General features: G+C 47.3%; 3 protein-coding genes and 2 pseudogenes across 3 annotated transcripts in view; 3 read left to right on the top strand and 2 right to left on the bottom strand.

The window, feature by feature from the left end:
- LOC116902183 (ER degradation-enhancing alpha-mannosidase-like protein 2) overlaps positions 1–21,325 on the top strand; it is a 27,311-nt gene extending 5,986 nt beyond the window's left edge. The window contains exons 4-11 of the mRNA XM_032904546.1: positions 942–1,047; positions 5,727–5,852; positions 7,848–8,059; positions 10,432–10,573; positions 12,918–13,042; positions 14,974–15,118; positions 18,199–18,320; positions 20,752–21,325. Coding sequence (XP_032760437.1) covers positions 942–1,047; positions 5,727–5,852; positions 7,848–8,059; positions 10,432–10,573; positions 12,918–13,042; positions 14,974–15,118; positions 18,199–18,320; positions 20,752–21,246 — 1,473 coding nt within the window. The 3' untranslated portion in view covers positions 21,247–21,325. The remainder of the gene's footprint in view (positions 1–941; positions 1,048–5,726; positions 5,853–7,847; positions 8,060–10,431; positions 10,574–12,917; positions 13,043–14,973; positions 15,119–18,198; positions 18,321–20,751) is intronic.
- An 8,727-nt stretch (positions 21,326–30,052) lies between these two features.
- Trpc4ap (transient receptor potential cation channel subfamily C member 4 associated protein) lies at positions 30,053–101,063 on the top strand. The gene is made up of 19 exons (XM_032904545.1): positions 30,053–30,270; positions 49,044–49,172; positions 52,298–52,414; positions 61,034–61,091; positions 62,898–62,953; positions 66,242–66,370; positions 71,972–72,179; positions 81,499–81,684; positions 84,486–84,652; positions 90,009–90,140; positions 91,305–91,363; positions 93,582–93,683; positions 94,704–94,787; positions 95,745–95,835; positions 97,086–97,226; positions 97,519–97,627; positions 99,019–99,131; positions 99,908–100,114; positions 100,207–101,063. The coding sequence occupies exons 1-19, from the start codon at positions 30,103–30,105 to the stop codon at positions 100,342–100,344; spliced, it is 2,394 nt and encodes a 797-aa protein (XP_032760436.1). The 5' UTR covers positions 30,053–30,102; the 3' UTR covers positions 100,345–101,063.
- Positions 41,838–42,315, bottom strand: LOC116902187 (annotated as a pseudogene).
- On the top strand, positions 82,168–82,286 carry LOC116902528 (annotated as a pseudogene).
- Positions 101,033–125,324, bottom strand: Myh7b (myosin heavy chain 7B). The gene is made up of 41 exons (XM_032904553.1): positions 125,234–125,324; positions 123,609–123,715; positions 123,291–123,434; positions 122,685–122,841; positions 122,393–122,420; positions 121,265–121,361; positions 119,627–119,650; positions 119,416–119,508; positions 119,230–119,293; positions 118,477–118,575; positions 116,664–116,767; positions 116,362–116,500; positions 115,982–116,100; positions 115,739–115,888; positions 115,409–115,579; positions 113,366–113,545; positions 113,147–113,279; positions 112,984–113,060; positions 112,425–112,512; positions 112,153–112,270; positions 109,750–109,873; positions 109,526–109,662; positions 108,541–108,796; positions 107,473–107,715; positions 106,498–106,674; positions 106,270–106,415; positions 105,985–106,075; positions 105,514–105,903; positions 104,839–104,965; positions 104,629–104,747; positions 104,340–104,536; positions 103,857–104,206; positions 103,620–103,744; positions 103,388–103,503; positions 102,695–103,091; positions 102,487–102,612; positions 102,233–102,403; positions 102,043–102,147; positions 101,865–101,960; positions 101,332–101,469; positions 101,033–101,255 (listed from the first exon to the last, which is right to left on the bottom strand). The coding sequence occupies exons 1-41, from the start codon at positions 125,322–125,324 to the stop codon at positions 101,244–101,246; spliced, it is 5,826 nt and encodes a 1,941-aa protein (XP_032760444.1). The 3' UTR covers positions 101,033–101,243.
- Positions 125,325–141,755: the final 16,431 nt, after the last annotated feature.

The following is a 141,755-nucleotide window of genomic DNA, read 5'->3' as shown; positions in this document are numbered from 1 at the left end:
AAGGGACATGGTTTCGTTGATAGACGACTTGCCTTATGCATGCAGCCATGGGTTCAATCCTTATCAACCTCAAATGGATAAGAACCACAAAGCTACATGAACAGACGGACTCCTCCTTTAAGCCTACAGTTTGGGGGCTGGAGAGATGGCTCAGCGGTCAAGAGAACTGTCGCTCTTGCACAGGACCTAAGTTTGGGTCTCAGTACCCACAGGGTGGCTCACGGCCATCTATCTGTAACTCCAGTGCGAGGAGGTCCACCCCACCTCACCCCGCACACTTCTGACCTCTAAGAGCAGCAAGCGCGAATGTGGAGGCAAAACACTCAAACCCGCAAGTAAAGTTTTCAAAAAGGAAAAGAAAGCCAAAAGGTAATATATTTTTTCTCTAGCAATGAGTCAGCTACTCGACTGTGCCATCAGAGACTTAGGCTGTTTGTCACTTCCTCCTCTCCCGTCCTTGGGCTTTTTCTCATGCTCTGTACCCCGTGGTGAAGCACGGCTGCCACCACACCAGAGACCCAGTCGCTTCCAAGGAGAATAAAAACCATGCTAGCCACATCTGCTATCTGGAAAAGAAGATTGGTTCCCAAAGGTGTACTTGACGAGGAGGCTGAGGCAGGCGGTGTCAGGGCTCTTGGCCTTTGTGGCAGGAGGCTTTGGGATCAAGAAGACTGGGAAGCAGCTGCTGCTGTTTTCCACGGAGTGGAAAGAACAGTGAGGCAGAAACGACTGCTGTCCACTTCTCACCCCTGCTCTGTTTATGTGGGAGTCATTAAAATGGGCGCTAGGAAGTCGAGCAGGCTGGGTTTCCGTGTGGTCACTGGCTCAGTGTAACTGAACCCAGGAAAGAGCAGTTCTGACTGAAAAGTGCGGGTCACAGCAGCATCTGAACTGTTCCATGCCCAGAGGAGCCATATGGTCAGGGCTCTCTTTCATTCCAGATTTTGGGGAATACCTCTGAATTCCAAAGAGTGGTGGAGGTTCTCCAGGACAACGTGGACTTTGATATCGACGTGAATGCCTCTGTGTTCGAAACCAACATCCGAGGTGAGGGTTGCTTTTTAGGGCCTTTAGGAGAGGAGGTTGGAGTTGTCACAGAATGGACTGCCCCCGAATGGCAGTGGAGGCCTTCAGGAGCCTCTTTTCAGGGCACTGGCTCCAAGCTAGTGACTGACAGACAGCACTGCTGCATTCCCAGGGCAAATAGCATTTATTTGGTGTTTGAACAGAAAGGTAGAGCTCTGCCTTCTTGGAGGTTGTTGTAGCCAGCGGACCTTTGTGGGATGAAGTATGTTGCTTGACTTGGTTTATTTTCTCTTATTGCTTTTTGCTTTTTGACACATAGTTACCGTACGGTAACCCTGGCTGGCCAGGAACTGACTGTGTGGTCTACACACAGCTCAAACTCAAATATCAGCTGTCTCTGCCTCCCTAGTGCTAGGTTTAAAGGCATGCGCACCACACCCTAATTTTTTTATTGTTTTTGGGGTTTTTTTTTGAGACATGGTCTCACACCCTTGCCGAGGCCAGAGTACAGCTCACTATGTAGTACTCAAAGTCATCCTTTTGCCTCAGCCTGCAGAGTGCTGAGATCATAGGCGTGAATTGCCGCACCCAGCTCGCCTTTTCCTTTTATTAATGTTAAAGTCGTGCACGATATCTTCCAAAAAATTTCCTTAACAAATAGAACAAACAACTTACTGAAGTCTAGAAATGGTGAAAAATCTCTATTCTCTTCCTAAATGAGAGACGCACCTCGGAGGACATCTTGACACCATCTTGACACATGGGCTATTCCATGTTTAGTTCTTTACAGTTGAATTTCAGGTTTACTCATGTATTTAGCACCTTGTATGTGTGTGTATGTCTGTGCAAGTGTGCATGCGTGTGTACAGCCAGAGGTCAGCTCCCTGTGTTACTCATCAGGAGGCTGTTCATCTCCTTTTCTGAGACCGGCTCCCACTGGGACCTGGGCCCTGCTAACTCCTAGGCTGGCAGGCCAGTGAGCTTCCTCAGCACTGGGCCTGTAAGTGTCACCTTCACACTCTTCTTATGTGGATGCTAAGGGTGGGACTCGGGCATTCATACTTACAGGGCAAGCACTGTACAAACAGAGTCCACTCCCCGGCCCTCTTACCTACCACCTTCTGACCGTGCTTCAGTGTCTCAGGTCTTACGTGGGGTCCACCTTTTCTCTGAAGAACTTTAGAATTTTCGTTTTGTGGCTATGTTCTAGGTAGGCTTTCTTCTTGGTCTTTGGGAAATGTTATCTTTGCATGCATAGCCTCTGCTAATGATATTCTCACTTACTTCATCGGTCAGACTTGTTTGACCCAGTCCTTCTTTGTCTCAGTTCCTCTTAGGCAGGAAGAAGGGAAACTGAGAGCTCAAGGCCACAGGTTATTTTTTTTGTCAGAGGGCACTTCCTGGTATCTAGTTAGCCATATTTCTAGTCACAGAATCTCTGTCTCTTTTATACGTCCCGAACATTGTGTGATAAATCAAATTCAAAGGTAAGACGGGGGTAATGACAAGTGTCTTCTCATCCCCTGACATGGTGACAGAAGAGTGACAAGCTGAAGGGAGCAGAGCTTTAGAACTGGACAGGCTGTCCTGCCAGCTGCCAGATAGGTGACCCAGGACAAGTCAGTTTGCTTCTCTGAACCTTAAAATTCCTATCTGCAGATGGGGCAGTGATACCTAGATCTTGGTCTGTATTGGGGACTTCAAAAGGTGATCACTGTTCTTGTGACCCACCATGGGGAAACATTGTTCATGCTATCAGATAGGCAGAATTAAGGGGTGACTTTATTGCTTGTTTTAGAACAATGGCTTTCAACCTGTGGGTCCAGACCCCTTTGGGAGTCGAATGGCCCTTTCACAGGGGTTGTCTAAAACCATCAGAAAAAAAAATGTCACGACTCATAACAATAGCAAAATTAAAACTAGGAAGTAGCAAGAAAAAGATTGGTTGGGGATCAGAACAGCACGAGGAACTGTACTAAAGGGTCACAGCCTTAGGAGGGTTGAGAACCATTGCTTTAGAATATTTTGATTTTTTTAAGGTGTATTACATTTACTTATTTATTGTATGGTGTGAGTGAACACAAAGATACAGCATATGTGTGAAGGACAGAGAACAACTTGTGGGGGAATCAGTTCTTTCCTCCCACCATGTGGATCCTGGGGATGGAACTCCGGTCATTGGGCGTGGCAGCAGATCCTTAACTCACTGAGCTATCTTGATGGCTGATTAAAAATTTATTCTTTGAAATTTTCATAGACTATATACTGTACCTTGGTCATATCCAACTCAAATCCCTCTTCTTACTCCCTCAGAACCTGCCCCTAATACTTCCTCCACCAACCTTCATATCTAGTTAATGCTGCCTGCTCCTGGTTTTGTGGTCATCCACTTGAGCATGGGCAACTTGCCAGCGGCCAAACCGCTGATGAAAATGATTCCCTAACCCTCAGAGCCATCAGTTACCAGTGGTTGCTCAGTTAGAGATGGAGCCTCAAGAGCTCCTGTCCCGTTCATGCTGGAATGCTTACTAGCCTGGTACTGTGCAGGTGACCACCGCTGTTGTGAGGTCATGAGTGCAGTGGTCATGTCATGTTCCCAGGACTCCTCTCCGTCCTCTGCCTCTTGGATTCACTCCACGTCTCTTCTGAGCCTTGAGTGTGATAGAGATGATGCTCTGTTGAGTGAGTGTGATAGAGATGATGCTCTGTTGAGTGAGTGTGATACAGATGATGCTCTGTTGAGTGAGTGTGATACAGATGATGCTCTGTTGAGTGAGTGTGATACAGATGTTCTGTTGAGTGAATGTGATACACATGCTCTGTTGAGTGAGTGTGATACAGATGATGCTCTGTTGAGTGAGTGTGATACAGATGCTCTATTGAGTGAGTGTGATACACATGCTCTGTTGAGTGAGTGTGATACAGATGATGCTCTGTTGAGTGAGTGTGATACAGATGTTCTGTTGAGTGAGTGTGATACAGATGTTCTGTTGAGTGAGTGTAATACACATGATGCTCTGTTGAGTGAGTGTGATACAGATGATGCTCTGTTGAGTGAGTGTGATACAGATGCTCTGTTGAGTGAGTGTGGTACACATGATGCTCTGTTGAGTGAGTGTGATACAGATGCTCTATTGAGGGAGTGTAATACACATGATGCTCTGTTGAGTGAGTGTGATACAGATGATGTTCTGTTGAGTGAGTGTGATACACATGCTCTGTTGAGTGAGTGTGATACAGATGATGCTCTGTTGGGTGAGTGTGATACAGATGATGCTCTGTTGAGTGAGTGTGATACAGATGCTCTGTTGAGTGAGTGTGGTACACATGATGCTCTGTTGAGTGAGTGTGATACAGATGCTCTATTGAGTGAGTGTGATACAGATGATGCTCTGTTGAGTGAGTGTGATACAGATGATGTTCTGTTGAGTGAGTGTGATACAGATGATGCTCTGTTGGGTGAGTGTGATACAGATGATGCTCTGTTGAGTGAGTGTGATACAGATGCTCTGTTGAGTGAGTGTGGTACACATGATGCTCTGTTGAGTGAGTGTGATACAGATGCTCTATTGAGTGAGTGTGATACAGATGATGCTCTGTTGAGTGAGTGTGATACAGATGATGCTCTGTTGAGTGAGTGTGATACAGATGATGCTCTGTTGGGTGAGTGTGATACAGATGATGCTCTGTTGAGTGAGTGTGATACAGATGCTCTATTGAGTGAGTGTGATACAGATGATGCTCTGTTGAGTGAGTGTGATACAGATGATGCTCTGTTGAGTGAGTGTGATACAGATGATGCTCTGTTGGGTGAGTGTGATACAGATGATGCTCTGTTGAGTGAGTGTGATACAGATGCTCTGATTGAGGGAGTGTGATACAGCTGATGCTCTGTTGAGTGAGTGTGATACAGATGATGCTCTGTTGAGTGAGTGTGATACAGATGATGCTCTGTTGAGTGAGTGTGATACAGATGATGCTCTGTTGAGTGAGTGTGATACACATGCTCTGTTCAGGGCTGAGCACTCAGCAGTCCCTTACTCTCAGCACTTTGACCAGTTGTGAACTCTGGTCTCTGCATGGGGAGTAAGTGGAATGCTACAATCCCGTCTACTTTCAGAGAACCTCCTTTCTGCAGCACTAATCTGCGAGTATAACAATAAATATTCAGAAGGTGTTTGATAACACGCCTGCATAGTAACCCAACGATAGTAGGTTCCCCTCTAGGAACCTGTGTCCTCCCTCACCATGGGCTTTTGTTCAGGTTTATGTTACCAGGACAAATTTCCTCTTGTGGAGCAAACCTCAGACCTAATCCAAAAGTGCTTGGTTACTCCGTATGAGTCACATGCCACTGCTGTACCAGTGGACATGTCTTGGTGGACAGGTCAGTACTGCAGCATTTAGGGTCCTCTGCTGGGCAAGTCAATTGACACTTTTCTCCAGCCTGCATAGCACCCCGTGGCACCGTGGAAGCCAATAGAATTGTTTGTTTTTTTAAGGCAGGATTGCACTGTATAGCCCAGGCTTGCTTTAAACCGTCTCTACTTCCCAGGCACTGGGATTAAAGGTGTACGCCACTCTTCCTGGGTGGGGATGGTGTTTTCATTATCTCCTTCCTAGTGAGGCACAGTTCCAGTCTGCGTAAGAGAAAAACTGGCCTTTAGCGCCCTGACCCTTGTGTTCTCTGCCGTCTTCAGTGGTAGGAGGACTCCTTTCTGCTCACCTCTTGTCAAAGAAGGCTGGTGTGGAGGTGGAAGCTGGATGGCCTTGTTCTGGACCTCTCCTCAGGATGGCGGAGGAAGCAGCCCGAAAACTCCTCCCAGGTAAGAGCCAGGCAGAGACGGGACGGGGTTGACTCACTGCGTAGCTCTGGCTGGCCCGTAACTTACCATACAGACAGGGCTCACCTCCAGCTTCTGACAGCCCTGCCTCTGTCTCCAGAGCTGAGCTGACAGCATCATCTTCTTCTCTTGCTGGAGGTAACGATTGCAATACTGAGATTTTTCCCTGATTTTTTTTTTCTTTTTTTTTTTCGGAGCTGGGGACCGAACCCAGGGCCTTGCGCTTGCTAGGCAAGCGCTCTACCACTGAGCTAAATCCCCAACCCCTAAACCTCAAACCTTTATTTCTGCCCCTTTAGAAACCATCCACAGTAAAGATCAGAAGAGTTCTCACTGTAGAAATCTGAAGAGTCCTAAGCATTTTAAGGCCCGCTGAGGGTGCTGGCTCAGGATGGCTAAGCTGATGTCATTGCTGTGTGCAGGTATAGGCCAGAAGGGAGTTTCACAGGCTCGTGGTCCTCGCATTTGTTTTCAGTGAGCTCCCTTTCCCCTCCCAGGCCACATGCTGCTAGGGTAAGAGGATGCCAGGGAACAGCTTTGGTGCAAGCATTAGGAGCTGTGGGTTCTAGGCTTTCCTCTGCCACCCAGCATCTTGACCACATCACTCTCCTGCTCCATGGCTCAGTTTCTCTGTTAGCCATAATTTTTACCTGCTAGATGTGCCTTTTAGAAGGTGATCTAAGGTTAGACAGGAGAAGATGCTTGGCCAACCAGATGAGAGGGATTGGTTTCTGTGGTTAAGCCATGTTCAGGACTTCAAGCCAAGCCTCATTGTTTTTATCCAGTGGGGCCATCAGCGCCCAGCTGGGCAGCATCAGCTGGACACTGTGTTCCCGTCTGGGTGTGGCAGAAGTCTAGGGATCTCACACCCAGACACGTGACTGCCACTGCGTGCACTCCGCTAGCTCCTTGGCCACCTCACTTATTTGTCTGTCAAGTGCAGCATTTGCCTCTCAGCCCGGGAAGGCCAGGGCGAGCTGGGTTCAGGTCTCATGGCGCATGGCTCGCAGCCGCGGCCCATGCACGTCTCCTCACAAACATGTTCCATGTGACTCATCCTTGGAGAAAAATGCCCTGTTGCCCCTTCTATTTTTTTCCCATTTAAAAATGATTTGCACTGAGCGATACACATATTCTAAAGTTTGTACTGAGGAACTGGAAAGCCAGCACCAGTATAGCATCCCTGTGGGTCAACCTAGTTCACAATCTGGTGACGTGTAGACTGCCCTGACATTGTTGGCCTTTGGGCCTGGAGAGGAAATCTCTATCTTGGGCTCATTGTCAAGTTCTTCCCTGGACATGGGGTAGGGTGGGCAGAGCACTGGGCTGGATTTGAAGGGCTGAGGTCAGGGCGGGCATTTCCAACTGCTTCTCTGTATGACTCTCCAACGTGACCTTTAGCTGAGTCACTTGTCACTGGCTGGCACGATGCTCCCTACCTGTAAGTAGGGGGTTGTATTGTATCAGTGGCTTGGTTTGTTCCCTATTTTTAGATTTTATTTTAAAAATAGTTTTGTTCCTGAACTTTTATTCGAATCAGGGATTTAAAGTTGACTCCTCTAACCATCAGTTTCATTTGGTGAGAGTCTAGGAGTAGCTTCCAGTGTGGTCCACTTCTGCCTGAAGCATAGCCCTTGCCTGCTTCACATTCAGCTACCCGGGTGCCTGGCTTTGGAAGGCCTAGTGTGAAAAGAAAGCCGTAAAATAAAAAGTAGTGCTGGCTAGCAAGAGGTGTGGAGTGTGTGCAGCCGAGGGCTTAGCCCTTTCCAGCTCTCCTTACCACAGTGGGAACCCAAGGGAACACAGCACAGTGCAGTTCAGGGTCCTGCAGTGAGACATTATCTCTCTCTGCCTCAGACACAAGCGATCACCCAGGAAAAAAAGAAAGAAGGGCTGACTGAGGCCTGAGGCTCGGGGTCTATCTTCAAACTGCCATCTCTGTCTTCTACCTGGAGTGATACGTTTCTGATGGTTTAGCGTTTCAGACCCCCACGGGCATGCCCTATGGAACTGTGAACCTGCTTCATGGCGTGAACCCTGGAGAGACTCCTGTTACCTGTACGGCAGGGATTGGGACCTTCATTGTGGAATTTGCTACCCTGAGCAGCCTCACCGGTGACCCTGTGTTTGAAGATGTGGCCAGAGTGGCCCTGATGCGCCTCTGGGAGAGCCGGTCAGATATTGGGCTGGTAGGTCAGCTCTTGCCTTTCTCGTGTAAGCCAAGGCTTCTGCATCCCCCATTTATGAGACCCAGAGGTCTAAGGAATGAGGTCAGCCAAGGGAGACTTACATGATTATAGGTATGGTCCAGGCTAACCAAAAGTAGACTGAGCCTCCGTTTACATTTTGCCACAGAAGCTTAGTTAAGGGTTTCCACTGTGGTGATAAAACACCATGACCAAAACCAACTGCGGTGGGAGGGTTTATTTCATCTCGTAGTCCACCATCCAGGGAAGTCAGGGCAGGAATTTGAGCAGAAACTGATTCAGAGGCCAGAGGGGAGTGTGGATCACTGGCTTGCCACCTATGGCTTGCTCATCTGGCTTTCTTAGAGCACCCAGGACCTCCACAGTGGAACCTTCTCCATCAGTCTTCAGTCGTGAAGATGTGCTGGGGCCATGTCTTCAGCTGAGTTTCTGCCCTCCAGTACGACTCTCGCTGGGTGAAGTTGACCTGAAACTGGCTAGCGCGGGAAGGAAGAGAGGCAGATGTCTCATCCTTGGAAGGAGCAGGGTCATGATACGCTATGAGCCTTTCTTCATTCTAGGAAGGAGTCATGCGTTTCACACCCCTGACTCACTGACCCTAGATTATCAGCTCACCTGGCCCTGTCGTGACTATTGGCCATTGCACAACTGTGTTTCCTAAAATACTAGTGCCGAGAGATGTCGAATGACTGTTCTATGAAAAAAAAAAAAAGATTCCAGAACAGTTATATTAGGGATTCTTGCATATGGTATTGGGATGGTTTTGGTTATCTTTTTTTTTTTTTAATAGTCATGAAGAACTTGAACAGAATAAAACTCAGTAAGTGCAATGATAAAGGAATTTGTTTCCCAAGCATTGGACTGTTAACCTTAGGGCTTCATTTTCCCTTCAGTTCCTGGTAATAAATGGAAGTTTACCACATTCTGGGCCAGCTAACCTTCAAAGCTAATTTCAAATCCTATCAGGGATAAGGCAGTGCCCCTAACAGCAATTAGGACAGTAATACTGGATTCAGTTCAATGCTAGATTCAAGCTGTGGTCCTGCTTCAAGGCTGTTCAACTTCTCTGGTCCTCAGATATCCCAGCAGTGATGTTACTGTATTAAAAATGGTGCCAGTCACTATACCTCCTTGTGTTTGAAGTAGCTGTCAGCTTAGAGAGTGGAGCATGCCTGAGGATTCAGAAAACCCCTTTGGCTGCCCCTCTGGAGACCCATGGTAACATCCTTAGTCCACTGCAGGCAGGTTTTGCTGCAGCCTTGGAACTGTGGTGGACTGGGATGGTGCCCTGTTTGTACCCCTCTCTCCTTTACCATCCCTGTGCACTCTGGCCAAAAGGTGGGAGACTACTCAGCTTTGCTTTTGGCCGGAAGTCCCATGTCCCATGAGCAGTTCTCCACCAGTGACTGGCATTATGGTGTCTGTAGTGAGCTCACTCAGAAGGGCATCTTCTGTACCGGTTTCCAGATCCCAGCAAATTTGCCTTCAGTGGGCTCCAGCAGAAACCTGCCTGACCACTCACCCTGACGGGGTGCTTCCCCTTGTCTATGTCACCTGCCCCTTCCTCTTATACTGGTATTCCCAGGGACTTATCTTCCAAACGAACATCTTCCAGTCTTCCTAGATGAGGAGTCCCGAACTCACACAGAATGCTTAGCTGTGTCTTCTCAGTTGATTGTGAACCAGCTGAAGCGAGGCTCCCAGGAGAGTCCAAGTTATATGGAAAACCCTTTCAATGTTTACTTTTAAAAGGCTTTGCAGTCATGGGATTCAAAGGCCAAAGCATACACAAAATGTACCCAGTGACACTGGTGGAGTCTCCTCTGATCCCAGCCCCTCAGCTGTCTAACTCCTTTCCATAGAAGCAACTTCTCTGTTAGCTTCCTAGGTCTTTCCTGAATTTGTTCTCACGTACATGTGTACATACATGTGTGCATGCGTGCATGCGTGCACGCACATGTGAACTGTTTTGCTTTTGGCTTTTCGATACTGAGGATTAAACCGGGGTCTTGCAAATACTAAACAGACATCCCTCTGCTGAGCTTCATGTCCAGCTCTCTTGGATTTTTAGACACTTGGCGCCACAAACTTGTTGTGCCTATCTCACACCTGCACTCTCTCTAATCAAGAGGTCCTTCTCTTTCCCATTTTTGTCTAGTGTGTTAAGTCAGTCCCTTCAAATGTGCACGAGCTGTCTCTGCAGTAGAGTTGTGCAGGAAGGAAAGCTGTGGTGCGACCCCATGCCCTCCTCCTTAGGTGCACGTCTTAAGGAAGTGCCGAGGTGCCTGCCTGGCATCTTACCGGGCAGTTGGATACTAAGAGTGCCCTTCCTAAGGATTGTGCTTCTCTCTTAGGTCGGCAATCACATCGATGTGCTCACTGGCAAATGGGTGGCCCAGGACGCAGGCATTGGGGCTGGTGTGGACTCCTATTTTGAGTACCTGGTAAAAGGAGCCATCCTCCTTCAGGATAAGAAGCTCATGGCCATGTTTCTAGGTAAAAGGGGCAGGGGAAGGGGGCCTTTTCTATGACTCCTCTGTTGATTGTGCCTTACTGTATATGTCAGTTACTGCCAAGTGCCTACACAACCCACCCATTCTGCATTCAGAGCCACTGGAGGGTCTTGGTGTACACTGTGCCTCCTCATAGTTTCTTTTTCTGTTTTATGGTTTTGTTTGGTTCACGTTTTGTCCTATTTGTTTTATTTATTTATTTATTTATTTATTTATTTATTTATTTATTTATTATTTATTTCTGGTTTTGAGTCAGAGTCTCATGCAGCCTAGACTTGTCTGAAATTCTTTATAGCCAAGGATAACCTTAAACTCTTTATCTTCCCACCTCTACCTCTGTTGTATGACACTATTCCTGAGGAGACAAGAACAAACACCTCACTCCAGATAGGGAACCAGTGACACTTGGATACCACCAAGATCCATCTTGGTGAACAGTGAGTTTTATTGGGTTACAGAGAAATAAGTGAGAGGTTACTCACAGGAGTAACGCAAGGACAGCTGCATCACCAAAGCCCACCGCAGCATGAGTGACACCTTGTAAATGCTGGGAACCCGGCAAACAAACAGCTCAACAGGTTGGAGAGCCTCTTCAGGCAGCTCCCATGGTCCGAGCCTCTCCAGGAGCGGGGCTGACCCCTGCATCTGTTAGATCGCTCTCTACTTCCAGGTGGCTGGTTCTTGCTAAGGGAGGGGCCCAGTGTATCCTGTTGATTTCAGGAACTTCCTGAAGCCTCAGAGAGTTGTTTACTTCCTGACCTCTGAGCTTCCCCATTGCTTTACCTCCCCTTAGAACATCTTGTTGTCTCACTTCTTTTCTAACCTGTATCTTAATGAACTTTCCTGCAACATGGAAGATTTTAATTTTGGAGGGAACCCTTACATAACAACCTTTAAGAGCTGCTGGAGATCCTGCTTTCCCTGACTGGTCTGGGCCTTACCTCTTGGCCACTTCACATGGTGCTTGCTTCTCCTGGTGTGTCCCTTCAGAGTTTAGCTTACATGTCCTGCCTAGTTAGCCATATGTGTCTCCTCAGAGTATTAGCCTTTGGCATCTGCCCCAAGCCTTACTCATTTTTGGCTTTCTCTCAGTCTGTAGCTGGACTTTTGGCTACTTTCTGGGTTCCTTTTCCTACCACCCTTCTCCACTCCTATTCTACCCTTCCAACCCCAACACTAGGTAGAAGAGAAAGAAGGCTAGAGGGGGAAGGGGCCGTCAATATCATTAGACTATTTTCTCCTGACCAGGGGGCATCGAACGCCTTGGGGCAAGTTTGTTCTTTACTGTTGGGATATCCAATTCCAATTCCGTCTGCTTGTTTCTTGACACATGACTACTTGACAAACCACAAAAACAGCAACCAGCAGCAACCAGCAGCAGCAGCAACAACAACAACAACAACAGTGACTACACCCCCTCAGCACCCTAGCATTTACACCCTTTCAAGAGTCCTTAGAATTCCGGGTACCATGCACTTGCAGAAACTATTTTCCGCTGGCAAAATCACACCTCTGCTAGAGCACAGAGCAAACCATAGCCAGCTTCCTTGGAAAAGCAGATCCACTCCTGGGATCAAACCAAAAACATGTTCCCATAACATTTCTCTGTCTTTTTTTTTTTTTTTAAAGAAACCAAAATTCTCAGTAAACCAGTCCTTTATATGCAGTAGGTCCCGTTTGCCTGGTGAGTAAATACGTTGACCTTTCAGGCCAATGTGCACTAGTAATAATTCTCCTGTAGGCTTGCCAAACACACAGTGACAGTTACCACAGCTACTATTGATTTATTTGGTGTGTATTTTCTGGGTATCATTGACATTCCAACCACGCCCCCCAGTTTAATTCTTACTACATTTTTTGACATAACTTATGAATTGGTGTCTGCATTTGGTTCGTCCGGATTACATTTATCATGTGTATTTATTTTGTACTGTCCTAGTGATGGGGATTCTGCAGTGAACACAAAACTAAATTCTGATTTAAATCCTCCCGAACTCAGGTCCTAGGGGAGAAATATCACCTCAACCTCCCACTGACACTGTGGGGAGATTTTGTCTTGTTGATACCAAAAACACTTTCCCAATTTAACATAAGGCTAATGAGGGGGAAGTTTGTCCCAGGTCATAGCTAGCTATGGAAGAGTTAGAATTGGAGCCTGGGGTTTTGAACCCATGTTCCTTTCTAGTGTGCTCACCTTGATGTATCCCAGTTTGCTTTAAGGCTGAGCACTGCGCTGTGTTTCAGAGGATGTGTGCATGCTTCCAGTGTCCAGGCTTGTTTGTCTCTTCAGTCACCTGTGTCCATTGTCTCTTTCCCCTGCAATGCAGAGTACAACAAAGCCATCCGGAATTACACGCACTTCGATGACTGGTACCTCTGGGTGCAGATGTACAAGGGGACCGTGTCCATGCCTGTCTTCCAGTCCTTGGAGGCCTACTGGCCTGGTCTTCAGGTAGGACTGTCAGAGAGAGAGACCATTTTCCTGTGGTACGATAATCCAAGTGTATTCTAACATATCAAATAAGGAACTTGAGTTGCTGGAGAACTCTGGGACAGCGTGTGGAAGGAAGAACAAAGCAAGCTGGACAGATACGTGATTCCACCTACACAGGCTTTCCAAAGGGAGCTTTTGCAGCTGAGTTCCCAGTTGGCTGTGGGCACAGTGCCACCTGCTGCATCACAAGGGGTTGCTCCAGGCTGTGGAGGAACGGCCGCTGGCAGCAGCTGCTTTCCCACTGGGCCTTTCTTTCAAGTTCCTTCCTTGACACAATGGCCTGCTCTGCCACCATCCTGATTTTTCCCCTGATACAGTCTGATAGATTTATAGTCAGAAAGGACCTTAGAGCCCATCTACCCTACCCTACCTATGTCAGAATATTTCATCTACCAAAGTATTTTATAATCTAAAGATGCCTTCTGTTTGCTTTTGCTCCGTTTTGAGCAGGACCAAACATAACTGCCCTGGTCTTGAATTCACTGTGTAATGGAGAGTGACCTCGGACTTCTGATCCCCCTGCCCCTACCTCTCAAGTGTTAAGAGAAAAGACACTTGAGAGGCTGTGAGAGTGGACAGCCTACCCTTGTTTACACACACACACACACACACACACACACACACACACGCACATAGAGGAACATGTGTGCATACGTAAAGGGTTGGAAACGTGACGACACAAAGATTGCTGTGCACTACAGCAAACCTCTAGGGTAATATTTAAAATTGCAAACACTTAGGTAGAATTAAAAAAATAGGGAATCGACCTAGCCATGGTGGCACATACCTTTAATTCCAGTACTTAAGAAACAGAGGGGGCTGGAGAGATGGCTCAGTGGTTAAGAGCTCTGACTGCTCTTCCAGAGGTCCTGAGTTCAATTCCCAGCAACCACATGGTGGCTCACAACCATCTGTAATGGGATTCGATGGGGCTGAAAACAGCTACGGTGTACTCATACACATAAAATAAATAAATCTTTAAAAAAAAAAAAAAAAAAGAAACAGAGGTAAGTGGATCTCTGTGAGTTCAAGGTCAGCCTGGTCTATGTAGTGAGTTCCAGGTGAACAGAGTCATATGATAAGACTCTCTCTGGAAAAAAAGATAGATAGAGAGATAGATGGGGAGGGGGTAGGAAGGGGATTCTTTAAATAGACTTCACAGTAATTTACATCCTCTGACCCACGAATTCTTTTTCTGAAACATTTTCATATGCTTGAAGTGACACATAGGCAGTATTTCTTAGCATTAATTGTTTTAGGAAATGGTGAAAGACTGGAAGCAGGTCAAAGGAGTGCTTATAGATCTGACTACAGTCTACTGTGCAGCTGTAGGAACAGGAGGGCCCTCTTTGTGTACACAGAAGAAAACTAAGATATATGATTGAACGAATAAGGAAAAGTACAGAGCAGCATGTTCAGAAAGCTGTCTGTAGTGTCAGAAAACATCACACTCATTTTCTCACATCTACATTAAGAAACCTGGAATGCTCATAAAGCCTACTGGTAACCATGGCTGTCTCTGGAGGTGTGGGGTCCTCGTGAATCTTAGCATACGTACTCAGTCTCTCCACATGGGTAGAATTTTGGGTCAGCTGGCTAAAGTAAAAGCCTGATAGTAGCAGACACAGACCACGAGGTCCAGAGACTGATATGTAATCTCAGATCCTCAATAAGGTTTCATATAGGTGCTGAATTTTATGTCTAACAGACAAGGCCCAGAGACATTCACTGTGTGGCTTGGGGCTGCAGTCAGTGGTTGATATCAGCACTAACATCAGCTCTGATGTCAGCACTGACGTTGGCACCTTCAGCTTTCAAGGCTTTGCTTTGTCTTTTCCATGAAGTTTTACCTGTGGACTGTGCCTGATGACCTTTTTTTTCCCCCACAGAGCCTTATTGGGGATATTGACAATGCCATGAGAACCTTCCTCAACTACTACACTGTATGGAAGCAGTTTGGGGGGCTGCCAGAATTCTACAACATTCCTCAGGGATACACAGTGGAGAAGCGAGAAGGCTACCCACTCCGACCCGGTAAGCAGTGTCTTTGGTCCATGGCCGACACGCAGCTCTGGTTCTTCACATCCTGACCGTTCACAGATACACCCCAGGCTACCTTCCTGCCTTCTCTCACAGTTCTTGATTGCTCTCCTAGTAGCTATGGAAACTGAGTTGTTCTGTGTTGAAGTGGCTTGCCCAAGGCTGTTAAGAGCAGGTCTCCCAGCTACGTCTTATGCTCTTGCAAACTTGGAGATATGAGTAAAGTGAGAGACGGCAGCCAGGCTGAGCCCTGGGGATAGGCTACTTCTGTCGACGGTTTGTGTAAAGTACACTTCTACAGTATGGGATGTTAGAACCTTGGGCCACCGAGTCCAAGGCCACCGAGTCTCACCCTTGGCAGTTCAGAATCAAGGGGAGGATCACAGCCTGAATACTGTCTTCAGTTCTTCTCCAGCTCCGTTGTCTTCTGTGTGGAAGGAACTAGGGAGAGAGGCAGAGCTTAGTCAGCAGGTAGGCACATGGGCCAGCGTCGGTCAGGCCACATTATGGATGTCTGGGCACGGTCCACGTCCTCCCTTGCCGCCTGAATTCCCTGTGAGCCACAAGAACAGCCTTCCTACCGCCTCCCACTGCTCTGTGCTCTATGCCCCATTCCTGCCCTCCTCTTACCCCAGGGGATGTAGGAGCTTGGGAGTGGAGAGACCAGTACAGTGATGCTGGTAGAGGGGTCAGAGGTCACACACGGGGACTCTGCATGGACTGCAGTTCTCAGTGTTTCTCTGACATTTGTTCTCATGGTGGGTTTTTGTTGTTTTGAAATTTTTTTTTCGTTGTTGTTGTTTTGTTTTGCTTTCTTAAGAAGACTCTTGAGGGGGCTGGAGAGATGGCTCACAGGTCAAGAGCACTGATTGCTCCTCCAGAGGCCCTGAGTTCAATTCCCAGCAACCACATTGTAGCTTACAACTGCCTGTAACTCCAATACCAGGGGATAAAATATACACAGACATACATGCTGAAAAAAAAAGCACTAATACACATAAAATAAAAAATAATTTAAGATGATACAGTCTTTTTTTCTTTAAAAAAAGGGAAGAAAGGAAACTCTTTAGAAAAGTCATCCTATTTATCATTACCAGGAGGTAAGATAAAACTCAGGGTTTCAATTACATATCAAATGTCAGATGCAGTTTCAGCACTGGGGCTTCAGACAGGTCTTCCAATCCCTATATAGTCACTGGGTCCAGTGGTTTTCTAATCTTGACCTAGTCACCACCAGGGCAGGGAGCTCACTGCTTACAGGGGCCACCTGCTCTATTCGTAGGCTGGCTGGCAGGAAGGTATTAGACGTGAGCACACATCACCACCAGGAATTCTAGGAGTACAGTAGTTCAGTCACCCCTCCCTTCCCCAAACAATGGCAGGTGAGAGAGATAAGGTGCTGTTCTGAAGCTCGGCTGGCCAGCCTGTGGGTCTGTGGTGTGAGTCTTTGATGACAGCCCCAGAACCTAACCTGAAGTCCTCTATAGGCCTTCACCTCCCTGGACTGCCCTTCAGAGTTGACTGGGGAGACATACAGCAAAGTACTGGCTTACACACTAGGTCCTTGTATGAGAAAAAAGAAAAAGTTGGCCTTGACCCAGCCAGCTGCTGGCAGTAGAGGGAGGCCTCCCAGGAGAGCACTGTCTTTTCTTTGCCTGTTCTTTTGCCCTGGAATGCACCCTAGAATGTGAACAGAAGACTGTGGGATGATGGGAGGAAGGATCGGGAGAGGTCACGAGACAGTCAGAGACTTCTCCACAATATGAGTAGATGAGGCTGTGGTAGGTGGCTGCTGCCCTGGCTGTGCTCCCGGCACTACAGAAATGAGTGGATGAGTGGGTGAGTGGATGGATAAGAGCTAGAGTTCCTCAGGAAGGAGACAGCCAGACCAGAGGAGGTGCTGGGACAGGGAGGAGAGAAAGGTTCTTTCACTTGAGAAGAGGTAGGTAGAAAACAAAATGAAGATGGTCGGTGGTGGCACACACGCCTATAATCCTGGCACTCAGGAGGCAGAGCTCTGAGTTCAAGGCCAGCCTCATCTACAGAGCAAGTTCCAGGACAACCAGAGCTACACAGAGAAACCCTGTCTCAAAACAACTAGGAAAGAAAGAAAGAAAGAAAGAAAGAAAGAAAGAAAGAAAGAAAGAAAGAAAGAGAGAAGATACAATGAGCTTTCTCTCACTTCTGCCCACTGAGGCTATCAACAGCAGAAAAACATTTTTCCCCATAACAATTCTTTATGTATTTAAAGCAATAAGCATATATATATATATACACACATATATATATATACATACATATATATATATATGCATTTTTTGAATGGTAAATAGTCTCACTTGGGTCCAATCCTCTTGGCCAATCTTCAGCAGCATGGGAAGGGGCCCCTGACTGTGGAATAGGACCCTTCAGAGCACCTTGAACACCTCGTCATTTCACATAGTCCAGGCTAGCCTTGTACTCAGTGTGAGGGTGACTTAGAACTCCCGATCCTCACGTTCTCATTTCCCAAGTGCTGGGATTTTAGGTGTGTGCCACCAGCCCAGATGGCTTGTAAGTAATTTTCCCCCTGTGGTGCCTTGAATCACCCCTCAGGGCCTTGCACACGGTGGGCAGATGCCCCTTCCTAAAACTGTGCTCCGTGGTGTTCTGATCACGTCAACGCTGGGAACAGCTGCTAGTCAGACAGCTGCGTGTGCTGCCGAGGTCAGGAAGGCGACAGACCGACATGGCAGTCACAACCTCTGCTGCCTTCTCTGCCCCAGAGCCTGGTTGCCTCTCTTCCTGGGGGATGGGAGTCTGCTCTGCTGAACTGAGTGTCAGGGTTCGTGTGTCTTGGCTCTGAAGAGGCAGCACAGGCACTCACGTCTGCAGTGGCAGGGTCTGTCTGACAGATTCTCAAGCTGGGCTTCATTGGTTGCAGTTCACCAAGTAGTCCCAAAAGCTGTGCCATGATTCTCTCCAAGGGGGCGCTGGGGACCAGGAATGGAGGGGAGGAGTCTGCCACTGCCTTCCCTAGCAGGGTCCCACGCCACACCTGTCAGTCACTGAGAAAGTCCTGCTTGGCTTTACAGAGCTCATCGAGAGCGCAATGTACCTCTACCGTGCCACAGGGGATCCCACTCTCTTAGAACTGGGGAGAGATGCTGTGGAGTCCATTGAGAAAATCAGCAAGGTGGAGTGTGGGTTCGCCACGGTAAGTGTTTCAGGGCCCAGGGACTTGGAAGTGTCTCCTCTGGCTTCTCAAAAGCCTGGCCTGGCGGTGGTTTGGCAGTGCTGGAGCATTAGCACCCGAAGGGAGTGGTTGTAAAGTCAACAGAGAAGCTTGCTGAAGGCCATGTGTCTAGTGGAAGTGTGAAAGGTCAGCGGGGAGGAAAGACAGGCATAGGCAGAGTGACTCACGACAGTCCAGGCCTTATTTGGGGAAAGAACTCTGCGGAGGGTCCTCTAGATTTAGAGCCACTTGTCTTCTTACAAGCTAGCATAGATACAGGACACACAGAGGGGAGCATGGGAGGGCGCTGACAGTTTCCCTCTGGCCTGCAGTTTGTCATTGCTAGAGTAAGCGTGAGTAGACAGTAGAAGAATGTTAGGTGACTGATAAGCATCTTGCCTGGTGACCATTACGTGGGGTCCCCAGGGCAGTCAGACATATAAAGAATCAAGTTGGGGTTGGGGATTTAGCCCAGGGGTAGAGCGCTTGCCAAGGAAGCGCAAGGCCCTGGGTTCGGTCCCCAACTCCAAAAAAAAAAACCAAAAAAAAAAAAAAAAAAAAAAAAAAAAGAATCAAGTTAATTTGCTTTTAGAAACCCAATTGTCGTAGTTACTGGTATTTTCATAGTTCATCCAGAGTTTTCCAAATGGCAGGGGCCTAGCTACCGAGGTGGATTCGACCCTGAGTTCTTGGCCCAGCCCTGCCTGCATCAGTGCTCCATTGTCAGAATATATGCTTTATAAAGGGAGGTTTGTACAAAGTTTTTCTGAGGGCTTTTAAAGTGAATCTTAGGAGAGGAAATCTGGAGTCCCATAGCACTGTATTCCAACATGGCACCTTAATAAGCAGAGTGGGGAGGGAGCAAGGACTCAAGTTAGAAGTCTCAGAGGGCAGGGGGTGATCATGTAGAGCCTTGACCAGCACAGGAGAGAGTGGGATTGGGCTTGACGCAGGCTGAGATCCACAACAGAGCAGTGCCATGATCTGATTTGTACTTTAGAAATAGCACACCAGCAGCTCTGAGAGAGAGCCAACATCCTCAGAGTCCCCAACAGGTGACAGACAGACAGACACTGTATACAGTGTAAAATATGTTGGGGGTTTCCTGAGAGTCTGTAGAGCTTGTGTTGGGGTGTGGATTTCAAAATAAAACAAAAGAATTTCTGCAAAATCTTGTAATGTGACAATATTTTTTTCAATAAAGTACAGATAGGTCTTTTATTCTCCTCATGGTGTTAAAGGTCGAACCTAGGACCTGAAGTATGCTGGGCGAGAGCCCTTCTCCCGAGCTGTATCCCCTGCTAGACTCATTTTGTGACAGAGAAGGCCCGTAGTGAATAGGATAACAACAGTGCTTTGTTTCGGCTTCCAGTGTGTTCAGTTCTCTGGAAAAACCAAGCAAGAAGTCCACTGGGAAGGCAAACTCATTTCCGTGAAAAGGAGGCCTCCTGGAGGCCTACCAAGGTGCATGATGGGAACAGCCCTTCAATCTTTGTCAAAAGAAAATGGGAAGAAAATCTGACTGGGCCTTTGATTGAGTCCACAGTTGAGTCACAGTATTGTGCAAGCTATGTCCACCGAGAATTAAGTTTGCTGAGAGGGTTGGTAAATCTAAGAAGCCAAAAGCAATTCGTAGTAAATTATCCTACTCATCTCCACCTGCGAACTTTTAAATTTTTCTACAGCTGACCCCCTAGTTAGTTATTTACTAACTGGTAAGGGCCTGATGCTCATCAAGGAAGGGTTAGCTCAGGAATGTTGTGTCCCTGTTTGTCATGAGCACTGTGTCAGAAACAAATGGGTGTGCGATGTCTTTCCACAGTGTCAGGATTTAGGTAATAATAAATTCATAAACTGTTGCAGTTTGCCAAGTTCCCCAATTTGCACTGAAATAAGTAATTCTTTATTCTAATCCTTACTAATAATATAGACTCTCGGGTTACATGCTCTACATCACGCAGGAGTTATGTCTGTCTGTCTAATGTGAACACGTGATACAGTGGCTATAAAGGGTAGCAGCACAGCAGAGCTCAGGGAGGTCAGAGGTGAGGGGCAGACGTGCTTCTACTGTCCCCCATCAGCCTCTTAGCTGGCTGCCTCACTTCCTTAGGTCTGTGTCCAAAAACCGTTCACAAAGCCCCTCAGGTGAGAGGGTGCTTTGTGGCTGGAACTGTGACTGCAAGGGAGGAATCCGAGCAGGAAGAGGTTTGACCTACAGTCTAGGAGTGCCTTAGGGGGAAGATGGGGCAGGAAGTCCAGTCTGTGGTGATTTAGGTGAGAGGTGCTGGTGGCTTGGGAGGAGTGAAAGCCCTCAGCGGTGTTAGTGGCAGAGCAGTTAGAAAGGTGACTGCCTGACCCTGACTCCCAAACCTGTTTCCGCTCTGACTCTTCTGCTTCTTCTGTCCTGTGGCAGATCAAGGACCTCCGGGATCACAAACTTGACAACCGAATGGAGTCTTTCTTCCTGGCCGAGACTGTGAAATACCTCTACCTTCTGTTTCACCCAAACAACTTCATCCACAACAATGGCTCCACTTTTGACTCTGTGATGACCCCCCATGGGGAGTGCATCCTGGGAGCTGGGGGCTACATCTTCAACACGGAAGCTCACCCCATCGACCCTGCCGCCTTGCACTGTTGCCGGAGGCTGAAGGAAGAGCAGTGGGAAGTGGAGGACTTGATAAAGGAGTTCTACTCTCTCAGACAGAGCAGGTCAAGAGCTCAGAGAAAGACAGTGAGTTCGGGGCCCTGGGAGCCCCCGGCAGGGCCAGGCACACTCTCCTCACCTGAAAACCAGCCCAGGGAGAAGCAGCCTGCCAGGCAGAGAGCCCCACTCCTCAGCTGCCCCAGCCAGCCCTTCACTTCTAAACTGGCCCTGCTAGGCCAGGTTTTCCTAGACTCCTCATAACCACTGGATAATTTTTTTAATTTTTATTTTTTTGAGACTGAGCTATAATAATAAATCTGCTTTTGGCTATCAGGTTTTACATGCTGGACTCTTGATAAGATTTTCACTTAAAAAATAAGTTTATGCTAAACAATTATGAATCTGGTTAATTTTCTCAGCCAGTTGATAATCGGTTAACCACCAAGGCAGCTCAGAGCCCCAGGGCTAAAATGTGAATCCCGTTCCTTTCCTGGCGTCTTTGGGGAAGGTGATGTCACCACTATTTATTTCTTTGCTGGTTTCTCTGAGGTGTGCTTTCAGCTTTTAGTTGTCCTCTATTCGTGTGGCCTTCCAGGCAACACAGGTTTAGTTAAGCACCCTTGGGTGGCAGCCATAACCGCAGAGTCAGCAGCAAACAAAGGAAACAGGTTTCAGTCTTGTTGGAACTAGACTCTGGTAGAGAAAAGTGAACCAGTAAGTATATGGAGTGCCATTAGCATCAGCACCATGAAGAACAGAGTCAGGCAGGGGCTAGAGGTGGCTCAGCAGGTAAAGCGTTTGTGTCGTAAGTGTGGATTCAGATCCCAGCACCCACATACAAGCCAGGCCCAGCAGTGGGAAGAGGCAGGCGGATCTCTGGAGGTCAGTGGTTAGCCAGACTCAACATACACATGCACACACATGCCCAGAAGGAAGAGAAGAGGAGAGAGAGGGGAAGGGGAAAGAAAAGAGGGTGCTGTTAGTAGTGAGGAGAACTCTAGGGAGGGTGGTCTGGGAGCGTCTTCTGGTTGAAGGGAATTTTTATATCAGGGGAAACAGAACAAAATGGTGGTCCCTCATGTGCTTTTCACTCCACTTCAAATGTAGCTTCAAAGATGGCAGACTTGAGGCTGGAGAGATGGCTCAGTGGGCGAGAATACTGCTGTACAAGCATGGGGACCTGGGTTCTAATCCCAGCACTCGTAAAATCCCAGGCGTGGCCACACAGTCTTCATCCCAGCACCACGGAGTGGAGACAGGTTCACTGGGACTCGCTGACTGCCTTCTTGCTCCAGACAAACACCTGACATCTTCCTCTGGCTTCCCCAGCCACTACCCACACATACACATACGCACACATGTGAATGAATGAATGAATGAATGAATGTTAAAAAGACAGTAGGCTTACAGACAGCCTTACTTAATGCCATAAATTTTAAGTAGAATCCAAAATGAAAGTATCTTGGGAAGTGGGCATCGTAGGCATATATAATCTTAATTTTCAGGAGGCCGAGTCAAGGAGTGGTGTCATGAGTTTGAAGCTGCCCTGAGCTACATAACCCCTCCTCAAAAAATAAGTCAGGGGCTGGAGAAACAGCTCAGTGGTTAAGAGCACTGACTGCTCTTCCAGAGGTCCTGAGTTCAATTCCCAGCAACCACATGCTGTCTCACAACCATCTGTAATGGGATCTGATGCCCTCTTCTGGTGTGTCTGAAGACAGCGACAGTGCACTCACATACATAAAATAATCCTAAATAAAAAAAATTAGAATGTATTATTGCCAAAGCATAACTACAAAAATGAACAACTATTCCTTAAGACCCTCAAGTATCCAACCAGAGTTCATATATTTGGTAATTAGCAATGTTTCTGCAATGTCTTCTGATATTCAAGTCTTTTTTTCTCCTTCCCTTTGTCTCTCCTTCCCTCCTATCTCCCTCTCCCATTTCCTCCCTCCCCTCCCTCCTCCTCTTCCCCTTCCTCCCTCCTACCCTCTCTCCTTCCTTCCCTCCCTCACTCCTCACTGCTCCCTCTCTCCTTCCCCACTTTCCACTCACCTTTATTTTATTTTTATTATCTTTATTTTACGTATGTGGGTGTTTTGCCTGCACGTATGTCTGTGTATCACATACGTGCATGGCGTCTAGAATAGGGCATGGCATTCCTGAGGATTGGAATTACAGAGGTTGCCAGCCACCATGTGGGTTCTGGGAATCGAATTTAGGTCCATCTGCAAGAGCCGTCAGTTCTCTTAACCACTGAGCCATCTCTCCAGCTCCCACATAGGAACACACAAAACAAAAGTAACTTGCCAGTTTCTTTTTGCCAAAAGGGCACACCAGAACCCTAACAGGGTTAGGGAGTACGCTGGCCAAGACAACCTCCATCTTTTTTCTCTAGCATAGGTAGTGACTGTGTCTTATCCCATTGGTAAGAATTCGACTTCGCAATCTGACACGGCTCAATCAGAGCAAAGGGGGAGGGTCAGGCTATTCATCTCTGATAGAAAAATAAAAACTTCTCACAATTGCCATTGGTTGAAGAGGTTGGGTTGTCTTGAAACTTTCCCAGCTTTCATGAAGAAAGAAGCAACAAAGATGGCGGGCGGGATGTGGCAGAGATGGCAAAGGCCCCAAGCAATACAGTCGGTCGGTACTGCTGATTTAACCCCCAGATGAAATGGGAGCCTGACAAATGCTACAATCTAGATACATCTGGAAATCCATGCTGTCTACAAGCCAGACACAAAGGGCCTTTTGTATCCCATGGTGTAGCTACTGACATATTTATTACCCGAGTGCCAGTAAATAACCTCCCATGCACACTTTGGGGAGCAGCTCTAATTAACCTCAGTGGGTCACCAGGAAAAGACGTGGAAATTGGAAGAAGACTTCCGGGGAAGATGCAGGGTTTCACCAGGGGGATGAGGAGGAACAGAGGGTGAACTAAACATCATTATAGATGTGTATGAAACTGAAGTGAAAGTTGGAAAAGGGAGAAGGCGTTTTCATAATAAGCCACTGGATCCGTACTTCTCAAATGCTAGATGGGATTGATGGAGGGGACCTGAAATAAAAAGTGACTGGCAGAAGCGGATTGTCCTCGAATCAGAGCTGCCCTGCCTCGTGGAATGGGAACTGTGCACGTGGAGCAGGGGCCTTGAGGACTTTATAAGGTTTTGGGAGATCGAAGATCAGTCCCCCTGTGGTCTCAAAATGCTAGATCCCACCGGGTTTTGGTATGTGAGTCTCCTTATCAGAAGCTCCTAACGGTCTATCAGTTGAGCCAATTTTCTTGAGTTTCTGGAGTTTCCCAGTCCACCTAAGGCTTTTAGGTCATTAACCTTTCATCAAACACAGTCCTAGTGTAAGGGTTACAGCTCAGAGCGGAAAGGTATCCCTAATAGAAGTGTCACAGGGGGGGAAAGTGTCCCCAGTGGAAGTGTTGCAGCTCTGAAGGGAAATGTATGTTGGCAGTCAAGACCGAGGAATACCACAAGTCACTTTTCACAGCAAGCTTCATGTGAGAGATTTATTGGGAAAGACATGAGAAGGCGGCTTCCTCTGTTTAGGCTGGCAAGAAGCAGCAGGGAACTGTGTTAAGGCAAGCTTTATATAGTTTCCTCTGTGTGTGTGTGTGTGTGTGTGTGTGTGTGTGTGTGTGTGTGTGTGTGTGTGTGCGCGCGCGCGCACGCAAGGATTGGTGGGATTCAAGTCCCGAGCTTGGGAGGAACCCAGGGATTGGTGGGTTTTCAAGTTCAGTGATTGGTGGGTTTTCAAAACCCAGAAGTGAGCTCAGACTTTTCCTCGATACCCAGTCTAGTGTCTCCAGCATCACCTTCACTAGGGTAGATTTTTTCCAATAATTATTTATTTTATGCATATAAGTACATTGTAGCTGTCTTCAGACACACCAGAAGAAGGCATCTGATCACTTTACAGATGGTTGTGAGCCACCATGTGGTTGCTGGGAATTGAACCCAGGACCTCTGGAAGAACAATCAGTGTTCCTAACCGCTGAGCAATCTCTCTAGCCCCAGTAGTTTTTTTAAAAATGAATTTCACTGTGTAGCTCTGGCTTAGCTTCTTGAATCCTGGAATTATAGATGTAACCCACATTAATTTCTTGGATATGATAATATGATATTTTCATGTTTATTGGAGCATGTGTTTGCTCTGAAAAGAAAAACACAAATTTGAGGTGAAATCTCACAGTATCTTTAATTTTTTAAAATGACTTGGCAAAAAAAAAAAAATAAATGATTTGGGTCAGCAAGACGGCTCAGTGGGTAAAGGAGCCTGCTGCCGAGTCTGATGACCTGAGCTCAATCTCCTGGATTCACTCGGTAGAAGAACACCAAGTTATCCCCTGACCTTCACACGTAAACCTTGGCACGCGTATGCCCAGACTTACGTACATCCACAGGAAAAACAGAGGTTTAGCAAGACGAACTTCCTATAAATATTTACCTATGCGAATATATGAAGATACATATATTATATATCTCTATATTGACATAGGATGATATACGTATAGAACACACACACACACACAGACATATATGAGGGAAATAAAACAATGTTTTTTTTAAACATAATGTTAATAATAGGAGAGTGTAAGCAAGGATACGTGGGTGCTCAGAATATAATTTTTCAACCTCTCTGTAGATTTGAAATTTTTTTCCCAAAAATTCTGAGGAGAGAAAGTGAGAAGACATACTAGTAAAGTGCTTGACCAATGGTAAGTGCCCAAGACAGGGAGGGTCTTAGACCTAGTACAAGTCCTGTGAGAGCAGGGGCTTTTGTTTTCTTAGCATAGCATCCCTAGTCTCTGTGACAGTGATAGAAAATGTTCAAGTCAACAAGTCACTGGGCCAGTGAGCCGTCTCCATGGGTAGAGGCGCTTGCTACCAGAGCTCAACAGCCAGAACCTACTGGTGAAAGGAAAGACTACGTCCTCCCCCTGCCCCTTCAGTTATTCTAATCATCGAGCGTGAAAAACAGTGTCCAAAATGATACCACAAGATGGTGCACAGTTTACACGGGCAGTTATTATTATGGTCTGAATATAATGTGATTTTTCTCTGATTATGACTTCCCCATGATTAAAAGAAAAATTACTCTTTGAAAAAAATTGCCCTAGAAAAATCAGTATGCGTAATTGAGATGATCGTGGTAGTTAATTTAAGGAAGGTAATATTCTAGGAATAGCAGCATCATATGCAGTGACACCACTAGGCTTACTGCAAAAAATCAGTCAAGCTGAGAGTTTCCATTTTGTTTTGTTTTGTTTTGTTTTTTTCATTGTTGACCCGAATCCACATCAACAGGCCCCTTGGCAGAAGAATGCTGCTCCCTCTAGTGGTGAGAAGCAGTTGGGAGAGGCTGACAGGAAACAGGTGAATGGCACTTGGCCTTCACACAGGTTTCTGGAAACCTTTCTCCTTACTTCCTAATATTATGGCATTCTTAAAGATTGAATTCAAGGTGAAGGGTGAAGGCTTTAAAAAAGAAGACCTATTTTTATTATTTTTAAGTGTATTTATGTGTTCAGGGTATGCTCATGTGATTGCAGATGCCGGTGAGTCCAGAAGAGGGCATCAGGTCCCCCTGGAGCTGGAGTGAGCCTCCTAGTGTAGGTGCTGGGAACAGAACTCAGGTTCTGGGCAAGAGCAGTATGTACTTTTAACGGCTTAGCTGTCACTCTCCAGCCCTATTTGCTTAGCCTCTTATGTGTGCTTTTGTTTCCAACTTGGCTGCTTTTTTCCTCTTGACTAATTACTCTGGCTATGTCTTCTAGAATTACACTAACTAGAATGATAATTCACTGTAATGCTAAAGGAGTGGCTTTATTGAGTCAAAAGAAGTCCACGTTACATATTGGTGGAAAATTGCTTTCTGGAAAGGCATCGAGGTTAACCCTCTCATCTCCAGCATTCTATTCTAACTAAGAAGACTTCCCCCCCATATTTATTTGCCACCTTTTTCCTATGAATTGCCTATTCCTGTTTATCTATTTTTTTCTTTTTTCTTTTTTTTGGAGCTGGGGACCGAACCCAGGGCCTTGCGCTTGCTAGGCAAGTGCTCTACCACTGAGCTAAATCCCCAACCCCTGTTTATCTATTTTTTAACATTTATTTATTTTCTTTCTCTCCCTCCTCCGTGTGTGTGTGTGTGTGTGTGTGTGTGTGTGTGTGTGTGTGTGTGTGTGTGTGCACATTCATAGGAAGGAATGTCATGACACTTGTGTGGAGGTCAGAGGCTAACATTCAGGAATGGGTTCTCTGCATCCACCATTTGGGTTCCAGAAATGAAACTCAGGTCTTCAGACCTGACAGCAAATGCTTTTACCCCCTGGGTCATCTCACCAGCTACGCCCCCCAACTCCTCTTTCCATTGTGTGGTTTGGCTTGTATAGGAGTGACTGTATTTGTTCAGTGATCCATTGATCAGATCAACACCAATTTTATTCCTGACTTTACTCCAGGTACTGTTCTAGGTAGTAGAGATGGGTGTGGCACAGCCCTGAACAGACTTCACTAACGGTAGAGGTGCTCAGAGTAAGGATTATTTGCCAAGTAGAGCACACAGGGATCGGGAACATAGGAGACGAAGCTTTGTTTCTGTGCTCAAGAAAGTAGTTAGTCCGATCAGAAAAAAGGGGATGTGAAACTAGCCACTCAGACAGCTACCTGGGGTGAGGAACTGGAGGCCAACCGGACAGAAAGTTCTCCATACATTCTAAATGAACTCTTTCCCCGAATGCCATGTGCTTTTGTCATGCTGTCTTGTTTAGGATGTCATCTGGATGTTTAGGTCAGTTTTATTAATCCTCTCTTCATGGTTCTGGATTCTATGTCTTCCTCCAAATCATAGCAGGATTATCTTGATTCATTGCTACCATTTAATGCTTTGAACTTTTTTTTTGTTTGTTTGTTTCTTTTTTTCGGAGCTGGGGACCGAACCCAGGGCCTTGCGCTTCCTAGGCAAGCGCTCTACCACTGAGCTAAATCCCCAACCCCTGCTTTGAATTTTTAACAGCTTTGTGGACATATAACTTATATTTCAAAACCCATCTATTTTGAATTTTGTGTGTGTGTGTGTGTGTGTGAATCTATGCTGCTGTACCATTGTCCCTAAACCCAGTTTTAAAACTACACTTTGGGGCTGGGGATTTAGCTCAGTGGTAGAGCGCTTACCTAGGAAGCACAAGGCCCTGGGTTCGGTCCCCAGCTCCGAAAAAAAGAACCAAAAAAAAAAACAAAAAAACTACACTTTGATTTTGTTACATTTATCTTTCTAAGATGAATTTTAGATTTAACTGTAAAGTTAAAGACCTGTATTGTTGGGTTTTTTTTTCTCCATTGACTTGAAAAAAAAATCTACCACAGGATAAACCTCCTGTTTCTGATTCTTCTCCAACAATCACAAACACACAGGGTTTTATTTGGCTCATACAGATTTCATGATGGGACAATTTCACTGAAAAATGCGGTTTTATGGCTTTTATTTTATAAAGTTTTTTCTTTTTTAAAAAAATTATTTCTTTTACTTTTGAGATTATTGTACAATTGTATCATTTGATTCCCTCCAAACCCTCCTCCCTCTTCTTGCTCCTTCAATAAAAATTTTTCTTAACTTTAAAAATTACATTCAAAGTGTGTGTGTGTGTGTGTGTGTGTGTGTGTGTGTGTGTAAGAGTGATTGATTGATTGATTGATTGATTGATTAGAGGGTAATTATTTGATTTGGAGGAATCATTTCTCTCCTTCCACCTATATGGGTTCAGGGGACCCAACAACTTAGGTCCTCGGTCAGTCTTGGCAGCTGGTGCCTCTACCCACTGACTTAGCTCTCCAGATCCTATTTTATTTGCTTTAAACCAGGCAACCTGGCAGTGATCTGCTGGAGGTGGGAGGGAGCCACACCTTGTAAGTGAGCATGAAGATGACAACCGCAGTCTACTTGGCCTTGGCAGTGCTCATAAACTGTTGTTCCGCTGCAATTACTACATCATTCCACTCTTTAAAGACTTCTGGTTTGGGCAACAAATTGTATCCACCTTAGTTACAAGTAGCAAACTTCATGGCATCCTAATTTGACACACTCAACTCTTCTCATTCTGTTACAAGATTACCTCCTAGAAGAGAAAATGGAGAGAGAGAGAGAGAGAGAGAGAAAGAGAGAGAGAGAGAGAGAGAGAGAGAGAGTCTGCACAACCCTGCTACAGAGGTTTGTCCAAGCATGTGAATTCAGTTCTACTTGTGGGGAAAATTAGGGCGATGTTCTACTTCATAGGGGATCAGTTTGCCAATCCTGTCTCCTTGCATTATTCCGTTGAACATCATGGCTGTCATTGAACGACATAGTCAATTGCTTTTATTTGTGTGGATTTGCTGTGGTCCCCTGAAATCCTCATCCCCTAACAGGGTCCTCTGCGTTTCTACTTGTCACCTCACCCTCCACCTCACCTGTCTATTCAGTGTGAGGAGTACAGCTGGTGCCTTTAGAAACTATTGACATCTGTAAATGAAAAATTTTTTTTTTGCCATTTTCTTCAAATAAGCCATAGCACATTGGTGGTCCTTTATGTGTCATTTACATAAAACATATTTGTTAATTCTAATAAAATATTAGTTGACTGATCCGGCTCCCAGGGCCTAAATATTGAATGGACTAAAGGCTAGGGGTAAAGTGCAGTGACTTGGCTAAAGTCAGTTGTAAACGGAAGAGGACATCTGTCAAGTGTCAACTCTGGCCTAGGGCCTAGAATCCTTCCCTGGCCACTGGGCTGCATCATTTCCCACTAGACGAAAAATTTGAGAGCTTGTGCACGCAGCGACTGACCGGTCATCCACTTGGAGCAACCTCGTAGAATGCTGGAGGTGGGACGTGGGAGAAAATAAGTGGGTGGCCCAGGAAGAGCAGCATCTCCGCTACCTGCCCACCCTCGGCAAAGACTACAATTCCCATAAGGCCTTGGGGCACGTACAGCCCCTGCCACGCGGCTTGCACCTCCGCGTCAGTCCACTGGGGGCGATATAGAGTCCTCCGCCGCCCCGTAGAAATCGACGCGGCTTCGGGACCGCTTGCTTCCTGTTTGTCGGACGAGGAGACATGGCGGCAGCGCCCGCAGCGGCTGGAGCTGGGGCCAGCCGGGGGAGGCGGTCGGCCGCTACCGCGGCGGCGTGGGGCGGCTGGGGAGGTCGGCCGCGACCGGGTAACATCCTGCTGCAGCTGCGGCAGGGCCAGCTCACCGGCCGAGGCCTGGTCCGAGCGGTGCAGGTACGAGGCTGGCCCGGAGGGGCGGGGCGGGGCGGGCCGGGCTGGAGCTGGCTAGGGGCCGGGGAAGAGGCCTTTCCAGGCCGCTGCGGGACCGGCCAGATCCCCCTTGGCTGGCCGCGGCGCTGTCCTGTGTGCCGTCCGGACGCTGTCAGCCACGGTGGGACGAGGGGCAGCGGCCAGCTCGGAGGCCTGCGGGTCTGGGCCGAGTGGGGTCGGACTGCCTGGGGTATTGATGGCGCGTATAATAAGCCCTGGGCCGAGTTTCTAGATCCTCATTTCCCTGCGCCACGTCTGCGTGTCTGGAGGACCTTGGCGAGTTGGCTTCATCTTCTACTGGTCTCGTGTTTGCCCCTTGTAAGCAGGACGGGGTCCTCTTCACTGCAGCACCCCCGCCCCCCCAAACGGTTCCCAAGCCTATCATAAATGTCATCTTCTCAGAGGCCTCAACGTTCCTCCTCCTTTTCTAAAGTAGGCCCCCGTTGTTATTCTATCAGATCACCCAATTCCTTTTCTGTTGCACTATTTTCTTAGCCTGTAATTGCATATTTCTTTGTTGTCTGCCCTTTTCACGCCTTTCTCCCACATTAGGCTGAGCTCCAACGGGTGCAGAAGACTGTTTTACTAACGTAGGGATACATGCTTTGGGGGAGGAACTTTAGTTCAAAGCCCTGTTCTCTTTCTTGCTTCGACAAGTTACCTTTTCAGAGCCGTAGTTTCCTCCTTAGATTCACCCTTTAAGGTTATTGTTAAATTCAGAGGAGATAGTCGTGTCAAGTGTTAGGGTATTTCAGGTGCATGTAAGGGCTGAAGGGTCATCAGTTATTGCTATATTTAATGCCTAGCTTATCTTTACACCAATTGATGTCCTATACATGTGGTGTTGGGGTGTATGTATGTCTGTTGGGGGGGTATAGGACACAACCTTAGAATAAAGCAGGATAGATGACTCCTCTCACTTTTTCTTCATTCTCCCAGGTGGCCCTAGAAAACATTAGCTTAATTTCAAGATAGCTTTGTATATCGTTTTGAGGGATATATAAGGGACCAAACAGTAGTGATGGGAGAGGGACAGGAATTAGGTGAGCAGATGAGGGAATAGGTTTGAGATTTTTCTTAACATACCACTACATATTTAAAGTTAATTTTGATCCATTTGACTATTACCCAATGGACTGAAGAGATAAAGGTGAGATGGTCTGTATTTGTGGAGGGTCACAGATGAAGAGGCACTTTGGGATAGCCATATTTTTCTATAGAAACTGTAGATGAGCGGTCTTTTCTTCATTGCATTCCTCTGCATCTGCCTTAAGAAGATGTGAGAAATACTTGCTCTGTCCTTGAAGCCAAAATACCTCACTGAGTCAAGTATGTCAGGACAGGCAGAAAGGGGACTCACTATCCTTTAAAGATTAGTCAGTGTGCAGGGTGTTGGCTTTTTTGAAAGTGAGTTTACTTTTGAGACAGGCTCTCACCATGTAGGTATGACTGGCCTTGATTAGATGAGGCTAGCCTTGAACTTGTGACAGTCGTTCTGCCTCTGCCCTCTTAGTGCAGGGATTACAGGTATTCTACCACACCCAGCAGTCTTCAATAGTCTGAGCTATATGTTGAATCCATCTCTTAACACAGACGAGGAAACCGAGGTTTACCAAGGTTAGGCAGTGATTCCTAACTTCCTGCAGATGATCACCAGGAGCAGTGAGCCATGGAAGTTCTTGAACATGCTGAGTGAGGCAACTGAGGAGAACGGTTTGCCTCCAGTGCCGGAATGCTAGGGAACTGGACTAGAAGGTTACTACAATATTCTTGGAGCCTTTGGCTGTTCATCGTGGCCCCCATTATTACTCTGTAAATCCCTAAAGCTTGTTTACCTTCTTAGTCTGTGATTGCATATTTCTTTGGTAGTTTTGTAAAGGTGTGAGAGCTATTTCAGAGATTGGATTAGAACTCCTGTCTCCCAAATTCTAGTGATAACGAAGTGGAGACCTTCACATCTCATGGTTGTCTTTCTCAGCAGAGTTCTTCAGTGTTTTTCTTCTATTCTCTCCCTCTCCCGATACGCAGAATAAATTATTTGCTCACCCATATTTTCATAGCACAGTACGCATACTGGTTATGGCATATGGCAGACAGGAAAGTGCCAAGTTTTTAAAAAACTTTGGAGGGGGCGGTGGAGTTGGGAAGAAAACAAATTTATTAAGTGCATTGTGAGGGGCAGCAGGCTGGGCAGTAACAAGAGCACCACCTACCTAAGAATATCTTTTAAATAAAAAATACATATAACAGCTGATCATCACAACTGTTTGAAACTATAGGATCAGTAGTGTTTACAAGTCTCATACTGATGCATACCAGGTCGCTAGAACTTTCTCAGCTTATAAACCTGAAACCGTATCTATCCACTGTGCAACTCTTCAGGCCCCTCCCCAGCTACCCACCCTTCTCCTTTGTCTTGCTGTAAGTACGACCAATGCCCTGAAGGTTTATCTGAGTAATACCATATGGTAGACTTTCCTTGGGAAAGACTGGATTTTGCAGTAAAATGGCCCTGAATTGAATCCTAGTTCCAGCCTTTTTAGCCAGTGCCTCTAAGCTAAATCAGTCTCTTCAAATCTCAGTTTCATTATTTCTAAAATGGTAGTAATGACATTTTTCCCGTAAGGTTGTAATGAGTGTCAGGTGAGACAATAGGTCTAGAAAGGTTAGCCAGTGTGCCAAATACTGGTTATTTGATAGTTACTCTTAGCTAGCAGTCTTTGAGAGTGTCTTATTTTTCTTTGTATCTGCAGAGACTCAAACCATGCCAAGCCCTTGATAGGAAGGTTTTAGGAAAACTATTTGAGTTAGAATATTGTATCCTCAGTCTGTGTCTGTCTGTAGTCACTCTCCAGTAATCCCATAGCCTTTAAGAGTACCAGAGTCAGGTCACCTGTGATTTGAAGCCTGACCTGGTACATACTTGCTTTATTGTCTTTGGGAAAGTTATTTAATATCTCTTTCTTTATCTGTAAAATAAGGATCATCACAGGACCTAACCTCTTAAGATTATGACGAAGAAAACGGAGTTTTTAGGAGCAAACACTGAAAATGGTAGCTGAAGTATAACGAGTGTGCAGAAAGGTTGCCGTTTATTAACGAATGCTCTATTCTGATGGTCTTAAGTGTTTATTTCCACTTCTGACTCTCTTTAGCCCCACACGAGTGGGTATTTCCAGTCACCTGCTCTGCATGTCCATGTGAATAACTAGTGGGCAACTCAAACTTAATATGTAGAGAACAGAATCTGGGTTTCTCTTTCACCAGATCCCACGTACCCTCCATCTTTCCCCTCTCTGTAAGTGGGACACCAGGGTGGCCTAGGATAAGACTGTAGGTCACAGGATTTAGAGTGGGCTAGTCCTGCTTGGGTTTTTATTTGCCTTCTCTTCCCGACCTTTCTCTGACTCTGTCAAGGTAATAATATGCCAGGATACTTTGCAGCTTATTGAGGCCTTCATATTCACCTGTGCATTCGATGCTCAAAGCAAATCGGGTCTTTTAAGTGCTCTGCTTGAAGCTACCAGCTGCTACTCATTGCTGTGGAGTCAAATCTACTTCCTGTATGACGGGGATACATGATTTCTGCAAGGCCAGTGGAGTTGAGGGGAAGATAGACTGGATAAACTGTGCTCTAGGATGGTGCCCTGTACATCCCTTGGCCACCATCCTCAGATAGTCTGGAGCTTGGTTATGGGATCCCTTCTGCTCCCCAAGTGCTGCTATTGCATCCTTTATGGTCACTCTAGGTTTACCAGTCTTTACTTTCTACTTTTTCCTTTAGATCCTCTCTCCCTTCCTTCCCATCCTCCCTCCATTTCTGTGCGTTGCTTGGAATCAAATTTGGGTCCTGGTACATGCTAGGCAAATACTCTCCCACAACCCCCTCCCCTCTTTTTTCTTCTGCAGCTACTGTTTGTTTTAGTCTTTAACTAGGGTTTGAAACATAGTGATTTAAGTAAAAAACTTTTCTTTCCTGGTAAGGGCAGTTTGAGACTGAGGACACCTTGGAAAACAGGTTTTCCCCATATGACACCTGTCAGCTGGTGCCTACAGCTGCTAACTCCAGCATCTGGGAAGCAGAGGCAGGAGAAGTATTGATTACTCAAAGGCCAAGTTGGTCTACATAGTGAGTGAGTTCTAGGCCAGCCAGGATTACATAGAGAGATCCTGACTCAAAAGCCACACCCCTTCTGAGAGGGAAAAAGAGAGGAAGAAAGGAAGACCCTCCTGGATGACTAAAGTCCCAGAAATGTATAAATACTGTTAATTTCACAAACCCTAAGATACACTCCTATCTGTGCTGAAACCACACAAACACCATTGCATAGGACGTGAGTTTTAATGGTGAATGTTTGTTTTCAGACTACCCCAGCACTATATTTAGTCTTATTGATAATCCTTTGAAATGTCTGTGTGCCTGTACTTTGCTATTCTGAGATTATAGCTACCTTATGCCTAGGATTAAACAAAGAAGATACACATTTGCTTTCACAGAAATCTGCTTCTATTTCAAAAGGAAGGCAGTAAAGACAGTCAGTGAAGGTTGTGAGTGTCTGGAGATGTCACATTGACTAAACAGGCTGACAGCTTAGGGAACATGATGTAAGAGGTTATCACTCCTGTAAACTGTCAACCACAAGTGCTTGAAGAGAAAACCCTGTATGACACCTGCCAGTAACTCAGCTGTGACGATGCCTGAATGGTGGCTCTCTCATCACAGGCTCGGCTACTCGCAAGGGAGACAAAGTGGAAGTGATTATTTTTATTGATTATATTTCTGAGACAGATCTCTCCGTGTAGCCCAGCTGGCCCCAGATAGCCTCTAATTAATGGCACACCTCCTACCTCGGCCTCCAAAGTGCTTGGATTAATTATAGCCACAGGCTACCATGCCTGTTGTACTTTAAATATCTAGTAAGCAATGTTTGGTAGTAAAGTTCCTTCTGAAGTCGAGTGTTGGGCTCTCTGGGAATCATGAGGCTATCACAGACCACAGCAGTGCCTGGCCCCACACACTCTGCACTCTACTTCACTTCTCCCAAGGCAGCCATCGTCCATAGTGTAGCTGTGACCATGTAGGAGACGGATCCAAGAAGCCAGAGAGCCAGGGTTTCTAACTAACTTCTTTCTGAAGCTGTTTCTTGACTTTCCAGTGTTATGATATCTATTTTCCTCCTCGTGGAAAAGATTAGCATCTGTATGTCACTTGTCTCTACCATTCTCCCAGTATATCAGTTCTGGATGTTGGTATCAAGTAGTTACATTCTGCTGTTGATGTAATTACTGTTTATGTAGAGCCATGTATGTCTAACAGTTACTGCCTTAGTATATTTTTCCTTGATATTAAAAGTAGTCCTTTGTTGTCTTTAATTGATGTACAGATGCATACATAGTAAAATTCACTTTCCTTCTGTTCTTGCTGGAGATGAAACTGAGGCCTCGCATGTGCTGAACATGTGTTATATCATTGAGAAACATTTTCAGTGTTTGATTCTATGGGGCTTGACAGATGTTTGTAGCCATGTGCTCACTACTGAAGTTAGACTTTAGGAAGTCTCCTTCCTTATAGACATCAGCTTATTTCCATGGTCATTCCTCTCTCCTACCTCTAACTTCTGGAACGACACTGCATCTGCTGGTCACTGTACATGTTGGTCACTGGGAAGCAGCCGGAGGGAGGCTTTAGGAGTGTAGTACTCCATGGAGAGGACGGCCTGGCAGACGGAGGAGTCCATGATGGGGGGAGCACAGGACTGCATGCAGATTGCTTTGGCTGGAACCAACCCTGGTGTTACCTTCCAGAGCTGTCCCCAGCCTCCACTTGTGCTATCTAGGTCAAAGTCCCAAAGGCTCCATAATCTTCCAGAAGAGTACAGCTGGCCAGGGACCAAATGCTCAGACACAGGCATGTTGGACATTTTATATTCAGCGAGGATACCGCATAAAGACGTGTCATACCACGTGGAGCCTTCTGGTCTTTCCCTGGCAGAAACCGAGTTCTTTGACATGTGCTCTGCTTTCTCTGTACGCATAGTCAACCCCAGTTCTACAACTGGGTGCTTTGCTTGGCTTGGTAAGTTTTCCAGCCTCCTCTTTGCTGGATTCTTGAAACTTCCCTTCATCGAATTCAGGGCATCGTACTCTGTCTTTTACGGACTTTGCTGTGTTTTAGACCTTGTTTCTTAAATCTGTATCTGCCTTTCCTGGGAACACACTCTGAAGTAGACTTCAGGAAAGAGCATACAAATGCTAATTTTTTTTCATGTTTACATGTTCAAAAATATCTTTTATTCTGGTACTTGTAATTTGGTCTCATTCTGAGTTGTAAGTTACTTTTTTAATATTGTAAACAATGATGTTCCACCTTTGAGCAAATACATTCTTTTTTTTTTTTTTTTTTTTTGGAGCTGAGGACCCGAACCCAGGGCCTTGCACTTGCTAGGCAAGCTCTACCACTGAGCTAAATCCCCAACCCCACAAATACATTCTTTTAAGCCACGTTTTGTTTTTAGACTCACTTCTGAAGGTGGTGAAGCTACCCTCTGTCCATCTTTGTTTTGGTCTGTTACTCTATCAATGGACGACAATTAGGTCATTCTATTTTTGAGAAATAAAATGGATCCTTCTAGGTTGGGGACTATTATGGATAATGGTGACATGGACACTTGATCATGTGTTTTGTATGTATTTGTACCACCTGGACGGTATATTTAGGGTTTTTGGGTTTTTTCCCCCCTTAGGTGTTTAATGGTATAATACATATAGGTTTAATTTATGGTGAGTTAATGAAGTAAGCTCCCTTTCAGAAGTTTATTGGCAAATTTTGGACACCCCCTTTTGTGAATTGCCTATTTAAATATTTTGTATAGTTTTGTTATTATTAATTTCCTTTCAGAAATTACGTGTATGAGTGTTTTACCTGTATGAACGCCTCTGTGTACCATGTGCATACCTGGTGTCTGAGGATCTTTGAAGAGGGCACTGGATTCCTTGTAATTGACACTACAGGTTATTGTGAGCCACCATGTGGGTGGTGGGAATTGAACCTGAGTCCTCTGAAAGGTCACCAATGCTTTTAACCACTGAGCCATCTCTCCAGGCCCTGTTTTCATCTTCACTTAAGTAGAAGTCTTTGGCTTTTTTTTTTTTTTTTTTTTAAAAATAGGGTCTCACTATTCTTGGCTAGCCTAGAATTCTGTATGTAAACCAGGCTAGCCCAAACTCACAGAGCTCCATCTTCCTCTGTCTCCCGAGTACTGGGATTAAAGGCATGCACCACCACATCCAGCTGAGTATATGCACCTATTGAAGAGATGTCTTGTAGGTATTTTCTCTCATTCTGTGGTTCCTTTGTAATCTATAAAGATCTTTTGATGAGCCAGTCGTAGAAAGGACAGAGGCAGAAAGATCTTTGAGTTCAAGGTCAGCTGGTCTCCATAGTTCGTGAGACCCTCATCTCAAAAAACAACAAAAAGATCTGTTGGTAAAGATAAAGGCTTAGTTTTATTATGGTTCACTCTATTAAGTAATTTTCCTGTTTAAGAATTTCTGCCTGCCTGTGCTCAAGGGCTTGAAGGTTCAGAATATCTTCTGAAGTGTATGGATTTGCTTTGTCATTTAGCTGTGCCTCTCACCAAGACTGGCCTATTTATGTTCATGAGGTGCTTCTCTCTGGACATATTCTTTATTTATGTTCATGCTTCTCTCTGGACATGTTCTTTATTTACTTACTTGTGAGACAGATGTTGCCACGCAGCCAGTGCCAGCCTTGAACTCATGGCGGTCCTCTGGCGTCAGGCGTTTGGGCACTAGGATTACCAGTTTGTGTCATCAGCCTGGCTCTCTGGGAGTGCCTTTTGCTTTGAGTTTCTTGTTGATGACAGGTCCACCACTTTCTTCTGGTGTGTGCTTTTACATCACATTATTTCCCAGTCTGTTATGTTCAGGCTTTCTAAAATGTTTCTCTGGTAGGCAGCATAATATACTTACTTTGTTTTTAAATTTTACTGTATTAACTGACATTTGGGGGTTTAGATATATTTATTTAATATGATACTTGCTTTTCAAATGTCATATTGGTTCTGTGTTCCTTATTGGGCTTCCTTAATACTATTTGTGAGTGTATGTGTGAACATGCACATACATGTATGTGTTTGTGGGGGTGAGTGCAGGTACGTGCAATGGTGTGCATGTGTAAGTCAGGAGACAGCCTTAGGTGTCCATCTTCTGATGCCTTCTTTCCTTCTTGTTCCAAGCATAGACTCTCATTGGCTTGACCTTCACCACACAGCCAGGCTAGGTGGCCTGCAGGCTTCTAGGGAAGCTCTTATCCCTCTCCCGTTGCTGGGGTTACAAGTGGATTCCACCGTGCCTGGCTTTTTAAATATGAGTCAGTTCTGGGGATCTAAACTCAGATCCTCACACTTGCAAGACAAGTGCTTTAGAGACTGAGCCATCTCCCCAGTCCTTGATGTTTCTTTTAAATTATAATTTTATTGAGACTTAAAACAAAAGAACCAAATTTACTCATGCTTGTAATCCCAGTACTTGGTAAGGGAAGTAGGGGAATCAGGAGTTTGAGGCTGGCCTGGACTTCATTCAATACTGTCTCAAAAACCAAAGTGAAATTACCAATTGTGGGCTGGAGAGATGCTCTTCCAGAGGTCCTGAGTTCAATTCCCAGCAACCACATGGTGGCTCACATCCATCTGTAATGGTATGGCTGAAGATAGCAACAGTGTACTCACATAAATAGATACATAAAGAAAGGAAGGAAGAAAAAAAAGAAATTTGTTTGTAGCTGTTCATTGTTGTTTGTTTTGCAAATTATGGCACTGGAGAGATGGCTTGGTGTTAAGGGCATTTGATGTTCAGGAGATGGGTTCAGTTCCTAATAACCATGTGGCAGTTTACAACCATCTGTACATAGCTCCAGTTCTAGGGGATTCAGAGCCTTCTACAGACCTCTGCAGGCAGGCAGACACAAATGTGATGTACATACATGCAGGAAAACACCCATGCACATACAAATAAAATAATAAGTAAAAAAAAATCCATTTAGAAAATTATGCAGCTGTCACCAAAATGGTTTTAGGGCTTTTCTGTCACTTCACGGGTTCGCTTGCATACATTATTTAGTCTTCATAGCAGCTTTGTTAAAGTGTCGACTTAACGCACACCCCATTTGTAAGTCAGTAATCAGTGGCTGCTGTATAAAGCTATAGTTACAGAAAATCAGTGTTTTGGAACATTTCCTCACAAAACAAACAAACAAAATGAAAACAAGAACAAAAGAACTCGATTATGGCCTGGAGGGAGCACAGCACGCTCTTAATCTCAGAACTTGGACAGTAAAAGCTGGAAGGTCCGGCTGGAAGGTTCAGGGCCATCCTCAGCTACATAGAGAGTTTGTGGTCAGGATAGGTTACAGGCTAAATTGAAACCCAGACCAACCCTGTTCCTGTAGCAGCTACTCTCCAGTACTGTCTCTGGCCCTTGGCAGCAGCTAGTCTTACTTATTTTTTATCTCTTTGGATTGGCTCATTCTGAATATTTTTGTAACAGGATCAAACAATATATATGGTCTTTTGTGTCCGATTTCTTTCATGTAGCATAAACTTCAAGATTTATTTGTTATATGTATCACTTCTTGCCGAATAATATTCCATTAAATGGATGCCCTCTATATTGTCTGTTTACCAGTTAGGTGCACAGTTTCTACTTTTGCTTACTAAGATAAATGCTGTCGTAAGATATTGTGTGCAACACTTTTCTGGACATTTGTCTAGGAAGAAAATTGCTGGGTCATATAATTCTGGGGTGTGTGTGTATGTGTGTGTGTGTGTGTGTGTGTGTGTGTGTGTGTGTGTGTGTGTGTGTGTGTGTGTGTGTGTGTGTGTGTGTGTGTCTGTGTTAGGGACCTATCCCAGGGCCTTGTAACCGGCAAGTTGCACCACTTAGGTTTTAAAACAGAGACTTGCTAAGAGGCTCATGTAGGCCCTTAAATCTGCATGACCCTCCTGCCTCTCTACCTTTCAAAGTTAGAGTCACACTGTTCTTCCTGGCTGCAAGTTGAATTTTTCAGTACTTGCTAAACTGTGGCTGTGCTAGTTTTTATTTCTACCTGGAGTGAAAGAGAGTTCCAGTTTCCCCAGACTTTCCCAAACACTTCTTTTATTTATTTATTTATTTATTTATTTATTTATTTATTTTTCTTTTCTTTTCTTTCCTTTCCTTTCCTTTTCTTTCCTTTTCTTTTCTTCTCTTTTCTTTTTTTTTTTGGAGCTGGGGACCGAACCCAGGGCCTTGCACTTGCTAGGCAAGCACTCTACCACTGAGCTAAATCCCCAACCCCTTCTTTTATTTATTTTATTTTTTATTTTACTTTTTCCAAGACAGGGTTTCTTTGTGTAACAGTCCTGGCTGTCCAGGAACTCACTTTGTAAACCAAGCTGTTCTCAAATTCACAGAGGTCCCTGTCTCCCAAGTGCTGGGAATAAAGGTGTGCACCACACTCAGCTTCCCAAATACTTCCTTCTGTCTCTGTGGTTATGGTCCTGGCTGGCGTGCCATAGCTCGTTGTGGATTTGATTGCTTCTCCTCTGAAGACACTGGCACTGATGGTTTGTCATGCATTTCCTGGTCATCTGTCTATTACCTTTGGAGAAATACCTGTTTAGAGACTTTGCCCACTTTTATTTGTACATTTTCTGTAATAGATGGTTTTGTCAACATATTCTTTTCTCTTTCTGTATCTATTGATTGTACCATTCAAAGAATGGTCCATTTAATTTCATAAAATTTTAGTCATAGAGTTGTTAACAGAATTACTTTATTGTTAATGTCCCTGGGATAATGACCCTCCATGTATTTCTGGCATTGGTAATTTGTATCCTTTTTCTTGATTAGCCTGGCTAGAGTTTATTGATTCTATTTTTATTTATAGATCCAATTTTTACTTAAATATTTTCTCTATAGATTTCCTGTTTTTTAATCTAATCTTTCCTTTTTTTCTCCTTTCTTTTTGCTTTTCGGGGGAGGTCCTTTTGAGACCAGGCTTTGTTCAGTCAGCCCCAGGGCTGGTGCCAAACTCGGGTGTGCTTTTACCTCAGCCAGCAAGTGCCTGAGGTTACAGGTCTGAGCTGCCATAGTCAGCTTGACTCCTCTGTTTCTTCTCGCGTCATTTCTTTCTTTCCTCTGCTTGCTTTAGACTTAAGTTGTTCTTCCTTCTCTGATGTGCTAAGGTAGAAGCTTAGGCTATGGGCCAGAGCTGTCTCTTCTTTCCTAACACGTGCTTTTAGTACAGATTTGGCCACATCTTACAGACTTTGATAATTTATCTTTCATTTAGCTCAAAGTATTTTTACATTTCTCTTGAGGCATATTTGACTCAGTTATTTAGAATAGTTGTCTCATCTCCAAATATCTTTGACTGTTTATTGTCCGTTAGTTCTAGACACCTTATGTGGTGGTTTGAGAACACACTTGATACAGTTGCTACTCTTGTCTGCATTTATGTTATGCCAAATTTATTCCCGTGCCATAAGTTTTTGTTTCTTCAGTTTCTTCTGGGATATCTTTTTCTTCTGTGCATCCTCCTCTTCTGGCTTCGGAACAATCTGTTCCTTCTCAGTGAGGATCATCTCACTGTGGCAGGGGGAGCTCATGGATGGGTTAATCCGGCCATGAGCTCTTTAGGTTCGTCAGCGCCATCTTAGGTGCCTGTTCACCTGGGTGTGTTCAGTGACAGACAGTCTACATCTAACCCTAAGTTCAGCATTACTTCTTAAGCGCATTTTTAAGCATGTGCAGCAAAAATTCAGCACTCTTTTTTGGCTGCTGTCCCTGTGTCTAGCCCCACTGTTTTGCTGGGGCGCACCTACTGACACCACCATTATACCACCAGAATGGCACACATTGTTTCTTTAAAGTGACGCCCTTCAGATATGTGGTGGCTTTGCTGGTATACATACCCGTGATGGCCTGGGCACTTTCCCAGGTATTCTTAAAGTAAACATGAAGGCTGGAACCTCTTAATTTGTGTGATTTTTGTGGGGTTTTCTGGGTCAAGAGAGTAGGGAACCATCTTCACAGCTTACCTCTGCCCGCTTACAGGAAGAACCAGCTGCTACTTTTGAAACTTGCCAAGGTGTGCTTTGTGGCCAAGGATGTGGTCTGTCTTTGGTGACTGACTGTTCATGTGACTTTGAGAATGGTGTGTGTTCCTCTGTTGTTGGATTACAGACGCTGCAGAAGTCAGACCTAGATAATTGATGGTGGCACTCATGCCAACCTTGTCCTTACTGATTTTCCTGTCTGGTTGAGTATTCATGAAGTTCAAAAAATTCATCAGTTTCTCTTGGTAGTTCTTCAAGGTTTTGCTTCCTGTATTTTGATAGGATACTGTCCGGTACACATGTTAAGAACTACCATGTCATCTTGGAGAATTGACCCCTTAGCATTCTGTCACAGCTGTCTTTATTCCTAACAATTCTCCCTTTTCTGAACTCTGTGTTGTTTGAAACTTCATACAACTCTTTAAGCTTTCCTTTAGTGTTAGCATGATTTCTTTTTCTCTATGCATTTTATTTTATTGTTTTTTAAAGATCTATCTTATGTGATGAGTGTTTTGCTTGCACATATATATGTGTACTGCATGCATGCATGGTGCCCATGGAAGTCAGAAGAAGGCATCAGATCCTCTGGAACTGTAGTTACAGATGGTTGTGATCTGCCTTCTCTGGGAACCAAAGTTAGGTCCTCTAGAAGATCAGTGAGTGTTTCGCCATTGGGCTTCTCTCTACACGGCTGGTTGTTGTTGATATTGTTATTTTGAGATAGGGTCTCATGTGAGTGTTTGTATAAGTCTGTGATGGGTATGTACATAGGAAGCAGTTACCAAAGGAGCCCAGAGCAGTAGAATCCGCCTGGAAGTAGAGTTACTGGTGGTTGTAAACTGCCTGATGTTGGTGCTGGGAATTGAACTTGGGTCTTTTGCAAGAGTGGTACAGGCACCTAACCATGAGCCATCTCTTGTTACGAAAGGGGTTTTCTTGGATAACATATAGTTGACTTTTTCCCTCTTATTCCACTGACAGGTTTTGTGTGTGTGTATGTGTGTGTGTGTGTGTGTGTGTGTGTGTGTGTGTGTGACTATATTTCACTCATAGACTTTTAATCGATACTGTTTGTAATTATGTCTAACTGGTAGCTGTCATTGGTGTGTCTGACCATGCATAGACTTGTACAGTGTTGGTGACATAAGAGGTAGATTCTACCACACATAAGCACGTAAGCTGCACTGGATTTGTTTTTTTAACCTTCCATTTTTCTCTGCTTCTGTGGATTAATTGAGCATTATATGATTGCGTTGACTCCTCATTTAGTGTGTTATCTATGCTTCTGTGTGTGTATGTGTGGTTTATGTATGTTTGTAGATGTTGTGTTCTCATGTGTGTGCATGAATGTGTGGAGACCAAAGTTTGATCTCCAGTCTGCCTGTTTTGACACTTTTCACTTGGTTGGTTGGTTTGTTTGTTTTCTCTCGCCTTGGTGCTTGTCTGTTGAGCTTGTCTGGGGCACTGAGCTCCAGTGCTGGGGTTGTAACTGTATCCTGCCGCACCTGGCTTTCAGTGGATGCTGGGATCTGAACTCAGGTCTTTGTGCTTGTGGTGACAGACAATTTACCGAGAGAGCCATGTTCCCAGCCCCCAATCATATTTATTTTGAAGTCATTTTTAGCTGGGTGTGTGCTTATATCTGTAATCCCAGCATTCCAGAGGCTGAGGCAGAAGATTGCTGCTAGTTTGAGGCTAACGTAGGCTTCAAAGGGGGTGTGTGTATGATGTTATATAGTGGTTTGTTTGTATTGGTTGTCCTGGAGTTTGGAGCATTCCTAACAGTCAGGCAGTGTTAGTTTTTGGGTAGAACAAGCATCCCAGTCCCCTCTCATTTATGATACTGCTGCCGTTCGGGTCATTCTCCAGGTGCTACGATCACCTGATACTGTTGTTATTTGCATTTTGGATTGATTTAGATTTTAAAAAGTTAATTTGCATCTGTTTGTTTCATCAGCCCTCTTTGTGTATAGTGTACAGACTACACATTACAAGAAACAGGTAGCTACAGAGATTCTCACCAGTATCAGTTTCCTTGTCTCTAAAGAGCTACCCCTCATATTTCTGATAGGAGAGGTCAAGTTTTGTCTGAGAAAATTTATATTTTCCATTACTTTCAAAAAATAGCATCACTGAATTCAGTAGTTATGTTTTTTTTTTTTTAAACCCCCTTTTCTGTGCTTTAATTTTTTTTTTTTTTTCTGTTTTTGCTGTGTGGCTTCAGACAGTATACCTAATAACAGTTTTTCTCTTCTGGGGTGTGTGTGTGTGTGTGCAAGCACACATGCCAGTGTGAGTGTGTGTGTATGTCTGTATATTTGCAGGTGCAATTGCACAAATGTGTGTTTGTAGATGACAGGACAGCCTCAGGTATTGCCCTCGTTTTTTGGGGACAGGGTCTCTCACTGACCTGGAACTCCATGAGTAGACCAGTCTGGCCAACCAGTCAGCCCAGGGAATTCTCCTGTCTCCAGCCCTGCAGCTCTGGGTTTGCAAGTGTGCCTACCACATTGGCTTTTTTAATTTTTGTTTTTTTAAGTAGGTTCTGGAGGTTGAACGTGTATCCTCATACTTGCAAGCACTTTTTTTGTTTAGAGATATTCACTTGGGCTAGTAATATTTGTTGAGGAAATTGTTCTATGGTTTGACAGTCTTGTCAAAAAACAAAACAAAACAGTTAACCTTGGCATGTGGTGGATGGCACCTGTTTTTAAATCTCAGCACTCAGGAGGCAGAGGTTGGCAGATCTATGTAAATTTGAGGTCGAACTGTTCTCCTTAGTGAGTTCAGGTCAGTCAGGACTACACAGTTAGACTGTCTCACAGCCTAACAAAGACAGACAAATCCCTCACAAACAAGCAAAGCAAACACTGCGTAACCATCGGGGAGTGTCAGTGTCATTGCTGTTCCACCAGTGTGGTCTTTTTTTATACCCAGTCTGTTAATCCAGTCCTGACTGGTGTTGCCTTGTGATGAATTTACAAGTCAGCCATTCAGGATTTTGGTTCTTCCCACCTCAAGACGGTTTTGACTGTCCTGGTCCCTGGCATGCCCACATGAGAGTTAGTAGTAAATTATTGATTTTTACAATGAAGACAACTGGACCTTGATAGGAATGACATCAAATCAGCAGCAGCGGACTATTGTTTTAGTAATAATAAGCAGTATGGAAGATATTGTTCGAGTCAGTAAAATCACCTCCTTGAACATGGAATGTTTTCCCATGGTTTTTGTTCTTCTTGTTTTGTTTTGTTTTTTGTTTTTTGGACAAGTTCTCACTGCCTGACTTTGGAGTTGAGATCCTCCTGCCTTGGTGTTCTGAACATCCTTTAATATCTTTTGACAGTGTTTAGTTTAACAGTGCTTAGGTTTTTTTAAGTCTTGCACTAATGCTGTTAAATATCTCTGTTTTGTTTTGTTTTGTTTTGTTTTGTTTTGTTTTGTTTTGTTTTGCTTTTGAGACAGGATTTCTCTGTGTAACAGAGCCCTGACTGTCCTGGAACTCACTTTTTAGACCAGGCTGGCCTTGAGTGCTAAGATAAAAGTCATGTGCCACCATACTGGGCAAACATCTTATTTTTAATGCTACTCTAAGTGTGGTTCATAAGCAGGATTATGTTATCTACAGTGTTCCCATAGTCCCAGTTCAAGTCTCTCATTACTTTTCCCAGTGTTCACATTTACGTTTCTAGTACACCGTTAAGTGCAGTTGGTAAGGATGGGCAACTTTAGGTCTTTTCTTGTCTTAGGAGGAAAGTATTCATCTTTACTAGTTAGCATGATGTTAGCATGTAAACACCTTTAGCTGACTGAATGTTCTGTTCTGCTTCAAGTGTGTGCAGAGTGTTAATCATGAAAGCATGTTTGGCTGTTGCCATTTTTCTCCTGTGCCTTTGACATACCCTGAGGTGACCTGTAGGCTGTTGGTTTTCTGTATGTAACAGTTAGTGTGTTGACTTATTTCTGCTCACTTTTGCTGTATGTGTTGCTAGGTTTTTGCATCTATATTGGTAAGAGAGGCTGACTGCAGTTTTCTTGTGGTATATTTGTCTAGGTTGGTTACCAGACTACTGGCCTCCCCTATTTTGAGGAATCTGGGTGTTTGTGTTAATTCTTCTTTAAATGTTTGGTATGATGTGAAGCCTTTGGTCTGGATCTCGGCTTTTTTCTGGAGGTCTTAGTTGTTGCTGTGTGAATCATCGCTAATTCAGGTCTTACAGGTCTGCCTGCTGCTGCCCGTTTCACAGCCCGTGTTCTCCTGGTCATTTCCTTTAGCTTATCTAGACTGTTGACATATGGTCATTTTCAGTACTTTGCTAGTCTCTCCTGCTCTGGTCATTGGTAGTAAGATTCTCTCATTCATTCCTGAGTTTAATAATCTTAGCCAGTTGTTAGAAGCTGTAGTTACATTTATCTGTTAATTGACCTTTCCACAAAATCTTGAAATAAAAGGTATTATCAATGTTTGTGTAGTTTTCTGCTTTTAATTTCTTTTATTTCTGTTGCCCTGTTTTATTTCGTTGTGCTTATTTCCCCTAGTTTCTCATGGTAGATTATTAGCTTGTGATTCCCCATTTGTAATACTGTTTAGTGCACAGATACTCTGCAAGAATGGCTTCTGCAGGGCCTCAAGCTATAGGTTTGCTTCTTGCTTTGCTTAAGGAAAAGAAAGAAAGAAGTTCTTGCCTTTTTTTAGCTTGATTTTTGAGCTTAAACAATATACCATTGCTGCTGTCCAGACATTTTTGTTGTAAGAAGTAGTATTTTCCTGTGTTTCACCCTAAGAAAAAGCATTCTTCGGAGCACTTTCTGTTTCCCCCTCATGCCATGATCTAAGACGCAGGTGTAGACAGAATTATGAGACTTGTTCATTATCATGGGGCATGTGTATTCAGATAAACCCAACGTTATTAAAGGTTTGTTTGCTCCATACAAACTGTAACAAGAAGCTTTTGATTTGATTGATCCACAGAAGTTTTATATCTGGTGCTTGCAATGGTGAAATGTTTGTGAATCTTTATAATCTGCTCATGTTCTGTCATTGTGCTGTTGAGTGTGTGTGGGTGTGTGGGTGTGCGTGCGCGCGCACTCATGTGTGTGCGCACGCGTGTGTGTCTGTGTGTATGTCTCTGTGTGTGCGTCTGTGTGTGTCTGTGTGTCTGTATGTCTGTGTGTGTCTCTGTGTCTCTGTGTGTGTGTGTCCGTGTATGTGTCTGTCTGTCTATATGTCTGTGTGTGTCTGTGTGTCTGTGTGTTTGTGTGTCTGTGTGTTTGTGTGTGTCTCTGTGTGTGTGTCCTGTGTGTGTGTCTCTGTGTCTGTGTGTGTGTGTCTGTGTGTGCATCTGTCTGTCTGTATGTCTGTGTGTGTGTGTGTCTTCGTGTATGTGTTTCTGTGTGTTTTCTCATTTGGTATCTGCTCTGGAGTAGTCGTGGTCCAGAAAAGGGAAGGGGCAGATGAACTGGGAACTGTGTGATAAATGAAGGCCCTAAGGCCTTAGGAAGGAGAGAAAGGAAAGCCAACTAAAGTTTCCAGCTATTGGCCTGTATTTTAAGAACAAAGTTTTATTTATTTGTGTCATGTGAGTGCTGACCACCCGTGTAGGTGCAGGCAGAGACTGGAAGGAGGTTAGGTCCTTGGAACTGGAGTTACTTGTGGTTGTGCACTGCCCAGCATGTGTGCTGGGAACCACATGTGGGTCCTCTGTGAAAATAGAAAATGCTCTTAACCACTGAGCCATCTCTCATCCCCTGCTTTTATCAATCCACCCACTCCTCCTTCCTTCCCTCCCTCTATCTATCCATTCTGTCTGTCCATCTGTCCTTCCATCCATCCGTCCATCCATCCACCCATCCATTTATTGCTTTGTTTTGAGGCAGGGTCTTTATAGTCCAAGCTGACCTAGAACTCACTATGTAGTTCAGGATTTTTAAAAGTTCTTTTATAAACAGCAGCTCACAACTGTGTTTGTAACTCTAGTTCTAGGAGATCTGGAACCCTCTTTTGGCCTTCATGGGCACCAGGCAAAAGTTGTATACAGACCTACATGTAGGCACAACACCCATATACATAAAATAAATAATAACTTAAAATTTTAGTAAAAAGTTTCTTTAAATGTTTAATTGTGTGTATATCCCTGTGCTGTGCTGTGCCTTTGGGGGTCAGAGGGTGGTATGCGGTGTTATAAGTCCCTTCCTCCCCTTCACATGGTTCCAGGGATCAGTCAGGCTATCAGGCTAGTGTGACAACCAGCCTTACCCATTGGGTCATCTTGCTGGCCCTTGTTGTCTTGCTGTTTGAAGGAAAACAGCATTTCAGATAGAAAAGCCTGGGAGAGACCCTCTGGGCAGGGGAGATCAAGTAGAGAAAACACAGCTGAATTTGGACTCAGATGTGCACTGGGGAAAGCATAGATGGGCGAGCAGGGTAGGTTCAGAACAGTGCTCTGTCAGGAGCTTAGGTTTAGACTACAGCACTGTCAGCTGTTGTAAGTGCCTGAAGATTCCTTCAGAGCACTTCCAAGTTTGCTTCCTTGGCTCTTTGGAAGTCAACTGCTCTCTTCTGCCAAAACTTCTTCCTTGACAGTAAATGTTCCTTTGTTTTTATTTTTTTATTCACAGTTCACTGAGACCTTTTTGACCGAGAGGGACAAATTGTCCAAATGGAGTGGAATTCCTCAGTTGCTCCTTAAGCTGTATGCCACCAGCCATCTGCACAGTGACTTCGTTGAGTGCCAAAGCATTCTCAAGGTAACTGATAGGGCCTTAGAGAGGCTGTGCTCAGGGTCTTCAGATTCCCCAAACTATCGACCTTTTAAAAATAGCCAGCTTTCTTTATATGAGCTGTAGAACACTGGAGAAGTTCCGAAACATTAAAAGAAGAAAATAATCACTCGTTATTCCAGTGCCTAGGAATTTGAGTGTTTCCCTCACCCCCACCTCCTGTGGAGTGAGGGACTGAGCCCAAGGCCTTGCACATGCAAGGCTTGAATTGTATCCTGAGCCCCTGTCCCCATTCCTGTCCCTAGATGGCATTCTTTTTGAAAAGAATTTTAAAGGCCCTATATCACTGGAGGCTCTTGGGAGGAGCTTTATGACTCTCAACAATTATCACTAATGTAAAATGTAAGTTAGACTTCCGGTCAGGTTGAGAGTGCTCTAACATCGTTCCAGACACTTGTTTTCCACCTTGAGTGCTGTCTCAGTGCTGGCCCACACTCATTGCTTCTGACTTGAGCTTGAACCAAACACGAATTTAGAGAAGCAGCGAGAGCCACAGTTGTAACCTGTGTAAGCTTGCAGTCATAACAACACTGAATAGTACAGTACTCTTCAGAGGCAAAGCATTGATGACGATATCTCACAGGTTTATCCTAAACTTGTTTTTAAAATAAACTTAGCTTTTCTCTTTAGGAAGAGATATTATATATTCATCCTTTCACAGTCTGATTTATAGAAGTAATTATGTGCCTTAAAATGCTTTCCAAGTTGGGTGTGGTAACTGCAAGCTTTTAATCCTGACATTTGGAAGGCCAGAGGCAGTTGGACAAGGCTATCTATCCTTTTCTACATAGTTAGTTTCAGGCTAGTCTGGGATTGTCTCTCAAAACAAAACAAAACAAAACAACAAAAAAACAAAAAATAAAGGCGTTTCCCAAAGACCTGCCAAATCTCTCTGAAGGATTGGGAAATTAATATCCAAGTGACCTTGGTGTGTGGTTCTCTTCATTTATTCTACAAACACTTGAAACCACAGTGTTCTGCAAGAGTTCTTTTTTTGAGGGGGGTGTGCAGAGAACTTTATTGATGGTACTCAAGAGAGTAGGGAGGGCTCCCTAGGACCCTCCTGTTATTATGGGGTCTGGGATGGAAGTTGTGAGGGAGATGCTCAGTGTTAGGGGATGAGTTGGGACGGGGATTCCTCAGCAACTGAGGGCCTCTCTCTTGCTCCCAATGTCCTTGCTGGGGCGGGTAGCCCAGGGTTTCTTACTCCTTGGAGGCCATTAGGCCATGAGGTCCACCACCCTGTTGCTGTAGCTGTATTCATTGTCATACCAGGAAATGAGCTTTACAAAGTTGTCATTGAGAGCAACGCCAACCCCAGCATCAAAGGTGGAAGAGTGGGGGTTGCTGTTAAAGTCGCAGGAGACAACCTGGTCCTCAGTGTAGCCCAGGATGCCCTTTAGTGGGTCCTCAAATGCCTGCTTCACTACCTTCTTAATGTCATACTCGGCAGGTTTCTCCAGGCAGCATGTCAGATCCACAATGGATACATTGGGGGTAGGAAGATGGAAGGCCAGGCCAGTAAGCTTCCCATTCAGTTCTGAGATGGCCTTGCCCACAGCCTTGGCAGCACCAGTGGATGCAGGGATGATGTTCTGGGCTGCCAAGGCTGTGGGCCATCACACCACAGCTTTCCAGAGGGGCCATCCACAGTCTTCTGAGTGGCAGTGATGGCATGAACTGTAGTCGTGAGCCCTTCCATGGATGACCTTGGCCAGGGAGGCTAAGCAGTTGGTGATGCTGACAATCTTGAGTGAGTTGTCATATTTCTTGTGGTTCACACATATCACAAACGTGGGGGCATCAGCCAAAGGGGCGGAGATGATGACCCTTTCGGCCCCACCCCTCAAGTGAGCCCCAGCCTTCTCCATGGTGGTGAAGACGCCAGTAGACTCCACGACATACTCAGCACCAGCGTCACCCCATTTGATGTTAGTGGGATCTCGCTCCTGGAAGATGGTGATGGGCTTCCCGTTGATGACAAGCTTCCCATTCTCAGCCTTCACTGTGCCGTTGAATTTTCCATGGGTAGAGCCATACTGGAACATGTAGACCATGTAGTAGAGGTCAATGAAGGGGTCGTTGATGGCAACAATGTCCACTTTGCCAAATACAGAGCAGAAGGCAGCCCTGGTAACCAGGAGCCAAATACAGCCAAGTCCATTCACACTGACCTTCACCATCTTGTCTGGGATGAGTCTGGCACTGCAGCAGATGTGGGTCTCTGGAAGAGGGAGGAGCAGAGAGCCAAGAGTTCTTTCTGTCTGTTACTGTGTTCTATGAACAAAGGGTGCTGTGCCCCCCCCAGAGTTTGAGATCTACTGCAGCCACCTACTGTGCTGAGTACCTCCTCTGCCTTGAGGCTTAGGAGGGATACAAAGGAGAGTCTGTCCAAGTGTTCAGAGCGCTCCCTTTGTCCCGATTAGTCTAGGGGATAAAGCCCGAGGTTCCTAAGTAGTTACAAAGTAAAGGGCCAGATGTCACAAGTGACATAGACATCCCTTTGGGTGGCCATGGAAGACCGTCAGAATGCCTTTGACTTGGAGAAGTCACTGAGCACTTCCTTCAGGAGCTCACAGTCCTACAGAGATCTGCTTATGGCTACAGAACTGGTTGTTTCTTGCAATACCTGGTGGCATGAAGCAGCTGCCACCATCTTCTCTCAGCAGTTCTCAGTGAGCAGAGGTTCATCTGCTTCCTGTGGTATTTACTGTAGGACCTGAAGATGTTTGGACTCTCCAAAATGGCCTTCCTGGTACCATGCAAGCTGCTGCTGAAGATGACTAAGGCTACACATCCTAGCTTTCCTGAGCTACCTGCTGGGCTTTCTCAGCCTGGCAGTGAGTGGGCTAGCCCTTTGTAAGGCTGATATCTAACTGTGCTGTGTCATTTCATTGTACTCTAGTCATGGAAATCAGTCACCGCAGCCAGATTCCATGGGAAAAAGACTCCAAGGGTCCTGAATACTTCATTGAGGGCTGACTTTGTGTTCCGGGGGTTCACTTTGTTACTAAAATGAATATTATAGTGATATTTAGTGTCTTTTCTGTTAAATTCTAAAATGGAATCTGTCTGTACTTTTTTTGATCCAGGAGATTTCTCCTCTTCTCTCTATGGAGGCTATGGCGTTTGTGACTGAAGACAGGAAATTTACTCAAGAAGCTACATATCCAAATACATATATTTTTGACTTATTTGGAGGCGTTGATGTAAGTAGCTGTTTAATGCTGTTAATACTTAAGTTGACGAGAATTCAAACCAAGAGGCAAGAAGAAATTCAGATTTTATATCAAGTATTTCAGATCTTTTAACTTAAAAAGAAAAAGTTTGTTTTGGTTTTCGAGACATGGTCTCACCATGTTGCTCTGGCTGTCCTGGATCTCTCTGTGTAGACCAGGCTGGACTCTCACTCACAGGGATCTGTCTGCCTCTGCCTCCCAAGTGCTGAGATTAAAGCTATGTGTCAGCACCACCACCAGCTTAACTTTAACTTTTAACTTATAAAATTTATTCTACATTCGTGTGTGTGTGTGTGTGTGTGTGTGTGTGTGTGTGTGTGTGTGTGTGTGTAGAGAGAGAGAGAGAGAGAGAGAGAGAGAGAGAGAGAGAGACAGACAGGCAGACGCACGCACGCACATGCACCCTCTTGTGGTTTGCTTCTTCCACAGTGTGAGTCCTGTGGATTCACCTTCAGTCATCAGCTCAGTGGCTCGCACCTTACCCTGCTGAGCATTTTTTTTTTTTTTCCTTTTTCTTTTTTCCGGGGCTGGGGACCGAACCCAGGACCTTGCGCTTCCTAGGTAAGCGCTCTACCACTGAGCCAAATCCCCAACCCCCCTGCTGAGCATTTTTCTGGTGTGGATTTGACCTTTCAGATCAATGGCATTCTCTCACTGTAGTATTTGCTTCGAAAGAATTTATTTGAAGTGCTAAAATGTACAAAGTGAAAGGTGTCCCCATGTCTTCCTTGGAAGCTGCTGTGACCACTAGTGTCTTGTGTGCACCAGAGATGTTCTTGATTTAGATGCGTGTGATGTGCAAATGCTCCCATCCCCAACTTAGTCTCTTTTCTCCTCACATGCACTGGCAGGCCATATATCCGCAACACTTTCCTACTTTGCTTTTTTTCCATGTACACCTAAATATTCCATATTTTAAATATCTAGTTAGTATTTCTTGGTGTAATTATGCCATAGTTTATTTGCTTGGACTCCTGTTGAACACTAGTTTTTTCACATTTTTTTTAATTACAAACAAGATTGCCAAAGGACTTTTTACATTTTGGAGCCAAAATATGTGTCTTATTTATTAATCTGCAGTTTATACCAACTTTTATCAACTTAAATACCAGGAACAAATTACAAAAGTATCTTTTTACCTATACATCACAAACATTCTGTATAGATGTGTGTATTTTTTTTTTCTTTTTTTCAGAGCTGGGGACCGAACCCAGGGCCTTGCGCTTGCTAGGCAAGCGCTCTATCACTGAGCTAAATCCCCAACCCCAGATGTGTATATTTTTAAAAATTTCTTTTGGGCTGGAGAGATATCTCAGTAGTTAAGAGCACTGGCTGCTCTTCCAGAGGACCTAGGTTCAGTTCTCAGCAACCACATGGTAGCTCACAACTGTCTGTAACTCTAGGATCTGACCCCATCACCCAGACATACATGCAGGCAAAACACCACCACACATGAAATAAAAATAAATTTAAAAAATTTAAATTATTTCTTTTATTTTTAATTGTAATTACATCATTTCTCCCTTCCTCATTGTTTGAAAAGTTTTTATTTTTATTTATATATATTATGTAGTAGTGTGTATGCCTGTGTGAGTTTATATGCACTTGCCTGCAGAGGCCAGAAGAGGGCGGAAGATTCCCCAGAACTGGAGTTGTAGATGTTTGCGAGCTGCTGTGTGGGTGCTGGGAATCCACCTGGGTCCTGTGCAGGGGCCGCGCCGTGTGCGTTTTAATTGCTTAGCCGTCTGTTTACCCCAGTGCATGTTTATTTTTTAGGATTTTGTTACATCAGCCTAGTCTTGATGCAGAAGAGCACACTGGTAATTTCTACAAAATAAATTCTGTTTTGTCTTACTGCTCAAGTAAATAAAACACACCAGTACCTAGAAGCCCTTTCTCTGTGTAGCTTGTCTTTACTAAGCTGATATTTAAAAAAAGAAAACCAAATCCACTATTTTTTTTAATTTAATTTTATTTATATGAGTACACTGTAGCTATCTTCAGAGGGCATCAGATCCCATTACAGATGGTTGTGAGCCACCATGTGGTTGCTGGGAATTGAACTCAGGACGTCTGGAAGAGCAGCCAGTGCTCTTAACCGCTGAGCCGTCTCTCCAGCCCCACATTCTATAATGATGAATTAGTCAAACTGCTTCATGCTCCTGGTGGGTCGCTCTTCACACACACGAGCAGGCTTAACTTTAATCTGCCTTGACTAGCTCAGTGACTGTACACTTCCAGTTCTCCCTGCGGCTAGCACACGTTCCCTCCAGTATTCCAGGCCCAACACCTTCTAAATCTTTATTTCATCTCGGTTACTTTCTGGGACCCCCCACCCCCACACACATAGGGCAGCATTCCCTTTCCACCTACATTGTTGGATGGTTTCTTTCTTGCAGCTCTTAATCTGATCCCTCTCCCTCCAAGTCATGGTGATTCTCCTCCTCTCCCCTCTGTCCCTGTCTCTTGCCCGCACAATCTAAAAGTCTTCCCCAGTCTTTCCCTAGCCAATGGCTGTATAGCAGTTCTTATCAGTCAAAGCCAGTTGGGGCAGGGACCCTCAGGTTTGGAAGCGTGGCATTTTGGGAGCCGAAATAGGACAAAGCATTAGGTAGGGCCGTTCCCAGTATGGTGATTCTAGGTGACTTTGCTTCATCCAGCCTTTCAGGCAGATCCAGTCAGAACTTCAATCAAGTCCTGAGCCTTCTTTTTTTTTTTTTTTTTTTGTCCTGAGCCTTCTAAACATACAGAGACTGGATAACAGATGCTAAAGCTAGCTTTCTTAAGTCTAATCACATTTTCTAATTTTCCTACTCCTCCCTACCCCTTTAAAGAATTTCTCATCGCCCCTATTCAGCAGAAAGAAGTTACGGAGAATCATCCTGGTCCCTTGGGATTGGATGTCTGGTTATGGTTATTTTATAAATTATAGGTAGGTTGTCATTTTAAGGGATTATTCGGAAATGGTCATAATTTTGAACAGGAAGGAAATAAATAGCTGGGGTGGATTATTAAATTTATTTTAAAGCAAAGAATCATATAGCCACAATCTTACATTGATAGAAATCTTTATAATTGATACAAATTGAAGTTATAGTTTTACATTTGTACAGAATTTATAGATTGATGCAGATTTAAGGTTTTCATTGATATAAATTTCTTATATTGATAGAAAATGTGAAATTAATATTGTTGCTCTTAGGCACTATACCTGTACAGCTCATTAAGAAACCAAGGCTTAGATGCAGCACTTCTTTTTTTTTTTTTTTTTTTTTTTTTTTTTTTTTCGAGCTGGGGACCCGAACCCAGGGCCTTGCGCTTGCCCTAGGTAAGCGCTCTACCACTGAGCTAAATCCCCAACCCCAGATGCAGCACTTCTAATACTACTGTTACACAGTGTTTAGGATGAGTAAGTAACGCATGGTAAGGGCCAGGTAGTAACTCATGGTTATAGTGCACTCTGATCTAATTGTATTAAGGTGCTTTCTGTAGAAATACCCAAGAGTATAGAAATAGCTAAGAGTAGTCAATGTTCAATAGTTCAGATACACTTCATAAAGATAGTTTTCAGAACCATCAGAAACACACAGATTATGAAGTTTAATATCTATTCATTATTAGAGATCATTTGACAGAGACATGTCTGCTCCTGACATTGCCCCTTCTTGGTTTAAAGAAGACATTGAACATCATAACCTCCATATGGAGCTGCTCCAGTTATGGCAGAATAGCCACTGGGAAAAACTTACCTTATTCATGTACAGACAAAAATACTGTCCAAGAAAAGACACACAGTGCAGGATAGTTGACAGCTTTGCCCTGCCAAGACCATACACAAGTCCTTTATAGTTTCTGCTTCATTTCAAGATGTGTTAGATGGTTCTGGGCCAGAGGCTAAAGACGGTTACTCCAGTGTTTGGAGGAATGAGGGACTGTCCAGGTAGTCAGCTGTCTCTCCAAGTTGGTTACGTTTTGGAAGCCATGCTTTGTGCTTCCTGTGTCTTCAGATGATATTTAATTCTTTCTCGTATTTCTGATAGGGTTGAAGACTAATTATAGTCTCTCATAATCAAACTCAAGTTGTTTAACATTGAGGAAGATGATATAGATTTGAAAGGATGGTTTTTAGATGGTAATGTAAGCTAAAATCAAAACAACTCAGGTATAGAATTATAAGCTTGTTAAATTAGGATAGATGGTAGATTACTTTAATTGACAATTATGATGGACTGGGATGTTGATTATATATCATACTTTGTAATTTACATGATTGTTATGTTTATGTTCAATTTGTATCTAAGAGAAGAGCCTTTTTAAGAAAATTTGGACAGAAAAGGTGAGATGTTGGTGATTGGTTCTAATGATTTGTCTTATTTTGGTTCCCAAAAAGCCATGCTTCTAGACCTGAGGGTCCCTGCCCCAGCTGGCTTAGATTGATAGTAAAGAACTGCCATACAGCCAATGGCTGGGCAGAGAGAAGGAGGTGGGATTTTTATATTGCATGGGCAAGGGGCTGGGAGAGAGGAGAGACAGAATTGCTATGACAGGGAAGGAGAAAGGTGAAACTTTTTCCTGCCGGCATGTAAGGATCCAGGAATGCCACCCTAGAGGCCACTTCCCCAGTCGAGTGTGGGGTAACAGATGAAATTTTAAACAGATTTTAAAAGATATTAACTCAGGAATACCAGAGCAGGGTGTTTGTTAGCCTTGGGGAGGACTAGAAATGCCCAGCCATTGAGCTAGTCAAGGCATATCAAAATTAGCTTGTGTGTGTCTTTCATTCTCGAATCCAGAGGGCTCTGGTGGGTGGATGGAAGAGGGACCCACTGGGAGCCAAAAAGTGCTTTTTAAATAAAGGTTTTATTTATTTTATGTGTGTGAATATACCATCACTGTCCTCAGACACACCAGAAGAGGGCATCAGATCCCATTGCTGTGGTTGTGAGACACCATGTGGTTGCTAGGATTTGAACTCAGCACCTCTAGAAGAGCAGTCAGTGCTCTTACCCACTGCGCTATCTCTCCAGCCCCAAAAAGTGCTTTTTAACTAATTCACTGCTACATTTCTTTACAGCTCTTTCTTTTACTTATATTATTGAAATATGGTTCACATCCCAGAAGTTCTTTTTTCTTTTCTTTTTTTGTTTTTTTGATATCTTGCCTAAGGTGAAGTATAGTGTGTATAGTTCATTGTATTCAGAGGCATCACCACAGTCAGAACAGTTTCATCATACCCCAAAGATACTCTGTATTAGCTGGGACTCCACTATCCTCTTCCTCCTGCCCTGGCAACCACTAATGTCCCTTTCGACTCTACAGTTGCTGTTCTGGAGGATTAAAAAAGAAAGGGACAATTAGACAGCACGGTAGCATGACCCCAGCCAGTTCTGAGGCTGGAGCGGGTTAATTTTTTCCCAGTCTACTTTTTTACCATTTTAATTACATGCAAGTAATAAGGTCGGTTCTAGGTTAAGGAACAAGCAAGACACAAGCAAGACCATAAACACAGATAGTCACTGTTTCTAGGGGCTCATCAGGATGACCGGGGCCTACTTCCCTGTCCTAGCCCAAAGTCAGATTCTTGCCTGAAGCCTACTTCCCTGTCCTAGCCTAAAACCAGATTCCTGCCTGAGCTTATTTCCTGTCTGGCCCAATGTCAAATTCCTGCCACGTTTCTCTCAAAGTGTCCCAAAGCTCTCCACAGCTGACTGTAATGAAGACTGCTGCCTATAAACACTCTGCAAGTTTCTGTGAAGACACACGTCTTCCTCTCTCTTGGGTGTATACCTAGGAGTGAAATTGCTGGGTCACATGGTAACCGATGTAATTGCGGGAACTGGGTGACTGGTTTCCAAAGAGGCTGTACCATTTCATTCCCCTTTCAGCTGTGTTTAAATATTCAGATTTCTCTTTGTTTTCCAATCGTTGATCATGTCGTTTTCATTGCCCCATTCCAGTGACAGTGGAATTCGTTGTGACTTGGATTTGTATTTTCCTGATGGCCAATGCCATTGACCTTCTTTCACACCTTTGTCATTTGCTTATTTAAAGGACTGTCAGCCTCTCCTATTCCCATTTTAAAATTGGGTTGTCTCTTTTATTATTAAGATGTAAGTTCTTTATTATTTTCCATAGTTGTAAAAATGAATATCCTTCTGAGGGTGAGATTGGGTATTTTCATGTGTTTGTGATTCTTTTTCTATCAACTGTTAGTAGCTGTTTTACTATTTTTTTTTTTTTGGTGTTTTTATTTGGTTATCATCCCATTCATTTACTTATTAATTCATTAACACTTGTATGTATGTGCGAATGCTTACATATGTGTGAGCACACCATTGGGTATCTGCAAGTTTTTAGTTTTTGAATTTTTTTGAGACAAGTTCCTTTATTGTCCAGGCTAGTCTCTACTTGTGCTGAAGCTGAGGATAGCCTTGAGTCACTGATCTTCCTGTCTTTGCTCTCTAAGTACTAGGTAAAGGTGTGTGTGTGACTGTCCAAACTTAAAACTTGGACCCACCCCACCACCCCTAAGACAGCGTCTTACTGAGTTGCTCAGATAGCCTTGTACTAGCTCTGTACCCCAAGCAGGCCTTGTGTTGTCAGTCCCCCTGCCTCCTGAAAGCTGTGGTTAGATGCCTGTACCACCCGTGGCATTTCTGCAAAGGTAAGGATTGAGTGATAAGTGTCTATCATGCCTGGCCTTCACAGTCTCACCCTTTCCCCTCTGCCCTGGTAGAACCACGGCCTCGCATATACTAGGCAGGAGCTCTGCCACCAACAGTTAAGAAAGGTATATAGGAGGAGCTGAAGAAGTAGTTCAGAGGTTATGATCACTGGCTACTTTTGGTGACAGTCCAAGTTTGGTTTCTGGCACCTACATGGCAACTCAACAACTATCCTTAACTGGTACCAGAGGTTCCAGTGCCTCTTCTGGCCTTAATGAAATCTGCATGCAGGCAGAATACCCCATAAACCTTTTAAACAATAAGACAAAAAGCAGAGAAGTGTATGTCGGAAGCTAGGGAAATGGCTATTGGGTAAAAGCACCTGAGTCTGAGTCCCGGGAATCCACATAGCAGGAGCATCTGTAATCTCAGGTATGGGTCAGGTGAGCCGTGTCTGAGGGCCAGGTAGAGAGGCGCTCCTGATGTTTAGGGCCATGTACTCACTGACTTGGACATGATCTCACTGGGCTTATTTAGGTGAACCACTTGATGCAGTTGAGCGTTTTACATCTTGAGAGCTCGGGATTGTAGTCTCTTGAGAAGCGCTGTGTATGAAAAGCGTTGGCTAATGCCCAGGACCCACATAGTGGAAGAAGAGAACTGACTACCACAGTTGTCCTCTGACTGCCTCAGTTCACCATAGCACCCGTGTGCCCACTCTCCCTCCCCACAATTAACTAATTATTAAATGTTTTTAGTATGCTACAGGAGGGCTGGAGGCTGGGTAGTAGTTATGCACAGCCTACCCCTCTGTTGTACAAAGCAAAAAGCTCCCTTGAGAGCACCTTTCATTGCTTGCCTGAGTCAGTCCTGAGACCTCTTTCTTGTCTCTTACAGTGCAGTTAGCCTTAAGTGCAGTTGTTCAGGAAGCTGAGCCCATGCGTCTCCAGAGGTGTCAGTCTGCTGCAGGAATGCTGACGGAGTTCATTTTGTCAGCCACAGTCATGTGCCAAAGCCCCTCCCCTCAGTGCTGGATATCAAATTATGACATCCACAGGAGATATGCTCATAGTAGGGTAATCCCCAACATGCATTTGCTGTCTAAAGATTTGTTGCTGGTTCGAGATGTGTGGAGGATTTCGTAGATTCTTCAGTTGATCTCTAGTCTTATAGGCTGCTGGTTGACTTTAAAACAATGAAAAGAAACAAAAGCTTTTAAAAAAAATGCTGTGGGATCTTTTTTCTCCCTCTTGGGTCAGGTGTCTCGGATGTGCTGTCCGGTACTGGTGTGTAGCTGTAAAGGGCCAGGAGAGCATTTTTGTTCTGTTCCAAAATTGTTCCAGCTTTGATTTAAGCAATAAAATAAAGCAAAATACCTATTTATTATGAATGTCTTTAGATACATGGACTTAGATATTTTATTAGCACAAGATTACTTTAAATACTTTAGTATATTTAAGTAGAAAGTAGACTGGAGGTGAACAGTTGTAATCCCAATACTTGGGAGGCTGAAGGATCATGAGTTGGAGGCTAGCCTGAGCTATTCATCTAAACTGTGTCTCAAAGATAACAAAAATACTGAAATAGAAAGCAACTTTATTCGACAATTAAAAAGCCTTGTTATAAAAATTCTTAAGAGATGCTCCTCGGGAGCCGGAGAGGTGCCTCAAAGTAGAGCGTTCACACTCTCTGAGGACTCAGAGTCTGTGCCCAGCACCCAAATGGGTGAGTCACAGCCTCTGGAACCCCAGCTCCAGAGGACCCAGTGCCCTCTTCTGGCCAGAGTGCAGCTTCTGTTGACCCTTACTGAACATGAGGGTTTGTGACAGCTCCTAGACTAGACCACATGTGTCCACAGTAAAAATTGGATGTGGGCTATACTTTGAATTAAGTTTTTAATTTATTGTTTTATTTTTGGTTTCAGCTTCTTGTAGAAATTCTTATGAGGCCTACCATCTCTATCCGGGGACAGAAACTGAAAAGTAAGTGTGCTTGTTGGGTTTCATCCCAGTGTGCTGGGGTGGTGGCCGTTGGCATTGGCAGGAGTGGCTCCATTTTGAGATTTAAGAACATGTCTTCCAGTCAGCCGTAAGTTGCTCTGTCCATCTCAAGCTGAACAAAGTACTATTAATTCTGTATTTGTTAGAAAGGAAGATTTGCTATCTTTAAGGAAAACCTGAAGACCACTGGTTTACAGGAATTGCGTCTCTTTATTTTCTAACAATCACTTGACCCAGCTTTCGTTTTCTTGGGAGGTTTTTATGTTACTTGTGTAGTTATCTACACAAGAAACAAAAGATACCTAGGAAGATCGTTTTGTTTGAACAGCCCATCCACCGTCAGACTCCTTTTATAAAAGAGAGTGATGCTCATGTAAAAAGTTCAGTCACGTTGGATGTGGTGGTGCCATGTAAGACCCCGTCTCTAAGGAAATAACCAAATCAGTGAAGAAAAAGCTCGTTCATTGCCAGAGTCCTGTATGGCAAGATGTCAGTGCTTGCGTACTACATGACTTTTTAGGTGGGCGTGTTGGGTCTATTATTTTTATACAGTCGCTCTGTTTTAGGTTTCAATATTTAATTTTTAAAAGCTCTACCATAAAGGTATATACTCTGCCCTAAAAGCTAGTGATCACTTTGGTTAACATGCGTGTGTGTGTGTGTGTAATATACACATTTTCAGTTTGCACCGACATCAGCAGGATATATTATTATATATGGCTCCATTGTACAGTAATAGTTAAAAGAATTTATTTATTTATTTATTTGGTGGGGCTGGGGTGAGACAGGCCGACCTTGAACTTTGTGACTTCCTTAGTCACATAACATAAATTCCAGAAAAAGACCATAAATTCCTGATCCTCCTGCCTCCACCTTCCAAGTACTGGGCTTGCAGACATGCATCACCATGCTCTGCTCTCATACTCATTCAGGTGTCTTACTTCTGTACTCTGAGAGCAAGTAGCAACCTTCCTAATGTTGCAACCCCTTAGTACAATTCCTCTTGTGTGGTGGTGCCAGCCATACAGTTATTTTTGTTGCTACTTCATAATAGTAATTTTGCTACTAAAACAAGTTGAGAGGTGTCATGAGGGAAACCACATTGTCAACAGTACGAGAAGCCCATCTGTCCGAGCAGGCTAGTCTGACAGGCCGCTCTTGGGATCTTGAGGGAGGTGCAGGTGTTAGAGTGGAGGGTCATGAGGAGGAAGGAGGGTGGACACTAATAAGTAAGTACACCACCACACAGAACACTCCTCCATGGCTCATACTCAGGCTCAGCCCTGGGGTTGTGGGGACATAAAAGTAAGTTATTTTTTATACTACTGTCTTGTTCTGATCATAAGTAATGAGATCTTTCTTCATTGGAATTGACAGTACATCAGACATTAGAAGCTACTTCCCTAATATAAATAATTGTAACAAACCTAAGCCCCCAGTTGGCGAGTTGGAGGCAGAAGTGATGCCTTATTTTCTGCTGGCAGAGTTTGCAGTGGGAATGTACATGAGGAATGCCCAGGGTTCTTACTCTGGATTTAGAAGTTCTGCTTCTGAAAATAGACCTTGAGTCTTTTCCTGTTGGCACTACAGCGTAGCGAGGGGCTCATGTGTTTGCTTAAAGCTGCGAGGACTAAGTACCTGTGCAGTGCCTGCCACCTCCACCCTAGTGCTGGGACTGAAGGAAGACAGCACGCGCCCAGCTAGAACATTGCTTATGTTCCTGTTCGGAAGCGTGCTGATGTTACACTGTCTTTTCTATGAGAAATAATGTTCCTCCTTCCTTTGCAGTAAGTGATGAGATGTCGAAGGACTGCTTGAGCATCCTGTACAATACCTGTGTCTGTGTGAGTACTCCTCCCCTCGAGGTCCCAGTTATCATCTCCTACTTTATCTTCAGCGGTGAGAGGGCAGTGTGAGTGGGGTGGCAGACATGAGGCCTGTCTTCAGATGTTTTAGGGAATTGATTTGCCTTATTTTCTGTGTGCCTGAGAATCTGGACCAGCAAGTGGAAATAATGGAGAGGCATAATTTTGTAGCACTCAGTAAGACCCAAATCTACTTCAGTAGGCCCCAAACTCTGTTGCCAGCACCCCCATACACAGGTGTCCAAGCAGAGGCTCACCATTGTTTGTTGAAAGGTGACAAGTGTTGGCAGAGTACCCATGTTCTTTAAGATATACCTTCCTTCATTTTCCTTAGTGGAAAACAAAAGCCACAAGTCCTGTCCCAAGAAGAATGGTGAATAAAGGAAGTAATTGGGTAGAAAGAAAACACTGAGCGCTGTTGGAAGTTGATTTTGTGCCCTGGTGTCTGGTTTAGTACAGCTCTGAGAGCCTGGTCCACACAGTGTGTAATCAAACATGGTTTTGGGGAGAACTGAATGAGATCACAGTGAATGCACTTGTAAACAGTGTGTAAATGTTGGACTTTAAAAGCAACATGTATGGTAAACTTACTGGTCACAGAACACGCTAAGTGCCGCTGTTCCTCTGTCACGGAAGCAAAAGAAATCTTTAACTCTGTTTCTTGTCTCATTCTGAAGAAGACTTCAGGTGAGTGCTGCTCACACACATGGGAAGTGGATGAGAAAGGACAGGATACAGAAGGGTGGGTCCATGGCCCACAGAAACGGACAGACACTCAGATGCTGAATGCTTCTTGGTGGCCAGCGCAGATAGCGAGCTGTTGGAGCGCCTGTGTCTGTGGATTACAACTCAGGCTTTGTCAGTCATTGTGCATTTCCTTACAGCCACTTTTTTGAAATAGGAAAAATAATTATTTTGATAATATATTTTATTTAACATATCTAGTAAGAATATTATCACTCCACTCAATACAGTTTTTAAGATACTTTACTTTTTTGTGCACGTTCTCAGAATCTAGTGTGAGACTCACACGGAGAGTGTGTCTCAGTTTGTCATGCTGGTACAGCCTAGTAGCACAGCAAAGCACAGGTGGATATTAGGGCAAAGGTTCAACTATTTTTGCAGCTAAAGTTCAATAATATTTAAGAAAACAAAAGAACATAGAAGAGAGTGACTCCATAGTTGTCAAGTTCCCTGGAATGGTGTGTATTTAAATTGTGACCTAATATTAATCAGAAACATTCTAGTAAAACAGTTCAGTTTTTAAAATGGAGGGCTGTGAGATGGCCCCTGTGGTGACTCCCCATGCAAGTGTAGGGACCCCACTTTGATTCCAAGTAACAAAGCAGATGTGCTGCTTGCCTATTCACAGTGCAAGGGGCAGAGGCAGGCGTGCACCAGGCCTGCTGGCTGGCCAGCCTAGATACCTGTTGAGTTCTTTTTTTTTTTTTTTTCCGGGGCTGGGGACCGAACCCAGGACCTTGCGCTTCCTAGGCAAGCGCTCTACCACTGAGCCAAATCCCCAACCCCACCTGTCGAGTTCTAACCCAATGAGATACTCAACACATTTTTATCATTCCCTTCATTTTCAAAATTAAATTTGATTGACAATTTATCTCATTGATTATAAAGTTCTCTTTGTTTGGAATACCCGCTCACCAGTTAAAAAGCCAAACTCTTGAACCATATTTAGAGGTTATTTTCCTTTGTCATCTTTGTATTTTATTCTAGTCTTTAAATACCGCCCATATTGTAGGCCTACTGTAGATAGCAGAGGTGTGACGTTAAATAATAGAATGCCTCTCTCACACGACAGTGCTGGAAGGTCGAGTGTGGTGAGGGACGGATGTAGACAGGAGTAGAGCAGGGCTTTGAGGCTTTGGAGGAGGAAAAGCACATATGTGTAGAGTGGGCTAGGATGCTTTCACTGAGGAGGAGAATCATCTAGATGAATGAGGTGGTAGGCTTGCCTCTTCCCATCTTTGTGTGTGTGTGTGTGTGTGTGTGTGTGTGTGTGTGTGTGTGTGTGTAAGTTGGAGATGAACTTGCTGAGGGGGACATTTCTACTTTTACAGCACGTGGGTCCAAAGATCAAATTGGGGTTGTTGAGTCTGGTGGCAAGTGCCTTTACCTATCATGTTGCTGTCCCCAAAGCATATTCTTGACTAAAGAAAATGGTAACTGTAGATAAGATACAGAGTGTAAATCACACGCGATCCCATTAACCAGATTAAACAACTGCCAGCAATCTGCTACAAATAGTTTAAGACTTTTGTAAGCTGTTTGTGTAAAAGCATTTCATAACAAGCCTTTTTATTCTACAAGAGGCAAAAACAATAGCTATATTATTTTTCTGATGGCATAGCCCATAACGTAGGCCAAGCATTCTTGATTTATATGTGTCTACTTCAGACACTCATCTTGTTCCCGTATTCTAAATGGTACTGGCAGATAGGAACTTTGTGGGCAATGTACTCTCCAAATGGTAGGAGTAGTGTTAACATCGAGTCATCCAGCCTGACCTGACCTGAGGTAAGTCTCTGAAAGATTCTCCCTGGTAGATACTGTCCACCCATTTGAAGGACCGTTGAGTGAGTCAGAAGAGTGAGTTAATTGACAGCAAAGGAAATGTAAAGCCTATTGGCTACTCCAAGATCACTTTGGCTCAAGGTTCGTGTCTAAATGAGAGAGGCTTCCTGTAAATGCAGGGTTTCCTGCACTCTCTCACAGGAATCTCCCAGACTCAGGAGATAGCCATGTACAGGTGAAGACATGGAGGTTCAGGGGTGAGAAGTAACTGTCAGGTCACCTACATGGAATCAGACCTCCGTTCTGACCCTCAGTGGTCAAGCATTAGACAGCAAGGTTGTTCAGGCTGAAGCCAGCCTGCAGAAGCCTTGAGCAGCAGCACCCCCCCCCCTTGTGAAGCATCACCTCACACTCCTGCTGGCGCTCACATTAGTCAGCGGGCTTTTGTCTGGATGATACTGTGTTGATTCTCTAACTGGAGCTATTGGGCTTAGGTTTTATAAGCCATCTGAAGCCGTTCATTGCCTCCTGCTCTTTTCCTCACTCCTAGCTCCAAAGTGGGCCCCCTGCTGTGTGGTCTGAAGGCCGGGATCCTTACACTTGTTCCCCACAGTACACGTGACTTCTAGATTTGTAGGCTCGTGCTAGTTTTCCAGGACGGGACTACTTTCTGCATCTGGAACAGTGCTTTGTGTTGTGGTCACAAGCTATTCTACCTTTCTCTTCTCCCTGTGACAGACGGAAGGAGTAACAAAGCGCTTGGCAGAAAAGAATGATTTTGTGATTTTTCTGTTCACACTGATGACAAGTAAGAAGACGTTCTTACAAACAGCAACTCTCATTGAAGACATTTTGGGTGTTAAGAAGGTGAGCTGTGTTGTGTTGCTGTGGAGGGGTCTTGGGTACTGGATTCATGAGCCTGGCTAATGATTAGACAGTCTCCTTTCAAGGAGGTTCTTCCATGCCCCGGAGTTAGTCTTCGTCCTTAAAAGGCAGGAGCTTGACATAGAAAGTCAGGTTGTGCTCCTTATGCCAGTGGATTCTCACGGCTGAGAAACATTAAATGCCCAGATAAATTGAGTCCAAGAGTATGAAATATGAACTTCACATTCATGTGCTGACTTTAGTGTCATTTTTCGTGTTCCTTGCTACTCTAGTGAAACAAGTTGTTTCTAATGTGCGTTTGCTGCTGTATGAGCTGCGACTGCTCACAAACCAGCTCTCTGTGGGCTTTGTTTACTAGTGTTCCCTCTGGCAGTGATAGTTGGCCTTCGCTTCTTTAATCTACCTGTATCTTTTCTGACCAGCCTTCAGCTCAAGTTGGTTAATTGCCTTAAACATAAGAAGGTATCAGTGTAAAATATCTGAAATCCTGCCATTCCTTTCTGTTTTGCTTTGTTGTTGTTTTACAAGACAGGGCTTCTCTGTGTGGCTCTGGCTGTCTTGGAACTCATTCTGTATACCAAGCTGTCCTCAAACTCAAGAGATCCCCCTGCCTCTGCCTCTTGAGTGCTGGGATTAAAGGTAAAGGCCACATGATACTTACTGGGCAACTCATCACATGTTTAAGGTTATCAGGGCCAGAGTGAGACTTTGTCTCAAAAAATAGCAACAAAAAGATGAAAACATTAAAGTTTTCTCTTCAGAAACTCAGACTTCCAAAAATGCACCTGTGTACACTAGGCTAAAGTTAGAATAAGAGCTGGGTAGGGCCTGGAGTTCATTTTTTCGGTCCTGCCGTGCCTCCGTTGATTGCTATTTGGCAGGTTTCCTGTCATTGCTGTCTAGTCTCCTGGAGGTTGCTGTTGCAGATAGGAGAGCACACACGCACTGTTGCCCAGCGTTCACTTAGGCCTTGCCTGCTGTTAGCCAGGCAGAAGCATCACAAGTGTCCCATTGTCTCTGAGAACATATTCCCAATGTGTCCAGTCCCCAGACAGTCCCTTTGTGCTCTTTGATAAAATGTCTTTGTTATTTCCCAAGAATCATGTGTTTAGCCCAGTGTGTGAGAGCGGCTGTCAGTGCAGGACCCCGTGCTCCCTGGTCGTCTGAGTAGGAGACAGTAATTGCTTCTTCCCAGCTTTGCCCACTTGGTCCCTCATGCCTTCTCAGTCCTGTCTGTGTTACCCAGATAGTGATAGGTTCCACCATACTTTGTAGGTGCCTTCATGTAACATGTATAACATGTGGAAAGAGTACCTGCAATTCATGCAGCAAACAGAGGATTAATATTCAGAATTCATCAAAAATTCCTACAAATCAATATGAAAAAGATATGGACTTGGGGTTGGGGATTTAGCTCAGTGGTAGAGCGCTTGGGCCCTGGGTTCGGTCCCCAGCTCCGAAAAAAAGAAAAGAAAAAAAATATGGACTCATTAACAAATGAACAGTGATACTTGAACAGGCATTTCACAAAGGAGAAATAGATGAGCCATTGATAGATACTTGGCTTCATTAAAAGTCAGGAATTTAGATCTCACACTGTGTGTGGTGAGCAGATCCTCGTGGATGTGGAGTGGAAATGCTTGAATGGGTCCATGCTGTGTGCCAGCCCTAGAAAAGCCCTGCCACGAGGGCTGAGACCTCAGTGCTCTACCGAGAGTGGGCTCTTTGTGACCTGTGCCTCAGCACGCGTGTAAGTAAACGATCTCAGAAATGATTGCAGCGAGAGGGGGCATGTCAGGTATAGGCACCTGCCACCAGGCTGAGAACCTGAGTTCAGTCTCTGGGAAACAGGAAAAGGAGCAAACCAACAACTGTGAGTCCACCAGTGTATACAGACATAACATATACACATACAGATGCTCACCTCACATACATACACATACACATACACATGCACACATTCATATACACACATGTGCAGGCAACTACAAATAGACACATATACATATAATTCTATAAAATATAATTAGGGAAAGGTTTTTTGCTTTCTTTGTTTGTTTGTTTGTTTGTTTGCTTGTTTTTAGAGACTAGGTTTCTCCGTGTAGCCCTAGCTGTCATGGAACTCACTGTAGACCAGGCTAGCCTCAAATTCAGAGATCTGCCTGCCTGCCTCTGCCTTCTGAGAGCTCGGATTAAAGGCATGCACCACTACACCTGGCTAGAAAAGTATTCTAAAGGCTGTGAAAACACTAGGGCGCAGGGAAAGGCTGGGGGTAAAGCACTTGCTGTGTAAATGTGAGGACTGGAGTTTGGATCCAGAACACTCCCATAAAAACCAAATGGTCTGGGTGGTCCATGTTTGCTCCTGCTTCCTAGAAGGCATGGACAGGGCGTCCTGGGTGAGCCCCATGCTTTAGTAAACAAAGTGGACCAAGACCAGGAGAGAACGGACATCAGCCTCTACCCACCACATGGACCTTCTCAAACGTGTGAACACGTATGCATACATGCAAGCACAGGAGAAATGAGAGCACTAGAGCAAACCCAGAAGGTCTGTCTGTCAGCTAGAGAGCAGATGCAAGCGTGTGGTGCAAAGACACTGTGTGAAGACACCACCCTCCTCCCCACACATATGCATTGTGTTGTGATGGAGAACTCACATCCTACCGGTCAGTCAGGGTCTCTAGCAGCTCCTGCCCTAGAAAAGCTTCTCTGTGGGCATCAAGAAACAACACTTAGGATGTCACTATTTCAGAGTAGAAAGCTTAAAAGCAAGCCTGTATGACCCTTGTCTCTTCATATGCTGGAATATAATAAAGCATTAGGCATGACTGGTCTTGTGGGAAAAGTGCAGCTGAGCAGAAGTGACTGTGATAAAGCCAGCTGCACAGCACTGAGGCTGCAAGTCATTTCATGTAATTAAAAAATAAAACATAAAACCAGTTAATTATAAAGTAATAGTTTAGGGCTGGAGAGATGGCTCAGTGGTTAAGAGCACTGATTGCTCTTCCCAGAGGTTCTGAGTTCAGATCCCAGCAACCACATGGTGGCTCACAACCACCTGTAATATACATTAGATAAATAAAAAAAATGTAATAGTTTATACAAGTGGTCACCTGTGACAGAAGCAGAGAGAGATATGATGGGGACACTAAATTAGAAAAGTTGGTGAAACTGAGCGTAGTGTAACCCATATTCTGCCACTGGGGAGCCTGAGCCAGGGGGATTACTGGAAATCTAAAGCCAACATAGGCAATATTGTGAGTTTCAAACCAGCCTAAGTTACAGTGGGATACCCCATCTCATAAGCAACAATAAAAGTGGGTGTGCGGTGGTGGGACCCGGTTTTGGACCCACACCCTGGGTTGGACAGGGTGAGAAGGACGGAGGAGCCAAGAATCATGCCCTCAGCTCGATGGGCTGGGCTCGGAGGGGCAACAGAGTGGCTGCCCTCAGTGCGTACTGCCTGGGGAGAGGCCAGGCGGTCTGCTCCCAAACGCTCCTCCTCCACCACCGATGGTCCAGGAGTCCTTTGCTTGTTAGCGCGGTCACCGAGCTCCTTGCTGCCCGGTGCTGTGCTCTAAGGAAAGGTAAGGCCTGTCCCTCCCCACATAGTGTCAGATTACTTGGGAGTAGACTCAAGACAAATAATGACAAGTTTCTGTGCAGCGATAAAAAAATACTCAGGCCAGTGGAAGGTCAGTGAATTGGAGCGGAGGAGGAAGCAGGTGCTCTCCGTAGACAATGTGATGATTTAAACAAGGAGAGCTCCTGGAACATCTGTACAGATGTGAAGGAAGCAAAACCACGAGGTTATAAACAAGCATTTTTATGTGTGTACCCTACTTGTATGGGTATTTTGCCTGCATGTGTCTCTGTGCACCACCTGCATGCAGTGCTGCAGAGTCCAGAAGCAGGGATTAGCGCTCCCAGAGCTGGAGTTACAGGGAGTCATGAGCTGCCATGTGCCTGCTGCTAACTGACTGGGTCCTATGGGAGAGTAGCCAGTGCTCCTAACCAGTGAGCCATCTCTCCAGGCCAGAAACAAACATTTAAAAAAAAGGAGGGGTTGGGGATTTAGCTCAGTGGTAGAGCGCTTGCCTAGGAAGCGCAAGGCCCTGGGTTCGGTCCCCAGCTCCGAAAAAAAAAAAAAAGAACCATAAAAAAAAGGAAAAAGAATAGAAAAAAACTTTTTTTTTTTTAAATAAAGAAAGCATTTAGTCAGGTTATGTTAGTAAAAAACACCTGACATGGACTTCTCAGGAAGTAAATGAAGTTGATTTGGCTTACAGTTCTGGAGCCTCAAAGTTCACACAGCACAGTCTGAGCGGCTGTGCCACCTCATGGCAAATAACAACACTGAGTGTGAGAGAACTGTGAGGAACGGCTAGATGGCTTTTTATACCTTTCTTTCTCGAGTTACTAAGGAATCCCAAGAGAACCACCTTCCAGCTGGGTACCCCTAATTTCCTAAGGATCTCTTGAGGGTCCCACCACCTTTCAATAGCACTCCTAAGATCCTAGTTCTCCATGTATGAAGCTGTCATGAGACTGAAGTAATACAGCTAGGAATAGAAGGGAAATTCCTTTGCATGCTGTAGAACATCTGCTAAAAGTTAGAGTAAACATTAATTTAAAAACTTTGGACATAATGTCGATAAAGTTAGAAGTTCTATACTGTGCACTGTACAAAAGGAGCACCTCTCGGTGCTCACTGCAGTTGTTTGCTCACCCAAGTGCACAGAGGAGCAAAACACTGCATGTGGTAAAGCGATGGAAAGAACTGAACCAGAGCTGCTTGTCGGGTTCTGTGTGGATGTCAGTGTGGAGCCCCAGGAAAGTCTAGTATATTCACGTCACACACCCAACCATGCTGTGGAGGGAGGGTATTTATGAGGCCTGAAAAATCCCTGGGAAGAGTAGGCAGACACAAGTTCAAAATTATGGCTACTTCTGGGAGGAGATAGGAGACGAAACTGTGGGACTTTGCAGAGGCCTTTGACTGAAAAGTTTTATTTCTTTTTTAAAAATTAATCTAGGAATAGGGTCTGTAGCTCAGCTAGTAGAGTGCTTGCCTGGCGTGTGCAAAGCTCTGGGCTTGATTCCCAGCACCACACAAACTTTGGGGATAGTGGTGCACATCTGTAGTCCCAGCACTCACAGGGTGGAAGCAGAAGAATCAGAGACTCGAATTACTCCTCAGTCATAGTTTGAAGCTAGTCTGAGCTACACGGACCCTATCTCAAAAAAATAAATAAATCTATAGGTAGAATAGTGATTTGTGATTTATAAAATTTGAATGGTAATTTTTTTTTAAGGGGGGCAAAATGTGCTGTCAGAACAAAGGTGAGACAGTGAGGGCCGTTATGCTTGCAGGGTAAACGTAACCTCCACACCGAGATAGGTGAGTTCCACTCTGTTACTAGCCAGGAGGAGGAGAGACTCCAGAACTGACTGAGCTTGTAGAGCTAGTTACACCTTAGTGGTCTCGCTGCTGAGCCCTCATGGGAGGATGCAGGGGGACGCGTGTGATTTCTTGAGGAATTAATAAGCATATGGATTGTTTATTTGTGTCTCCCATAGGAAATGATTCGGCTAGATGAAGTTCCCAATCTGAGTTCCTTAGTATCCAATTTTGATCAGCAGCAGCTTGCTAACTTCTGCAGGATCCTGGCTGTCACCATTTCAGAGATGGACACAGGGAATGACGACAAACACACGCTTCTTGCCAAAAACGCTCAGCAGAAGAAGAGCTTGAGTTTGGGGCCTTCTGCAGCTGAAATCAACCAAGGTAGTGATCTCCAGCATTTCTAGAGCATAGCTGAGGCTCTTATTAGAGCGCCTGAGTCTTTCTGTTATTATTATTTACTGATTCACATCATATCCTGCTCACCACCTCCCTCCTAGTCACCTCCTCCCATAATACACCCCACTCCCACCCCACCCCTACCCCACCCCCGGGGCACAGTCCCTAAGTCAATGAGAATAGACACATACAAAGCAGCCCAACTAACTAATCAGTGTATTAGGGCTTCTGGGGTCCACTTGGAGGATGTAAATGTTTTATGTTTATATATTAAATTCTTTTTATGTTTCCAGACAAAGTTCATTAGCTCTAGTCAGATTTTTAATGAGTCTAGAAGTTCAAAAACCCAATGTATAATCAGAATTACAAATGCATGTGCTTTAGTCTTCTAAGTTTCTTGTAGACATGTTGTATACACACCCTGCTTGTCATTGTAGCATTGAGATGACAAAGGACCACGAAGAACTCAGATGCTTGACAGTGAGAGTCTGCAGAGTGGAAGTGATAGAGAGACTCTGTGACTAGAACTTGTGCTGTAAGATAGAGAAGGTGAACAAGACACACATTTGCTTGCTCACACGCTCACATAAAGACACGGAGGAGGACAGGGCACTGTCAGGTGGTTACTTACCTGCCTGGAGTGGTTGGCAGTGTGACCGGGTCTTCTTACTGTCTGCTTCTTAGGCTGTTTGATGTAGAATGCTGTATTTGTTATTTTTAAAAAAAAAAAGTTCCACTATTTAATCTACTCCAGTATCTTTCTTTGTAGTGGTGCAAGGAATTGAACTCAGTGCCTTGGGTATGCCAAGCAAGCATGTGATGGATGAGCAGACCCTTTTAAGAAAAGGTCTCTTGGGGTTGGGGATTTAGCTCAGTGGTAGAATGCTTGCCTAGCAAGCGCAAGGCCCTGGGTTCGGTCCCCAGCTCCGAAAAAAAGAAAAAAGAAAAAAAGAAAAGGTCTCTTTACATTGCTCAGGGTAGCCTTGAACTCACTACGAGTCTAGTCTGGTCTCCAATTCAGCCACCTAAGTAGCTAAGATTCTTTTTTATTTTTATTTTACTGTGTGTGTGTGTGTGTGTGTGTGTGTGTGTGTGTGTGTGTGTGAGAGAGAGAGAGAGAGAGAGAGAGAGAGAGAGAGAGAGAGAGAGAGAGATATTGCCTTACATGTATGTCCATGTGTTGTTTGGGACTGGAGTTTCAGATGGTTATGAACTGCCATGTGGATCCTGGGAATTGAACACACTGGTCCTCTCTGGAAAGCAGCCAGTGCTCTTGACTGCTGAGCCATCTCTCCAGCCCCAGTAGCTGAGGTTTTAGGCCTATGCTGCTATGCCTTACCTTCGATGATGAAGTGTTCTGCTTCAGGCTTGGTGGAAGGGTGTAGATGATTCAGTTCATCACTTATCTATGTGGAAGGGTATAGATGATTCAGTTCATCACTTATCTATGTGGAAGGGTATAGATGATTCAGTTCATCACTTATCTGTCTTTAAAGTTAGTGGCTGAGGATGAGCAGCTAGATACTAGAAGCCAGGCTGGTGAGACAAAGGCAGCACCGCATTAAAATAATAAAAAGCAGGAGGGTGGGTAAGCTGGAGAGATGGCTCAGTGGTTAAGAGCACTGACTGTTCTTCCAGAGGTCCTGAGTTCAAATCCCAGCAACCACACGGTGGCTCACAACCATCTGTAATGGGATCTGATGCCCTCTTCTGATGTGTCTGAATTTACAGTGTACTCATACACATAAAATAAATAAATATATCTTTTTTTTTTTTTAAAAAGGTATTCAAGAGCAGTAGGAAGCCATTACCACCCCAAGGTGCATCCTCACAGGCTCTATAAATAGTACTTTGTTTTGTAGCCATTTGGTGGAGTGCATGTAAACGTACTTAAGTAAAAAAGCATTACCCATCATTCTCCGGGACCAAGATACTCTAGCTAACTGGTTTGTGATTAATTAATAATTCTAAGGCCACTTTCCTTTGATTTAGGGTATTGAAAAAAAATTATTAAAATAGCTAGGTTCAGTTGCCGACTTGTGTAGTTGGCAAGAAGGCTTAAGGAAAGGTTCTTGCGGGGTTGGGGATTTAGCTCAGTGGTAGAGCGCTTGCTAGGCCCTGGGTTCGGTCCCCAGCTCCGAATAAAAAAGAACAACAAAAAAAAAAGGAAAGGTTCTTGCCTCCAGGACTAGTGATGAGTTCAGTCCCTGGGACCCATGTGGTAGAAGGAGAGAACGGACTATTTCAGACTGTCCTCTGACCTGCACGTGCCTGCTGTGGCATGCCACTACCACCACCCGCAAATAAATGAAATGTAATTTTAAAAAATGTGGATGCCAGTGAGCTGCTTACAGCTTAGTGGTTAAGAGCTCATATACTGCTTTTGTCTCCCAGTAGCCACATCAGACAGCTCACAACCGCCTGGAGCTCCAGCGCCAGAGAATCTAATGCCTCTACAGTCACCTGCACCTGCATGCGTGCACCATGCTTACATAATTAAAACGATAAAATAAATGGCAAAAATGTGTATATTCTGCAAAAAGAACAAAAATCTAGCTTGGAGAAGATTTTGAAGTATTATTTGATTGATTGATTGATTGATTGATTCGAAGTAATACCTGGGCTAGAGATAGACCTCGGTTGGTCTATCATATCATATCATGCTTGCTTCACATACCTTAGGTTAGTCCCCAGCGCTGCATAAACTGGACTGGTAGCAGCACTTGGGAGAGAGAGATAGGACCTAAGAAAGTCAAGGTCAGCTTCAGTTACAGAGTGAGTTCAGGGTTCCTGGGATACAGGGTACCCTGCCTCAAAAAAAGAAAAGAGAAAAGGCAATGCCTATCTGAGTTTTTGTTTTTATTTTTCCAAACAGTATAAAGGGACCAGCAGATAAGCAGTGTGTTCCTTCCCTGTGTTAGTCTATTGCAGTCTCCCTCGAGAGATACCATACACATCCTCATCGTGGGGTCAAGGGGCAAGAAGGGAAGATGCAGACTTATAGTTAGTGCAAAGTGTAAAGTAGACACTATGCTGTTCCCCTGCTGGTTTCCAATTTACTTTACTTTCAAAGCATTCCATTCCATACATGTAAAATTGGACAGCACCATTTACAGGTAGATGACATTCCAGTCATTTATTTAACTGATACCATGTTGACACAAATTTGGTTTATTTCAGGTCTTCGTTTCTACAAAAAACACTCTTGAATAATAGAGTATAATGGGCTGGGTATTTGAATTTTATACTTCGATGGGTTAGCCCTGCAAGAAAAATTGCTAGTCTTATTACTTTCTGTCTTTGTGCCTTCCCCCGTACAGGACTTTATAATTTAATATGTAGTCTATACATTTTTGTATTGCTTGATACTTAGCCAAGCTGATAAGTTAAACAAAACAAAAACACTTTTCCTCACTGTAATTCTTCTACATTAAGATAAAGGTCACTGTTTAGTCTGGGTTCTCGAGAGAGACAATGTGTAGAAATACATAGATTTTATTGAATCAGCTTATGTTGAAATAGCAGCAGTGCTATCTAGGACCTAGAGGCTGAGGACCTGGTAGGTGTTCAGTTTGAGGGGCTGGGCACGTCACCAGTGCCAATCTGGTACCAAAAACTTGGTGGGTTCTTAGAGAACGTCTGCCCCTGTGTCTATGAAGGAAGTCTGGAGACGCTGACTCAGTTACCTGTGAAGGACTTGTTGAAGGGAAGCAAAGATCTTCATTTTGCTGCACTCTTTCTTAAGTCCAGGCTGCTTCGAGAAAGTGTGGGCCAGTCTTCCCATCGCAATTAAGACAGTCAGGACAGCTCCTCAGGTGAGGCTCCCTGCTCAGGTAATTCTGATTTGTGACAAGTTGACTTTAAAGCCAGCCATCACACTCAGATAACATCAAATTAACCCCTTTCAAGTGAACATCCCAGTGGCATTGAGTATATTTACAAGCTGCACAGCTCACTTTTGATGTGCTCCATGACATCCCCCCTCTCTAGATGAAACACTGTGCACAGGAAGCAGCCATCCCTTGTTTGCCCTTGCTCTAGACTCCTGCCAGCCTCCAGTCTGCTTTCTGAGGTATAAATATCAACAGCTTTACCTACTATATGAGTTTTTGTACATGGTTCCTTTTTGCCTGGCATAATGTGTTCTGAGGTAATGGACATTGTAGTGTCATTCTTTCATTCATTTGTATGGCTGGATAATGTTCATGGCGTATATGCCACAGTTATCTGTCCAGTCATCAGTCAGGGACCATCTGCATGTCCTGTTTCTGTACTCGTTGGGTGTGTGGCAGTGGTGCTGCCGTGAACGTGTGCATTTCGGCCTTCACAGTCTGCTCTGGGTATGTGCCTAAGAGAGGAATTGCTGGGCCAGACATATGTAAGGTGTCTTTAAACTTCTGAGGAACCTCAGTCTACAGGTGTGAGTGAGTGTGTGTGTGTGTGTGTGTGTGTGTGTGTGTGTGTGTGTGTTGTGGTATTGAAGCTTTTTTTTTTTTTTTTTTTTTTTTTTTTTTTGGTTCTTTTTTCGGAGCTGGGGACCGAACCCAGGGCCTTGGCGCTTCCTAGGCAAGCACTCTACCACTGAGCTAAATCCCCAGCCCCGTGGTATTGAAGCTTAAACCCAGCGCTCTACCGCTAAGCTACACCTCCACAACTCAGTCTGCTTTTAACTAGTTTCTCATTTTTAAAATTTTTTTAAATGAAATCAAACACTGTTTTATGGAGTATGAAAAAGAAACTAAAATCATTTGCCAGACTGTAATGGGCATTAAAAATACCTCTTTATTACTATCATATTATTAGTAGTAATCATACGATAATTTATTTTTAAAGAAGTTTCCTTAAGGGTTAGAGAGATGATAGCACTGACTGCTCTTACAGAGGGCCTGGGCTCAATTCCCAGCAACTGTAGTTCCAGAGGATTCAGTGCATCTATGAGCACCAGGCATGCATTGGGTGTACATAGAGTCTTCTCTCTCTCTCTCTCTCTCTCTCTCTCTCTCTCTCTCTCTTACATAGAGTCTTCTCTCTCTCTCTCTCTCTTACATAGAGTCTTCTCTCTCTCTCTCTCTCTCTCTCTCTCTCTCTCACACACACACACACACACACACACACACATTTAAAAATCATTTTTAAAAAGTAGCTTTCTTTAATGTATTCTTTGAAATTTTGCTTTAAGTTCTTGCCAACAGGAAGTGTCCCACTTGGGAACGTAGAAAGAAGACGCCTGTGGCCTGTTCACTTGCCACCCAGCGTCAGGGGAGTCTCTGGTGGCGGTGCTGTCTGTCTGCTCCGTTGACTCTACTTTTCACCTCACAGCTTTGTCTTTTGAGGGAAAAGCTGGGGAATTAGTGATTGCATTGAATCCAAAGGCTCCTGTGTGCTTAGTTAGTGCTTGCCCTCAATGGGTTATACCCCTAATACTTTTGGATTTCAGTGTTCTACAGGATGATTTTTTTTTTCCCGGAGCTGGGGATCGAACCCAGGGCCTTGCGCTTCCTAGGCAAGCACTCTACCACTGAGCTAAATCCCCAACCCCCAGGATGATTTTTTAATTTTGAGATAGTTGTGCTATGGAGCCCAGGCTGGTCTCACACTCCTGTGCCCCTTTGATCTTTTCTGACTTGTCCTCCTGGGTATCTAAGTAACTACAAGCACATGCCAGTGCACCTGGCAGATAATGCACATGGGTGTGTGCGTGCGTACATGTGTGTTCACGTGTGTTCTTAGACAAGTTCTCATGTAGCCCATGCTCTGTATCTTGATCCTCCAGCCATCACCTCCTGAATCACAGGCGTGTGCCATCCTCTCCAGTTTATGCAGCGCTGGGGATCAAACCCAAACTCCGTGCTAGGCAGGCACATTGCTTACTGAGCTACATCTCCAGCCACCAGATAGAAACTTGTACCTAGTACAATTGCACACACAAAAAAATTAACAGTGATCTCTTGCTGTCATTGAATAGCTGGTTGTTAATGTTTAATGGTGTGTTATGTGGCTTAGAAAAACCCAGAGATTCAGAACGATGCTCAGTGACAAGTATCCTTGGCTTGGTCTAGTCTGGTTGGAACTGTTTCCCGTGGCAGCCACTGCTGATGGTTTCTCTGGTCATTCCACAGAGACCTGATGCTTTCTGTGTAAGCAGTGTACACTGTTCTTAGTCTCATTTTAAAGGTTGAAAGAACCAGGTTTGAACCTGGTGTCCTTACTGTCACAGTTGATCACGTCCCCTTGTATTGATGAGAATTTGTCTTATGTTCTGAGTGAAGTGGGGTCTAGAGGAAATAGGTGTTGAGTAATTACTCCATTTCTTTTTCACCTTAAAGGAAATGCTCACCTTTTTTCTTCCTAATAGTAAACATTTGTTTCAAAAATGTTAGGAACTAAAGATGGTAGGTTTTCCTTTGTTTTGAGGCAAGTTTTCTGTCGTGTATCACAGGCTGTCCTCAAATGTGGGACCCTCCTGTCCTACCATATTCAGTATTTTCAGTGATCTTATATTAACATATATTAATTATATGAAATAATGAATTTCATTATATTTATTTAAAGTGGGGTTTTGGCTTTGGCTTTTGTATCCCTGGCTGGCTGAGACTTAATACATAGACCAAGCTGTCCCTCCAACTTAGAGAGAGATGCTCCTGCCTCAGCATCCCAAGTGCTGTGATTCAAGGCGTGCACCACCATGCCTGGCTCATCGTGACATTTTCACATGTGTGGAGAATGTGTTTTAAAACATCACAGCCATCCTTCATCGTTCTCTTGTTCTCCCACTCCGGCGGATCCCTAGTGTGTGTGCGCGCACACGTGCGGGTAACAGAGAGACAAGCTGCATTTTATTAGGGTGTTTGGTTGTTTTGTTTTTACAGGATCCTAGAAGAGGGTTTACTTGCAAAAGCCTTGGTCTCTTACCAGTAGTCACACCACTAAGAAAATCTTCCCCTCTCCCCAGTGACAGGTGCCTATAGATAATCAGGAGTGAGAGCTGTTGAGCCCTTCTCCTTTGCTATTGCTATCTGCCTACTGGTCCTGAGGGAGAATGGGCCTCATGGACTCCCTCCCCACCCATGGCACATGGTTGGCAGACCAGTAGTGTGCAGGTCTCGTTCTGGTACACAGAACTTCTGTGAGATGAAGAATACAGCGGCAGGCAGGGTTAGGCATCGAAGATGGCCGTCTATCTCCTCCTCCCTCCCCTCTCCCTCTTCCCTTCTTTCTGCCCCTCTTGTGTGTTCCTGAGCCTTGAGGGTGTGATACGGATGCTGTGGATGGCATCATACTCAGGCCTCGTTTGCTCTCAGCACTTGCACTAGTTGTGAATCCTTGCCACCGCCTACTGCGAAGGGAGCGTGTCCATGTAGTAAAGCAGCAGCAGGAGCTTCCCATGTGTCTGTGACTACTCAGACTCCCACCCCCATTAGAAAGCAGTCGATTAGCCAGCTATTCACTTGCACTCATTCACCCGTGGGCACTTGTCGTTAGTTGGTAGTATAGCATGCAGGACCCAAAGCTGAGGAAGGATGTTACGGCAGTCCTCCCCCGCCCTCAGCAGCGTGCATAGCACTGACCGGTACTTCTGACACTGCAGGCAGCATGGAGGAGGATGTCATCTCAGTTCCAGCTTTGTTTTCCCAAGACCTGCACCGGAAGTGTGGTGTCTTCAGCAGTAGGGCCTCACATCCAGTTTTCGTTGTTTGTTCAGTTTAAAGAATTAAAGTTAAGCCAATATTGTTTAACAATTTATATTTTTCTCCTTAAACAACTTTGCTGAGGACCTGTATGGAAATGTGGTCATGACTTTAGTGTCTGTTATGTTTTATATGGATTTAGCATATGTGCTGTTTGCTGCTGATAGGCATTTAATGATCTCCATATTTGTATCATTAAAAACACCATCGAATATTTTTATATAGATGCGTGTGTGCTCATTTGTGTGTATGTGTGTATGTGTGCATGTGTGTTAGGGGTTACCAAATGGCATCCTCTGCTGTTGTCCTCAGTGACTCCACCTTGATTTTTGAAGCAAAATCTTTCATCTGGGACCTTGTCTGTTTTTTTGTAAACATCACATAGCAAGGATCACATGGGAAGAGGAGCCTCAATTGAGAAAATACCTCTGTCATATTGCCTGTAGGCAAGACTGTGGGGGGCATTTTCTTAATTGCTGATTGACAGAGAAGGGGCCCAGAATGCTGTGGGTGGTGCCACCTCAGGGCCTGAAGTCCTAGATAGTGTAAGAAAGATGTCTGAGCAAGCTAGTACAAACACTCCTCCCTGGTCTCTGCTTCAGTTCCTGCCTCTGGGTTCCTGTCTTGCTCAAGTTCCTGTCCTGACTTTGTCAGTCATGGACTGTTAACCTGGAAGTATAAGTTGAAATAAACTTCTCCCCGCAAGTTACTTTTAGTTGTGATTTTTTTAATCATAGAAATAGAAGCCATAACTAAGACAGACCTATGGCTTGCCAGTTAGGCTAGTCTGGCACTGAGAGCCAACTTTCTATATGGGTGCTAAGGTTCAAACTCAGATCCTCAGTATTGTGCAGCAAACACTTTACTAGCTGAGCTGTCTCTCTCCATCGCTTTAATACAGATATTTTTGTTTATATGAATGCATATTAATGAAAAATGTATCAAAAATGAGTCTTTAACTCATATATACTATATTAAAAGCACAAAGTTATTTTGGGTGTGTGTACATGTGTATACGTAGAGTCAAGTTCCCTGTACATCTGAAAATTGAACTTATTATTTATTATTTGTTTTGGGTTTTTCAAGAGGATTTGACAGCATAACCCTGCCTGTCCTGGAGTTCACTCTATAGATTAGGCTGGCCTTGAACTCATAGAGATCTGTCTGCCTCTGTTTCCAGAGTGCTAGGATTAAAGGCTTGTACTACCATGCTTGAGTACTTAGTCATTTTTTATTATTTTATGTATATGGGTGTTTGCCTGTATGTATGTCTATGTACCACATGGATGTCTGGTGCCCAAAGAGGGCAGAAGAGGGTGTCATATAGTTGAGGACTACCATGTGGTGCTAGAATTGAACCCAGGTCCTCTTTACACCTCTGAGCCCGCTCTAGCTGCTGTCACAGCAATCTTTCCTAGCCGGGTGAGGTAGTGCATACCTGTGTTCCTAGCACTTGGGAGGTAGAAGCCAGAGGATCAGAAATTCAAGGCCAGTCTAGGTCTCAGAGACTCTGCCTCAACAGAAGAAAAGCACAACAAAGGAACAAAGGAACCAACCCTGTGGAGGTTAGGGTTGTAGCGCTGTTTTGTACATTCCTTCTCTTTCTCTGTTTGCAGCTGCTCTTCTCAGCATCCCTGGCTTTGTGGAACGGCTTTGCAAACTGGCAACTAGAAAAGTGTCAGAGTCAACGGGCACAGCCAGCTTCCTTCAGGAGCTGGAGGAGTGGTACACGTGGCTGGACAATGCGCTGGTGCTAGACGCCCTGATGCGAGTGGCCAATGAGGAGTCTGAGCACAGTCAAGGTACTTTCTATAGGTCCCCTGAGTGGTGGGGTTTTTCTGGGCCCCTTGGAGATGATGTTGATCTCCTTTCTGTGGAAAATTAAGTTACTTACAGTAGAATTTTCCTTAATGTGGTCCTACACAGGATACTATTAAAACTTTAATAAGTTCCCCCATTGCTTCATAAAAAAGAAGAAATAAAGAAATCTGAATTTGTATAATAAAGAGATTGAATAAGGATGCAAAAGCCACTCAAAATTACCCTATACTGCATGACTTCGCTGGTTATCTCTGCCAAACATTTAAGGAAAATAACACTGATACTTTGTAAGTCTTCCATAAAGCAAACACTTCTCAACTCTTTCTTTGAGACAAGGTTTACCTTTATACCAAAACCAGAGAAATAGATCATGAGAAAATTACAGACTAATATCTTACAAATATAGATATAAAATCTTTTTAAAAAGACAAAGAAAAAAAAAAAAAAAAGACAAAGAATACCTTCGGCAGCCAATTAAGCAGACCAGGTTCCTCCAGACATGGGGGACCGGGGTAAGGGCCTCTTTGGGATTAAACCTTGCCTGTTACCTCTGTAGGTTGCCCTAACAGACCTGGAGACAGTTCTCAGTCTGTGATCTCAGTGTTGGGCTCCAGACAAGTGTGCAGTGCCTTGGGACGCATAGGAAGTGCCTGGTAGATGGAAGGGGGAAATCTTGCTAACTCCATCTCATGGTGGCCTCACAAACATGGCTTCTGAAACGCAATGAGCAGATTAGTCATAGATAATTAGACTTCAAAAAGTCTTTAAAATGTCACCAAGAAACTGAAGGCCTGACCCACAGAACAGTTTTGCAAACTGTATAGATAATAAGGGCCTTGAATATAGAATGTATAAAGGAGTCTAGGGTAATGATTTGCCGAGCACGTGTGAGACCCTGTGTTTGATGCCATGTACTGACAAAAACAGTTGATGAATTAAATGGGAAAAAAATACCATGGGGCTGAAGAAATGGCCCAGCAGTTAAGAACTCTGCTTCTTGCTCTTTTAGAGGACCTGAATTTGATTCCCAGGGATCCAGAGCACTCTTCTGGCCTCCATGGGCACTACCACATACAACCACACAGACATGAACATACATAAGAATTAAAAAACAAAACATACAGAGAACAGCCATAGGTGAATAATAAAACTCATTTCAGAACATGGACAGGAACCCAGATAGACACTTCTCCAAACAGGAAAAAGGCCAAGCACACACGAAAGCTGCCCAACAGCTTTAGCCATTAAAAGATAAAAATCAAAGGACTGAAGTAACATTTCACACTCACTTCCTGTCCCCATACCTTCTCTGTGTCCCCTCCCTGCCCTCTCCACGGATCCTCATTGCTTTCAGTACTGTGTACTGCTGTGCGACTCCCCTCCTCCATAGCGCCTCCCCAGAGCCCAGCAGAGCCAGGTAATAAAGTGTTTAAGGCTTGAGCGTGTGGCCAGATCTGTGTTCTGCCCCAACCCCGTCACCTCAGACCACTGGTTAGGATGTCCCAGTGGGGATGGCGTGATCCTGGGTTGTTCTCCTCTATGTAGACGCATATGTTAGATGGATAGCATTTTCTCAGGCCTTTTTTTAATGGTACAATTTTCCTTTGCCTGCTGACACTTGAGTCACCAGGAAGAATACAAGCTGAAAAAATAAAAGCAAAACCAAAGCAAAACAAAAGCCATAGATAGGTGGGAATGAGGAATGGTCTGCGGAGTATGACCAACTGTGCCAGCTCTGGTCCCACTGTGGAACGCAGTGGCAGGTGGATGTCTGTGTTCAAGGCTGTCCTGGTCTGCATAGCATGTTCCAGGCGAGCTAGGCCTAAAGAATGAGACTTTGCTCAAATAAACAAATAAAATAAAATAGAAATGAAAATGAAAAGTCCCATAGGTTATTACCCTGTGACTAGAGACTATATTACTGTATGTCTCAAAACACAGAATTGTAGATGTTTGAAAAGATACCCTTTAACTTGATTAAATTATTAAGCGGTATATATGTATGTGTCTTATCAAAACTCCCATTAATAGGTATAGGTTTTTATGTATTAGTTAACTTTTTTAATTTCTAAATTACTGCAAGCAAGCGTTAGCAGAAGAATTCAGTATTTTTACATTATTTAACATTGTGCTTGCGTGTACCAGGCATTGTTCTAAGCACCTTCCATAGGTTCTTTCCTCCATCTCTGTAACGGTAGCAGCTGGTACTCCTGATGTGGCCACTGACTCAAACGAGGATGAGCAGTGTACACCGGGAAGCCACCCTGCTTCCCCAGCACCACACAGCCAGGGCATGCGGTCTAACCACTGGCCAGGCTGCCAGTGCTTGTCAGCTTCCTGCAGCTCTGTGGGTCCAGAGCTGGGCTCCTGTTCAGTGAGGAATAAAGTGAACCAGAGGGATTTCCTGAAGGAAGGATTGTAAAAGAATCCTTCACGTTGTCTGCAGAATAGACAGCTGGTCATTGGGACCCAATGTTCTCCACAATTTGTCTGTCAGATATCTGTCTGTCTGATTGGCAACAAGAAATACAGGGAGAGTGACTGTTGGCCAAGTCAGAATGTTTACTTGATGTTGAAAAGGATGGAACTGCAGAGGCCTTTTCCTGTGTTTCTAAGCTGGTCTTGCTCTTGAGGGCGTGAGGTCTCCTGGGTTTAAAGTGTCTAATGAGAGCCTGAGTGAGGTCTGATGGCACTTTAATTCCAGTTTCTTCACAGCAGACTTCTGAGTAGAGTGAGTTTCTTCAGGAGCCATGCCTCACCCACCGTATGGGGGCTATGCCAGCCTCCACTGTGTTCCCTCCTCTAGGCACTTCGGAGGAGGGCGGGCTGCCGCATAACTCAGCCAGGACGCAGCTGCCGCAGTCGATGAAGATCATGCATGAGATTATGTACAAACTGGAGGTGCTCTATGTCCTCTGTGTGCTGCTCATGGGGCGTCAGCGAAACCAGGTGGGTGCTGCTCCAGCCTCAGAGTGGGAGAGCCAGAGCCGAGCAGAGCCCTCGGGGGCCAGGAGGATCCCACTGGCCTCGGACGGCACACACTCCGGCCCAGCTATGCGCTGTTTCCTTCTTGTGAGGAAACCAGCCTGATTCTAGATTCTTTAATACTTATAGAAGCAAATATGATTTTTATTCATTTAACTGAGTAGAAAGCATTCTTCCTTTCCTGCATTTCAGCGACTTCACAGTCTTTCTTTTCCACCCCTGCTTTTTCATCCCACCATTTGGATGGATCGTTATTTGTTTAACTTCTCTTCTGTAATATAAGTATACGTGAGAGTCTCTGTGCTTCAGGCAGCATCTGTAGGGAGTGACAGTGTGCAGGCCAGGAGCAAGCATTTTTCTTTAGTAATTAAAGATTAAAGACTAATGCTGTATGCCCGCGTGGTGATGATGCACACCTTTAATTCCAGAACTCAAGAGGCAGAGGCCAATGGAAATCTGAGTTCAAGGCTAGCCTGGTCCACAGAGTGAGTTCCAGGACAGCCAGGACTGCAAAAACAAAACAAAACAAAACAAAACAGATTGCTGTGAAAAACATACCACCAATTGGTTATCAAATACCAAATGGTCATTATCAAATAGCAAATGATCAGCCCTAAAAAGTGCCTATGAGAAACATTAGATAGACTGGGCCGGGTGTGTGCGCGTGTGCGTGTGCGTGTGCGTGTGCGTGTGCGTGTGCGTGTGCGTGTGTGTGTGTGTGTGTGTGCGTGCTGGCAGCTGCGTTTGCGTTTGTGTGTGTGTGTGCGTGTGTGTGTGTGCGCGTTTGTGTGTGTGTGCGTGTGTGTGTGTGTGTGCGCGTTTGTGTGTGTGTGTGTGCGCGTTTGTGTGTGTGTGTGTGTGTGTGCGTTTGTGTGTGTGTGTGTGTACATATATGTATATAACAATTCAAGAAACAAGAACGGGGTGGGGAAAAAAAAAGAAGAGAGAACAAGGGGGAAAGGATAGATTGGAGGGTTGGAAGGACGAAAGGGAAAAGAGAAATTATGTAAATTTAATCTCAAGAAATTAAAACACCGGAGTGGTCCTGGTAGCTGCAGCAGAGCCCTGCCTCTCTGACGTGCGATCAGGAGACTAGGGCAGCTCCTAAAGCTGTGCCCACTTAGGAAACCTGGGCAATGCAGGGGAAAGGGGTCCCTAAGCCTCGAGGTAGGAGAGGGGAACAGGACTTTCTTAGCTTTTGTTGCCGTGATGCTGTCTGACAGAAGCAGTTTAGGGGAGGGATGGTTTATTTCAGATCACATTCACAGAAGTCTGAGTTCTCCTGATTGGGATTTTTGAGATTGTACATCAGGGACGAAGGGTGTGCAGAGCAAAATTGCTTACTTCATGGCAAGCAGGAAGTCCTAGCTGTAACCCCCAGGAACATTCCCCTAATGACTCCCTTCTTCCTCCTGGGTCCGGGCTGGGAAGAGACAGAGCTGTGGATGAGGCCTGAGTAAGGCGGTGTCTCCTTAGCCAGCCCTGCTGCGCTTCACTCCCCGTACAGTGACTGTCGCTGAGCAGAGGCTTGGATCCCAGCCCCGGTCATTCTGTGGCTATCATAACAGGGATAGTCTCAAGAGTAGCAAGGGTTTTGTTTCATAAAAAAATGTAGTAGGCACATAATTCCCATAGGTGATACAAATGAGGATCCGTGGAACCTGTCTTCCTCTGGGCCCTAGCATCCTGAGACACATCCGAGTGTTTCCTCCCACAGTTCTTTATCCTTACAGAAGCGAGCCTTTATGCACCTACTTGCGTGTAAGACACATCTTCTTTCATGTATTTCGGTGGTTGTTTAGCTCACTACATGTGAACGACTTGGATTATTTCTTTTCTACTCCTGCTTTTCTCCCATAATTTGTTTAGCTAATCTTCTGATAGAAGTGTAAATTAAGCCTGCCCTGGCTGATGTGAATGTTTCCAGCACTGCTGCTGTAAAGACGCCATTCATCATATGGAAGGGTCTGTCCCATAACGAAAGGGAAATTGTTGGCTAAGAAAGTGTGGACTTGTAAATTGGGGGATCCTGAAAACCACCCTCCTTCTGCAGGAAGTACCAGCATGCCCTGTCACCTGCAGTATTTAGACATGACTGGTGTCTACGTCACCAAAATGACGCTGTATTAGCCAGGCTGTTGCACTGATGACTGGGCACTGGAGGAAAGTCTCATAAAGGAGGGAAGGTTTATTTTTGCCCATAGTTTCAGAGATGTCATTTAACTGTGGGGAAGGTGTGGTAGAGCAGGGCAGCTCTGTCATGGCAGCCAGAAACAAAGGGGAAAGGGGGGAGACAAAGTAGATCCTTCCTCCTTATGTTTCTAAAGCTCCCCCAAAGTAGAACCACCAGCTGAACACTGAGCACCAAGCCTTTTACCGTTGCAAGCCTGTGTGCGTGTCTGTCTCTGTGTGTGTATGTACGTATACATGTGTGTGTGTCTGTGTGTGTACGTGTGTGTATGTGTGAATGCACATATGCATGGATACCTCCAGAGACCGGAAGAGGACATGAGATCCTCTGGAGCTGGAATTGTAAGCTACCTGACATGGATGCTGGAAACCAAACGTAGGTCCTCTGGTTACAAAATGAGAGAAGAACCCAGGAGAGAACCATTAAACCTGTAACAGTGTGTCTAGAGTAGGAAGTGTGCTGTCTTGAGGTGAGTGCCAGTAGCCTGGAGCCTTGCCCTGTGACCTTGTCACTGCAGCCTTCATGGCCTCTCTCCTGGGCAGGCTGTAGATGCTCCCTGTAGTTGTCGTAGGTACACCTAGTGTCTCCACTATGGCTTGGGTTCATGCATCACCCTCTCAGAAGCTTCCTGTAGGACTCTGATACTATACTTATAGGATCCTGGCCCCTGGGCTTTGCTTGAAATCTCAGTGAAAGCTTTAATGATTCCATAGCTTTTGCATTCTACATGCCCACAAAACCAGCATCGTGTAGCTGCATGTGGTGCTATAAATCTATAATTCCCAGCATTCAGAAGGCATGAAGATCCCAAGATCAGAACCAGTCTGGGCTATGTAGAAAAACTGTCATAAAAATAAAACAAAAATTTAGTATCACACAAGCGGTTCCAGGGTGTGCTACTAACTTAAGTAATGGCTAGGTCCACTTGGACTGTAACAGCAGTAGTCTTCAGTGTGGGGGAAGCTGAACCTGAGAGAAAAGTGCTGTAGATGCCTGTGTGAGCAGAGCACCCTGGCAGGCTCTGCTCACAGGAGAATGCTTCAGATGAGCTTATGACTGGGAGCCTGGAGTGGGCAGGCACAGTGTAACCCTGGAAATGCTGCTGGGCACTTCCCTTGATCTCTGTTTTCCTGTCCCTGTGCACCAGGCTTGGCTTTTAATGCCCCGATCTGCTTCCCAATCACATCCTCCTTACCCACAACTTTGAACTCTGACTAGCCCACTTTGCTTTTTAAATTCTTCTCTGCTTTCTGCTCCTAATTTTCACTAAAATTGGCCAGGAGCAGTCAGTAATAGCCATTTCATAGCCCAAAGCTGTCCTGTCTTAAAGTTTCTCCTCCGATTAGTCTGTCACATTTAAACTCAGCCTCCCAGCATCAGGAGGTGGCAAAATATAAGCAAATTATTTGCTGGGATGTACTGGGATTGTTCTCTAGATCCTGTTCCCATTGAAACCTCACGAGCTGTCTCTTTGGTTTGCTCTTGTATGGTATTCTGGTCTTTTTGAATCCCATTAGAACTTCCTGTTAAGCCCTGCTGGATCTCCCCTGGATCTCCTCTTCTTTCTCCTGCTCTCTCTTCCTATACTGCCCCCTTCCCCCGACTTCCAGTTTTCTCTGGCAAACAAGTTCCAGAGGCCTAGGGGCTACATAGTCTGGTTTGGCCGAAGCAGTGGCACTGCTTCTCCAGATCCCTGTCTTCTCTATCAGGTCTGTGTCCCTGGGAACTCCAGATCCCTGTCTTCTCTTATCAGGTCTGTGTCCCTGGGAAAAGCAGGCTGGAGGAGAACGGTTTGTTTTGGCTCACTGTTTAGAGGGATCAGTCCTTGTGGCAAGAAATGTGGTGTAACAAAACTACCACATGACAGCCAGGAAACAGAAATAGACAGGGAGAGGACAGGAACAAGATACTCTGAAGGATCTACTCTCAGTGGTCTGCTTCCTCCAATAGATCGTCCTGGATTTGAGAACTGCTGAAATGTTACTACCAGCTGTGAAGTGACAGTGACAGATGCCAAAGTCACGCTAGACCTCTTTCTCCTTTGCCCATCTGAAAAAGCAAGAGATTGTTTGAGATGTGAACTTTTCTTCATATTGAGAGGTTGAGCTTTTTCCATGATTTAAGAATATTTTTTCGGGCTGGAGAGATGGCTCAGTGGTTAAGAGCTCCGACTGCTTTTCCAGAGGTCCTGAGTTCAATTCCCAGCAACCACATGGTGGCTCACAACCATCTGTAATAGGATCCGAAACCTTCTTCTGGTGTGTCTGAAGACAGCTGCAGTGTACTCACTCTACAGTGTACTCACATACGTAAAATAAATAAAATTCTTAAAAAAAAAAAAAAAGAATATTTTCTCAGGGCTGGAGAGGTTGTTGGTGTTTAAAAGTGAGGCTGTTCTTCCAGAGGATCAGAGTTTGATTCCCAGGACCCACATAGCAACTCACGGCTATCTTTAAATTCAGTTCCAGGATCTGACACTCTCTGGCCTTCATGGGCACTAGGCACACATGCCCCCTGCCCCGTGATGTGTGTGTGTGTGTGTGTGTGTGTGTCTGTCTGTCTGTCTGTCTGTCTATCTATGTGTGTCTGTGTGTGTCTGTGTGTATCTGTGTGTGTCTGTGTGTGTGTGTGTTTTTTGCCTGGGTGTCTATATACCATGTGTGTGTGGGACCTTCAAATGCCAGAAGAGGGTGATGGATCCTCTTTGACTGGAGTTACAGAAGGTTCTAAATAGCCATGTAGGTGTTGAGAATCAAACCCCCATCCTCTGGAAGAGTAGCCACCAATGCTTTTAACCACTGCTTTTAACTGAGCCATCTTTCCAGCTCTTAAACACATTTTCTAAGCCAAATAAGATGGCTTACTCCTCCTGGTGAGTTGCAGGCCAGGCTTTAACAGCGTCTCTAGAGGATCCAATGCCCTTTTCTAGCTTCTCAGGCCAGCAGCACATACATGCGTGCTCACACACTGTTTTAAGAAAGTGTTACTGTAGAGTCAGGGTGGAGGATGTCTTTAAATGGCAGCTCTCACTACTGGCAACTGCTCTTTTCACCCTGAAGATGGTTGAACTGGAGGAGAGGCCTTGCTGACCTTATGCACACATTGGTCTCAGTCTTTCTCCCTACACAGGTCCACAGGATGATTGCTGAGTTCAAGTTGATCCCAGGACTCAACAATTTGTTCGACAAACTGATTTGGAGGAAGCATTCAGCATCTGCTCTTGTCCTCCATGGTCACAACCAGAACTGTGACTGTAGCCCGGTAAGCAAGAGAGCCTGGGAGCAGACAGGGTGTTCACTGCAAAGACTTAGTGTTTTACGAACCACTGCTGACCCTGAGGCCAGAAGAGAGCAGAAACAAGTTTTTAGGCCAAGAACTTACCTCCGGCTCTATCTCAGAGCATGCCAATGGGGTGTTGAATGGGCATCAGAAGGCCTTTGTGCCATTCGTTCACGTTTGACTGCATCACAGAATCTCTAATCTCTGAAGCTGTGTTCTTGGACTGGGAGGGCCATGGGCCTATGCCCTCAGAGCACTGCCTTCCCACAACTCTGGCACGAAATATCTGATAGCTAGTGGGACCTGCTGCCGTGGGTTCTCGAACCTGTGTTGTGGGACTTTCCTCAGTGCCCTGCCTCCAACCTCATTTGATTGCTTTTCATTCTTCCATTTAAGTTAGTATTAAGTGAATATATCTGGATAACATGTCTGACTGCAGGAGACCACTTGGGCTTTGTTCATCGTGGAAACATACTGTGGCTTCTGCTTTTGCTTTTGCTTTTGCAGTTTTTCTCTCATGGTTTGTTACTTCCCTTTGGTCTCTTGGAGATGCTGCTGTGGTGCCAGCAGCTTGTGTTTGGGTCTTTACACACTCAGGGTGGCATGCCTCTTGTTCCCTGATGTTGGGAGGCAGCCGTCCTGGGGACCTGCGCCGCCCCCGCCCTGGGCACTCTTCTGCTTGTGCTCTAAGAGGAGCCAGTTTCATGGTTAGTTCCCTTTCAGAATTTCTTACTTCTGGGAGACTTTACCAGGTCACTGCAGGACCTAGAGTCCATAGCTGTGTTGTGACTAGGCCTCTCACATCATCCACCTGCTCCCTGAGCTCCAGAACACCGGCCTACTTCTCAGGGCCAGGCTTTTCTGATTCCTATAGTTTCCCTTTCTAGCTTCTAAGCCTCACATATAAAAGAACTTGGATATTTTTTTTAATCCAATATGCTAAGGATGTTGTTAGCAGAAAAGGTCTACATTAGTTTACCTTGACATTGGTGAGCTCTGAAGTCTGACTTTTCAAGTAAAGAGAACTCATTGTGCTGGAGGGCAGGGATGCAAAGAAGCAATGCAGCAAGACAGGGCTGTTAGCAGAGCCTCGCCTTGTTTTATTTAGAAGTATTGTGACTAACGTAGCTTTAATATGTGTCATAGGATATCACCTTGAAGATCCAGTTTTTGAGACTTCTCCAGAGTTTCAGTGACCACCATGAGTAAGTATGAGTGCCCTGGAGGCGTCTTCTACAGGCCCCTCCCCGGCTCTTCTCTCTCTCCTCTCTGACCGAGGAGCCCCGTCTGTAGGGCTAGCAGGAGCCCCTGTACCTTGTGTGGCTGTGCTCCTCAGCCATGTAGGTGGCTACCCTTCCTTCCATCTGGGTTCTGGGTTTCTCCTCTACCTTCACAACCACCATCAAAGGACAGAAGTGCTGCCTCTCTTTGCCCTTGGAACAACACACTGGTCCAGTGACTAGCTCTGAGCCTCAGAGTCCCTGACTGGAAACATGGAGGCTCCCACCTCTACAGTGAAATGTGTTGTTGACTCCCCCTTCCCACTTGTTCGAGATATTCTACTCTCTTGATTTTTAATGGTTAAGCTTTTGGGAGAATGTACCAAAAAAATGATTTGCACTATAACAGGAACAGTGTAGAGGAGGGGAAACGGGATTCTGGGCCTTGGCATTAAGGTAAGGCCCTAACAACTATGTGCACACAGAAGTAGATGTACTGAGCTTAAGGCTTCCATGAAAGGCCCAGAGGAGGGGTAGCCATGACCGTGCTGGAGGTTAACCGGATTTTTTTTTTTATTAACTTGAGTATTTCTTATATACATTTCGAGTGTTATTCCCTTTCCCGGTTTCGGGCAAACATCCCCTCCCCCCCCCTTCCTTATGGGTGTTCCCCTCCCAACCCCCCCCCATTGCTGCCCTCCCCCAACAGTCTAGTTCACTGGGGTTCAGTCTTAGCAGGACCCAGGGCTTCCCCCTTCCACTGGTGCTCTTACTAGGCTATTCATTGCTACCTATGAGGTCAGAGTCCAGGGTCAGTCCATGTATAGTCTTTAGGTAGTGGCTTAGTCCCTGGAAGCTCTGGTTGCTTGGCATTGTTGTACATATGGGGTCTCGAGCCCCTTCAAGCTCTTCCAGTTCTTTCTCTGATTCCTTCAACGGGGGTCCTATTCTCAGTTCAGTGTCAACCGGATTTTTAAATGTTGATTTAAATTTTTGGAACATTGTACAAGTTAATAGAACATACGTGAGTATAATATGGCCTAGTGGTCTCTATTGTTTTGTGATTCTGTCTTGTGAGATCGTCTGTGGCCGAAGGCACCTGTAGGTGACAGAATTGTACTGATTCTCTCTCCCTCCCTCCCTCCCTCTCTCTCTCTCTCTCTCTCTCTCTCTCTCTCTCTCTCTCTCTCTCTGTGTGTGTGTGTGTGTGTGTGTGTGTGTGTGTGTGTGTGTGTGTGTATTCCTGTCCTAGCTTTCATCAAACTCTCAGTTGGCACTTCTGTGTACCTGGTTCCATGGAAATACTATGGCCCCTGCTGTCATGTAGGATACATTTGGGAGAGGAAGTTTACCATAGAGAAGGTCACCAGTTGCAGAATGCCTGCTGACAGATAGGCATGGTGTATGGGCACAGAAGAGCACACTCTGTGAAAGGACAGTTGCCAAGTGTCCTGACTGGCTGGCGGTGCTCAGTGATATTGCAGAAGCTGTTTTTGGGCAGAGGCCTGAATGGGATGAAGAGGCAGCATGAGAGTGTTCTAGCCAGAAGGCCCCCACGAAGAGAAGGCCTGTAGGAGGACATGGCATGGTCATGAAAACCAAGGTGGCCAGATGGTGTGGCAGGTGTGAGCTGCTCAGTTTGTTGTAGCCACAGAGATGGCATGGCCGCACAGGGCCTTGAAGACACAGTCACTCCCTGGGTGTTAACACAACAGAAGCGTGAGAACTAGGGCAAGCATTTCAATAATGACATTGTCCAAGGCCTGTTCAAAAACTCACTCAAAGAGCTGGGCGAGGGTTCCCTTCCTGTGAGAAACAGCTGAGGAAGTCTTCTGTGCTACACAGACTATAATAACAAGCCTGGGTGAAAGAGGAGAGGTGTCAGAGTGGGTCAGGCCTCTGCGTCTGTGACCCTGGCCACTGAGAATGCAGCAGAGCTAGGCTCAGGGCTAAGATGGAGACGATATTGGACGTGCTGAGGTGCAGGTGACTTTGAAAAGTCATATAGAAACGTTCGGTGTACCACACAGACCTGGAGATGCCGAGGAAGGGCTCTAGTGAGTGACAAGCATGCGCAGTAGTGCTGGTGGACCCTCAGCTCCTCCCAGCAGGAGTGGGCAGAGGCAGACGGAACTCTCTGCCCCGCGGCAGAGCCGCAGAGCGGCCCCAGTCCTGCCCTTTACCTCTGACCCGTTTGTTTCAGGAACAAGTACCTGCTGCTCAACAACCAGGAGCTAAATGAACTCAGTGCCATCTCTCTGAAAGCCAACATCCCTGAGGTGGAAGCCGTCCTCAACACTGACAGGTGATCCTGGTGGGAGACAGCCGTGGATGCAGGGCTCCCAGGGTACACACAGCCGTGTGTTCTTGCACTTTCTCACACGTAACTGCCACTCACCATGGCTTTGTGTGCTAGATACTCACATCTCCTGCATTTCCTAACCGAGCATCACAGCAGCCCTCAAAAGGAAGTGCCATCGTCATCTTCCTATCTAATGTAGATGACAGAGGTCTCATCTGGCCCCTGCCAAAGGTCAGCTATACTCTGCCCTTCCACCTTGTCCCATGCAAATGGCCCCTCACTGGTATCCTCAGTTCCTGCCCGGTGGCAGCTGTGCCAAGCAGGGTAAGAAGAAGCAGCCCCATCACCCCTTGCCCTGTGTCTACCTCATCTTTGGGATCAGCACAGTGACATGGCAGCCTCTCGGGAGCTTATGAAGTGTGAACCTAATCTAGCAACTAGAGTCACACCCCACCTCCTCCTGAGAAGTGGAGCTGCCCGAGTCTACAGGGATGGAAGTGGAGCTGCTGTGCGGAGAGAGTCTGAGGGCCCAGACACCTGCCACCATGACAGGCCGAATTACTTTCTCACCTACTACTGCCTCTGCCTCAGACAGGAAACTGAGGCCTAGAAGCTCACAGCTGAGCTGGAACTGACCCTGGGGCAGGAAAAAGAACTCTGGGCCCTACCGGTTGGCACAGATGTTATTCTATCTGGCATACTCTGCTGTAGCCTGGATTAAACCCGTTTGTGATGTAAATGGCCCTTCTCCTGGAAGTTCGGAGCCCCATTTGGCCCTGGGCGTGCCTCTGCCTCTTGCCAGTAGGGTCTGAGGAGGGAAACGTGGCCTAAGGTGCAGAAGTGCACTTGGCTATGGAGCTGACAACGGCACAGTCTGAGGTCCCAGCACACAGTGGAGCGAGAGAGCATCCTCACAGACTCAGACATTACCCGCTCGTTCATCTCCACACCCCACAGGACTAGCTCAGTGGCCCATCAGCCATTGAGATCTGTCACCAGCCCTGTCTATCCCTTTGATTTCAGGAGTCTGGTGTGTGACGGCAAGAGGGGCTTACTAACCCGGCTGCTGCAGGTCATGAAGAAGGAGCCAGCAGAGTCTTCATTCAGGTGAGTAAGGAGCAGATGGCCCTGGGAGACGTCTAGGAGCCAGGGGGCTCCCAAAGGGTAAGGATGTTAGGTGGCTCCATGGGACTCGGCTGGTAAGTGTGTGTGTCCTTGTCACATACCAGCAGGGTACGCTAGGAGGTGACTGAGCATGCATCAGGCTGGCACTAGAGAGGTAGAGCACAAATAGGATCCAGGCTATGCCTGTGTGACTACTTGGGATCATGGGAAATAAGCATGAAAAGAAAGAAACCTGCTTCAGTGCAGTATGGGAAGAAATAGAGCCAGGAACCACCCCAGAAGCCATCTGCTAGGTGGCACGGCACCAAGGAGGAGGCTGCAGAGCTCCTGGCCACCTAGGTGGGCAGGGGTGGGATTGGGAGGTTTTAGACAAGAGGATTTCAGCTGGCCTGGCTACAAGGCTCTGTCCCTACAAGGTCCCCTGTCATCTCAGCCTTACCTATTCAGACCCTCCTTCAGGGATCCCAGCTGAGCCTCTGGGCCACTCAGTGTCTGTTGGCTCTTCCTAGAGAGCTCAGTGCATATGAACTCAGTGACATCTCACACATACCCTTCTGCGGCCACACGTCCCTGGCTTCTAGGTCCATGTCCTTCCAATATTCTGAGAGTGGAAAGCCTAGAGTGGTTTTACATGGAACTTATTAGAGGCTACTCTCTGAGCCCAGATGCAACTGTGTATGCCCATATACCACAGAAACCCATTCTGGTATAGCTACATGAAAGACTGGTCCCTGCTGAGCTGTGAACACCATATACGAGAATGGCGGTTCTCTTGTCATTGCTGTGTCCTCAAGACCTAGGGCTGGTACCCAGACTGGAAAATGTTAAGTAAATATCAGATACTTGGCTGCAAACCGCTCTGACCCTGGGGGCATTGAGCCTGCACCAGGGGAGGACAGCCAAAGCCACCTGGGCCAGGGGTCAACATTTTGGTCATAGGTTTTGGCAAGCCCGGGCTGTGGAAAGTTTTCTCCGAGGGACTACGTCCTATGCAGACCAGATGTTCCTGCTGAAGCGAGGCCTTCTGGAGGTAGGGTGGAGGGACCAGGAGGGCGGAGGGTGGGGGCGGAATCCTCCCAGCCCCATGCATTGATTCCTCATCTTGAGCCTAGGGAGTTTGGTCAGAAACAGACCTGTTCTGGTTCCTAGTGCACATTGCTCAGGGTTGGTCCTGGGTTGCCAGCAGTGGGCTCTCTGTAGGTACTGAAGGCTAAGGGACTCAGGAATGTAGAATATAGAGTTACCCAGCAAGCCCTTTGACCCTGAGGACAATTTGGTATTGACTAAAAGTTAACAGAGCCACCAACCAGGCAGCATACAGGAGCTGGGTCAAGGCCCCGACACATATACAGCAGAGGACATGGCCTCAGTGGGAGAAGGCATGTCTAACCCTGGGGGGACTTGAGGCCTCAGGGAGTGGAGAGGTGGGGGTTGGGGAGAAACATCCTGTTGGAGAAAGTAGGGAGGAGGAATAGGATGAGGGACGTGGGAAGCGGGCAGTGATTAGACTGTAAAACATGAAAGTAATAAAAACAAGATTGCCATGTTGATCAATGGCTGCAGTGAGAGGACATGGAAGGGAGAGCTACAGCTCGAAGTACGGGGGGAGGTCTAGAGAGTTACTGTCAGTGTGGAACCATGAATGTAAGGAAAATGGCTGCCTATCAGTGCAAGCCCGAGAAAATGAGCTGAGCTTGGAAACCCCCGCACTTCAGAAGGAGAAGCAGGAGTTGTGCAAGTTCAAGGCCAGACCCTGTTTCAGGAAAACCAAGACGATAATGAAAAGAGGGAAGGAATGAAGAGAGAGAGGGAGGGGAACAATTTCCCTGATGAGGAATTAAGTTTGCTTATTGTTGTTAATAAACATTTATTGATTTTTATGTATTCTAAGCAGTTTCATTGGTAAACATAAAAACAGTGCAGAGGGTGAGAATATATGCTCTGCCCTTTAATTCTAGGCCCTAGTGCACAGGGCAGCAGCCCTTGTTAGGTCTGGAGACAGAGAACCATGTAGGTAGCTGGAAAGCAAGCCAGAGACGTTGTGTGTGACCTGGGAAAGCAAATACCACACACCCACTCAGTTCCCCTGCTGAGGCAGTTACCTGGCTCTGTCCTTGGAGCCACCAGGATCCTCAGAAAAGAGTCTACACAGTCACAGGTTTCAGCCATCTGTGTGCTTGCTTGAAGCGGTGAGCAGTCTGAACTCCAGGCCCGGCCTGAGTGGCATACGGGTAGGGGCAGACCCATCCACACCCTTACCCTGTCCCCTGCCCAACCCAGCACATCTTATACTGCATTGTGGACAGCGAATGCAAGTCGAGGGATGTACTCCAGAGCTACTTTGACCTCCTGGGAGAGCTGATGAAGTTCAATGTTGATGCATTCAAGAGATTCAATAAATATATCAACACTGATGCAAAGGTAGGGCTCGCCCTTGGGCTCCGTGGCGTTAGCTGCAGCACCAGCTGTCTGTGAGGATGGGCGGTCACACAGTTGGAAGAGTCTGGGATCTGGTTGGGCAGCCTGAACATCCACTATACCTACTCTTTCTCAGTCTTTAAACCAGATCCTGTAACTATTGGAATGAGAACTTTGGCTGTTACAGTATCTTTGCGGCCACTGGGTGTGTCCTGTCTGCAGGGTAGTGGAGCTGGGGTAGAAGGTCGGTGGTGACCTGGCCAGCAGCCCTGCCAATGAGCACCATCTTCTCCAGTTCCAGGTGTTCCTGAAACAGATCAACAGCTCGCTAGTGGATTCTAACATGCTGGTGCGCTGTGTCACTCTGTCGCTGGACCGATTTGAAAACCAGGTGGACATGAAAGGTGAGGAGGCCAAGGTGCCAATGCAGATGGCTGCAGCCTCCAGCCAGGAGTTGTGTGCCTGGGGTCAGGAGGGCTATGTCAACTTCTCCACTGGTTTGCTTCCTTTAATTGAACAAGTGTAACATCTTAGTAAAGAAAAAGGTGTCTTCTACACTGAACAGGGTCCCTTCCTCTGTAGCGTGTGGTTGTGGTGGGTGTGTAAGACCTCAAATAGAGTGGCGTGAGGTAACACATAAGTACATATGGGCCCCTTTCCCTAGGAGGTCTGTGGCACCAAACAGATTGTCACAAGTTTATGAACACTTCCAAAAAGACAGTGTTCCGCATCATTGTCATTGGTACCAAAAGCATCCTGGTCATGAATAACTAGACCCTTCCCTCCTCTTCCTTCTCTGAAGGGTCTGTTTCAGAAGACCTGATCACATACACTTTGATGTGATCAGTGCTCTTTCTCCCTTGCCACAGCATGGACACAGATGTGTGAGAGCTATGGCAAACCAGTCTCATTAAGAGTTCTGGAAAGTGGGGTTGGGGATTTAGCTCAGTGGTAGAGCGCTTGCCCTGGGTTCGATCCTCAGCTCCGAAAAAAAAAGAAAAAAGAAAAAAAGAAGAGTTCTGGAAAGTTCAGTTCGACTGTTTGTTTGCGTGTGTGGGTATGTGTACAGACGTGGAGGCCAGGGGTTGATACCAGGTCTCTATTTCCACCTTCAGTTTTTGAACACAGTCTCCTACTGAGACTGGAGCTCATGGGTCTGCCTAAGCTGCTGGCTTCCAGGTCTGCCTGCCTGTGTGACCCCAGCTCCCGGGTTTAGACGCCTGCTGCTGCCACACAGGGTTTACCGTGGGTTCCTTCCGGTGACCCCAGCTCTGCTGCTCGCTCTGCAGCTAATGCTGCAGTGGCATTGTTGTCCGGAGGGCCATCTCCCAGGCTTGCTGTGTTTCTTCTTAATGCGTATTCTCCACCTGTCTCCCAGAGAAGGAAAACAGATAGGAGCTGAGCTGGTGTCCGCTGGGAGGCCGCTTTCTGAGTGTGGTTTCTCTGAAATTTGGCACAGCCTGATGACCAAACAGTTGGAGATTGACCTGCTGTTGCAGCTTTTAGGAAAGCTGGGGTTTTGTGGTTGTCTATACAGATTTATTTTAATCCTGTGTGTACATACGGGTTTGTGCGTGTAGTGAGTGCAGGAGTAGGTAGAAGCTGGAAGAAAGTATCACACAGCCTGAAGAGCCGCCATTGTGGTCCTCTGGAAGGGGTCTCTGACCCCTAACGTAGTTGTTTTGGTGGTGAGAGAGCACCAGCTGCAGGGTCAGGACCAAAATGGACTTAACCCATGGCATGGATGACCCGCCACTGTATGCGCCTGCTGCTACACCTCTGCCTTCCTCCACAGTGGCCGAGGTCCTGTCCGAGTGCCGCCTGCTCGCCTACATATCCCAGGTGCCCACGCAGATGTCCTTCCTCTTCCGCCTCATCAATATCATCCATGTACAGACACTAACCCAGGTGAGATGTCCCAGCCAGTGAGCAGTCACAGAGGGTAGATTGGAAGCCATCTCTCCTCCTGGAGGCCAACATGTCTGTGTTCCCCCTTCTTTCTGGAAACAGTTCTTCCTAGGGTGTCGCCCCAGTTTACAGGGGAACTAAGATCAGATACCCAGTCTGCTGTGGCCACAGAGTCAGTTGGGGCAGAGGTGAGGTTGGCACTGCATTCTTCTGACTCCAGGCTACAGTTCTTCCCCATGTGCCCGCCCCCTAACTTCTGGCTACAGTGAGCTATGGAATTGGACCTGAGTTCCCCTCCCTTCACTAACTGCCAGCCTTCTCTTACAGCCTTACACCCCTTCTCTAAGATGAGAGACAGGCTGGCACCTCTGAGCAGTGGTTCTTTTGTTGCTGACATGCTGGGAGGCGAGGTCTGGGGCTAGGGAAGCTTGGAGAACAAGGTAGACTAGACTCTTGCTTCTGAAGTCGCAACCCAGTGCAGCACTAAAATCCTTAAGTGAATAACTGCACACTTAGCTTGTGCACCTGGCAGGGGAGAGAAGCTTCTGGAAGAAGTCACACCTGAACAGAAATGTAGACAAGGACCAGTGCTACTGTCAGTGCAGGTGGTAATAGGTGGGCACAGGGTACAGGAAGGTGCCATAGACTGTTGTGCCATTGTGTGGGCCTAGGATCCCCTCTTCCCTGCCCTGCGGCTGTCCAGGCTCACTGGCATCCTGAGGCTGCTGACCCAGCCCATGGGACATGGGAAACCGTCTCTGCCTTTGGCCCTGCAGGAGAACGTCAGCTGCCTCAACACCAGCCTGGTGATCCTGATGCTAGCCCGTCGGAAAGAGCGGTTGCCCCTGTACCTGCGGCTGCTACAGCGGATGGAGCACAGCAAGAAGTACCCTGGCTTCCTGCTCAACAACTTCCACAACCTGCTGCGCTTTTGGCAGCAGCATTACCTGCACAAGGACAAGGACAGCACCTGCCTGGAGAATGTGAGTGCCCCAGCCCCGAGTGACAGTGGGAGGAGAGTAGCATGTGAACCCAAGCCCTCCACACTTCCCAACCCTTCTCGCTCTTTACTCAGAGCTCCTGCATCAGCTTCTCATACTGGAAGGAGACCGTGTCCATCTTGTTGAACCCAGACCGCCAGTCGCCCTCTGCCCTGGTCAGCTACATTGAAGAGCCCTACATGGACATAGACAGAGACTTCACTGAGGAGTGACCTTGAGCCAGGCTTCGAGAAGCTGCTGGGCCGGGGCGAGTGCAGTGAGCAAGGGTGCACACGCCACGCACTCTGCCCACCCCTGTCCCTCTCTTGCCTCCCCAGTGCTCTGTCTACCCCGGGTGCTCAGGTGCAGGCTCAGTGGAAGGAACATCCTACAAGTTCTTGTCTCCTGGGTCTGAGGGCCCAGGCCATTGGGGAGCCTGTGTCTTCACTGTCCCCAGGGTAAGGACAATGGCACCATGCCCACCTTTCCCTCACACTCCTGGAGCCCTGGCCTGCCAGAGAAAGGGAACATGGAAACCATCTCTGCCCGAGCTCCCCCCATCAGTCCCACGATGGAAGGAAGATGCAGACCCCTGTGAGCCAAGCCTCCCTGGCCTCAGGGCACAGGCAGAGCTCCTGAGCCCTGGGCAGGGTTGGGCACCGGAGAATGCTGCCTTCCCCAGGTCTACCCATCTCTCCTCCCGACCTCCCTTGTCTTCCTTTAGCTCCTCTGGTTCTTTGCTCATTGGCCACTGTGTTCATCCTGGAGGTTCCCCGGAAGTGGGGGGCCTTTTCTCTCCATCCCTTTGGGGCATGGAGTGCCTGTGCCTGCCTGAGCCCAGACACGGGAGCCTGGCTGAGAGCTTACCCTTGGCTCCTCCTGTGTTGCCAGTTTATTAACAGCAAATAAACCAATTAAATGGAGACTATTAAAGAACTTTATTTTAAAGACTGACGTGGGCCTGACTTTGTCCATGAGGTTCTGTTCCCAGCTCCTCTAGCCATAAGCAATAAGGACAGGACAGTGGCTGCTGCTGCAGATGTGGTGTTTATTTGGGGTTCCAGAGCTCTGTGGAGTGGCAGGTGGAAAGACAACAGGAGCACGGGGTATCCCTCGTCAGAGCTGGAGTCTCTCACTCCTTGTGCTAAGAGATGAGAAAGAGGCTGACCTAGGTCACCGTGCGTGTCTCCCCAGTGTCCACCCCACAGTGGCCACCTTACCTTGGGACCCAGGGCATCCCTGGACCTTGCCCGCAGCTTGTTGGCCTGGGTCTCTGCCATGTCTGCCCGCTCCTCGGCGTCGTCTAACTCGTGCTGGGCCTTGCGGTACTTAGCTAGGTTGGTACTGGCCTGCTGCTCCTAGAGGCGTATGCAGGGCCTTGTTTCCCAGCGGTAACTAAAATGGCCACCTGCTCCCACCCCCAAAAGAAGCTGACTTCTGGTCCTCCCTCCACCCTTCCTGTCACCAGCCTCCCCTTACTAGAACCCATAAGGGAAAACAAAGTGGAGACCGTCCTTCAAGGGGCCGCATGCCCATCATGCCTACGCTGAGGAAAGAACCATTCACTTTTTCAGTCCGGTCCATAGCTGTAAGTGATCCGTGCTGCAGCCATAGAGGTCCCTGAGTTGAGAGGATGGGCTGCTGCCTTTAGTTGAGCTTGCTACAGATGCTTCCCTGGCTGCAAGCCCTGCAGTTGACAGCATCTCACCACTGTGCTGAGCAGGCCCAGATACCTGGACCCCAGTGTGCTTACCGCCTCCTCAAACTGACGCTTGTAGCTCTTGACCTTGCTCTGCAGCTTGTCCACTAGGTCCTGCATGCGAGCCAGGTTCTTCCTGTCTTCCTCAGTCTGGACAAGCAAAGGGCTCTCAGGGTTTGCCTGGACAGGGTTAGCTCCAGTGCCACCTCCCGGGGTGGACCCTACCACCCACCTGGTACGCAAGCTCCTTGACCCGGCGCTCATGTTTGCGCACACCCTTGAGGGCCTCAGCGTGCTTCTTCTGCTCTGCGTCAAGCTCTGCCTCCAGTTCCCGCACCTGCAGGACAGGACGGGGTTCCCTGCTAGCCCAGCCAGCCCTAGCCAGCCCTGCAGGGGAGAGGGACTGGTAAGGCTGCACACACCTTGGCTTCCAGCTTCTGCACTTGCTTCTTCCCGCCACGGAGTGCGGCCTGCTCTGCTTCCTCAAGGCGAGCCTGCAGCTCCCGCACTGTCTGTTCCAGGGTCTTCTTCATCCGTTCGAGGTGTGCACTTGTGTCCTGCTCCTTTTTCAGCTCCTCAGCCATCATGGCTGCCTGTAGGGAGGAAACAGCATAGTGGGGAGGAGGCACTCTTGGATCTCTGTTCACACTCATCCCCAACCCTGGACCAGCCTCACATCCGTGATGGCCTTTTTGGCCTTCTCCTCAGCTTCCTGCCGCTCCTGCGCAGCCTCCTCCACCTCCCCACTCAGCTGGGCCAAGTCCACCTCCAGCTTCTTTTTCTGGTTCAGGAGGCCTGTGTTCTGAGGGGAGCAGAGCCTCAGCTAGCCAGCAGGGCTCTGCCCCCCATCCCCATCCTTCTAACATCTTTGGCCCATCCCCCACCTGTGAATGCAGTAGGTTGAGGCGCTCTGTGGCCTCCAACAGCTCCTGTTCAGCCAGCCTTCGGCTGCGCTCGCCCTGTTCCAGGGCGGCCCGAAGCTCTTCCAGCTCAGATGCCAGCAGTGCAGCCCTGCGCTCGAGGGCCTGGCCCTGCTCGCGGAGCTCGGCAGCCAGCCTCTGCTCCTCATCACGCCCTGCTTGCTCCTCCTTGAGTTGGGCCTGAAGCAGCCTCGTGGCTGCCTGTGCCTCCATGGCCTGGCGGGTTGCGTGGCCCAGCTGTAACTCCAGGTCATTGAGGTCCCCCTCCATCTTCTTCTTGAGACGCAGTGCTTCATTGCGGGCCCTAGTCTCGGCATCCAGGGAGGCCTGCAAGGACTCCACAGCCCGCTGGTGGTTGCGCCTGTAAGAAGGTGGCGTGAGGGCAAGCTTGGCCTACAGGAATGGAGGAAGTCAGGCACTACCTGTGGCACGCTCAGGGACCCACAGAGCTGGAACCCATTTGGGGAGCAAGTGAATCGCCTCTGTTTTCAAGCCCCTTGTGACTTGTCAAAAAAAGTTCATTCACTGGAGACCGAGAAGGGCATGGACTGAACTCTGGCCCTGAGCATCTTGTGGAGGGTCACCTCTGGAATGGGAACACTCTAACCCTGTAGCCGGGACAGCTAGTCTGTCCTGTGTGCCACCATAAGCAGAGACCTCAGGTTAGTACACTCCTCGTCCTTCTCCGCCAGCTTTCGGTCCACTTCTGCCTTGACCTGGGACAACTCCAACTGGATCCGCAGAGTCTTTGTCTCTTCCAGCTCCAGCGCCCCCTAGAGGTGTTGATCAAGCAGTGTGGAGGGAGAAGGCGCCTCGGCAGGTATTTGAGGACTAATGAAGCTAGGGAGCCACACAGCAGAGTCCACCCACCCCTGTGACCAGCCCTGACCTCAGCCTCCTCCAGCGCAGCCTGCAGCTCACTCTTCTCCCCTTCCAGCGCCTTCTTGGCCTTCTCCAGTTCCTGGATGCTCTTCCCGCTGAGGCTGACCTGGTCTGTAAGGTCGCTGATCTCCTCTGCAGGGTGAGCAGAGCCCTGAGGACTCACCCTCACCTCTGCTCTGCTCCAGGTTACGTCCTTCACCCAAGTCCAAGCTGACCCTCGAGAGCTCTGGGCCTCAGGTCTTACCCTGCAGGTTCTTGTTCTCCCGCTTGAGTGTCTCCAGAGCCTCAAGCGCCTCCTCATGGCTGTGCCGCAACCGAAAGAGCTCGGTGCCCAGACCGCGAGCCTCCCTCTGCGCCGCCTCCAGTTCCCGCTGCATCTCCTCCTCCTGCCGCCTCCGCTCCTCCAGGGCCCGCTCCAAGTGCCGCTGCTTCTTATCCAGTGCAGCAGCGGCTGAGGTGGCCCGCTCCAGCTCCAAGGTCACGTCCTCGGACTCTGTCTGCAGTCGCAGCTTGGCCTTCTCCAGGGAGGAGCACTTGGCATTCGCGGCCTCTACGCCTTCTTCTGCCTCCTGCAGCCTCAGGGCCAGCTTCTTCCTGGACCGCAGACCGGGCAGGGTGGACTATTATGTACCAAGGGAGCCTGGGGCAAGGACCGCAGAGTCCCCACTGCCACACACTGGGCGTACAGGCCCGAGCCTCTCCCGTGCTCAAGATGCCAGCTACTCACTTGGCCTCCTCCAGCTCCTCCGTCCTTTGGATGGCGTCCGCCTCATACTTGCTCCTCCACTGTGCCACCTCAGCGTTGGCTTTGGACAGCAGCCGCTGCAGCTCGGCCTGCGCCTCGGACTCTTCCTCATGCTGCTCTCGCAGGAGGTCGCAGTCGTGCCGCAGAGCCTGCACTGCGTGAGCCAGCGCACCCTTGGCCTGCAGGGACACCGGTGGCCTCGGTCGGCATCAATCCCAGCTACTGGCCCCAGCACCCACCTCCCTGCCCCACCGTCGCCAGTGTCGTCCACCTTGCTTTCCTCCTCCAACTGGCGCCGAAGTTCCTCCAGACTCTGAGCGGCCGAGGTCTTCGCGCGGCTCAGCTGGCTGATCATAGACTCCTTCTCCTCCAGCAGGCGGCCCAGCTCCCCTGCGGGTGAAGGGGCGGGCAGGCCGGTCGGTCGGCTGAGGCAAACCACCCAAGCCCTACCTGGCACAGCCCAGCTAAAGCCAGGCCTCACCGTTCTCCGTTTGTAACCGCCCCCGCTGGGTGCTGGCGTCAGCCAGCTGCCGCTGCAGCTCCTCCACCTTGATCTTGGCCTCGCTGAGCTGGTCCTCATAGGTCCGGCACAGCTTCTCTGCACTGGCCTGGATCGCAGAGTCAGAGGTCAAGACAAGTTTGTGCATCCAAGGGCAGGGTCCAGGGGCTGCCAGTCAAGAGACCGGGACCTGGGACTGGGACCTAGAACACTGGGCATGAGACTAGAGATTCAAAGGAGACCAGAGTTCCGGGGTCAGGGTCTGGGTTCCTACTGTTGACACGGAGTGGGAGTCTCAGAACCCATCCCAAGGGCTGTGAGCTGGGGACAGAGTCAGGATTTGGGGTGGGGGAGGGGTCAACGTTGGGACAACGACAGTGAGCGTTGCGCAGGTGCTACGTCTGAATTCAGGAGTCAAGAGCTGGGGTCACACTCCTGCTGGAAGAGCTGAGGTTTGGGTGTGAGTCAACAAGCTGGGCCAAGGAAGGAAACTGAGCACTCAGGGTTAGCGGTCAGGACCGCTGTGGAGCTGGGTTAGACACCAGGTTAAGCATTCAGGGGTCAGGAGGTCAATGCCGCGGTGGTGTATTGTCATGAGGGCAGAGGGCAGGGTCAGTACAGAGTCAAAACTGATTTCGAGGCAGGAAGGAGGCAGACCTTGCCACGGGCCAGAGTTTCCACGCTGGCCCCCAGATCATCCACCTCCATGCGCAGCTCACTCTTCTCCTTCTCCAGTTTCTGCCGGATCCGCTGGAGGCTGTCCACCTGCTCGCTCAACTCGGCCGCGCTGTCAGCCTGCTTGCGGCGCAGGGCAGCCACAGTGGCCTCGTGTCTCAGAACCGTCTCCTCCAGCTCCCGCCGCAGCCGGCCCAACTCAGCCTCACGCTTGCGGCAACCCTCACGCTGCCCGGCAGAGGCTCCACCAGCCTCCTCCAGCCTCTCACTCAGTTCCTCCAGCTCTCGGGCTGCCTCAGCTCGCTGCTTTTCCACACGGGCGCGGGCTGCTCGCTCCGCCTCCAGCTCCTCCTCCAGCTCCTCAGCCCTCGCCTGGGTAAATGGTACCGAGTCCGTGAGCCCCTGGAGCAGGCCTGGGCCACCCATGGCAGTCCCCACTGCCACGGTGCATACCTGTAGCTCCTTGATCTTCTTCTGCAGCTGCGCCCCCAGGAGCTGCTCATCCTCCACCCGCAGGCTCAGCTGACTCAGCTCTGAATCCTTCCTGCGAGCACATGGTGGGATGAGCCAGCCCTGGCCCTACCTGCTATCCACCTGCCCACCCCCTCCTGTGAGGCCCTGAAGGAGCCTCGATCCTGCTGTCCTCAGCCTGGTCCACAGAGGGCGGGACATGACCTCTGCCCTGGTATCCTCCCCACAGCAACAGGGCCGAGGAGAGGCCATCAGGCCCACACCTACTTCTTCAACTTCTCCTCCAGCTGCTGCTTGTCTTGTGTGGTGTCCGTCACTGTCTCCTGCGTCAGCTTCAGGTCTCCTTCGAGCTTGCGCTTGGCACGTTCTGTGTCCATGCGAAGCTTCTTCTCTTGCTCCAGGGAGCACTCCAGCTGTGGGGTAGAGTAGGGCTCAGCTTCGAGCAAGCCAAGGTGACTGTCCACCCCGACAGCCCCCCCAGAGACTCCAACTCACGTCCTCCACTTGCTGCTCCAACCGGATCTTGGCCTTGGCCAGCGCAGTCACGCGGTCCTCTTCAGCCTGCAGGTCACCCAGAGCCTGCTGGTGAGCCTCCTGCAACGCCTTCTTCTCCTTAGTCAGGCGGACCACGGACTCGTCCAGGGCAGCCATCTCCTCTGTCAGGTTCTTCACCTGTGTCAGGGCCCAACTTCACTGAGGACACTGCTCCCCACAGGCTGGTCTGAGCAGCCGGACGCAGGGTGCAGGAAGGCCGCTAGCCTAAGCCTCCGCCATTCCTGCCTACAGCTTTCCTTTCCTCCTTGAGCTGGGTAAAGGATTCATGGGTGAAGGACTCATACCCGAGCACAGTGCCTGGCTCAGAGTAAAACGCCAGGGGGGGGGGGTTGGGGATTTAGCCCAGTGGTAGAGCGCTTGCCTAGCAAGAAAAAGGCCCTGGGTTCGGTCCCCAGCCCCAAAAAAAAAACCAAAAAAAAAAAAAAAAAAAAAACGCTAGTGGGTGGCGGCCATTTATAATATCAACAGGTATTCAGAGAGGTGGGTCCTCGTCCCAGCCTTGCCCCCACCTTTAAGAACCCAGAGAAGCCTTATGTTCCTCTTTCGAGTCAGAGTCAATACTCACAGTGGGGGCAACCACGGGGCTCTGTGAGAGAAGGATTCGCAGTTGGGAAAGGTTGCCCCCCTCCAACAAGCTTGCAGTCCAGGACAGATGATAATTACTAGCCTTTACTAAGCACCTACTGTGTGCAGGGTCCTATAGTGTATGCTTAGCAAAGTCTAGTTACACTCAAATCCTTAGTCACCCTGATGAGGTAAGGGCTGGCAGCTCCACTTGACAGACCAGAAGACAGAGGCTCTCGAGAGGCACTGTGGCCTGACTCAGTGACATGGCAGGTGCCCACTCAGAGCCAGGAGGGGACCCTGCAGCTGCCTAACACCAAAACCGGCCCCCTGCTCAGGCCTTTGCCACACCTTATTCTCGGTGGCTTGTTTCTCCTTCTCAGCCTTGGCCAGGGTCAGCTCCAGGTCATCAATGTCCTTCTTGAGCTCCGTGCACTCATCCTCCAGCTTGCGCCTGCGTGCGGCCAGGTCAGCGTTCACTTCCTCCTCATCCTCCAGCCGCTCGTTCAGCTCCTTCACCTTCGCCTCGAGCTGCACCTTGGACTTGATGAGCAAGTGGCAGCGCTCCTCCGCATCCGCTAGGTTGTCCTGCTCCTGAGGAGATGGGGAGGAGCGGTTAAAGAGCCACCCGCGGAAGTCCCACTGTGCGCTCGCTTGCTAAGCTGCGGCTGTCTGAGAGGTGGTGTGGCTGGGTGCAAGTCCATCTGTGCCCACCAGGGAGCAGCACCGAAGACCATTTCCGGGGGAGATGTTTCCTCACTGCCGGCTGCGTGGGAGGGAGGTTTCCCAGGCTGGGTGGGTGTTTTATAACTGTCACCCTGGGGCTGGCGTCCAAGTGACATTCAGAACCTATGCTGGGCAGGGTCTGGGGAGACAGCTCAGTGGTTAAGAGCACTGGCTGCTCTTCCAGAGGACTCCGGCTTAATTCCCAGCACCCACATGGCCGCTCACAACTGTCTGTATTTCCAGTTCCAGGGATCCGACATCCTCACACAGACACGCATGTAGACAAAACGATGCACATAGAATAAGAATAAATTAAAAACAACTGTGTTGGGGAGTTCCAGACTTTGTATTGTTTTTTTGTTTGTTTGTTTTTCTGGAGCTGGGGACCGAACCCAGGGCCTTGCGCTCACTAGGCAAGTGCTCTACCGCTGAGCTAAATCCCCAACCCTGAGTTCCAGACTTTGACCCCTGCCCTCTGGATATGACCCTATTTTCTGCCTCAAAGATCCGTGTGTCCCTGAACTTGCAGGGAAGGCTGGGCAGACATTGAGCCTCCTCTCCGGGTATTTATTTCAAGAATAGGAAGACAGCACAGAAGGTTGAAGTGCCCAGATCACTCCAGGGCTGCCCTGGCCACAGTCTGCTTTCCAAGGTTTCGGGCCACCCGGATGTTCTCGCCCCTGTCACACTCACTGCCTGCAGCTGCAGGGCCAGGTCGTTCTTCTCCTGAGTGACACTGACTTGAGTCTCCTCCAGCTCCTGCCGCTTGGCCTCAGCTGTAGCCAGGGCCCCCCGCAGCCCCCGCAGTTCTGCCCGCAGTGCTGCCAGCTCTTCCTCTGCCTGTGCTGAGCGCAGCAGTGGCTTCATCTTGAAGAAGAGCTTCATCCAGGACCAGTTCTTGACGGCATTGAAGGCCCGGATGTTCCACTGGATGGTGAACAGGGCATCCCTAGGGAGAGACAGTTCCTGTGAGGCGGCTGGCTCTGCCCCTTAGAGGCTCTGTGTCCTCTCTCCACAGGCTTCCTAGCAGTCCTCCAGAGCAGGGGAGTCGGGGAGCAGCCCCAGATTCACCTCCAAATGCCCAGGGTGGCTTCTGCAAGTGTCTGAGGACGGCTTAGCTACCAGGCCTGTGGGCAGACTGCCTGACTCAGGCCCTCTGCTGAGCATACCCACCCGAGAGGCTGTCTTCTGCTTTAACCAAGAGAGTGATAAATCGGATCATGGTTCAGAGTCTGGGCAGCACTGAATGCTGTTACTCTCCAGGCCATGCTCTGGACACGCAGAGGAGAGGCTGCTCTCACCCTAACTTTTAAAAACATGTTAATTTTAGTGTGTGTGTGAATGTTCATGTGTACGTACACCACAGCACATACGTGGAGGTCAGAAGACATGTATGTGGAGGTCAGATATCTCTCTCCACCATGTAGGTCCCTTAAGTCATTGGGTAGGGCAGCAGGTACCTTCACCTACTGAGCCATGACTCTGGCCCTCACCCCGATGTTGAAGTGTAAAATCTAAGGCTAGGTGATGAGACCCAGAACCTCACCCCAACCAGCCATGGAGGGGGAGCAACCCAGGCAGCATGGCAGGGTTGGGTTACCATCAAGCCTTGAGACAGTGGTCACGCCTAGTCCCCATCCCTTCCCACCCTCGCCGTTCATCCCTCGCCCGCAGCTACCTTCCTCCCAGCATGCGCTGGTACTCCAGACGCATGAGGCGGCCCCGGCTCCGAGCCTGCAGCAGTGTCAGCACCTTAGCCAGACGCTGGTCCCGGAGCTCCTCCAGGTTGCCTAGAAGCCCAGCCTTGAAGAACACCTGAGGGTAGGGGTGCAGCCGAGTGGGATCTCTGCCCAGGGTGACCACACGCCCCCAGGCTAAGCCCTAACTCCGGTACACCCTAACCTTGGTGTGGCCAAACTGATACTGGGTGTGGTCAATGTCCAGAGAGCCCAGCAGCTTCTCTGTGGCCTTCCTGCTGTCCACAAAGGTGTCATCTGGGATGGCACTGGGGTTCAGGATTCGGTACCTAGGAGATCAGGAAGACGCTGCAATGGATGGGACAGGGTACAGGCTACTGACCATGGGAAGCCAGGAGCAGCAGCAAGAAAATTGTGATTTCCTGACCTCTCAGAGTTGAGGTTCCAAAGGGACATATGCTACACAAGATGTCAGGGAAGAGTGCTGCCGTCCTGAGGGAACAGCACGCTCTGTACAAACCTCAGCAGAGGGGTGTGGCATACACCTGAATTCCCCGCATTTGGGGAGCAGAAACAGGAAGATCTTTGAGGTTGGCTTGGTTAACTGGCCCAATTCTGTCTCAAAAGTGGGCTTGGTGACTTAAGTGCATTTTAGCGGGTTTAGCAAATAGATGTGGTTTTTGGAAAGAACATGGTACTTTTGTGATTTCTTCAAGGCAAAAACATAATGCAGTGCTGTACTGTACCATATCACAAAATAAAGACACACCTGAGAATCCTACTCAAAGGGAACAAGGATTCCATAGCATGTCCACTTATACACCTGTACAGGTGGGCAGTGGCCATGCAGTGAAAGGAAAGCAGAGCTAGGGGACTCATCAAACTGGAGGTGTGGGTCACTGGGCTACCGTGGTTTTACAGACAATAAACAACAGTAGTGATGTGCTGACCGGGATTGCGCATGCATGTTCTCAGCATTCAGGAAGCCGAGGCAGAAAGACCGAGAGTTGTTTAATTCTGTATGAGTGATTTGCCTGCATGTATGTACTAATGGAGACCAGAAGAGGGCGCTAAAGGCCCAGAGTTGGACTCACACATTGCTAGACGTATGGTTTTTAGTCACAAAGAAAGTGCTAAAAACTGAATCTGAGTCCTCGGGGAGACCAGCTAATGCTCTTAGCCACTAAGTCACCTCTCCAGCACGGGTTTAGCTTTAAATTTATGTGACAGGAACAAGCACACATGCATAAGGGAGCCAGAAGACAGCCTCAGGGCTATCCTCATGAACGTAGTCTCCTTCCTTTGGGACAGGTTGCCTGGAATGCATCAGTTAGAACTCACTGGGTGGCCTGGAGCCTCAGAACTCTTTCACTGGGAGAATGAATGTGCACCACCCTGCCCAGCATTTTAGTTGGTTCTGGGACTCAAACCCAGGTCCTCATGCTTCAAGGCAAGCCCTGTAGTGAACCATCTGTCAAATCTCGGGAGTTCTTTTGACTTTTGTGTTTAGAATGTTGCACTCTGTAACCTAGGCTGCCCTAGAAGTTACTATGTAGCCCAGGCTGGCCTCACAGCCCTGGTGAACCTCTTGCCCACCTGCCTTAGTGCTAGGATTATAGGAGTGAGACACAATGCCCATGAATACTGAGAGGTTGGGGTTAGCCTGGGCTACCTAGCAATCCCCTGCTTTAAAACAACAGACAAAGATGAGGCAGAACCTTTGGAATCTTTGGAGACAGGGAACCATTCCCTAGACTGATAGTGACATGAAAACCAGACCTACAAGCTCTCTGTGTACACACGCCCACATGTACTGTATAGATATCTAATTTATAAAGGAAGGGTGGGTGACCCCTGCTACTTGTAGAAGGGGAAGCAGCTGAGGACAAGTGTAGTTTAACAAACCCACCAAGGGAAGTGGGAAGGGAGCTGAGGACATTGCTGGAGCACTCACTACCTGTCAGGCATCAGCCCACACAAACCCATATTTAATCTTCAAATCTATATCCTCTGGTCTGCTTACCTAAGGTCCAGAATAATAAATCTAATTCCTTCTTTTCTAGACATCCACTGGAGGCGTTTCTAACTGGGCATGTTCAAACCCCCTACGCACCCAATCTAAACATCCTGACTTATGCTCAGCGCTCAGAGAAAGAAAGCAGCATCGTTTACAGGGATGGCAGGGAGCAAGGAGGGCGTGGCAGTCTGCAGAGGGCGGGGCAGCCTGCAGAGGGTGTGGCATCCTGCAGAGGGCAGGGCATCCTGCAGAGGGACTGGGCAGCTGGGGCCCCAGTCTGGACCTCACCTTGTGAAACTGAGACACCGTCTGAAATGATGCTGCTTTCTTTCGCTTATCCAGTAGCTCAGGCCTGAGACTTGGGAGTAACCACAGGCTAACCCTTTCTTATCCCGTATAGCAGCCTCTGTCTCCACATTTACCTCAAGTCTATTCACTTCTTTCCTTAACACAGTTCCAGACTGAGATGCTTGCTTCCAAAGGGGACCAAAGCCTCTCTTTGTCCCTCAGTCTCCAACATGTCTCTCCCACCCCCTCAAGCTCCATGGAATCTAAGAGCAGCGGGAGGAGGCTGAGGCAGCCAGCACCCACCGCTGCCTGAAGTCAGCATACAGTAGTCTGTTGGGGAACCCTTGGCGGCAGATCCGGATCCCCTCTAGGACCCCGTTACAGCGTAGCTGGTGTAGCACCAAGAAGGAATCCATGACCCCTGGATGTGGTGGGAGTGGAAGAAGGCGGTTAGAAATGTACGGACATGCCTTTAGGTCCCTACCCAGGTCTTACTTAGAGACTGAGCAAACCCTGCAAGGTGAGAGCCTAAGATGTTTCCGGTTCCCCCATCCTCACTGGCCCAGGGACACCACCTGGAGTCTTGTTCTCGTTGGGGACGATACAACGGACGAAGTGGGGCTGTGTGGCCCGCAGGTTGGTCATAAGCTTGTTGAGGTTCTCCTGGGAGTGGGGAGAGCAGGGAGAGGCACGGGAGGGGCAGAGAACCAGAATTGGATGCCGCAGTGGATAGGGACCAGAGGGGACTGGGCAGACAAGCCCAAATGCACCTTATGACTCTTGCCCCACCCCACCCACCACCTAAGTCTTTACTACCCCCCCCCAGGACTCCCTCCCATGGCTCCCCCTTCTCCGAGCCCTACCCAGGCAGCATGGGGGCAGGCAGCAGCACAGACTTGCTGTGATGTTCACATGGAGAGGAGCTAAACATCACTGCAAGTCTTAACAGCTGCCCACCCAAGACAGGGACGGCAGGGAGCAAGGAGGGCGTGGCAGTCTGTAGAGGGCGTGGCAGCCTGCAGGGGGCGGGGCAGCCTGCAGAGGGGGTGGCAGCCTGCAGGGGGCGGGGCAGCCTGCAGAGGGCGTGGCAGCCTGCAGAGGGCGGGGCAGCTGGGTCCCCAGTCTGGACCTCACCTTGTGAAGCTGAGACACCGTCTGAAATGATGCTGCTTTCTTTCGCTTCTCTTTCACCCCAGACTTGGGGGGCTCGGCTAGGAGAGATAATGAGAATTGATCAAGCCAGGGAACATGACTCTGTGGATCCCCAGAAATGGCCAGCTTGTCCCTCAGTACTTACTGGAGCAAGAACCTGCATAGTTCTCATAGAGGGTGGCCAAGAGCCTATTCTGTGACTTTTGGAAGATGGGGACCACTGTCTCATTGAGGGGGTCCTTGTTTTTCTCCAGCCAGCCCACGATGCTATAAGGTACCTACGAAGGAAAGTGGTGACCCAGGTGGTGACCCTGAGGAGGGAAAGAGGACAGTGGTTGAATGAGGAGCTCCAGGGAGCACCTACCACGCCTGCGTAGTGGACCACCTCGAAGTGAGCCTGGTACTTGCGTTTCTTGTCTGGACGAGGCTGCTGGAAATTAGGTGACTTCCCAGAGTGATTGTCATAGAGCTTGGCCCTGAAGCTTGCGTCTGAAGCCTTGGGGAACATGCACTCCTCCTCCAGGATGGACAGAATGCCCAGAGGCTGGGAACAGGAAGCAAGATTGAAGGGCCAGGCTAGACCATACTGGCTGGGCCCTTAGACTTTTGTTCTCCAGTCTAACTCCTTCTGGGAGCTGTTTCAGATCCATAAGCCAGCCATACACAGGAGAACTCAGTCATGTGTGTATACACAGGAACCCACCTTCTAGGAGAGAAGAGTTTGTGGCTTGACTCCCAATCCCCTTCCCTCCCTATGTTTATAGGACAGACTGGCATCTCTGTGCCCTATTAACTAGCATCGTGGCTCACATGTACACACTTTTTTTTTTAAGCTAACTGAGTCTACACTCATTAGAAACAGGGATCATGCATTTTACTAAATCTATGTTTCTTGTTTTAACAAGTGTTTACTTGTATGTGTATGTATATATGTATGTGTATGCTATATGTATATGTATTGTATATGTATATGTGTATGTGTATGTATATGTGTATGTATATGTATATGTGTATTGTATATGTATATGTGTATGTGCATGTATAAGTATATATATAGTATATGTATATGTATAAGTATATGTACATGTGTATGTATATGTATAAGTATATGTGTATGTGTATGTGTATGTATATGTACAGTATATATGCATGAGTTTATGTGCCCATGGAGACCAGAAGAAATTGGATACCTGGAAACTAGGGTTACTTGCAGCTATGATTTGCCTGTTATGGTATAGGAATGACCAGATATGTACATGTGTTGGTGTATAATACTGTGTATACCCTCCAGTATTATATTGTGTATGCATATGTATATTTTTTTTTTTTATGCATTTATTTTTTGTGTATGTGTGTGTGTACATATATGCCTGCATGAGTTTATGTGCCCATGGAGGCCACTGAGAAATTGGAACCCTGAAACCTAGGGTTACTTCTTAACTGAATGGCAATAATTTGCCAATGTTATGAGGAGAGGAACAAACCAGATCTTCTAAATGGTGCAGTCTAGAGGCTGAGACCTCTGCATGGTCCAAGTCTTCACTTTTAACTGAATGGCAAAAATGATTTCAGGGCTTATTTAGCTCAGTGACAAAAAATCAACCACCTAAATGCCCAGCAGTCAGAGGCTGAGAGTCGCCTGCTGCATGGTCCAGTCTGGCTTTTTCACAGCATTAAAAATGCATGTTCAGAGGGAAAACATGCTACAAATTAGGACTGTATCCATAAAAACCATACGTACTGGACTGGGAAGATGATTGGGTGGGAAAAGACACATGTCACCAAGCCTGACAACCTGACTTCCATCCCCAGGACCCATGAGGCAGAAGGAGAAAAATGACTCCTGAATTGTCCCTTGACCCCACACATGCCATGATACATGCTTACAACATGTCAATCCACAAAGCAAATAGATACATGTAGTGATTACAAAAAGGAAACACACATGCCTGGGGCCAAGCATCTGGGGTGAACTAGTTCGAGGCTAAGCCACAGGTTGTGGGAGGCTCAGAGGGAGCCCCCCTCTTTATTTTCAGTTTTTCCAATTTCTTTTTCCATTCTCCGTGCAGTGGGGAAGCATATGCAATGTGTTACAATCCAATGCACGTAGTCCTCGAGTCAGTTCTGCACAAGGACCTGGTGAATGGCAGAGCTGCCCACAGCACTGGCCCTCTTACCTGCCTCATGACACTATTCACCTATACCCAAATGTCTCCATGCACACCCATGTGCACAGCCACGCAGCCACATTCATACTTTCACACTTCAGTCACAACCACACATTGATACACAGCTGATACATACAGGCCTGCACCCACCCACCCACTCACGCACTCACGCACGCACGCACGCACGCACGCACGCACGCATGCGCAACTTCCGGCACCATCCCCACTCTAGGCCTGACCTTCTCGATGAGGTCGATGCAAGGCTGCAGGTCAAGGCCGAAGTCGATGAAGACCCAGTCAATGCCCTCCCGCTTGTACTCCTCCTGCTCCAGCACGAACATGTGCTGGTTGAAGAACTGCTGCAGTTTCTCGTTGGTGAAGTTGATACACAGTTGCTCGAAGCTGTTAAACTATGGGCGCAGATCCCCAGTTAGCAGGCTCCTTGTGGATGCGGACTGGAGGGCAGGGAAGGGGGTTTCGGGGGCGTAGAGCAGGGCTGTGGTCCCCCACACCCACGCATCTGCCTTTGCCTCAGATAGGACCGTGCTGTGGTTGAGAGCTCTTCTCACCTCAAAGATCTCAAAACCAGCGATATCCAGGACCCCAATAAAGAACTGACGGGGGAGCTTTGTGTCCAGGGTCTGATTGATTCGAGATACCAGCCATCGGAACAACCGGTCATAGGTAGCCTTGGCCAGGGCCCCCACAGCAAATACCACCTGTGGATGCAGGAAGGCGGGGTTGGGTGGGGACCTGACAAGAGAGGAATTCCTCCTCAGCTCTCCCTGAGCGAGCCTTTGTAGCCTTCTCACCTGCTCCACACTCTGGCCCTTGGTCACATACTCGTTTCCCACACGAACCCGGGGGTGCAGAAGACCTTTGAGGAGGTCTCCACTGCTGACCCCCATCAGGTAGGCAGCCTTGTCGGCACCTGGTAGGGAACACGGTTTGGATAAGGAAGAGGGAGGTCAACAGTGTGGGCCCCTGGGGGGTCAGGGATTGTCACAGCCTGGGGGTTTGAAGAGGAAGGTTAGGAGGAATCAGGGCCTGCAGACTGTCACCCTTAGGAGGGTCTAGAATTCAGACAGGAACAGAGAACACTGAGATCAAAGATTATAAACAGGGGTTAATGAGAATTATGGGTAAGCGTCCAGGGTAAAGGCCTGGTCAGGCTGAGGTTAGAGGTCCTCACTCTCAGTGCCGTCTGCCTCAGCCTGTTCCTCTCTCTGCTTCTGTTTGAACTTCATGTTGCCAAAGTGCAGGAGGGCGCCCACGATCTTATAGCATGCGCACTTCTCATCCACGCTGAAGCCCAGGATGTCCATTGCATGCTGAGTAGGAGAACAAAGCAGGCTCAGGAAAGTATGGGGTCCTAGAGAGTCTCGCCGAGGACCACCCCACTCATCCTATTTCCCGGTCTTTCCCCAGTGCGCATGTTCACACACCGGCTTGGTCCCACCGCCCACCCCACCCCATTCCCCCCACGGAGCATACATCAGTGGCGATAAGCTCCTCCCCGTCGTTCATGTTATCCACGGTGGTGACCCCCTGGCTGCAGAAGTGGTAGTCATAGGGGTTCATGGAGAGGAGCAGCATGTCTGTGGACAGGAACCCCAGGAGGTGAGTCAGGCTAAATTCTCAGCTGCCCTCCCTCTCCTATCCCACCAGGAGGCCGGAGGAGAGGGGTCTCTCACAGCAAGAGTCTTGAGCCTTCCCAGGGCTTCTCTCTAACCTGAGCTTCTGGTCCCTGTGATCCACACACGGGGCTTTTGGTTTATTTCATCATTACGTTCATTTATTTAGTCTTTTGAGACAGGTTCTACGTAGCCCATGCTGGCCCTAATTCACAATCCTTTGATTGCAGCTCCTAAGTCCTGGAATTGCAGGCATGGCCCTCTGGCCGCTTCTTTTTTACAGCTGTGTGAGTGTGAGAGAGAATGTGTGTGCGTGTATAAGACTGTGCGAGTGTATGAGAGTATATGTGTGAATGTGAGTGTGTGCATGTGTGCTCAAGTGTGTGAGTGAGAGTCAATGTGTGTGCATGTGTAGATGCATGTGTGCGTGCCCGTGTACATATGTGAGAGTGAAATAGGAGTGTGCATGTCTGCACATGCATGCATGTGTACATGCCTGCATAAGTGTGAGAAAGAGAGTATGTGTGAGTGTGTGAGAGTATATGTGCGAGTGTGCATGTGTGCAGGCATGTGTGTGCACACGTGTGTGTGCGTATGCGTGATTGGGATGGAACTCAGGATTTTGAGCCTCCTAGATAGGTGTTCTCTATCACTGAGTAGTACTTAGCTCTTTTCCATTTTTATTTTATTTATTAGCATATTTATTTTATTTTATTTAGACAGGTCTCTACATAACCCTTGGACTAGAACTATTTATTCAAACTAGTTCTGACACTCTTTGTTCTTGGCTGTTCTTGTCCCCTACCCCACCCCCTCCAGCCCATGACCTTTCTGGTCCACTCTTCTCTCATTAAACCTCTCCATGTGGAAAAACAAAAAAAAAAACAAAATAAACAAAAAAACGGGGGTTGGGGATTTTCAAACTTGCCTAGGGAGCTCAAAGGCCCTTGATCCCAGCTCGAAAAAAGAACCAAAAAAAAAAAAAAAAAAAAAAAAAAAAAAAAACCAAAAAAAAAAAAAAAAAAAAAGAGTTCTGCTTGCCTCTGATTCTTGGGTACTAAGACTAAAGTTTCGTGCCACCAAGCCCAGCCCCCTTTAGTTTTTCAAGTTCATATGCATGTCTGGGCATGAGTCTCTTTCTCCAGGGAATGCCCCTCAGTTCACAAGACTCACTCATTCTTTGACCGCTGTGACCTTTGGTGACTGTAGTCAGCTCTACCCCAGGTCCTGGCTGGATACCAGGACAAGGGAGGATGCTTTGCCTTCAGAGGGCTTTCAACAGTGAGAGCGGGTAGATTACCCCTGGGTTCCCTTGGTGCTGGGTGGGGGTTCTAGTCTCAGGATGGGCGGCTGCAATCTTGGCAGGACAATAGAGCTAAGAGGCCTGTTTTTTAACCCTGCATAGAACACACACACACACACACACACACACACACACACACACACACACACAGGTGCACGCACCCCCAGTAACAATCACTACCAAAAGAGTAAATAAAAAGCAAAAGAGGGCTTAGCAGTAAGAGAAGAGGGTAGGGGGCAAACAGGCTGTGCTTCCAGGAGAGTGGAGGTACCCTGTCCCTCTGCAGAGAGGGTGAACAGCTATCCCAGGGTCTGGCCTGACAGGGGCCAGGCAGGGTCTTTGGGATCTGACCTTCCAACCTGATCCTCACCCTGCAGCTCCGGCTTCTTCCCGGAGAGGATTTGGTAGTAGACGTGGTAACCACGCTCACCGGGCAGCTGGAAGATCACGCGAGACTTTTCCAGGAGATCTGCAGAAAAAGGAGTACTAGCCTGCTTATCTCTTCCCTGGGGCAAAGACCCCAGTATGGTGCAGGGATAGGGAAGTGGCAGCCACGAGAGGCAGGGCCATGTGTGGAGGTCCCCATGTCTGTGCACGAGCAGGCCTACACTGGAAAGTGCCTTCCCAGTATCTATGTCACTGTGTGGGACTTGTGGCTGTCTCTGTGGGGGTCCCTGGTGTCTTCCTCCATTGCTCTTAACTGTATATATTGAGGCAGACGTCTCTCAGTTGAACCCAGAGCTCACTGATTAAGCTATCTCACTGTGCCCCTTGCTTTAAGACTCCCTGTCTCTCGCCTCCCAAGGGCTGGGATTACACGTGGGCCACCAGTGTTTACATGGGTTCTGGGGAGTCTGAACTCTGGTCTTTGTAAAGCACATCAAGGCTGTACTCATGAGTCCTCTCCCTGGCTCCTCAGAGGAGCTTAGAAGCAGGGACAGGAGATGGTCAACTACAGACCATAGACAGAGCAGGAGAGTAGAGACCGGGGGGCCAGTCTGATGGGTAAAGTGGACCTAAGTGGGAAGATGGAGAGAAATGGCCAGAGCAGAGGGAAGCCAAAGAATTAGTTCAGTGCAGCCGCTCCTCCTCCCACACCTCCCCTGCCTTCTCCCAGGCTCACAGCTGTCAATGTCCGCAGAGGCCAGCTTCCCAGTGGGACCAAAGTGGATGCGGATGAACTTGCCCTGCAGCAGAGGAACCATGCCACCCTCAGTCCTGTGGAGGGTCCCTACCACCAGGGCCCTCCTGGAACTGACTCCTTTCCCCCCAACCCCCAGCTACATACTTCCCGAGTGTGCCCACTCACAAAACGGGAGGAGTTGTCGTTCCTCAGAGTCTTGGCGTTACCAAAAGCCTCCATGGCAGGGTTAGCCTCGATGATTTGATCCTCAAGGGTGCCCTGGTGGCAGCAGGAATGAGGGGCCAGAGCAGCCCATGGAATCTCTGGTCGTAAGGAGAAGTGGGCATCCCCAGGACCCCATAAAGGTTGTCTGCCCCCAGCTGGGCCCTTTACTTACCCCGGTTTTTGTTGCCAGAAATTGCTGGAGGGAGAAGGAAAATGTCAGAGGGTGTGAGGTCTTCAGAGTAAGGGTGGGGCATTGGGATGGTAGTGGGACAGTGTATATTAGTCACCCAAATATTTAGTAATGTTAATCGTAGCATTCTCCCCTGGAGGACTCCATACCTCTAGTGCTCATGGGCTGATCAGCTGATTAGCTGGGAGATGCTAGACAGGGGAAGCAAGCATCATCTAGAGGGCTTGGGGAGGGGGCAGCACTAGGGTCTCCTGTCTCTGCCTCCTCAGGAACCTCTTCATTGTCCACATCCACACAAGGAGCCTGACTAGAGTCCTCTCTCCTTAGCAGCCTGCCAAGCTCTTCCTCCTCTGGGAAGACCTCCCTGATCTTGGATAGTGCAGCGACTTCTGCCATCTCTGCCCCTTCCTCCTCCTATGCCCTCCATATGCAACTCATCAGCTGCTTTTGTTCAAGACTCTTTCTGTCCAGGTTAGCCAAATCCGAGCTCAAGGGGAGGGAATTAGTACAGCTTTGAAGCTCCCAAATCCTGTGGGTGACCTTCTGCTGAGCTGCCCCTATGCCCTGACTCCAGAATCAAAGCCCCTTCCTATGTAGGTACTCTCCTGCCTCAGCCCTTCCAGTTGTGTTCCTTTCAGCTTTGGGCTTTTCCTGTTATAGGGTTATCCTACTTGTCTACAGTATCCTCAAAGGCCTTTCAGGGCTTGGGAAATGGTGGGAAAGGAAGGGAAGAAAGAATATCAAAAAGCCAACAGCAAAAACAAAAACTATGACTGCAACCAAAAACCAAAACAAACGAAATCCAAAATCAAGGCAATCAAGTGAGGAGATGGGGGAAGGGTGGGACAAAAGATCAAAAGCAAAACAAAACAAACAACAAACAGAAAAAGAAGAAGAAAGAAAACACAGCAAGAAGGAAAAAAGAAAAGAAAAAAAGAAGAAAATTGCCCCAGAGTAAAGCAAGGCTCAACAGGACCAGGAGTGTAGGCCGCTCAGAGGGAGCCTGGGTCCTCTCACATTGGTAGATGTGTGGGGGTCAGCCGAAGCCACAGACAGCTGGCCTGTGGGCCAGGGATGGGACAGTCACATTAAAAACAACAAAAACCACCATGCCTCCATTGTTTAAGAAGTTTCACAAAAAAAAAAAAAAAAAAAATCTTATCAAAACCACGGGCCATGTAACTGTCAAGAATTCCCAGGGCCCTCGGCGCTGGGTAATTAATGTCTATGGATCAGCCTGCTCCACTCATTGGGAGCGGGTAACAGAGACCTCGATGAATGTGGGCCAAGAAAATAATCACTTCCGGATAAAAGCACCCTACTTGGTAAACTCTTTAAAAATTATGAAGGTCACACTGGAAAAGTCACACACATGCAAAAACATCCGGGAGCTGTGGCCTGGGTCTGGCTCGGGCCTAACACAGTGACGGAGGTGGCCACGGGTTTTCTGGTTGAGCCTTGCTCAGGCCAGAGTCTCTCACCAAGGTAGGAGGCTCGGGCAGGGCTGGGGGGCTCTGGGAGGGGCTCTGGGAGGTTGCAATTTTAAAAAGAAAGAAAGAAAAAAGAAAAAGAAAACAGGGGGAAGCAGTAGGGATTGGCGCCCAAGCGGGCAAGTCTTACTGCCTTCTTGCCCGGCCCGTCTCCCAGGGCAGCGACGATGGCAAAATACTGAATGACCCGCTTGGTGTTAACCGTCTTACCGGCCCCCGACTCTCCGCTTGGACAACACAAACATCTGTCACTAAAGCCCATTGGTCTCCCTAATTCTCCCAGCCCCCTCCCCCAAACCTCAACCCTCCCCACCATCTCTTCCCAACTCAGTGTCCCCAGATCCAAACTCCCAGGTACAGACTCTCTGAGATGACGATGCTGACTTACCACCGAAAACCCAGTACCGACTTAGCTCCGGGAGCCATGTCAGGTACCCCACCTCCATGAGGAGGCCCCGGAAGGTAGACACGATCGTCTTATGGGTAAGGAAATGGGCCTCAGAAGCTCTGGGCCTGCCTCTGCTCTGTGCAAGGCTCGCATTTAAACAGACTTAACCGCTGGCAGTCTTGTGTGGCAGGCTAGGCTGCTCTGTTTGTATTGGTGAGATTCGGGGGCCCAGAGGCACACAGCAAGATACGGGAGTGTGAGCGCCTGGATCCAGCACGGTCTGGCTTCAGAGGGCTTGGTCTTAATAACCACTCGTGTGTGTGTGTGTGTGTGTGTGTGTGTGTGTGTGTGTGTGTGTGTGTGTGGTGTGTGTGCTGGCACTCATGTGGCCCCTGTGTGCATGTGTGTGTATTGGCCTGACTGGACATGACTCAGTACATCGGAGATGGAGACCTTTCCCATGAAGGCTAGAGAAGGATGAGGGCTGAGATGCAGCGATGAGACAGACCTATTTAGAACCTCCAAAGGACCTATTTAGAACCTACTATTTAGAACCTCCAAAGGACCTATTTAGAACCTCCAAAGGACCTATTTAGAGCCTCCAAAGGACCAGGTGGGAGATGCCCAGATCTCAGGAGAGACACTAGGAGCTTGGGGTCACACCCATGTTTGAATACCTGCCTTCTACTCCCTCCCCTCTCCCCCCAACACACAGGGAGCCAGGGAGGACATTGGCTCCACCAGGTAACGGCCCTGACCTAAGCACTTTGGATCCAACCTTGAGAATTAGCTTTGATCCCCCCACCCCTCACCCGACCACCGCTATCAAGTGGCTATCACTCGCCACTTGATGCCCAGAGCCCCACTCACGTGATCAGCATGGACTGGTTCTCTCTGTCTAGAGAAAGGAAAGAGAGTAAATGTGTCAGCTAGGGTGAGGGACTAACCATAGGTGGGCTTCCTGGATCATCTAAGGTGCAGACATAGTTGCCACCACCCAAACACCCAGTGAGAGAGACCAAGTGGGACTTCCAAACTAAAAAGGCAGAATAGCTAGGGTAGTATCAAAGGAGGGAGTGCTGAAGGGAAGGGAAGGGAAGGGGAGAGGGTCCTAACCAGAAGCCACCCTGAGCTGAGGGGTGGAGAGGGAGGTGGCTCTTACTGCGGAGCATGTCGTTGTAGGCGTTATCTGCCACTGCATATATATGAGGCGGGGCCTCCGAGCGGCGCTTGCCCTTGTAGGCAGCCACCACAGTAGCTGTGTAGACCGGGAGCCATTTGTATGGGTTAATGGTGACACAGAAGAGGCCCGAGTATGTCTGAGGAGAGAGTTCACAGACAGAGCTTTTGGGGGCGGGAAGAAAGATGTCCAAGTTCCTATTCCCAGGCCCACCATGACCCCTGCAATATTCAAAAAGCCTCCAGATATGCCATGCAAGGTCCTTTCTCCTGTTCCAGCCTGAGCCGCAGAACCCTTTATCGACCCTTCAGAGGTGCCAAGTAGGCAGCTAGGCCCCATACACGGCCCTGCCTCTGCTTCCAAGACCCTAGACATCACCAAGTCATCGCTCTAGGCCGCCCCCTCATTTACCTACAGTTTGTTCCTCTAGCCCTCTCCTTTGCCACTCTTCAGTTCTGCTCTTTCAGCCCCAGAGCTCACTTCCAACTCCCCTCTAGCCTAGCTCTCCAGACGCCATTCCTTCCGGCCCTTAGACCCCGCCCATTAGTGGCCCCGCCCACCGCTGAGCCGTCCCTGCCCGGGGCTCACGTAGATCATCCAGCGAGCATAACGCTGGCGCAGGTTGTGCAGCACTGCAGCCTCGTTGAGGTGCGTCATCATGGCCATGTCCTCCAGTAAGTCGAAGCGGGGTGGGTTCATGGGCTGCATTTCCGTTTCACGCACTGTCAGCACCTTCCGAGGAGATGTGTCACACGGTGAGGAACAGAGATGGGTCACCTGACCTTTCCTCTCTCCTACCCACACACTCCCATGCACCAGTCCGCTTCATTCTCTCTGTGGATCCAGCTGTCCAGGAGCTGCACCTAGGGTCAGAGGGGTTAATCTCAAGGAAGGGGAAAGCTCAACCTTCTGGTCTTTGGTCTCCACAGTGACTCGGCCTCCAGTAGCTTCAGTCTTGACCTCAGCTTCGACATAGGCATCCTGTTCATCAGGCACCCAGACCCGTTTCTTGCCTGGGTTGAAAAAAAAAAAATCAGATTCTGAGAGGACCTCCAAGTGTCCCATGGGATTTCTATGCTCAAGCGATAATCCCCACCCCCTTCCACTCCCAAGTCACCCACTGGGACAGGAAATAGACATTCCAGTGTGGACTCATCCAAACCCAGGGCAGAGATGATCCCTAAAGATCTCCAATGAACTGATTGAAATAACAGTCTATGCTTCACACCTAGGTTCAGCTTGGCTACCCAGGAAACCTTCATTTTCTCTGGGCTTGTTTCCACAAATGCAAAGGCCGTAAGAAGCTGCATGTAGGGCATCCCTTCAGTATAAGGCTCCTAACTCTCCGGTGGGTTGTACCTTCCCTATTTCACAGAAGATGTGGACACAGTCAGCCAGGAGATGTACCTCTGTCCTCTGCTCATTCCTGACTGGTCAGCTCACTCTAGAGCTTCGGGGAGCCCGCATTTTTATGGTGATAAAATGTGGACTCGTGTAGACAGCAAGTCCCATTCCCTGCCTTCACAGTCGCTAGCCATGTTCCTTGGTCAGAACTATTCATAGAATAAGGCTCCAACCCAGGCTCCATTAATTAATTAATTATTAATTTTCATTTAAAAGCTGGAAGGGAATCCTCTACTCTGCATGCTAAAAACTTAAATGAAGGAAAACGGTTGAAAGATAACAATAGCGGAATGTCAGGTCAAGCAGGAGACATCTCTCCTTCCTTCTGAGACAGGTTCTCACTCTGTAGCTCTGACTGGCCTCCAGTTCACCAAGCTCCTCTTACCTCTGCCTCCTGAGTGCGGACATTAAAGATGTGCACCACCACGCCCAGTTAAGCACGATACATCTTGAGCACTGTACTGCGTACAGCTCCAGACGTTACACGTCACTGAATCTGGATCTACTTCAGTTCCCATCTCCCCGGATTATTGAGAAGATACACACACACACACACACACACACACACACACACACACACACACACACACACACAAACACACACACACACACACACACACACACACACACACACACAACACAAACCAGCAGCTCTGGTGTGGCCCTTCATAAGCCCCAGACACGCATTGCCTATGTTATTATTGTACTATGAGCCAATCAAGTCATAAATAGTAGCCTTTGTTCCTGTCCCTAATCAACAGTGGCATTGGCTCTATGGGAAGCACTAAAAATAAATTCAGTGCAGGTTTCGTGGACACGAAGGCCACCTGCACACATCAGTCTCACATCAGAGGTCCCAGGTTCCAGCCTGCGTCTTCATAGAGACTTCAAGAGCAAGGTGACATTGTCTCATTTTACAGAGGAACAAACCCAGCCTCGCTTCTGGCCACACAAGCATACTCACACCGTCCCTGTGATTTTAGCCTCTGGCACTCAGAAACTGCGGGGGAGACCCAGGTATCAGGCCACCGTGGCCCTGTCGTATCAAGCAGAAAGTCTGCCCTCTTCACTCCTAGTCTGAATCCTTGGACTTCTCCATGGCTGGGTCCCTCTCTGCTCTCACTTACCATCCCATGGGACAGTGTGCACCTTCATCATTTCCTGGTAGCCCTGGCGGAGGTAGCAGGCTGATTCTCCAAGTTCATTCATATCCATCATGGTGTTGAGAGGTGGAAGAGGGGGACCTGAGAATCGGGACAGCGATTCAAGACAATCCGAGGCAGCAGGCCCTGCGAGATGGAAAAGAAACTCAGGAACCAGGACCCACACTGGGGTCTGATCCTCCAACCCACAAGGCTTGATAGTGGGTGAGTCCCTGGGTGAGCTCGAAACTGCACACCTCCAGACATAGGGCATCCTCTGATAGGTACTGAGGACCTGGGCCCACCGATGGGTGCTCTCCTGCCTTTCCAGCTACAAACCTAGCCCTGATCACCCATGCTCAGCCCTCATCACCCACCCTCAGCCCTCATCACCCACCTGGTACCACGGTGAGGGCAGGGAGTGCTGCTACCCCTTTTATTGCAGTTGTCAAGGTCAGCGAAGGAGAGCTATGTCAGCAATCTCCACGTGTCACGGCCCCCCCAGCCTGGCCACAGGACACAAAAGGCAAATTCCCTTTTATCTCCTCTAGCTCAGCCCCTGGGCTATTTTTACCTCCCATTGTCAGGGGATCACAAAGGCGGAGAGAGACAAGTCACTCAGTCAGGAAGCTGGGATCCAGAGTGGCAGGGACCTGGACAAGGCAGCGAGGCACTCAGGAGTGGAAACTGAGTCACAGGGAGTCTCCTACATGCATAAAAAAGACCTGCACTCTTAGAAGGAGAGAGCAGAGAGACCAGGGAAGGGAGCCATAGAATAGTCACTGTGGCCTTCTACTTCAGTTCTGCTCCTGCACATAGGAAGAGTGAAGTGCATAGGAAGACCGCACTAACCACGTGTCAAAGGCCAGCAGTCGGACAGCACAGGAAGGATCTGCGTCCTTCTGCAGCACCTGGACACACCCCTTAGCCTCTAGCTCTGCCTCTCAGTCTCCAAAGGGAAATCCATGAAGAAAACCCAAACAAAGCTGGGTCTAGTAGACACCTGTAACTCCCGGTACTCAGTGTTAGGACTCAGAAACTCAAGACAAATGACTGTAAGGCACCACAGTTTGAGACCTAACGCTCAAAAGGCCCAGGCAGAAAGGAGCCAAGTTCAGTCAGTCTAAGTAATTTAACAAGACCCTCATGTCAAAATTAAATAATAATAGACAGAAAGAGGGCTGGGGAGGTAGATCCTGTGAAGAGTGCTTACTGAACAAGCTTAAGACACTAGGTGTGGTCCCTGACAGGAAGGAAGGAGGGAAGGAAGGAAGGAAAGAAGGAAGGAAGAAGGGGGAGGGAGGGAAGAAAGCAAGGAAGGAAAAGAAACAAACAAGAGATGAAACCATACAGTAAAAGAGGAAGAAAATCTAGGAGTTTATTCCAGTTAGGAGCTTCTCCATATTCTGGCATTCATGATTTACAGAAAGCCAACTTCTTGTAACCAACTCTACTCTCATGAAGAGTGGGGTGCTTACAATTCAGCCTGTCTGATAACAACTCTACAGTCCGTCAAGGCACTTCCAGACTCTTCTGTCCATCAATTCATTCAGGGCTTGGTGACATTGCAGGATTTTAGAATTATAGGCTCAAATGATCTAAAAAAATACTGGACACAGAACTAGAGAACCCCAGAGCCAGGATTCCAAGCAGATCCAAGGCTGAGCAGAGCATAAAAGGATCTGAGAACTTGAACACTGGACACAGATCTAGGACGTTCCAAATAGACGTCGGGAGAATTCTCTGTACCCATAGGCAGTCCCTTCCAGATATGTATCTGTGCGGAACAAATATACAAAGGTAATTTTATGTGCTGTCACCACATATGCGTTCAGAGCAGGTAACACGGAGCAAGCACAGGGACAGGGGTGGAAGGCTGGTCTCCTGACAATGGAGGGCCTGAGAGAGCCGTCGAGAATGTAAGACCTTCTCCAGAACGCTGAGCTTGGGGTGAGGGGGGAGGTCATGTAGTCGTGTCTACCTTGTGAATCACATTCAGCTGTATGTTTTAAATGTATGTACACACATGCACAGACATATGAAAGCCCCCCTCCTCCCTGAAAAACATGAAAGTTTTAAAAACAACTTTATCGCCAAGTTCGGTGATGCCTGACATGCGTATAGACCCCTCCTCCCTGAGGAATCGTCTCTGCTTGGTTCCGTCCATGTTCAGAGTCTTTACATCTGGGATCTTACAGCTCTGGTCCTCATCCTCTTGATGCACTTGTGAGAACCAGGCTATTTTCGCTCTCTGTGCAGGTGGGCTGTTTCTCATTTGCCTCCTGCCACTGGGAAGGAACTCTGAGGGACGGGGTCTGGGCTGCATTCCCAGCACCTTCCAGGAAGCCTGTCCAGGGCAGAGACTCAGTAGGCAGCTGCCAGGCAAAGGAACCAACCGTGATCGTCCAGGTGATAGAGTTTTCATCTCTGCACAGGGTCGGAGGCGGGGAGCTGAGTGTGAACAACGTGTGGGTGTGGAGAGTAGGACTGGACAGATGCTCAGCGGGTCAGAGCACTTGCCACACAAGCCTGAGGATCTGCGTTCAGATCCCAGCACCCCTGGAAAAAGCTAGGCGTGACCATGTGCACACCTGCCACCGTGGGGAAGGAAACAGGAGGATGGCTGGGCTTGATGGCCATCTGCCTGGCTTCAGGTTCAGTGACGGACCCTGCCTCAAAAGAAAAGGTCAGGGGTTGGGGATTTAGCTCAGTGGTAGAGCGCTTGCCTAGCAAGCGCAAGGCCCTGGGTTCGGTCCCCAGCTCCGAAAGAAAGAAAAAGGAAAAGAAAAAAAAAAGAAAAGAAAAGGTCAAGAGTTGTCATGCAGGGGACACCCGATATGTCCTCCACACACTCAGGTGAGTGCACACATACACATGATCACGAGAGTGCGCATGCACGCACAATCGCCCACATCCAGGAAAATACACAGAGTTTTTACTACTCAAAGGTGCTCAGACTGCAGGGCTTTTTGCCCCAGGGCAGAGTGACAGAATTAACCTAAAGAGATCAAAACTTCCCAATAACCATAGTCTGTGCCAAAGATACGATGTAGGTGAAATTCGAGTTACCTGCTCAATGTACAGACACATGCTTATAAACATACCAGAATGCAGGCCTAGAAGCGTCCTGAAGTGTCCTGCTTGGTTCCTCTCGGTCACAATAGCAAAGCAATAAAGAAACCCGTGTCCTGGGAGAGCCAGTGAAGCTGGCAATTGCAAGGGCTGGGGGTGTTAAGTTCAGGTGCTGTCAGGAGCAAAGGCAACTTGTGGGACTTGGGCAGCCTCAGAGGAAACACAGCTTCGTCAGAGAACATTTCCGTGGCAAGCCTGGGGCCCTGGGTTTAGTCCCCAGCATTCGGGATAGGGGGGAGTGGACCTGGGGGCAGGGCAGGAACAGGGAGCAAAGCTGTAAACACAAGAAGGGTTCTTAAGCTCAGAGCCAGCCTGCAACTGAAGAACAGCCTAGGCAGAAAAAATGAGCGGGCTGGAGAGATGGCTCAGTGGTTAAGAGCACTGACTGCTCTTCCAGAGGTCCTGAGTTCAGTCCCCAGCACCCACATGGTGGCTCACAACCATCTAGGGATCCGATGCCCTCTTCTGGTGTGTCTGAAAGCTACAGTGTACTCACATACATGAAGTAAATATCACCAATATAGCCCACAGCACTCGTGGGGAAAGCGTATGTTGGGAGAAGATTTTCTTAGGGCAGAGAGAAGGCAAGATTGTTCAGAATCACTTGGAAAGGGACATAAGACTGATTACAAGAGCACCGGGAACCTTCTAGGGCAAGGATGTAAGTGGCCTAAATGACCACCATGCTGGCCATCATGTTGAGAACAAACTAGAAAGATAAAGCAAGGAAGAGTTGAGCAGTTTGCTGTGCTCACCCAAGTCAAGGCAGATGGGGTGAAGGTTGAGGGTGGGGTTGGGGTGGTGGAGACAGGTGTCGTGAGCCCACAATCCCAGGAGAAGACACTGAAGATCCTGTCTGAGCAACTGCATGGGCTGAGGCTAGGCCCCAGGGCATAAAAAGGGGTAAGGCTGGACCTGTCATTGGAATAGAACTCTGAAGAACTTCAAAAGCAAGGTTGGGATTTAGAGCTTTGCCCTGTCTGTGTTGGGGCACCATCAAAGGCGTTTTTATTTATTTCTTCATCAAAGAGCCTCGAGCAAGAGGATCTGACGCTGTGGTCAGATTTATGTGTTCACCAGATCCCCGTAGCAGCTGCTGTGGAGGATGGACTGAAGGGGCGAGACCCACCGGTGGCAGGAAGATGCCTTCAGGAGGAGGCTGCCATAATGGTCCACAGGCAAGGTGGTGAGGCCCCAAGGGGGGCTCGCCACCCTGGCACCCTGGGGGTGGCTGGGCCCCTGCTTGTCCCAGGTTTGTCCTCTTCGCGGGGCCCTGGGCAGCTGCTCGAGTGGGCCCCAGCTCTGATGCTCAGGGCAAAAAATAGGATGAGGGCATCAAGACTGTTTATCCGGAGGAGATGCCTCAGCGTGGATTTATGGCTGAAAGTTTACTACTGGGGGGAGGGGGAGGGGAACCAGCTGTCCCCCATCCCCATAAAGGACTACGTAAGGGACTGTGGACCTGTCTGCAGAAAGAGGGGCGAGGGTGGACACAAGAGGAACGAGGTCCTGCCAGCGTCAGAAGATGAAGGGACACTTTAACGGTTGTACAGATCAACTCTCGTTAAAGTCAGGGAAACTGAGGCACAGAAGGAGAGGCAGGTCTTTGTGCCACCATCACCCAGCAGTCTAACCTCGAACTTCTAATAAAGACTGGGGTCTAAACAATGCCTCTCAGAGCATTATGAAGGTCCTTAAAATCACCCCAGTAAGAAGTACACGTGCAGGTGTGTGGTGCTCAGGGTCTCTAACTCCCGGCACTTGCTCTGTTCTGGGTTCCGCTCTGCTCATATGTGAATTCAACCAACATCTTTCAGCCAACGTCTTTGTAGTGTTCTCTCTCTCTGGCCTCAGCAACAATCTGTTTTGGACAGTGGACGGGAGGACTTGGTCTTTCCATGTTACCTGTTCCTCTCTGCCCTCTGATCTGAGCACATTCTGGCCTTCTCCTCTGCCTCTCTAAGGTTCAGCTGAGCCCGTTCCACCCTCCACCCCCAGGAGCTCTCGCTGGTTGAGCTGCTCCACGTAGACAATGCCTGGGCCCTGGGCCCAGGCTGGAACAGGTGACAGCTGCTGCACATCTATGTATAGCTCCCTTGTCCTTCAATTGTTCCCAGCTTCAAACAATGGCTGGTCCCTGGATTACAGACACCCCCGCCAGGCCTGCTGAAGTGGATCCCAGAGGGAATGAGAAGAGGCTCCGGGGGCTACACGGTGACCTCACAGGCGGCTACCTCTGTCTTCGATCTTTCGGTTGAGTTCTAAGAGTTCCTAGCTCCAAGGCTGGAAGACTCATGGGTAAGGGGACGAGGTTATGTCTGAACAGCAAACATGACCAGGATGTGAGACCGAGGGGCTCCCCTCTCTCTAGACTTGGCTGACGAGCACTTGTGAGGGCTGGGGCGCCAGTTCCACGAGGGTTTTTTATATAATCTACTGAATCCCAGATCAGCTGGGCGCCCAGTGAACGTTCAGTATGTATTTCTTACCTTGGCCCTTAGAAAGAGAGAAAGAAGGCTTGTAGCAAACTCAAGGGGAAGAACACCTTGGGCTTGAATCCTGTCTCTGTCAATTACCAGCCATGGCGTCTTGAGAAGTGACTGAAGCCTGTGAGAGTGAGCAGGATCCTGGAGTGCTGAGGGGAGTGCTTAGTCTGGGTGGAGACTTGGAGTATCTCAGGACAGAGTGTTAAGTGAGGGGCTGGGGATGTGCTCAGTGGTAGAGGACCTGCTTAGCATACACAGGCCCTAGGCTCTGTCCCTAGCACTGGGGAAAACAAACAAAAGATAAAAAAAAAAAAAAGGATGTAACACAGGAACAGGCTGTGTGCCTCAGGGAGGCTTGCGTCCATGGCTGCATCTGTGGAGAGACTACCCCCTCAGGATGCTGAGGAAAACGGTTGGTGGAGTCAGGGGGAGAAACTGGCTTATTTCCTTTTTAATACCTCTTGAGTTTTAATCATGTATGTATATTATAAAGGCCATTTTAAAGCAGTTACTATGTAAATAAATGTCCTATAATGTAGGAGGAGATCTGGGTGTGGAGTAGCCTCTGCACGGTCAACCTGGGTCTGGGCCCCAGGGAAACCCACTTTCCTCCAGCCCAGAGGTGGACAAGTGTGTCCACTCGAAACCTTCCCAAGCAAAGAGTAAGCCAGAGGGAGGATCCCAGCTTCTACGGCAAGCCCAGGGGAGGCAGAGGCCGCAGTTCTTTCCCCGAGCCCTAGCCTCTGATCTTTACCTCAGACTATTCTTAGAAGCTAGATAAAGCCAGCAGTTGCTACTGCTCGTATCAGCTTCCAGCTTGAGGGGCCCGATCCTGGGAGCTACCGTCCCTGAGAGGTCCGATCCTGCCCCCACAGACATCTCAGAGGGTCTGGGTGATAGGTCCCTTTGTCACTCCCCTTGCCCAGCAGCTGGAAGCAATAAAGGCTAAAGAATGTCCCAAAGTAGCTATGACCCCAGGTGCACTAATCTATACAGCTTGGCCCTACTCGAGGCTCTCATCCACGGTAAGAATGTGAGTGCAGGGATATGGACACGGGTTAGCCAGAGATTCAGGGAAAGGAAGAGCAGCAGCAGCAGCAGGGAGGGCTGGGGGTGGGGGCAATGCAGAGAGGGAGGGAGGGAACCAGTCATAGGAGGCTTGGGGAAGAAACGGCAGAACAGGGTCACCGACCAACTTTCCATGTGACCTTGCACAGGTCTATTCTTAGAGCTCCAATCTTCATCATGACGTGGACCCAGCTTTATATGGACTGAGCCGTTAGGAGTAGTCTGGGCCTGGGTCTGCCCTACAGTACATAGGATGCCGACACAGTGTCCGCTCCTCCAGAGCAGCCAACACTTGTTTCTAATCTGAGCATCTGCAAGGGCTACTCTGTGAAAAATCAGGCCTCCTTCAGATCTTTGCTCTGTCACTTGGAACACCTTGCTTCACCTCTGAGCCTCATGTCCCTTCTCTGTGGAACAGATATGCACAGAGGACCCAACTTAAGCTGCTGTTGAAAAGTAGTCAAACAATGCTTACCCTGGGGTGGGAATGGCCGAGACTGTGGCTCTGGCTGTGGTCGGTGGGAGGGAAACCTCGAGTCTGCCACCCTGGGGATAGAACTTAGGATGTTTCCCCGGGTCAGCCAACATTTTTGCAAGATTGGTCCTAAGGGGCCCAACACATGATGAGAAGTCCCAGGATCTTACAGGACCACACAGCAGCCCAATTCCTGTGTCAAAGCCCAGACGCCTGCTTTGGGTGTTGGGACCAGGATGACTGGTCCAGTGGGTCAGCTGCCTACTTAACTCAAGGCACCAGCACTGTCTGATACCTAGCCTAGGACATGGCCCAGTCCTAAGTCCTCAGACTGCTGGAGGAGCCAACTCCAAGATAGTCAATGATTAAGTGCCCTGCAGCTAGCCAGGAAGGGACACTTAGCCCCATCTGCTGGACTGAGAGTGTAGAAAGAACGTCCGTCCATCCATCCTCTGTATAAGGTCAAGCCGAGTGGCCGAGGTGGCTGAGCTGTGGCTTTGCCCTTGTTCTATGGTCACGATCAGTAACTTTGGGAGCTGAGGAGCAGGAAGACTCAGACTGGGAGCCCTGGCTGCCGTAGCCTTATCCCGAGGGTGACGCTGCCTCAGCCCCATGAAGCGGGACTTCATCAACTCAAGGACAGGAGGTCTCCTCAAACACAGCTCTCAGAGTTTTTATGGCTTAAATTTCTTTTCCTATTTTTTAAATATTTTTTTGTAGTGCTGGGGATTGAAGCCAGGCTCTGGCATATGGTGACCAAGCCAACTGCCCCTGAACTACACTGCCTGCTGGATTATATTTCTTAATTTTTTATTTTATTTCTTCATATAATTACATGAAGTTGTTTGTTTAAAAAAAAAAACACAGAATGCCAGTTGTGGCTTTTTTTTTTTTTTCTTTTTTTCGGATCTGGGGACCGAACCCAGGGCCTTGTGCTTGCTAGGCAAGCGCTCTACCACTGAGCTAAATCCCCAACCCCCAGTTGTGGCTTTCCGTGCCTGTCATCCTAGCACTCAGGAGCCTCAGGCAAGAGGACTGCAGTGAGCTTGAGGCTATTGTGTGTAACGTTGTGAATTTCAGGCCAGCTTGAGACAGACTGCCCTATCTCAACACTGACATGAAACACTAGATTTCCCTAGAACTTTTTGTTTATTCAGTGTCTCACTGTTAATCACAGGCCTGGAACTCAAGAGATCTACCTGCCTCTAAAGTGCTGGAATTAAAGGTGGCCAGGAACTGCTACTTCCAAGAACCATCTTCTCTATGGACCTCTTGTTATGTTCCCCACTGTGGCCTCCACTCTAGGTCCAGACACCCCTGTGTCTCCTGACCCCAGCCTGGGCAAGCTTCCTCTCCCTTTGTTCTTTTGAGCCAGGCTAACAATACAGTGCCGGAGTCTGGCTGTCTATGTGTAAACCCCAATTACCCTGTCTCTGAGCCTGCAGCTGTTCCCTAAGGAATTAGATAAGATAATGCCCACCTTTTAAAGAGAACAAACAGAATGCCAACTCGTTGCTCGTAATAAGTATCCAATGTGCGATAATTACCTTTCTTATTACTACCATCTCTGTTTCGTGAGAATAGAAAGGAACGTACACAGCTCCCCATTGCAGAGGTCACCGAGGGGAAAGGTCATGCGGAGGACTGTGGCTTCCCCGTTTCTGTGGCCCCTCCTCTCCAACCGAGTTCACGGAGATGGAGCATTAGCTCTTCCTGCCCTCTCTCTCCCTACATGGTCATCATCTTCCTTAATACTCCCTAGCTCCACTGTCTCCATCTGCACGACCAAACGTTTAGTCACAGAGCCCTGCCAAGCTCCAGCCACATATAGTAAAGTGTTCCTTCCCCCATGGGCTTCTAAGCAGCCATGGAATTAACCATGCAGGTATAAAGGAAATTAGCTATTAATCTGGGAAGCCACAGTGAGCTGCCACTCCTCAACCAATAGATAAATAAAATCATCATCATCATCACCACCACCACCATCACCACCACCACCACCACCATCACCACCATCACCATCACCATCATCACCACCACCACCACCATCATCACCATCACCACCACCACCACCACCATCACCACCACCACCACCATCATCACCATCATCACCACCACCACTACCACCATCACCATCATCACCACCACCACCACCACCATCATCACCATCACCACCACCACCACCCACCATCACCACCATCATCACCATCACCACCACCACCACCACCACCATCATCATCATCATCATCATCATCAATAACAATGGACAATTCTGAGTCCTGGTAGCTGCTCCATTGCTGTAGTAAACACTGGCCAAAAGCAACTTGGAAGGAAAAGGGTTTATTTTGTTTACCTGTCACCATCCACTGAGGGAAGTCAAGGTGGGAACTCAGAGCAGAATTCTGGAGGCAGAACTGATGAAGGCCATGGAGGGGTGCTACGTACTGGCTCACTCCTCATGGCTTACTCAGCCTGCTTTCTTATAGCACCTAGGGCCACCAGCCTAGAGACCCCGCCACTCACAGTGGACTGGGTCTTCCCCCATCAATTACTAATAAAGAAAATGTCCCATGACTTGCCTACAGCTCGATTTTATGGGAGCAATTTCTTAATTGAGGCTTCCTCCTCTGCAGCGACTCTAGCCTGTGTCAAGTTGACAGCACACAGTCCCCCATCAACAGTAGCCTAGCCAAGAACTGAAATAGAGACCACAGAGGAACCCTGCTTATTAGCTCCCTTCCTGGAACAAGTTCAACTACCTTTCTAACATAGCCAGGCCTACCTGCCTAAGGATGGTGCCGCCCACAGTGGGCTGGACCAATTAGCAGTCAAAAAAATGCTCCACAGTCGTGCCCACAGGCCTTCTGTTGGGCCTTCAGTTACCATTCCCTCTCCCCAGGTTTGTCAAGTTGACAACCAAGGTTAGCCATGACCCTGGGTGAGGATGCAGAACAAAGGTAAGGTTGACTTATTACCGGAAGAAGGGAAACTCATTAAAAAACTCATTAAAGAGAAAACAAATTAGTGTCATCTAATAAAGGTGATTCTGCTCTTTAACACACTAAGAGGCACTTAGTAAGAATGTGTTCCTTTCGTAGTAAGAAACTACATAGTCAACTCTAAGCATCGTTCATGGAAGAACGAGTCAGAAAAAGTGTGGGCCTGTATCATCCCACAGGGTCTCTCTCCTCCTCCCCCCTCCTCCCCCCGTCCTAACCGTCTTAGGATTGACTCTGTAAACCAGGCTGGCTTTGGACTCACAGAGCTCTGCCTGCCTCTGCCTCCTGACTGCTGGGACTAAAGGCTTGTGCCCGGTGTACCTATCTATTTCAGAGACAGGGTCTCAAAAGTGTTATCAAGACAAGCATCGAACTCACTTGGCAAACCAGGCAAGACTCTAAGTTGTAGCAATTCTCCAGCCTCAGCTTCTGAAGTACTAGGACTATGGGTGTGAGCTGACATTTCTGGCTAAAATGTGGTGTTTTAATGCAACGAACCCCACAGGGCAGTGAAAAGAAATGAGCTAAAGTGACCTCGTTAAAGTGAATGGCTCCCCAGACAGAAGCTGAATGAAGAGAGTGGTTTGCACACGAAAGCATGCAGTGCCTCACCACATAAAGTCTGACTTCCATGAGGAAACAGTACCACTATATATCAGTTAGAAACATCCATTGAAATGCATAAGACTCCTATCCTATGGTATTAAAAGTTAAACCAAATAAATGAGCCAAATACTTAATCCTAAAGCCTAAGGCAATGGAACTCTCAGAAGAAAACCCAGGAGAACTCATGGGGATCTTAGTTAGATTCAGTGATGTCTTCCTAGACAGTGGTCCAGTGGGCATGATGGCCCGTGCCAGTAATCAAGCACTCAGTGTCAGGCAGGACTGTAAGTGGGAGGTCAGTCTGGGCTACACAGCAAAAAACTATTCTCAGCCTGGGTGTGGTGACACACATCTTTAATCCCAGCACATAAGGGGCAGAGACAGGCAGATCTCTGTGAGTTTGAGGCCAGCCTGGTCTACAAAGCAAGTTCTAGGACAGTCAGGGCTCTGTTAACACAGGGAAAACCTGTCTTAGAACAACAACTAACCAAACAACAACAACAACACTATTCTAAAAAGTAACAATAATAGAGACAACACTGAAAACACAAAGAGAATACATACGTGCGTCTTAAAAACTGAAAGGTTTGAACGACTCTGGAAATCAGTCTGGAGCTTCCTCAGAAAATTGGACATTCCACTACCTGAGGATCCAGCTATACCTCTCCTGGGCATAGACCCAAAAGATGCTCCAACATACAACAAAGACACATGCTCCACTATGTTCATAACCGCCTAATTTATAGTAGCCAGAAGCTGGAAAGAACCCAGATGCCCTTCAGCAGAGGAATGGATACAGAAAATGTGGTACATCTATACAATGGAGTACTACTCAGCTATCAAAAATAATGACTTCATGAAATTTATAGGCACATGGATGGAACTAGAAAATATCCTGAGTGAGGTAACCTAATCACAGAAAAACACACATGGTATGCACTCACTGAGGATATTAGCCCAAAAGCTCAAATTACCCAAGATGCAATCCACAGACCACATGAAGCTCAAGATGACCAAAATGTGTGTGCATTCATGGGTCAGTGGGAATGTGTCATAGTGTGTCAGACTGTTACCCCAGTATTGCTCCTTGCTTCCCACCTTGTTTGAAGCAGGGTCTCCTGTTTGCAATGGGATATTCCAGGCTAGCTGGCCTTTGAACTTCCTGTAGTTCTCTGGTCTCTGTCTCCTAGCTTAGCTTGGGAGCACTGGGACTGTGGCGCTAGTACTCCATGCTTTATGTGGGTTCTGGGGATTCAAACTCAGACCATTAGCTTTGCATACTGAACACTTGCATAATAAGTGCTTTACCCACTGAGCCACCTTCCCAGCATGCTCTTTGTGTGTTTAGCCAAGGTTTTATTTTGTAACCCAGAATTCAGCTTCTCAGGTGTGAACCACTGTACCTGGTGTGTCTTAGCTATGGTTTTACTGCTCTGAACAGATACCATAACCAAGGCAACTCTTTTTTTTAATAACATGTTTTTAAAGATTTATTTATTATATATAAGTACACTGTAGCTGTCTTCAGACACACCAGAAGAGGACATTGGATCTCATTACAGATGGTTGTGAGCCACCATGTGGTTGCTGGGAATTGAACTCATGACCTCTTGAAGAGCAAGCAGTCAGTGCTCTTAACCACTGAGCCATCTCTCCAGCCCCCACCACCACCACCAAGGCAACTCTTATAAGGACAATATTTAATTAGGGCTGCCTTACAGGTTCAGAGGTTCAGTCCATTATCATCAAGACAGGAGCATGACAACATCCAAGCAGGCATGGGGCAGAAGGAACTGAGAGTCCTACATCTTTATTTGAAGGTCACTAGCAGAATACTGGCTTCCAGGCACCTAGGACTAGGGTATTAAAGTCCATGCCCACAGTGACACACCTGCTCCAACAAGGCCACGCCTCCTAATAGTGCCACTTCCTAGCCCAAGCACACACAAACATAGTGCAAGGTTCTTTTTGAGCACTATCTCATTCTAGAGACACAAACTCAGAAACTCACCACTTCACCCTTTGGTTTTGATTAGCTTTCCTAGTTATTAATGATGGAGAATGCTCATTTTCTTTGTTTCCCCAGGTAATGTGTCTATTGAGATCTTTTGCATATGGGCATAGAGGCCGGAAGAGGGTACCAGAGCCACAGGTGGTTGTAAGTTGACCCATGTGGGTGCTGAGAACCCAATTCACATCTTCTGGAAGAGCAACCCAGATCTTCTTAATTCACTGAGCATCTCTCCAGTCCTATCCTTTGTCCATTTTTAAGTGGGCAGGGTGTGCACACCTGCAGTCTCAGCTCTTGGAAGGGGGAGGCAGGAGGATCAAGAGTTCATGGTCACCTTCCCTTAATGATACAGAGTGGGAGGCCGGCCTCAACAGGATTCAACAGGAGGACCCACATGGAGATGCTGAGATTCTTCACTGACTAAGATGTGTCGCAGACCTAAGATGACTATAACCAGACAGACAGGAACTAGTGGAGGCCAGAACTCATACGCTGCTGTCATTTGGGAAAACAACTGGAAGCTCCTTAAAGGGTCTGACTGACAGTTAAGATGACTCAGCAATTCGTCTTCTTGGCGTCTCCTCGGGCGGCCTATAAAATGTCCTACTCATACAGATGTGTATGTGCATGTTAGCAACATCCAGAAAAGCAAACACTGAAGAGGCGAGGGAGGGTGGTGCACACCTTTAATCCCAGAACCTGGGAGGCAAAGGCGGGCAGATCTCTGTGAGTTTGAGGCCAGCCTGGATTACATAGAGAGTTCTACGTTAGCCAAGCCTGTAGGAGGAGACCCTGTCTTAGGGGGTAAAACTGTTTACAAAGGGGGATCAGCTCAGATGGCATAAACCCATGCACAAAATGGTATAATTTCAAACCTGAGTATTCAACCTAAAGAAATGAAGTTAAGGGGCTGGGGATTTAGCTCAGCGGTAGAGCGCTTACCTAGGAAGCGCAAGGCCCTGGGTTTGGTCCCCAGCTCCAAAAAAAAAAAAAAAAAAAAAAAAAAAAAAAAAAAAAAGAAATGAAGTTAAGGGGTTAGAGATTTAGCTCAGCGGTAGAGCGCTTGCCTAACAAGCGCAAGGCCCTGGGTTCGGTCCCCAGCTCCGAAAAAAAGAAAAAAGAAAAAAAAAAAAGAAATGAAGTTATTCTTCATGTTGCCTACATGTGTGTATCATGTACTTATCTGGTGACTGACAAGGCCACAAAAGGGTGTAGAGCTTTCTGGAAATGGAATTAGCTAACTTGTTTTTCTCTGGGAATAGAACAGGGTCTTCTGCAAGAGTAGCTAGTGCTCTTAACCTTGCGTCATCTCTCCAACCCTAGGGACAAAGCTCTGATTCAGACTACGTTACGCTGGCCAAGTGAAGGTCACAAAGGCCGCACGTGATTCCATTGCTATGAAATGTTCAGAATACAAAAAAATCAAAGAAAGTTCATTTATTTTAAAATGTTACTACATTTATTTAGTTGTATTTATGCATATGCATAAGTCAGAGCACATGTGTGGGAGCCAGTTCTTTCCTTCCACCACGCAGGACCTAGGGACTGAACTCGGGTCTTCAGCCCATTTTGCAAAGTCGTCTCCAGGTTGGGGATTTAGCTCAGTGGTAGAGCACTTGCCTAGCAAGCGCAAGGACCTGGGTTCGGTCCCCAGCTCTGAAAAAAAGAAAAAAAAGTCATCTCGGGGGCTGGAGAGTTGGCTCAGCGGTTAGGAGCACTGACTGCTCTTCCAGAGGTCCTGAGTTCAATTCCCAGCAACCACATGGTGGCTCACAACCATCTGTAATGGAATCTGATGCCCTCTTCTGGTGTGTCTGAAGACAGCAACAGTGTACTTATATACACAGAATAAATAAATCTTTAAAAAAAGAAAAGAAAAAGAAAAGCCGTCTCACTGACCCAGTCCTCTCTCCTCCCTGGGATTTTCTTTGCTTGTAAGTGAAATAAGAGCTGGACCAGATTTTGTGATACATCTCTGAGGATCCTGGAGCTTAGATGTAGCCACTTGGCCAGGAGGTGGTAGCACATGCCTTTAATACAAGGACTAGGGAGGCAGAGACAGGCAGATTTCGGAGTTCAGGCTCAGCCTAGTTTACAGAGCAAGGTCTAGGACAGCCAGGACTGCACAGAAAAACTCTGTCTCAAAAAAACAAACAAGGAGGAGAGATGGCTCAGTGGTTTAGAGTACCAACTGCTCTTCCAGAGGTCCTGAGTTCAATTCCCAGCAACCACAATTCAATTTTCACAAACCATCTGTAATGGGATCTGATGCCCTCTTCTGGAGTGTCTGAACATAGCTACAGTGTACTCATAAATACATCTTTAAAAAAACAAACAAATGGAGAATGAGAGGAGTTGCTGCTTCCCCAGTCATCATCTACAATGAGAGCCCTAGAGCATTGGTTCTTAGCCTCCCCAATGCTGTGACCCTTTAATACAGTTCCTCATGTTGTGGTGACCCCAACCATAGAGTTATTTTCTCTGCTACGTCATCCCTGTAATTTTGCTACTGTTGTGAATCATAAAGTAAGTATCTATATGTCCTAATGGTCTTAGGCAACCCCTGTGAAATGGTGGTTCAGATCCCTAAAGGGGTCATGGCCCACAGATTGAGAGCCAGTTCTGGTCTTAACAGCAACTGAAAGTGGGACTACAGCAGAATGAGTGCAGCTTCTGTTTCTTCTCAGCACAATCAGAACAGTAATGTCCGCCTCCCAGGGTTACTGTGGGGGTAAAATGAGATGCACCTATAAAGTATCAGGAATAGGTCTGGCACCCAGTAAATCCCCAACACATGCCAGAGTCCCATTCTGATTCCACAGGCATTTCCTGAGTAGCAAGTCTGGACCAGGCCTTTGCTAGAGGCTGGAAGACAGAGGAATTCCACACTGAATAGCTGAAGCCGTGGCCCCCAGCCAGGTGCAGAGGTAGACAGACTCATAAAACTTGAGTGCCAGGTGGGGCTATGTCAAGGCTAAAGAGAGACATCAGCCATGTGCGATGCAGACCCTGGGATGTGGGAGGTGCCCCAACCAAATACCAGACCAAAGGTGGGATGGTACAGGCCTGCAAACCCAACATTTGGGAAGTAGAGGCAGGAGGATCAGGAGTTCAAGGGCATCCTCAGCTATATAATGAACTGCACTGAGGCCTTGTCTCAACCTCACTCTCCAAAAGGCTAGCTGAGACTTGGAGAGAGGCCCTCCGGGGCAAACACAGAGCACAGAGTTAAAGGTACCTTTGCTGGTCTTTTCCTGCCTAATTAAAATGTTCCCACAAATCCCTCAACATAGACCGCAACTGGTTCGACAGTCAGCTCAGGGAAGCCTGACCTCACCCCAAAGCCTAGGAAGGGGGTCACGGGCTAAGAATATAAGAGAGCTGAGCTGTGTAACCTCTAGCAAACCAGGACACCTCTTCATGCCTCTACTTCCCCCGCTATAAAAATGGAGACCATTACAGTACTGACCTCAATAGCCAAGCTCCCAGCACCTGTGACCAGCTCAATAAAGAGCAGTTACTAGTAAGGAAAAAATAAGAGTTCACTTTGGAAGTCAGGCTGTGGGATTCACCGAAGCCAGAGAGCTCGCTTTAGTCACAGTGCTGGGTTAGGCAGTCAGGATTTGGACGCACATCTTCAATACCAAAGGCTCCCTACAGCTTCATCTCCCTCTGCACAATCCTTGGCAGGTTCTCTGGTGTCTACTACACGAATACGAAAGGCACAGGG

Source organism: Rattus rattus, chromosome 5 (genome assembly GCF_011064425.1).
Source record: "Rattus rattus isolate New Zealand chromosome 5, Rrattus_CSIRO_v1, whole genome shotgun sequence".
Taxonomy (NCBI): domain Eukaryota; kingdom Metazoa; phylum Chordata; class Mammalia; order Rodentia; family Muridae; genus Rattus; species Rattus rattus.
Note: the sequence above shows the minus strand (reverse complement) of the source record. Positions and strands in the feature narration are given on the sequence as shown.

Coding starts and splice junctions, on each gene's coding strand:
- Trpc4ap (XM_032904545.1), top strand. CDS start 30,103: ATGGCGGCAGCGCCCGCAGCGGCTGGAGCTGGGGCCAGCCGGGGGAGG. Junction 52,415..61,033: donor ACTTATTTGGAGGCGTTGAT/GTAAGTAGCTGT, acceptor TTTTGGTTTCAG/CTTCTTGTAGAAATTCTTAT. Junction 66,371..71,971: donor ACATTTTGGGTGTTAAGAAG/GTGAGCTGTGTT, acceptor TGTCTCCCATAG/GAAATGATTCGGCTAGATGA.
- Myh7b (XM_032904553.1), bottom strand. CDS start 125,324: ATGATGGATATGAATGAACTTGGAGAATCAGCCTGCTACCTCCGCCAG. Junction 104,966..105,513: donor AAACTCTGGCCCGTGGCAAG/GTCTGCCTCCTT, acceptor TCTGCGATCCAG/GCCAGTGCAGAGAAGCTGTG. Junction 103,504..103,619: donor CTGCGCTGGAGGAGGCTGAG/GTCAGGGCTGGT, acceptor CAACACCTCTAG/GGGGCGCTGGAGCTGGAAGA.